General features: G+C 40.2%; 16 protein-coding genes across 22 annotated transcripts; 9 read left to right on the top strand and 7 right to left on the bottom strand.

Annotated features, from left to right (window-relative positions):
* Positions 1-18311: 18311 nt before the first annotated feature.
* Positions 18312-23046, bottom strand: LOC144195407 (mevalonate kinase-like). The gene is made up of 10 exons (XM_077715022.1): positions 22751-23046; positions 22423-22570; positions 22154-22298; positions 21268-21423; positions 20542-20645; positions 20341-20386; positions 20089-20179; positions 19634-19753; positions 19299-19452; positions 18312-19031 (listed from the first exon to the last, which is right to left on the bottom strand). The coding sequence occupies exons 1-10, from the start codon at positions 22826-22828 to the stop codon at positions 18880-18882; spliced, it is 1194 nt and encodes a 397-aa protein (XP_077571148.1). The 5' UTR covers positions 22829-23046; the 3' UTR covers positions 18312-18879.
* Positions 23047-23273: 227 nt separating this feature from the next.
* On the top strand, positions 23274-25276 carry LOC144196015 (corrinoid adenosyltransferase MMAB-like). Its single transcript, XM_077715983.1, has 9 exons — positions 23274-23645; positions 24150-24208; positions 24284-24377; positions 24436-24493; positions 24560-24632; positions 24701-24798; positions 24876-24940; positions 25028-25087; positions 25157-25276. The coding sequence occupies exons 1-9, from the start codon at positions 23554-23556 to the stop codon at positions 25239-25241; spliced, it is 684 nt and encodes a 227-aa protein (XP_077572109.1). The 5' UTR covers positions 23274-23553; the 3' UTR covers positions 25242-25276.
* On the bottom strand, positions 25273-28408 carry LOC144196014 (aldehyde dehydrogenase, dimeric NADP-preferring-like). 4 transcript variants are annotated; one of them, XM_077715979.1, is made up of 11 exons: positions 28353-28408; positions 28198-28283; positions 27649-27844; positions 27462-27572; positions 27108-27228; positions 26958-27043; positions 26740-26821; positions 26266-26655; positions 26016-26182; positions 25799-25898; positions 25273-25706 (listed from the first exon to the last, which is right to left on the bottom strand). In XM_077715979.1, the coding sequence occupies exons 2-11, from the start codon at positions 28248-28250 to the stop codon at positions 25507-25509; spliced, it is 1506 nt and encodes a 501-aa protein (XP_077572105.1). In that variant the 5' UTR covers positions 28251-28283; positions 28353-28408; the 3' UTR covers positions 25273-25506. The 4 variants fall into 4 exon arrangements, with proteins under 4 accessions (XP_077572105.1, XP_077572106.1, XP_077572108.1 ...); XM_077715980.1 differs by having other exon boundaries at positions 28357-28380; XM_077715982.1 differs by lacking the exons at positions 28198-28283; positions 28353-28408 and adding an exon at positions 27915-28030.
* A 1386-nt stretch (positions 28409-29794) lies between these two features.
* On the bottom strand, positions 29795-37628 carry LOC144195961 (ubiquitin-protein ligase E3B-like). The gene is made up of 27 exons (XM_077715871.1): positions 37264-37628; positions 37007-37175; positions 36806-36920; positions 36391-36450; positions 36207-36311; positions 36032-36128; positions 35877-35962; positions 35698-35780; positions 35511-35616; positions 35312-35432; positions 35051-35228; positions 34369-34535; positions 34110-34277; positions 33849-34020; positions 33646-33764; positions 33360-33474; positions 33172-33271; positions 32908-33027; positions 32660-32836; positions 32482-32592; positions 32250-32387; positions 31863-31928; positions 31728-31786; positions 31476-31658; positions 31209-31320; positions 31047-31139; positions 29795-30657 (listed from the first exon to the last, which is right to left on the bottom strand). The coding sequence occupies exons 2-27, from the start codon at positions 37165-37167 to the stop codon at positions 30466-30468; spliced, it is 3204 nt and encodes a 1067-aa protein (XP_077571997.1). The 5' UTR covers positions 37168-37175; positions 37264-37628; the 3' UTR covers positions 29795-30465.
* Positions 37629-37865: 237 nt separating this feature from the next.
* On the top strand, positions 37866-41532 carry LOC144195353 (BTB/POZ domain-containing adapter for CUL3-mediated RhoA degradation protein 3). Its single transcript, XM_077714926.1, has 7 exons — positions 37866-37963; positions 38888-39101; positions 39162-39331; positions 39938-40024; positions 40107-40159; positions 40271-40466; positions 40551-41532. The coding sequence occupies exons 1-7, from the start codon at positions 37961-37963 to the stop codon at positions 40767-40769; spliced, it is 942 nt and encodes a 313-aa protein (XP_077571052.1). The 5' UTR covers positions 37866-37960; the 3' UTR covers positions 40770-41532.
* A 92-nt stretch (positions 41533-41624) lies between these two features.
* On the bottom strand, positions 41625-58052 carry LOC144194956 (unconventional myosin-Ih-like). The gene is made up of 32 exons (XM_077714215.1): positions 58023-58052; positions 47937-48065; positions 47743-47858; positions 47469-47667; positions 47305-47385; positions 46784-46963; positions 46608-46706; positions 46425-46541; positions 46276-46347; positions 46062-46181; positions 45927-45994; positions 45681-45786; positions 45517-45597; positions 45343-45434; positions 45124-45218; positions 44988-45034; positions 44809-44889; positions 44583-44688; positions 44365-44482; positions 44168-44281; positions 43821-43897; positions 43689-43757; positions 43519-43603; positions 43286-43448; positions 43131-43214; positions 42957-43050; positions 42682-42737; positions 42466-42601; positions 42204-42274; positions 42044-42141; positions 41860-41959; positions 41625-41768 (listed from the first exon to the last, which is right to left on the bottom strand). The coding sequence occupies exons 1-32, from the start codon at positions 58023-58025 to the stop codon at positions 41742-41744; spliced, it is 3084 nt and encodes a 1027-aa protein (XP_077570341.1). The 5' UTR covers positions 58026-58052; the 3' UTR covers positions 41625-41741.
* On the top strand, positions 42550-62099 carry LOC144194957 (forkhead box protein N4-like). Of its 3 annotated transcripts, none has more exons than XM_077714218.1 (10): positions 42550-42622; positions 55549-55647; positions 58083-58249; positions 59324-59436; positions 59511-59621; positions 59867-59994; positions 60073-60169; positions 60239-60446; positions 60604-60993; positions 61313-62099. In XM_077714218.1, exons 2-10 carry the CDS (start codon positions 55568-55570, stop codon positions 61558-61560), a joined length of 1542 nt encoding a protein of 513 aa, XP_077570344.1. In that variant the 5' UTR covers positions 42550-42622; positions 55549-55567; the 3' UTR covers positions 61561-62099. The 3 variants fall into 3 exon arrangements, with proteins under 3 accessions (XP_077570344.1, XP_077570343.1, XP_077570342.1); XM_077714217.1 differs by lacking the exon at positions 42550-42622 and adding an exon at positions 54697-55107; XM_077714216.1 differs by lacking the exons at positions 42550-42622; positions 55549-55647 and having other exon boundaries at positions 57925-58249.
* Positions 62100-62124: 25 nt separating this feature from the next.
* On the bottom strand, positions 62125-80273 carry LOC144194959 (acetyl-CoA carboxylase-like). Its single transcript, XM_077714219.1, has 54 exons — positions 80186-80273; positions 78351-78858; positions 76439-76571; positions 76102-76240; positions 75919-76028; positions 75762-75843; positions 75589-75687; positions 75030-75139; positions 74825-74935; positions 74536-74745; positions 74195-74365; positions 73869-74030; positions 73630-73793; positions 73191-73341; positions 73008-73111; positions 72828-72909; positions 72607-72752; positions 72379-72529; positions 72144-72278; positions 71604-71750; positions 71319-71507; positions 71105-71205; positions 70928-71016; positions 70716-70840; positions 70533-70646; positions 70295-70408; positions 70140-70229; positions 69933-70051; positions 69629-69652; positions 68979-69119; positions 68803-68902; positions 68625-68732; positions 68489-68545; positions 68330-68371; positions 68035-68250; positions 67728-67883; positions 67400-67603; positions 67177-67332; positions 66986-67108; positions 66573-66842; positions 66381-66478; positions 66177-66297; positions 65992-66102; positions 65617-65760; positions 65415-65535; positions 65236-65332; positions 65070-65166; positions 64767-64902; positions 64494-64671; positions 64304-64416; positions 64084-64238; positions 63513-63683; positions 63223-63359; positions 62125-62980 (listed from the first exon to the last, which is right to left on the bottom strand). Exons 2-54 carry the CDS (start codon positions 78836-78838, stop codon positions 62854-62856), a joined length of 7239 nt encoding a protein of 2412 aa, XP_077570345.1. The 5' UTR covers positions 78839-78858; positions 80186-80273; the 3' UTR covers positions 62125-62853.
* Positions 80274-81129: 856 nt separating this feature from the next.
* On the top strand, positions 81130-93834 carry LOC144195873 (DNA polymerase epsilon catalytic subunit A-like). The gene is made up of 48 exons (XM_077715734.1): positions 81130-81307; positions 81399-81528; positions 81607-81687; positions 81936-81980; positions 82057-82149; positions 82216-82370; positions 82492-82636; positions 82724-82804; positions 82883-82990; positions 83069-83179; positions 83268-83353; positions 83453-83572; positions 83794-83926; positions 83997-84110; positions 84181-84393; positions 84688-84795; positions 84875-85003; positions 85090-85192; positions 85290-85436; positions 85517-85662; positions 85743-85891; positions 85984-86076; positions 86147-86449; positions 86555-86750; positions 86837-87051; positions 87119-87221; positions 87301-87381; positions 87560-87682; positions 87806-88012; positions 88219-88431; positions 88508-88651; positions 88722-88862; positions 88960-89113; positions 89194-89300; positions 89444-89620; positions 89715-89938; positions 90057-90277; positions 90447-90651; positions 90882-91055; positions 91181-91306; positions 91567-91699; positions 91777-91978; positions 92305-92436; positions 92508-92701; positions 92776-92976; positions 93054-93179; positions 93346-93435; positions 93517-93834. The coding sequence occupies exons 1-48, from the start codon at positions 81243-81245 to the stop codon at positions 93637-93639; spliced, it is 6870 nt and encodes a 2289-aa protein (XP_077571860.1). The 5' UTR covers positions 81130-81242; the 3' UTR covers positions 93640-93834.
* On the bottom strand, positions 93660-97549 carry LOC144195872 (P2X purinoceptor 2-like). Its single transcript, XM_077715733.1, has 12 exons — positions 97291-97549; positions 96831-96966; positions 96685-96756; positions 96527-96602; positions 96344-96440; positions 96030-96142; positions 95820-95935; positions 95484-95614; positions 95321-95411; positions 95171-95236; positions 95008-95096; positions 93660-94555 (listed from the first exon to the last, which is right to left on the bottom strand). The coding sequence occupies exons 1-12, from the start codon at positions 97428-97430 to the stop codon at positions 94456-94458; spliced, it is 1227 nt and encodes a 408-aa protein (XP_077571859.1). The 5' UTR covers positions 97431-97549; the 3' UTR covers positions 93660-94455.
* A 335-nt stretch (positions 97550-97884) lies between these two features.
* On the top strand, positions 97885-102385 carry LOC144195343 (pescadillo homolog). Its single transcript, XM_077714911.1, has 15 exons — positions 97885-98202; positions 98410-98489; positions 98584-98737; positions 98824-98933; positions 99049-99220; positions 99317-99406; positions 99500-99616; positions 99756-99833; positions 99907-99993; positions 100835-100965; positions 101042-101167; positions 101250-101434; positions 101508-101629; positions 101708-101866; positions 102110-102385. The coding sequence occupies exons 1-15, from the start codon at positions 98179-98181 to the stop codon at positions 102182-102184; spliced, it is 1710 nt and encodes a 569-aa protein (XP_077571037.1). The 5' UTR covers positions 97885-98178; the 3' UTR covers positions 102185-102385.
* An 881-nt stretch (positions 102386-103266) lies between these two features.
* On the top strand, positions 103267-106766 carry LOC144195477 (galactosylceramide sulfotransferase-like). 2 transcript variants are annotated; one of them, XM_077715151.1, is made up of 5 exons: positions 103267-103293; positions 103542-103588; positions 103708-104035; positions 104589-104739; positions 105219-106766. In XM_077715151.1, exons 4-5 carry the CDS (start codon positions 104594-104596, stop codon positions 106360-106362), a joined length of 1290 nt encoding a protein of 429 aa, XP_077571277.1. In that variant the 5' UTR covers positions 103267-103293; positions 103542-103588; positions 103708-104035; positions 104589-104593; the 3' UTR covers positions 106363-106766. The 2 variants fall into 2 exon arrangements, with proteins under 2 accessions (XP_077571277.1, XP_077571276.1); XM_077715150.1 differs by lacking the exons at positions 103267-103293; positions 103542-103588 and having other exon boundaries at positions 103623-104035.
* A 457-nt stretch (positions 106767-107223) lies between these two features.
* Positions 107224-112977, top strand: LOC144195799 (leucine-zipper-like transcriptional regulator 1). Its single transcript, XM_077715645.1, has 19 exons — positions 107224-107732; positions 108158-108220; positions 108287-108343; positions 108416-108495; positions 108573-108681; positions 108767-108850; positions 108923-108980; positions 109062-109201; positions 109275-109476; positions 109577-109687; positions 110022-110114; positions 110188-110283; positions 110376-110550; positions 110725-110894; positions 110969-111252; positions 111339-111488; positions 111947-112052; positions 112122-112202; positions 112612-112977. The coding sequence occupies exons 1-19, from the start codon at positions 107581-107583 to the stop codon at positions 112726-112728; spliced, it is 2328 nt and encodes a 775-aa protein (XP_077571771.1). The 5' UTR covers positions 107224-107580; the 3' UTR covers positions 112729-112977.
* A 152-nt stretch (positions 112978-113129) lies between these two features.
* LOC144195800 (claudin-24-like) lies at positions 113130-114971 on the top strand. Its single transcript, XM_077715646.1, has one exon. The coding sequence runs from the start codon at positions 114098-114100 to the stop codon at positions 114743-114745; it is 648 nt and encodes a 215-aa protein (XP_077571772.1). The 5' UTR covers positions 113130-114097; the 3' UTR covers positions 114746-114971.
* Positions 114972-116859: 1888 nt separating this feature from the next.
* LOC144195419 (apoptosis-inducing factor 3-like) lies at positions 116860-128283 on the top strand. The gene is made up of 20 exons (XM_077715048.1): positions 116860-117297; positions 120312-120525; positions 121975-122188; positions 122272-122381; positions 122473-122582; positions 122675-122719; positions 122784-122880; positions 123513-123625; positions 123854-123940; positions 124430-124521; positions 124604-124734; positions 124929-125044; positions 125123-125194; positions 125425-125488; positions 125631-125707; positions 126050-126167; positions 126245-126343; positions 126412-126487; positions 126567-126671; positions 127332-128283. The coding sequence occupies exons 2-20, from the start codon at positions 120495-120497 to the stop codon at positions 127369-127371; spliced, it is 1797 nt and encodes a 598-aa protein (XP_077571174.1). The 5' UTR covers positions 116860-117297; positions 120312-120494; the 3' UTR covers positions 127372-128283.
* Positions 128284-128507: 224 nt separating this feature from the next.
* On the bottom strand, positions 128508-136018 carry LOC144196117 (uncharacterized). The gene is made up of 12 exons (XM_077716113.1): positions 135858-136018; positions 135189-135300; positions 134775-134868; positions 133390-133444; positions 131533-131673; positions 131284-131444; positions 131092-131190; positions 130417-130562; positions 129996-130167; positions 129713-129825; positions 129431-129518; positions 128508-129296 (listed from the first exon to the last, which is right to left on the bottom strand). Exons 1-12 carry the CDS (start codon positions 135967-135969, stop codon positions 129243-129245), a joined length of 1347 nt encoding a protein of 448 aa, XP_077572239.1. The 5' UTR covers positions 135970-136018; the 3' UTR covers positions 128508-129242.
* Between the last annotated feature and the right edge of the window lie 832 nt (positions 136019-136850).

Here is a 136850-nt window from a genome sequence, read left to right as displayed (position 1 = left end):
GTCGAGGCGGCATTTGTTCTTTCCCATTCACTTCCACTTTTCTTTGTCAAAATTGTTTTAAGAGTCGTTGCTTGGGTCAGATCAAAGTGAACAACATGTTCTCTAATGAATATACCTCATAAATTAAAATCTGTTTTAAGGAGAACTCTCTTTGGTACGAAAAGTATTCATATTTATATTAATCAGTTTGTCCAGACAGGAGCAACAGCCATTGTTAAAGTGATAGGGAACCTTTGTATTAAATAAGCTTATTTAGAAAAACTCCATGAAAACTATGTTGATATGAATTCAGGCATTCATCATTTACAAGATAAAGGACTAAAAATCAGCCCTCAAATATGCATTGCAAACCCAACTACAGAAAGAAAGACTAATTTGCTCCACAAATCACTTGGATGGCATCTCCCATTTAGACCTGCATTCTACGATTTTAAAAGCTTGTTCAAATGTACATTTAGAACAAATAGTTGCTTAGCACCACCCCTTCCTAGCAGAGTTGTTAAATCGGTCGCCAGTAGCACAGCTCTGACACAGCCAATATTAGAACGCCAGCCCCCTCCTATTACCCGAGTGCAGGCCTGTGATTTAAAGCTTTGATTCTGTTCAAATGACAACAAAGGTGAGTCCAGAGTCGACACTCCTAATTCATCATTCCTTGCCTGATAAGAGCCGGATTAATGCTTTTAATGCCACGGTTGCAGGCAATCATCCATTTTAAAGCTGGCTCCGGGGAGGAAGCATCTGAAAAGGGAAAACACCTGAAAAGTAGCGGGGGGCGGGCTGCACAGCTGGGATACGCAGAACACTGTAAGGCATTGTTTTAAGAGCATGGCAACACTTTCCTCAGTCTTGCTTTCAAAAATCCTACCCTGTGGCCTTGGCCTGAATCCCAGGAGCAGATGGTTGCAAGACCTCGCTTCATGTTTTGACCTGAATGATAACATTCTAAATTCAGCCATGTCCTCAAAAAGAAAAAGTGGAATTTTTCCAAGAATCAGTCCTTTGACCTTTTCCGATCCGTGTTACAAAATCGTAGCGCAAACATTCTGCCAATGTTTCCTTACTTGACTTAGCATCTGCTGATGCGCCCAACCTTGTTCTAATGCTCTATATCCCCTAACCTGTGCAAATGCAAGGAAGGAGCTCCAATGAAAATGATCCATTATCCAGATGTGCGGTATCTGGGCAGGCTGAGCTCAGTCCCAGCTGTTGCTCTGATCTGTGCTTTAATTTACTGGGGTTATCCGCCAAAGAAAACCACACACAAAGAGTGGACATCTTTTGCTCTTGACGGAAATAGATCCATGTGAAAGTAGCCACTATCCCCCATTTGTACACCCCTGTTGTAACCTTTTACCACATTAAAAGAGGGGTGACACTGCTTGAGAAATGTTCTTGCTGTTTTTTGTTTTTAATTCTTGTGTAGCTGGCCAATAGAACGCATTGAAGGAAGAAGTATAAAGCGATTCACGTTCTGCATCATTGGCCATAAAATGCCAGAGATATCATTTGAGTAGGAACATAGAAGCAGTGCGACATTTTTTTTTCTCATTGATTAGCAAGTTAGGAAGGGAAAAGGAAAGGCTACGACTAATTTGAATTAATGGTGCACTGCAAAAAGGGGTGTCAAGGAATAAATGGAGAACAATGTCTTTAATTAGACATGCTAATTAGGGACAACCCTGAGTTGCGGCTTTCATCTTGAAATGGATGAATGTATCGTTTCTATTTTAATTGATGCAGATTGTTTCTTTTTGTTTCATTCTGGTACGAACAGCAAATTGAGATTTAGGTTGAGTATGTATGTGAGAATGAACATAATTTATGTAGATTCCAAATTGACATCCCCATCAAGTGAACACTGCAAGCTTATTTTTTTTCCTAATGAGATCAAACCCATATTTGAATTAACAAAGCATCAATTGTACGCTGTTAAATGCTGGCCCCAATTTTTTTTAAAGCAAGAATACGCATCTAATTCTCAAATGGAAATCCAAGTATGAAAAATTGAGAAAAAGGAGAATAGAAGCCTTTGATTCCACTTTTTGGTTGGGATTTTCTTTGGAATGAGTTCGTGAGAATGTTTGTCCATTCATTCAAAGGAACTCGTGAGGTCAGAGGCTGCTGATATCAAACCCAAGACATGCCTTAGCTTACATTCTTTTATTCCAGTTCATCCCAAAGGATCGTGCTGGGAATTGCGACTCGACAAAGTTAAAAAGAGACGTCCATACGAAGCCAAGTTGAACTTTACGCAACAAGCTGGAAAGCTGCAATTCTAAAACATGTCTACCCATCCAAAGATGCACCTTACTGAGCCACTTGGCATTTGGAATTTGGCAAAATACATAATAGAGGCACTCAACAGTACAAGAGAGAATTTGAATCACTTAAATTAACCATCAAAAGCTAACATGTGAAAGCTTGTTGAACAACCTCCAAAGTGAGTACTTTAATGATGGTTATAGGCCAAAGCAAGGTGGTGCAAGCCCCAACTCTGAGCTGTGATGCTTCATTATCATCCCCCGTTAGCGACACTGACAACGCAGTAGGCTGCTTTAATTACTCTCCATCAGTGGGGGAGTCAACGCTACTTCACAGACACTCTCTAATCAGCCCTCTCCTCTTTTCTCCTGCAAGGCATTCATTGTTTCCTCCGTACAGCATTATTTCCAACATTTTATGCCCGCTGTTGGACTGTAATATGGACATTTTGCTCAGGGGGCTTTAGCTGGCTTGGTATTTTGGATGTTTAGCCCCGAGGAGGAGGCTGCCTCCATGACAACATTTGGGCTGCATCTGCTCAGTAAACCCACAGAGAGATGCTGACTGAGGCATTACAGTTTCCCCAAGTTACCCCAAGACACTTATTATAACACAGTTACTGCCACAGTTTGCCTCTGTCAAAATACTATCTTAACTATTTTTTCTCCATATATATTATTACTTATTTTTCACCATTTGTTGTAGGACTATTTTGTTTTTTATTTGTCTGTCTGAATAATTAGGATAAAAGAATAGTTTGGTCTCACATTAGTCATTATTTTGGATGCAAAAAAAGAGCTTTTTTGTGGAAAGAGCAACTTTGAAGTCCATAGTGACTTTTATATTACTATTGTTGCTTTTGGTGGCAACTTACAAATTTGAAGGTAACCTTTTTTGATATTTTGTTTTACAAGAACAATAAAAATATGTTTTTCTATGCAAAAGAAAAACACATTTGACTTGTATATATTGGAAAGATCTTTCTTGGTAGTAGAAAAATGTCACAAGCATTTCATTTTTGTACAATAGAAGTTTTTTTCAACTGTTTTTCTGAAGTCAAGGCTGATTAGAACTAAAAGAGATCATGCGCTACCATAATTCTAAATTCTTCCTTCTTAATTCCTTCTCCCTCCCCTAAGTAAAATAACAAAACAATTATTGAGAAAATGTTGTCCTTGGGATTCCATGTTTGGATTCTAGTTTACAGATGTTTATATTATTGGCACTGAAAGAGTTAAGAGCAAATATAGGTCACTAGATACAAACTGTCTATACAACTTAAATATAACTTTACTGTTTGCTATTTTTGGGGGGGGGGGCAGACAACATTAGTCAAGCAGTTTTGCAAATGTACAGTGCTGGACTTTCAAAATTCCCCCAGAGATTCTATCATCGTTAACAAGTAGACAAGAAAGCAAACCATCGTTTATGAACGCACACAAAGTGTCCATCTCAAAGCGATTCCATCTAAAACATTGTATGTCTAATCTTTCATAAGCCACGCTGAATTTGTCCTAATGTGAAATGACTCGCAGAAGAGTCTGTGCACAGATGACAGGGATTTGAGTGTTGACAAAAGCAGTTCAGAGGGGAGAGCTCGCATTGTCTTCTTTTACTGCCCATCAAGCAGTATACAAAGTCCCCCAGCCCTCCGCTGTGAGCATGCCAAGGCTCTTTGTTAGCCTGAATGTGAGTCTATTCATCTCGGGGTGAACAACACAACACAGTAATAACACAGTCATGAGTTTTGACTGATGTCATTGAGGCGAAGTGCCGCCTCTGTAAGCTGGAACCAGGGCTGGCCCGGTTGAGCACCGAGGCCCACTGACCTCGTGCTGACCCGCTCCGCCTCTGAACGCCTCAGCTTCTTTACAGACTCAGACCAACCATCAACAACAGCCGGGCCGCTTAATGCCAAATCCAGGTTAACCTCCCGACCTCCCCTGGCCCCCCCCCCAACCTTCTGGCCAAACACAGACATGAGGGCTGATGTTTCCCGGGGCCATTTTTCACAACTAATGACGTGGAATAATATTAGTAAGGCTAGTTGAGTGACCAATCGGCCCTATTCATTTTTTTCTGCGGTTTTGATTACCGCATGCAAACAAAGTCATTACAGCTGCCCCAGTTACTCTCCGTGTAGCCGTCTTGCGCAACGTATTGTGTTTAACGTGCGTTAATATGAAACGTATGGAATACGGTAGCAGATGTCACGGGCGTCCGACAATGCTCGATGCTTTCCGAGCTGTTATTACACGGGAACTAGGTCACTATTCAAGCCCGCTCGCTCGCATTGACTGTTTGGAGTGACTATTGATTTCCCGACTAAAGCGACGACTTCATTAATATCACCATTAGTCGGCCATCTGACATTAAAAAAAAAAAAAGATAGTTTGGTCGACCAGATGGTAATTCAGGTAGATATGAATGCCTAAATTGGATGTGTTAAACATTGTACCATTAACTTTGCCTTTGCGACTATTAACAGGATTTTTGTTGTTGTCATTTTCAGCAGATCACTTTGTATCCGGCTTTGAATAGGAATTCAAAAATGAGCTCAGGATTAATGCAGGCATAGCAGTTTAGTTAAAAAAAAAAAAAATTAAAAAAAAGCAATGAGTGCACTTGCACAAAAAAACACAGAAGAACAATGAGATGTGTGTGTATGTGCAAGTAGGAGAGAAAGGGAAATGGGATTTGAGATCTATATTAAAACTGTAAATAGCTTTTCAAGATTAGTGACGGGCAGGAGGAGGTGACAGCGAAAGGCAATGTGAAAAGTGGATTTTCCCTCCCCGCTGAGTCTATTTTGATTGCGGGAGCCTTGACAAGCTTTGACTTGATTGTGAGGAAAGGAAGTGCACAGTGGAGCCCTGACGACTTTCTTTGAGGCATGTCGAGATCTTTTGCAGACTGAAAAGGAGTACAGATCAGGATTATGTATTACACAGCCATGTTCACGCAGCTGGCATTAGCGGCTCTAAAGGTGTCTGGCAAGACTTTGTTATAGCCTCGGTACGCCGTAATTACAACAATCTGGCTTTCAGAGAACTGTTACTTTTCACGTCATCAATCAAGGGATGGACCTTGCCACTCTACATTAAATAATTTGGTGAAGTTCCAATAAGCAAAAAAATGCCTGAAGTTTTACAATAAAAAAATGCTGTTCAGTAAAATATTAAATTTAAAAAATGTTGAGCCTTGGTGGTTCTTCTTTTCCAAAGACTTTTCCCAAATTAAGGCCAAGAATAACAAGGAATCGAATGTGAGAAGACTACACCCCAGCCAGAAGATGCTTAAAATGATTGGACCCCCCCCCCCCCAAAAAAAAAAAAAATCAATATGACTCCAGCGTTGGTTCATATGCTTCATGCTTCAATGCTTGCTGTCAAAGTTAAGGAATTGTGATTTGTTTAAAGAAACGCGACAATGAACTTCTATTTGAACTGTTATACGAGTATATTGTAAATTGGAATATTTTAATGACCTTCTCAATGTTTCTATGAATCATTGTTGTGAATTACAGCATTTTCTTTCTTATTTAAACTTCTTTTAACAGTTGTTGCAATTTAACCCTGAAACACTATTTTGACTTTCATACCTTCTACAAAAATCCCAACATAATTACAAAGTGTATTTAAAAAAAATCAATTAAAACCAAATAAAACTTCCCTATCTTACAATTTGTTTCAGTATCCGTGCATGGCCTACAAGTAGACATTACAAGGAGAAACATATTTATATTTCAGGAAGCAAAAGTGGACCTGCCATGTGCCCTTGAAGCAACTTCCTCACCAGCCAAGCTCCATTTCTGGTACCCACTCTAATACAGAACTTGGCACTGGCATCATCACCCGCCATTAAGTCATGGCATGTGCCTGACACTGGGGCGATGTCCGCGCACTGTCCCACTCCCAGCCCCGAGCCTTTATCACCATACAACCTCTCAGTGACAGACAGGACTGATCTCCCCTATAGCCACCCTCCACCGTGCCAGTAAAAGGACAGCAGTGGAAAATGCCCCCCAGGGGCCACTGAGAATGGACTCATGAATCAAACATACGCCTAAAGCTTGCTTCTTATCACCCAGGTCAGGCCAAGCATTAATATGCCATAGCTCCAGGGAGCTACCTACTGTGACCTCCCCCAGTTTCCCCGAACAGTAGGGCACTGTCCTCGGGTGCCAATGGGGGCCTGCCTCCAACGGGATCACGTCGCATTATATCCACACACTGAGAGGCGGTGCTGCCAATAATGAATTAGGAGCCCAGCGAGCAACAACAATTAACAAGAATGAATATGTCAACTAATCCACAGCTAAAGGTTAAATAAACCCTTGTCAATCAGGGCCTGAATGTCCATCAACAAATAAGAGGTAAGAAAATCAGTGGATGGATGAACAGTTATCTGGATCAAGTAAATTTGAAGATAAGTGGACCAAAGAATGCTTCAAAGTCATAGAATTTACAAGACTTTGTTTTTCAGTATAAGCAGCCGTTTTAAGGTCATGCCACAACAACAAAATTAGCCTTTAGTTTGTCTAAATTAAGCAATTCCTATTTTTTTCTTCTACAGAATCTGTGTGAGGTCACAGAATGATGGTCAAACATTCATTCTCCTGTTCATTTTTTGGTAGAAAACAGAATTTGTGCTTTCATCCATCCCAAGTCATCCAGGTCCTGACAGAGCAAAGCAGCCCCAGACATTCATACTGCCTCCACCATGTTTAGCAAAGTGAACATTTTAGAAAGGGTGGAAGAAATTCACAGCACTATCACATGGGGAGCAAGTGGTGAATGTATCCGTATTCCAAATGTGGGCTTAACCCAGCATTCCAAAACTATGCATAACTTCCAAGAGGAGGGGAAAAAAAGAATTGAAAGCATCAAAAATTAATCAAGTTACTTTAAAAATATGGAAAATGAATTGGATCACTCCAATTTTTCTTAAGCTGTAAATAGCTGCGTCCTTATACTATATATTGAATGAACCCCCCGCTGAGCCTGCTTGTCTTCCTCATCAAAGTTGAATGTCATCATCTTAAGCAAAATCTCAAACCTATCAAACAGTTAAGGGGTGACAACAAAAAAACAACCACACACGGATAAAACACAACCTCTTTGAAGGGGAGAACACATTACAGCAATGGAGCATGAAGAATCAAAGTCTACAAAAAAAGAGGGGGGTGAAAAAAAAAAACAAGAAAAAAAAACCCAACAGATTCTTTGATGCAATGCTGGGCCGCGTGAGTAAAATCGACTGTGTACAGGCTCTTTCCAAAACACCACCAATCTTCATTGGCCAGACGGGGTGTGATATATGTGACTGTCTTCTAGCGTAAATTAGGCAGTCCAGAACGCTGCGTGCTAAAGCATGACGGCTGCCGGACAGTGCACTAACTCAGCCGGCCCGGTGCCACGCACAGCAGCTTCTCTCTGCCGTGCTGCGCCATAAATCACTAGCTGGGGGAAATGAATCGCTGTCCGTCTGAGCTGGACGCACCAGCTGGCATCGCCATCACCTGGCCAGCAGGAGCCCAGGTCGACACCGGAGCGAGCAAAATCAAGAAAAATGAGCCGTGGACGCAGACGGAGCCATTGCCCCGCACGCTCTCATTAGTCTCCTCTAGGCTTCCTCCTCACTGAGCTCGTCTGAAGTGAAAGGGCACACAAAATATATTTCAGTGTCACCTAGGGGGTGGAAAAAAAGGGGGAAAAATGATCACCCCCAGTTTCTTCACAAATCTATGTAGCACCATGCTGGCAGACACCATTAGCGTTTCTATGCGCGAGACTCTGGGGGGGGCAAAAGGACGGACTGTAGCTGTAGGGAAAGACCGAGTAGCTACGTTGTGTTATTTAATGGAGTTACAATACAACTGTGATGTGAAAAAATAAATGCAATTTCATCGTTTAAGGAATCATGAATCCCATAACACATTCACGATCATTTTTTGCCTCCGACTTTACAGTCCCAGGTGGCCTTTTCCACGTTTCCACACACAAGGCAACGTCACAAAAAGCTCTTTCACTTTCAATTGCATTGGCGGAAGTACTATTCATCCACATATTTTATTTTTACTCAAAAGTAATAACCCATCCACATTGGGGATTCTCCTTTACATCCTGAAGCAGTACACACACAAAAAAAGGTGTGCTGGAAAGATTTATGATTTTCAATAACGCAGAGTTGCTGGTAGAGAGGCCACTTATATGCTGACCGCCACGATTATGAGGAGATGCGTGGGTGTCCGAACTGAGGCACTCATCAAGAAAATGGCTTGAAATTACATCCAATACAATACAGCCACATGAAAAGTCACAGGAAACTGGATCACTATTTGATTCGCTATGGTGCACAAAAGACTGCTATTCACTCCCATTAATCTGAATTAGGCGTCCCCAAAAATTTAAGGTTTAATCTTCGCACGCCAATTAGAGAGCTACTTTCAGAAAAGGGGCATTCAAAGTCAGGAGGCTATAAATTATGCAGGGCTTCCACATTGCATAAGCAGGTAATGCTCTGTGCATTGAGCCCCCCAAGGGGTCTAAAGGGCATCACTACAAATGGTCTCATTTGCTTTAAAGAAGTCTATGTATTGTGTTCACAGTTGCAGGTTTCCAAGCAGCTTGCTTTATCATCTTTGGATTTATGAAGCAGTCTTAATTCCCTAAAGTGCATATGGCCACATTTGTATCATATGCTGTCGCCAATGACAAAATACAACAACTGTAATATCTGTAATGCTGAAAATGTCATGACATGCACAAGATTTAATTCCTACTGATGTAAAATGATATTTTATGGAAATCAGGGGTGTCATTACCCTCCATACTTTTATCATCAATGGTATTAATCAAAAACGTTAATGATCTAGGCATTATATTAATGAAATCGAGATTCTGCAAACGGTAGGTTCACAACCATTACTTGGTTGCCACTTAAATACAAATTTGCAACCAACAATGAACCTATTCATGATATTATTAACAATTATCTACAAAAGGCCACGAAAAGACATTCTGGAGAGGATCAAAGACGGAAGACTGAAAGCAAAAGCTCTTGGTAGCGAAGGAATGCAAGATGCATTCAAAGACTGCTGACGAATTTGGACATTTCAAACTAAAGTAAATGTCAATACTTACAATTATTACACTAACACTGGTGATCGAGCTATAATTCAATTAAATCTTAACCCATGCAGCGAGTGATGAATCTAAAATTGGAAATACCGGCATTTAAAATGACTACAGGTCACAGTAGTGTTTTTGTGCAGTGATTATTCACAAAAAGAGTTCAAAAAGGGAGGGAGGACCATTTAACTTTTGGGCTTAAGGCACTCAAAAGGGTTCCAGCGGCTCTGACAGTTTGCATGATAAAACTGGGGCATTATAAATGAAGAGATGTAGGTGAGATTGACGGGAAATTTGAGACTTGGGATTCTCCATGTGATTGGCAAAGGCAATTTCCTACCAAGCCTCACAGCGGGTCTCGCCTAATTTTATTGGTCCTGCGGCAGCGGCACACGGGTCCATCACTGCCTCTGATGTGGGGGGATTAGCTCGTCTCCCCTGTTCCTGCAAACTCGCCTGCCACGGAGCCGTGATGAATGGCAGGAAGGAAGAGAAAATGCACTGCCGCCCCATTAGATGGGGGAGGGACAAGGTGAGGTCCGGCCTAGCAGTTGGCCTCAGGCTCATATCTCACCTCGCTGTCCCTTCTACTCCCCGTGGCTGTGACCCCCCGCAGATGTCCAGGTGTACCTTCCCATATCAACGCCACACCAATCAGTTGTCTGGTGGTACAGTAATAGACTACAGTATCACTTTGACATCTGCTTTGACAGGGAATCCAATTCCATCGGAGTGTCTCAAGGTCCCTGGATGAAGCAGATAGTGCCCACTGTGAATCCTACCCATTTATATGAAAAGGGCATGTATAAAGGTCAGGTATTTTAAAAGAGATGCAGTTGATGTGGAGGTGGATAACAATCTGCAGCTTCTTGAAACTGGCCAACTGGCTCGTTTTCAGGAGGGAAACGACAAAGAGGTCAATTTAATCATGCCTCGCAACATTTATACACCTCATTCACTTGTGATGTGCTATTCTTGCCTTCATATCCTGGCTTCTATTCAAATGACACGCTGCATAAATTAAATTTCAATGTTAAGTAATATGTTGGCATCATTTTAATGAAGAATACAGTGCAAAACATGTATTCAGATGCTCTTGTAATGTCTAACCCCACTTTGACACGTGTATTGAATTGTCAAAACTAGAAAAAATAAATCAGATTTTTTGCCTACGGATCTGTTATGGCTCGTTGCAGCTGCCAGTCCTTCCAATTTTCACCCCCCACTTAGTAATAGCCTCCTCTGAACTCCATTTTTATCTGCAATCATGCAGCTATGCAAATTCCGAGCACCGAGAGGTTCTTGTAGCATCCGTCAAGACATGAATCCCAGCTGCCTGAGCCCTAAAAGTTGACCGCCCCTGGGAGGCGCACAAGAAAGTCATTTCTGCAGGCACAGCTCTCATAGGGCCAAAGAGCCCCCGTCAACTCAGCGAGTCTTCCAGGAACATACTAAAACGTCCATTTTCAATTGGAGGACATTTATAATGGCCAAGAGAAATCAATCACGTTAAATCCCTGCACACCCCTACTGATTACGTCTGCTTATTTGGCTGCACGGGAGGATGGTAAAAAAAGAGAGAAAGAAAGAAAGGCACCTCCTCAATCTAATGGAATATTCATAATTCATCATCTTCGATTCCTGACATCTGCCAGTGATCGTGCCATCGGGTCGGCTGGAATTAGCCACTCTTGGGAGCCGCGTTAATGTGCCGGTGGGCCAACACATGAACCCCAGCCCGGGGGGGTTGGGGAAGAAGATGGAGGCCAGAGCGGCAGGAACATTTCACACTCCTAATGTGTAATTAGGAGCCAATTTGGAGTGTTGCCTTCCTCTGCTGAAATTAGCTGCCTTTTTACTAATCGGGGCGACTAGTTCAATGGCACGATGGGTCTCGTGCTAATGTAACACAAAATGATCTTAATTACGGCCGGGAAAAGGGGCTGCAGGCTGGAAAAGTGGAACGCGGGCACGGAGCCTTGACGCCAATGTTCGCTAGGCAATATATAATCAACATTTTTGTTCTTTCAGCTTGGTCACACCTTCTAAGTGCTTTTTATATATACTGTAGCTCTGATATCATATGGGGCATAAAGAGAGAGAGAGAGAGAGAGAGAAGAAAAAAAATTGGGAGCACTAAGCCAGAATCCATTTGCGATGGCTGAATGTCAGCACCACTTGAATAAAATAGTGTCCATATTATGTGATTACAAGCACTGGTTGTCCTTTGGAGAGTTAAGTGTTGTGACCCTAACCATGCTTGTAACTACACATGAGAATATCTCAGTGTTCATTCTCATCCTGATTGTTCTTTTTGCATACACCAACAAAGTGAAAAAGAGGATTTTGGAGAAAAAAAATCATGAAAAACCATACTAGGATGGAATAAATATACAATAATTTGGCGATGGAACAATGGTTAGAAAAGACGTATTTTTCTTTCATTGCAAATGATGCTGCAATTAAAATATTCATAATAAACTCCAACAGTAAGCGCTTTCCTTTCAAAGTGAACAGAAAAGTTAAAAAATTGCTCTTTGCAGTCGAAAACAATGTTTTTATGGCCTTCATTTGCTTACACAGCAAAGATCCTTAAATACAATCAGGGTCACTTTTGTAGTTGCCGTGTTTAACAAAGCTCAATTGCATATTCATGAATTTAGTAGGAGAGCCAGATTTTCCTATAAATATCCCCTCAACAGGCTGTAATCTTCAAAATAGCCCCTTGAAAAAAAATGTCCGTGTGGAACAAGCACCCTAGCATTTGATTTGGGAACAGTCAGCACGCTGGGAGAGTACACGTGAGCACTAATGACCGCCTTCTCATCTGATGAGCTCACACTGAGGTCATCACGGTCCAAGGCCATCTACACTTTTAGCTTTCTAAATAAATACAAGCAGTGTATAGTGCTCAGCATTATTGATAGAATAGTCCAGAGAAAACATTACCGATTGACCATTGTTGTTAAACCTAAAAACAGCATCCTTTTAACTCAAAATACTGGGAAATAATGATGTCCACTTAAATTGTAAATATTAAATGTATGTGAAAGCATCAAAGAACATTTCAACATTGTATGCATGGATAATTGATACTGCTTTTACATGAGAACCACAATATCATGCAATTGGCATTTATACACGCACCAGAATAGGGAATGATATTCAAAATGGTGCTTTAATTGTGTCATTACAACTGTAAAAGCTTTTTATACACAACTCTAGACTAAAGACATCATTTAGAGGCTTTTCAGAATAGTAATATATTTTACACTAAGGCAACTCTAATTTCACCGGTCCAAGACAATGGCACATTTTGTTGATTTCAAAGTCATTAAAAGATAACTTTTACAGCCATTTTCACAACATTGGCCATACCCAAATGTTTGATTCTTTCACATACTGTGGGCTTCAAAAGGATCTCTTGTCGCAAGCCTGCAAGCATCACTGAACAGAAAGAAAGAGTTCAACTTTAGAGGTTTCACCGTAATGGAAAAAAGAAGGGAGACAAAGTTCTGGCCCGGTAGACATCCTGGCCCAGTCGAATGAACTCCAACGGGCGGAGTCCCAAAGGAGTAAAATGACGTTGAGTTTGAGAAGGGAGTTATTGGACTGTAAGCCTATGGGGAGTAGAGCGGAGGTGACTGATGGTGCACTGAAGCCTGAGTGTGACACCTGGACTGCCTGTCACAGGCCCAAGTAGACAAAGTGACATTTGACACGATGGGAGTTGAGACTGCCACGCCACAAGTCAGTGGCCGGGCTGACAGGAAGGATGAGAGGTGTGCAGTTAAACTCCATGATTCCCCCAACGCTTTTGCAATCATGTCAGCCTTCTCTTTCCTCTCCTTTTCTTTGTCAGTGTCAGCATGACCCTTTAAATAAACCACGGTCCGGACGGAGGAGGCTGAAGCTATCAATTAGAGTCATCTTGATGAGTCTGTGCGGATTAATCAGGAGGCATGTGACAGACTGGCTAGACACAACTCAGGCCAGCGGGCTCTTGAATTTCCTGGTCTACATCACTAAACTAATCTGATATCCAATTACGCCCACTTCGCCGACAAGCTAACCGAGCAGCTGCGAGTTGAAGAAGAGTCTCGCCGCCTCGGAAGTGGCCGGCCGGACGCGAGCCGGAGAAAGCCAAAACCTTGAAGGAGATGTCACAAGGAGGCTGGAGTCAGCCGCTTGAGTGAACGACTTGCGGCTTGCCTCAAAGCATGACATTGCCAAAGGGGGATAAAAAATAAAAAAAACACCATTTTATCATTCAGTGCAATTCGTGCCCTCTCTCCCTGTCAAACATGCCATATGTCCCCGTCACAGGTCGTCTTGCTGGCTTATCGGGTGTGACAGGGCTATTCACACACTACTCCCAATCAGACACCATCTCCTGCAGGAGGAGAAAAAAAAATCACCATGGCTTGGTGACAAGCTGTCAGGCAGAGGGCAGCAACCTCCACGGGGCCTCGGCTGAGAGGCCGCCTATCTGGGGAAAGGGCAAGGGCCAGGGGTTACGAAGGGAGACATCGACTTAAGTATGGTGGGGGAAGGAAAAACTAAGTAAAAAAAAACACTCAACTTTCTCACATTTCTGAATCAATTGTTCCAACAAAAAATGAATGGCTTCTAATGACCACTATGCACACATTACATAGCTATTCATTCATTTCCATACTGCTTATCCTCACAATTGTGAAGGGTGATGGAGCCAACCTGAGTTGGTTGCCAGCTCATGGCAGGGCCCACTGAGATGAACAATCATTCACCCACACACTTACACCTAAGGACAATTTAGTCTTCAACTAGCCTACCATGCATGTTTTTTGAGATGTGGGAGGAAAGAGTATTTGCCACGCAGGCAAGGAAAGAACACCCAAATAGCACACAAGACAGTTGCAACCCACTGGGAATGAGGGTACTCACCTTCCCTCCCTTGATCGACCTTTTGCTAATTTACTTGGGGAGCCCGGCTAATGGATGTAGGAAATGAAGCAGGGTTCAGTTCACAGAGGCATAGTCAATATAATGAGTAGGTGCTTTATTACAATTTTGCTACTTTTTACTTGTTTCAAGTGCATCCAAATCTATGTTTGTTATGTGTGGAGTGAATGATGACATATTTCTCACACAATGGCAGTTATTGGTGTCATTTTTTTGTGTTTAAACAATATTTAATAATTTTTCTAGGGAATTTGTGATTTTGATTTTTTTGTGCAACCGCTATACATGAATTTTGAGTGATGTGATTGTATTATAGAAATCTGATGAAAAGATATTATTATTCATTGAAATATTGTAGTCTTTTTGTGCTGAGGAGTTTAAAGAATTATAATTTGCTGTCAGTTATTCAGTGGTAGAGGTTTTAAAGCGTCACTTTACATTGATATTTGTAGGTATTTTATCACAAAGTTGTTAATCAGTCTTGTAAACATTTTATGATTGAGACACTCCGAATATATAGAATTTCCATTGCACAAGACCTCCCCTAAATCCAGAGGCATTTGACAATAAACTAAAATTTCAGAACCAACTTCACATGGATCTTGAAAACATGAACAAAATGGTGGTTTGCCGTTTAAAATTCTCACGTTTCACTGTGACCGCTACAATCAGAGATAGCTCACTGTTCAATCTTTGGTGCCGAGGCACACCCTTTGACTTCGAAGCTCCTTGGCTGAACATACAATAACATGGCGGCGGCAGCTGAATGCATTTGCTAAGTGAGCAATCAGCGGCAAAGCGGGCTAAAAATCAGGCTTATCGCCCCGTGATGATATGCGAAGGGAAATAAACGGGCTAAGAAATAGGAGCTGTGGGGTAAAGGGGGGAAAGTGCTATTACCTGATCTGAGTTATCTGGCATAAAGAAGTGGGATGTGTCACCTCGACTCCTCTGAAAAGAGAGACACAATCCTCCGAGCACACATTTTATGAAACATTTTCTGTGAAATGATTGCTAATCTATGCAAAAAAGCAATCAGCGGCTCATTCATAATGCATGAGCGACGAGATCCCAGTTTTGCAACGCTTTTGGATTATTAGATGTTATCTTGCATGCAGCAGCAGCTGGAATATGAACACTCCTACCTGTCCTATTGTAATTACATGACTGCAGAGGTCTACTGACAAAGTGGAGGTGAAGGAAGAAAGATGGCCAAAAGTGAGACAGACAAGCGAGATCTCTGCGTCTTGCGTGACTGCAAATAACTTGAAATGCGAATATTTGTTTCTAACCGCTTTATAAATCCATTTGTGCCGTGAATTATCAGCAGATTTCAGTACTTCTGCCTGACTTTTTAATGGTCCATCAATCACACGTTGACATGTGATAACATTTGGAGATCCTCCTCCCTGAGCACCTAATGTTGAAGAAAAGACGAGAATCTATTTCCAAGTAAAAGCATTTTCAAAGTCGAAATGTTATGCTGCTTATCAAATGAATGCAAAGCAATTTAATTTCTAGGTATTTTTAAAGTGTGGAAAATATTTGTAGGCATTTCTAACACTAAATAGTCTAGAAAATGGACAAATGAGTGTAATAGACTATAGGTGAGAACATACATTTTTCCTTTCAAAGATTTTTCAAGTCAATGCGTGAAATAAATATATACACTAATTCAATTTTCAGTTCAGGTGCTGAACATGTACTACACATTCTATCCAAGATTTTCCTATAGGTGCTACAGCAAGGATGAAGGGTGCCTTAGAAAAATCAATGAGTCTTTTCAAAGGCAACAAGAAAGAAAGGTTCTTTTGTCTACAATTAAACAAGTGTGCCAGTAGCGTTGAAGAATGACAGTGTGTTGCAGGTACCTGCTTCACCAAATCAATTTTTAAATCAATACAATGACATGATGCAATTCTGTGATGGAGGGAGGGGGAAAAAGACACAAGGGGGTAGAAGTAGAAGTACAAGATGTGAGTTGCAGATGTTTACAACATAAACAGTAAAGATGGGCCATCTACAGAAGACCCAGGTAGAGAAACCAATGTGTCTGGCATCCAACCAATTAAATGGGCGCAACCTTGGAAGAAAATGTGCATTGGAAGGGGTCAAACATCCTGAGATGATTAATAGGTCAGGGGGAAGAGAGTAACGCTTTTGCATAAATATTTGATAAATCTTGTCAAAAGTGGTCTCCTAAGAGATCTGATTTGAAAATCTGTCCTTACCATTACTTGACAAAGCAAGCCCCATTTACTCCAGTGGTGCATATCTCTGACTTAATATGATATGAATTCATCTATTTGGTTTAACTTATGGACATGGAATATGTTTTGACTGCCAATGTTATCTGCCATCCCTCCCTAGAAAAATAGACTGGACGTCTATTGCCTTCAATGTCAGTCAAGTCTAAGCATTCACTGCCAGACTAAATCAATCGGACCTCTGTTACCATCAAAGGCAGGCACAGGCAATTGAATTTCTTATTACTATTGGGGAAGACTCAGGCCCAGTGTAATAATAGTCTTGCATCCTGCAATTTGTGCTATATAGAAACACCAATGCTAAAAACAGGATTCACCAATTTAGTGGAGCGGGTCTATAGAAACTCTAGTGATACCATCTAATAAACTTATGATACATTGCTAAAAGCATACTATGAGCCTCTGAAAACCACTGATGTACAACTGCCTACTCGCTTGATATTTCCTGTGTATTTACTTTAGTGATGTGGCTGCAATACAACGGATATTGCAACCAACTTCTCTTGTGAATTCCTGTTTTAATGGTGAACCACATTTGTAACAAGACTGCCATTGTTCACAGTTGCTAGACGGGCTAAAAGTTACAGCAAATAAAAATGGCAGTGTTTTAAAAGGTCACACATGCTAAATATGTGTACAGTATATGCATGTACTATGTGTTCAATCCCAGATAGGGGATGCCAACAGAGAAAGAGATCTCATTATGTAGCACAAATGAATGGGTTTTTACAAGTGTCATGGCAATAAGGACAATATAGAATTTAGCCCTTCAACTAAATGGACTGTGCACACTAAAACCTCCCTGCCCGCTCACCAGTAAGTCTAAACACCCCCGGGAAGATCATGCACAACATCATGATGTTGATGATTCTTGTCTCTATGAGCAGTGGGGAAAGTGGGCCCCGCTGAGCACATTTCTATGCCCCACTCTGGCAACACTAATGTAAACGTGCAACATTAAATTCTTCTTTTGGATAATAGGAGCTGACAATACATTGTAAAGCATGTGAGTCCACAGTCGCACATGCAAACAGTTTCTATAGGAAGTGGTTGAAGACCCTCTTAGCAAAACCGGCGGTCATCAGCAACATGACATGTTGTCAGTCAGCTCCGGTTGTGTATTCAAACTTAATGGCTCCTGACAAGCTCTCCAGCCGCACACTGGGGGTCCGGAGAGAGGGCGAGCGCCCCTGGTGAGTATGACCAGTCAGCAAATTCACATTTAGTATTTCAGGCTTCTATTCAGCTTAGATAAAATGAATGAAATTTCTTTATATCCAATCTGTCTGCACAAAAACGTATTACACGATGGTTGGCCAGTATTGACATTGTCCTTTTCTCCTATTTTTTTAATCAAATCTGTCCAATTCAAGCTCTTTCTCTGAATCCTTGGCCGTTTTTGCTCAACAATCTGAAATACTGTAAGAAAAATAAAAAGAAATGGATCAGAAGAGTAAAAAAAACGAGTGAGAATGAAAGAATAAAGAAAGAGGCGCTTCAAATGAAACCGCTCTGTTGTCTCGCTCTCTTGTCAATGTCGGTTCAATTGAAAAGCGCAGTGGTAATTAAATTCCAGCAGGGGTTAGGGGCAACTGTGCAGTGTAGTGCCAAGGGGAGGCGGGGCATAAGATTGGAGGCGGTGATGCTCGCTGAACATAAAGATGACACAATCTAAGGGGACAGAAGGGGCGCCAGGCAGAAAGAGAGGGAGGGTGACAAATGTCGTTTATTCACGTGTGCCGTGCTACTTAATCTTTGTGACATTTAAGAGGGTTGGAAAATCAAAAACTTGTAAATCCTGCAACGACCTTTTTACACTAAATCTGTAATACTGCAAACAGATCCATCTTCTCAATACGCAGCCTTTGCATCATAATTGTGACGTTTTTTGATGGTGAGAGATGTTGGGAAGACAGATAGGGGGATGCAAGTAGTATACAAGGTACACAATACTTCAAATATTGAATTTTTTTTGGCCAACTCTGAAATTATTCAACTCCCATTGGCCACATTCCTAGTCATTAATGCACAATCAATAGTTCACCCTTGTCAACATTAGTAGGAATAATTTGTGGAACTCTGTCGCCATCTAACGGACAAGGTGTACTACACGCAATTATAAAAGAATGAGATGCATAATTACCATCTGGTCCACTGATATGTACTTGAAGTGTAAACATTTCCTTGATTTAGTTTAGCAGATGGGCATACCTGATATCATGATGAATCTAAAAAGTATTGACTTGGTTATCCATGGTCATCGTAGTCTCTCAATAATGGTTTAAAATCTCTAAAACATCCTCCTTTAGGGATGCGGGAGAGTGTACTTGGACGCCAGGACCGCCAATACTTGTTTCCCAGCAATCAAAGTGGCAGGCATTCAAGTCCTGAATTGTATTCTGGATCACAGCCGTGTCCGTTTCTACAAAGAAAAGGCAAGTCTTGATGGCAAGTACTGATACAGATGGCATGAAAAACAAATGCTTGCTTCCATGATCCGCCATTTATCACAATGAATATATTTTTCATTTAGTCCTTACCCTTCTTCACAGACAAACACACTGGAAAAACATTTAAAGCATAAATGGAACAAAAATGCAGTATGTCCAAAATGGTTAGTTAAGTAGAATGCCACTAGCTAATATGTGTGAGGTTTTTTTTTCTGGACAAACACTAATGACAAACCTACCTGGTCTCAGAAGAGTGATGCCACAGCCCCCTCCTCCAGCGCCCGTTAGCTTGCTGTGGAGACCCCTGGCGAGCGTGACCCGACACAGGGTATCCAGGGTAGGATGTCCCACCCCCATTACATTCAGATGATGTTGGTTAATATCAATGAGCTCCTGAAAGTTCAAAAACAAAAGAGACATGATGAAGTTTCTGATCTAGTGTTATTGATGGAGTTAATGAATGCTTGAGTTCAAATAATGATGCTGTTAACACCAGTTTAACAGTTTGAATGTATTTGATCTGTTCATGTTTTTTTTGTATTGGGTATTACGTTTCTTAAATATGGACACATACTTCTAAAATATTGTAGTGCTCTCCTGTAATTGGCTCAGACGTCATCTCGACAAGTGTTTTCTCACAAGTGCAGGAAATGGCATCGACAGAGTCGAGCACAGAGGTCAAAATAGTTGGAAACTGTGGGGAGGGATAAAAGCTTTTGAGCATGCACTTGAATAAAACTCTTGTACATTGTTAGATAGACTCATTTTATATAATAAGAAAAACATGCTGTCATAAAAAAATGCCCTTGCCTGACCATAACACAGCAAAAAAAAAAACGTATATGTTAAAGTGTGTGGACCTGCTGCTGTCGCCAAGGCAACGGCCCTTGAGACTACTGGCTAAGATGTCATTTTAATATGGCACAAGAACACTCAGATTTTGGAGTATGTGTCATGCAAAAGAAATGCCTGTGCTATTAATTATAACCTCAGCAGGTAATGGACAGGAAAGAAGAAAGCATTTAGTACCTTGTTAATTCTGTCCTTCACCCTGGCGACAAGTACCTTTGTGCTACGTGGCACTTTAGTGTTAGTGAGGAGGATTCTCAATAATGGCACCCTGGAAATAAAGCAAGAAAAAAAGAATGTTGAAGCAAATTTGTTCTTAGTCCTCCTGCTTAGGCGGCAATTTATTCCCATTGACATCAATTTTGTGGAGAAAAATATGCGCTGTGATTTTATAAAAGCCACTCTGCGGTGTTTAATCAGTGGCGGTGCTACCTGCTCAGTGGTATTATCCTCCCGGCCAAGAACCTCAGCATGCCTCCTGCACAGAAACAAATCAGTCATTAAAGAGATAATCATCTGATGATAATGAACACTGGAGCTGCACATAATACCCCAGTGAATCTATTAAAAGAGAGCCCACGAAGGCACAAAGGTGGCGTTACATTAAGCACTATACCATATGCCAGGCCTCACCCCATGTCCCTACAGCGTTGTCTACTCCAGAAGGATTACCATGGATGATCATCTCGCCCTGGAAGGCCCAGCTGTTGATCAGCTCCAGCTCCTCCTGACACCACCTGCAAACATTATTCTCCATCATTTCTAAGACCATTTCCCTCGAGGGTTAATGGGGAAATACTATAGAAATGGTTGATTTATGAACAATAAAATTATGTCACTAAAACTTGTATAAATATTCATTATTGGGGGAAAATGTCTTAATTTGATCCTATATCTATCATATATACATATGTATACATATGTGTACATATATATATACACATATACACATATATATACATATATATACATATATACAAATATATACACATATATACACATATATACACATACATACATATATATACATAAGTACATATATATATATATATATATATATATATACATACACATAAATGTACATATATACACATACACATAAATATACATATACACACACATAAATCTACATATACATAAATATACACATTCATACACAGATGTACATGTATACATACGGTACTTTTTACTGTACTGTTACTTTGTCCCATCACTGCTCCATACAATAATAACAGAGAAGAATATATAGTCATCTATTCACTATTAAAGGGAAAACCAAATCAAGGATTGAACTCAAAGTTGCTATGCAGTATGGGCTCGTGGCTGGGTTCACTTTAACATAGTGCATAATTCTAATACCTGGCAGTGTGGTCCCAGACTTTGAGAGGACTGGAAATGGCTCCACCAGCACAGAGCAGAGCTGCGGCTAAACACACGGAGTAGGCGGCACTCGAGCCCAGTCCCGCACCCGTCGGCAGCTCTGACCACACTGAAATTGTCAAACTTGGCAGCTCTCTGGAAGCAGAGAAGAGGAGAATTACTGCTGTGACGTTAGCTGAAGTGCCGTCCGCATAGAGCTCTGCCAGCACATCAATTTATTCTGCTTGACGTCGATGCCTGCTACCAGAAAGAATAGAAATCAAACAATGTTTATCAAGCAAAAGGAAGCACGTTGAAGGTCTCATTCAATTTCATTATTTCTGAAGCCATTACTCCTGGCAATCATGACTGTGGCAATTAAAGCTCCTGATGATAGTCATTCGTTCATTTTCCGCACCGCTTATCATCACAAGGGTTGTGGAGACTCCTGATATGAAACAAAAGATCCATAGCCTCTGAATTTCTATTTTCTCGGTTTATTAATGCAGTCGTCGGACATTTTTTCACTACATCGGGGATTTTTTTTCCTTTTTTAAATAAAGGTGATCCTACTTCCCTTTTTTTTTTTGTTTATCGCGGCCATGTCTGGTCTATATTAGCCGCAATAATCGAGGGATTACTGTACATACTTTATTTTCAACTCACTGTTGTACATAACCATCAGTGACACAAATTCAGGGGTCAATAGGAGTCATTCTTTGTTAGATAAATTATACTTGATAGATGCAAAATGTTTTTCCTGCATGATATGAGTAGTTAATTCAAACATTAACCATAACATAAAGAAACCTGTACATTTGGTTATGAGACAAACAGATCTAGTTCTGGTATACTTAAAGTTAGATTTAAAACAAATGTATCTCACCCTGTTCCAAAAAGGCATAGGTAGATGTAGAGGAACGCCAATGTGGCCATGTTGCTTGTATCCAAGCTTCCATCTGCAACACCGAGAAATTGACGAAGTCTCCTCAAAAGTTCAGCATCAAGACGTTTTACATCCTCCTGCTTCCCTGTTAAAAAGTGACACAGACGCAATAGTAAGATGACACAGTATTTTCCATACAGTGATTGTAAGGGGCCCATATTCAGTCTGTTTTCCATGTCAAAAATAGTATTAAGCTGAACATTCCTTACCAGATGAATGATGTATAAACTGCTTCAACTCAGAAGCATCCCAACAGAGGAAGGTGTCAATGTTTGGGAGGTTGATGCAAACTTTACCATCGTTGGTGGCTTTTAACTTCAAATATGTTCTCAGATTCAGACTAACAGCAAGTGCAACCTGTATTGTTTAAACAAAACCAAACAAAATATTAAAAAAAATAGTCTATTATAGTACTAAAAGCGTATGGAATGAATGTATTCCTTTTACATTTTCATTATACCAATGAATTGAATATACACTAGTAACGCATTATAGTTTAATAAAGCATTAAATTGTCAGATTTGTTGAAAATCTTGCCTTTCCATGCACAACTGCGTGCTCTCCGTGAAGAATAGCCTTTCCAGGAGCAGATATGATGCATTCCTTCACATGCATATTTTCAAAAAAACGAATAATTATTAAAAGAACAGCAAAACTCAGCACTAGCTCTCAATCAATCAGTCATTTAGAGCTAATAGCAAGCTCTTCGGAATCGAATCAGCTCCCAATTGGAGACTAGCCAAATATTTAGAAGCATGTTAATCCCAATAATGTGAATTTAAAGGTCAACGATGAGCAAAATTAGGATTCAGTGGTCCGAAATGACGAAGCCCACTTACATTTCGTTTAGACTCAGCTGACACGACAGAACAGAGCACATGACATTTTCCGGGAAATTTTAACCAATCACACCATACCAAATCTTGTTGTCTTATTTTTTAACCAATCAACATTCGTGTTTTTCCGTTTTTCCCGGGAGTTATCAAATCGCCTGATAGTAAGGGAAACGCCCATTAAATGCTACGGAAAGAGCAAAATGACAGTATTGTAGGCTTCATATAATGTCATTCTAGATGCGCAATTTGTACTGTGAGCCAACTGGGGCTGTTAAGGCATAAAAAATAACATTGTTGCGTGTATATTCAAGTTGTATACCAGTTGTTAAATAAGTTTAACAATCATTCACCTTAGATCGGCTGCAAAAATAGCTTGCCAGTGAAGTCTACTGTTTTAAGGTGGACACCCATTACTGACGCTGACGTTTCCAACTTATCGCATCTAGTTTCCCAAATAACTGTGATATCTATCCAACTTAGTCCTAAGCATTGTTTGCAACGAATATGGCGTCCTTAGTTGTCAGACCTTCAATTTTGTGCTGTGTTTTAAAGACTGCCAGAAAGTTGAGCGATCGGAACACGTTTTTTTGGCGAAGGTTGTACAGCTTAGATTTGTGACATTATCATCTGCCATTTATGTAACGCCATTTTGACAATCAAGTAGCATGTTTAAACTACCTTGAGAAATATGCATTATTATATCATCTCATATTCTGAACCGCTTTATCCTGACAGGGGTTGCGGGGGGTGCTGGAGCCTATTCCAGCTGACTTCTGGCCAGGCGACGGACACCCTGAATTGGTGGCCAGCCAAGTGCAGGGCACAAGTCAACCATTTATGCTCACAGGGGCAATTTGGAGTGTCCAATCAGCCTACCATGCATGCCTTTAAAATGTGGGAGGAAACTGGAGTACCCAGGTAAAACCCACACAGGCCTGGGGAGAAGATAAAAAATCCACACGGGTGGACCGACCTAGATTTGAACCCAGATCCCCCGCTGTGAGACCAATGCACTAACCACTCAGCCGCCAGGCCCCAATTGATTGTTTTGAAGCAATTTGGGAAAAACTGGTCCCTTAAAACTTTGGTTCTCATTCCAGTTACGCCACTGATACAGATGATAGACTGCCCAAAATCTATACCAAAACAGGGGACAAAGGTTGGTTATGTTTCCACTGGAGAAAAAGGATACATCATTGATTTGAATATTAATATACCATATGGATTCATCTAGGCTTCTCGAGCACATTTACTGGAGAAAGAAGACCAAAGGAAGATCATATATTTGAAGCCCTAGGAAACACAGATGAACTCTCATCAGTTATTGGGTAAGAACACAATATTCAAATTTTGCCCACTACATTTTTTTACGGTCAAATTTTGCAGCTTGGCCAGAGAATTTTGCCTTGAAAGAGGACATCCATTCACATACCAGCTAGAGAAAGTAAGTCTACTTTTGGCGCAATTGAAATCTGTATATAATGACCACTTTCCCTTCTGAAATAACCAGATTCAATGCATTTTGCAAGATGTTGGCTCCAACATTGCCACACCTCAATCATCTGCAAGAGAAAGCCATCTAAGTGAGTGCAAGTGTTTACTGTTGATTTAACTGTGCATTCTATCCTAAATATATTTCTATTTTTTTAAGATCGGACTAAATTTACTGGAGCACCAATAACAGACTTGGAAACTTGGATTGATACCTTCACAGAGGAACTACCTCCACTGACAAACTTCATTTTACCCGTAAGACTAGTTATAAACTTTTAAGATGGTATGAATGTGAAATTGTCTTTTTTTAAAACCCTTTTGCATTACGACAGTCTGGAGGAAAAAGCAGTGCAGCTTTACATATAGCTCGAACCATCTGTCGCAAAGCCGAGCGCAGGTAAGTTTAAAAATGACGCTCTTGTTTTTGTCCCCGACAGGAAGTAAAGTCATTGTTATTTTAATATATCTTGTCTTCCTATTTTAGTGTTGCTCCTATTGTGCGCTCTGGAGAGGCTGATCCAGAAATTGGCAGGTTTTTGAACAGGTAAAAGCTTTAAAAATAAGGATATGTTCTTGAAGCATAAACCTAATTACATCAATATATTCCATACAGATTAAGTGACTACCTTTTCACAGTGGCCAGATATGCTGCCTTCAAAGAAAACAACAAAGAGACCATCTACAAAAGACCTGATTAATTCATATTTTGTAAATAAAAATTGACAAAAATGTATGTGGTTGACTCTTTATATAAACCTTTCAGTGAAAACATACTATTTTTCAAAATCACCATCCACTTACATTATTACAGGACAATTATGTTTTGAAATACATCACATGGCACTTTTTTTGGCATTCAAGGCCAAATAATCAACATTCCAAGAATTAGTGCTTAATTTTTGGTGATTTTTTTTACATTCAACTGAATAGAAATCCAGCTCCTGTCTGACCTCTCTACTCAAGTCACATGATTTGGCACCAGCCTTGGCTCTTCCAGGACAAACTGCTGGCCCACGTCATGAGCGAAAGATTGCGGTTGTCGTAGGGCGGGTAGCGCAAGGAAGTGACGCACTCCAAACGCGTGGTTCTTAGCAGGCATGACTTTCTATGAGAGAACGTATCAAAGCTGTACCGCCCATGATAGGACCCAAATCCACTTGCACCTGTCGCCACAAAAGCAAAGAAAATGACTACTGATATTCTGTCACATTACTAAATACATACTGTATAAATAAAACCCTGTGTAACAACTTACCAACTCCTCCAAAAGGCAGAGTCACTATCAGACTCTGAAGGACACTGTCATTGGAACAAAAGCTTCCACTTGATGTTTCAGTCATGACTCTTGAAATCACCTGCAAAATCAGAATCACAAAACATGAGAAATTAAATATAATAAACAATATAGAAATGAGATAGAGGAATCTGCCTACTGGGGTTTTACAATTCAATAATAAAACACTATAAAATACCTTGCTGTTGTTGGAATAAACATACACACATAGGGGCTTCTCTTGTTTATTGATGAAGGCAATGGTCTCATCTACGCCGTTTACGGCGATAACGGGAAGAACTGGGCCAAAAATATCTTGTTGCAGGATGGGGTCGGATGGATCCACCTCTGTCAATATGGTTGGGGCTTTGGGAAGAAGAAGAAAAACTGTTTTCTCAGGGTTTTTTTTTATAAATATTATTCCATTATATTTTGATGTGGTCTCTTACCAATATACCTCTCTGCCTCTGTCACCTGTCCACCCACGGCCACTTTGCCAGTTCTCCACAACAAGTCTTTAGCACGGTTAAAGATATCCACATTAATCATTCGGCCAAAACTGCTGGATTCTCTGGGATCAGAACCGTAGAAGCGCATCAAGCAGCACTTCAGTGCCTGGACCAGGCGGGTTTTTACTTCCGAGTGGCACAGAATGTAATCGGGGGCTACCATGGTTTGCCCGGAATTGTGGAAACGAGCCCAGGCAATTCGCTGGGCGGTCACAGTAACGTCACAATGTTGGTCGACGTAGCAGGGGTTTTTCCCACTCAGAACCAGGGTGATGGGTGTCAGACACTGAGCCGCGGCTTGAGAAATTCGAATTCCTTCTTCTCGGATTCCTGGATTTGAATACAAGAAGTCAAGTAAACTTGCCGCTGATGATTTGGTCAAAAGATCTGTTTTACTGCTGCACTTATTCTTACCAGAAAAGAATATGTGATCAAACTTCAGTTCCACAATATCTGCTAGGTCATTGATGCCTGCAAGAATTACATGGAAGCATTCCTTGAGGAAAACGAGAATTGGCCATCATTACACGTCGATCATGATCTCAGAATCATTTGACCACAAAAACCAATAGAATAAGATACTCTCCATTTGTCAGACTAGAAAATTCAGACTGTATCAGTAGTGTACTCACATTGTCCAAGTAGGAGGGGATGAGACGATGAAGAAGCGCTGCCGTGTAAGCCGCGGTCACAGAAGGACTGATGATGGCGCAGTTTCCTATGAAACAAACAAATCATGAGCATTTGTAAAATACACACAAATGTATATGGCAGGAACATACCTGCTGCAATGGCCCCTACCAGTGGCACCAAGCACATTTGGACAGGAATGCACCACGTCCCCACAATCAACACAACGCCCAGGGGCTCGTTTACGACCAGACACTCATCCAGAGTGGCGGACTGAGCAAAGTATACAGACACAATTTTCTCCTTAAAACCGGTACTCACGAGGCAATTCAACTTGTTTACTTTGCACACGATGAACAGGCCTCACTAAGATTTCGACTCTGCTAATCTTCTTTGAAAAAGAAAGCACCTCTTTGTAGCAAGGAATGTTTCCCAACAAGAGGCTATTCGGGCAACTCAATATTAATCCCAATCATGTTTTTCCCAAAACATCAAAACCATCTCACCAGGTTTCTTTCCACGTGCTGTGGTTGCATCCACTTCTTGAAGTTCCCCATCACATGTAGAGCCTCATTTTTAACCGGGATCAACTCTGACACAATCGTCTCAAAGCGCGGCTGGTTCAAGACAAGAAACCTTAAAATGATGATCCCTATTGTTTCTTTTTCTTTTTCAAAATCACAATGAGCTCACCTTGTGAAGATCCCTCCCGAGAGCATCTACAAAGTCACACTCATGTTCCTCCAACATTCGCACCACGGCCTCGAGCTGGGACAGCCTGAAGTTCTCCTTGATGCTGCGCTTGGCTTGGAAGGACACCCGTGCCCTCTTGAGCAGATCCTCATACTGCAGAGGGTACGTCTTCAGGCATGGCTCCCCTTGCCTGGTCCTACAAGATCCAAAACACAGATGACCGCAACATCTAACCCTACCGTCAAGCTGCCGTGATCCACTCTAACCTTCTGCATGTTAAACGACCATTCCTTTGACATGCAGAGCAAGCCTTTCCTTTTGTAGTCATTTCTGTTCTAGCAAGCTCTCCAGTGCTAGACTTCCTCATTGTAACCGTTAATCTCGTCAAGTAAAAGCCCCACCAGCACAACGCATAGTGAAAATCCTAAGAAAACTCCCCCCGCTAGTAGTCAGGTGATGCACATAACTAAAGGTCTGCATCAGAGAGACGTCAGTCACAATCCTCACATGCATCTTGCTCAAATCTCCAAAGAATTCAAGGAAACTCACCTAGGTTGAGATCTGAACCAGCTGGCAGGAGACGGGCTTAGTGGGTAGCTCATGGTCTTACTGCAGTTCTCAGCTCTTTGGGGGCTCTGGTTTTAAAGTACATTACACATTAGACACGAGAAGCAGCCAATGTGGTGTTTAAGAAACATTCTCACCTACAGGACGCCCTGTTTTAGACGCGGGGTTCCTCTCAGCAGGTGCTTGTAATCAGACATAATTGACTTAATAAGGAGAAAGAAGGAAACACCAGTAGGAATAGAATCATGAAAAAAAGAAACACTGACATTGGAGCAAAATGTTTATGGGATTTCTGTATACAGGATTGCACATGACAACAAAATGTACTTTACATACATGGATGATTCTTACGCAATAATCTCTCATTGTACACATTCCCTAAGCCAGTTGTTTGAAAAGACTCAAGTACAGAAGACAATGACTTTAAGAATGGATTTGCATTGTAGTAAATAGTCCACTGCTGACATCATTTTCAGTCGATGAAAAACATTATCATCATGTTGTGAACACCAACATTGCTTTTGTATTTAAGAATATTTCAGATACACACACTTTTTTGTACATTAACCGGTTTTACACATTTCTATTTAATTAAGCAGCTTTCTTGGCCAATCACACTTTTGTATTTGCTAACTTTTGAATTCGAATTTATTCTGATCATTGAATCAAAAAGTTGTACACCACAATGATAATCACTTAAGTTATCTCCATCAGACATTACATTTTTTTTTAAATTATAGGCAAAATTTACACAAAATTGCAATCATTTTGCACATTTATGGTTGGGTTTGTGGCTAAAAGATCATACTTGGAGAACACACCTCATTAGAGCAGTTAATATAAAATGTGTACACAACCCTGTTCAAATACATGGTTTATCAATATTAAAAAAATGGAAACCAAGATGAATTCCATTCCACACTATTCAGTTTACAAAATTGCAGGGGTGTATAGTCTTTAATACCAACTCTATTTATGTTGGATATGTTGAGGAGCATAGATCATTTCTGTGATCCAACAATTTTTTTTATTATTATTGTTGTTGTTGTCTTAAATCCTAATTGTGTGGTAGGAAAGACAGTTTTCCATGAAGAGAATGACAGATTTGATAAAGATTTTTTGCTTGCTGTTACATTTCTTTGAAAGCTGCAATTCTATTTCTAGTTATTCCTTGGCTAATGACAATTTTAGCCTCAAAGCCAGTGAACCAGTTTGTGACATCACCTATGGAGGCTTGAGAAAAGGTACTGTATAATTCTACGCAACATGGCTTAAAAGGTCCATAGAGAGCATCATCGCAGGCCCTAGAAAATATTGTAGTTTTATAATGGTATTACGGTGGTTGGCTTTCAGAGAATAACCCATGCCGCCGCTTCTATGGCTTTTTTTCCCCAACAGACAAAATGATTGAGAGGATAATATGGGGAGGATGGCAACATATGAGGCACTCAGCATTATTTAAAAGAGTTGGTTAGCAATGTTCTGGGTTTCGGGCATAAAATATAAAACCTTAATCAATTTGAGATGTGACAAAATATTTCCAGTCATATTTGTTGGATAGAAGATGCAAAAATGGACATGACTTTAAATATATATTTAAAAAAAATATTATTTTTCACATGGAGAAATGTTGGTGCCTCACCAGAATTGAAGCATACTTCTTTTAATACATTCCATGTTTTAAAACAATTTAAAAACTAGACAGTGTGTCTTTAAGAGGGAGAAATTGAATAAGATCATAAGACAGAGCATCTTCTGTTTTCTGGAGTGTGGAGATAAAATGATTTGGACAAATTCACGCAAAGGAATTAATCCTGTTAGGCTCCTTCCAAGATCCTTGAATCCCAAAACTGAAAATTGTAGGTGTATCACCAACGCATCATCTTCTTCGCGCCTCAAATGGCTTGCATTTGTATTGCTTTCCAGTTCTGGCATGTTCAATCCAAGAAAGATAATGGTAAGCCTGAGAAACGGAGATCGAGCAACTATAAATATGGATAGAGTGAGTTAAATACTATATGATGACCTTGGATTTCATGTGTGGCAAGGGAATGTGCCCTATTAGATTGTGCTGCAAAAACAGCATCCACCCGGTTGCCAAAGGGAGTTAAATAGTAATCCTGCAGGTGTTCAAATTTGACAAAAGCAGATTTCCTTGTCCTTCATAACTCCTCTGATGGGAAGCATCTACCAAAAACCCTTTTCCTCGGTTAAGCTATTTCATCCTGTGTGGACTGTCCTTTGGTGATCTTACGAAAGCTCAAAGCCTGTGTTCATACTGATGGCATAGCGCAGCTTGTCCCGCAAAATGCTCTTCTTGCTGTAATTGGGCAGTTTGAGTAGGTTGAAACATGTGGATGAAGTGGGAAGTCTACCACCAGGCTCCTTTTTACGGATTGTGAAAAAGCCTCGCAGGACGCTGCCAAGGGTGTCGCCGGTGTCCTGGTCACAGGGAAAAAAGAAAAAAGTAAAACACAGTTCAGGATTTAAGATCATCTGTATGATCATCTGTTTCTCAAGTTTCAGTATTGTGTATAGTATAATGTCAAAAATACTTTGTAAATGTTTTAAAGCCGACGTGGTTCGCCAATCATCATCACTTTCTGTGTGTGGCTCCAGTTTTTTAACTAGGTCTACAATGTCTTCTGTGTCTTGTGTCTGTCTTGCTACCGCAACCGAGAAATTCCCCGAATACGGGATGAAATAAAGTTCTAATCTAATTTCATCATAGGGAGCCAATAAATAATGAAAAAGTACAGCTTGTGTTCTTTTATGAAACTTGTTAAAATAGTTGGTCCTTTACTGTCTCCAAATAATTGCGAGAACCGCACCTGATCATCTGACACTTCCACACAACGGATTGAAAAGGGTGGCTTGAGGTAGGCAAAACCTAGGAGAGGAGGTCTTGAGCAGCTGGTAACAAACTAAATGAGAGCAAGATGAGTTTTAGGAAAGAGTTCGAAACAAATGACAAAGATGAGAAATTGACGTACTTTGAGGAACATTGCCCGTTCCTCCGATGTGAAATCGCTGGACAAGATGTCCCACAGCCATATGATGACTCGATGGCTGCTATGAAAACCTCCGTAGTAGACCGTGTGCTTCCTAAGCCATACGAAGAGGAAAGCATCAATACTTTTTAATAGCTTGATATATGGTAATATTTTAGAACAGTGGTGTCCAAACCTCTCTGTTATTTATTATACCTCAGAGAGAAAAAAAGTTTTGGACACCCCACCCTGAAAATGATGAACACATACTTGAGGTCATCCAAGTCAATTTCAGCGTTGTCTCCCGAGATAAGACGCTGAACCTCGGGTGTGGAAAACATGTGCAACCATTCCGGGTTGATGATGCTGCGAAAGCCTCGGATGAAAGCTGCGGTTTGCTCTTTAATCTGAGTGTGCATCCGGAAGTGAGCCATGAGGTGGATGTAGCTGAACCTGCACAGTGAATGACTCCAATTAGAATCCCATTATTGACACTAAAAACTTGAATAATGATTGACATACTTATTTTCATTGGTGACTGGTATTGTCTTCCCTCCAGGTATCAACTCGTGGCAAACTAACTGTATGATAAAAATGCAGTAAACTAACATTAAAAATATTGTGTACAACCTTATAGGTATTTTTTTCCATTTTTACCTGTCCCATTACATCTTCATCATAGGATAACGAAAGTCCAAGGTCTCCCACATCTCCATCAAAACGCTGTAAAAAATGTAAACAGTGGATATTTTGCAGCAACATAGAATGTACAGCAATTGTGGGAATATAATGTGGCAAATGGCAAAGATGCCTGAATTAAGATTTAACTAATTCACTGTAATTGACAATCACAAACGTCTTATAATTGTTTTTATTTGTAGGATTTTCCAATATTTTGCTGTATTTTTCAATGTAATTTCTATATTTAGTTTTAACTAGATTTTATCAGTATGCTATTTTAATTACTCGTGTATTAGTTTAATGCTTCATGCATAGTTGTTAACAGAAAATGAAAGCATTAAATGGTATATAGGCTTAGTAAACCTTGATGGATGTAAGGTTCTTGTAAAACTCAGAATCCAGCGATGGCAGCTCATCAATGGAGCTGTAGAAAGTGCTGTGATGATGACCCAAAACTTGACTGAGGAAGAAGGAGGCAAAAGGGACATCCACCACAATGCCCTATGAAAAAAAGAAAACACACGCAAAAATCCCAGTGTGCCAGGAGGAACACAAATTCTTGGGATAATTAGTTACTAGGAAATGCTTCAACTACCTCATATATGGCTTTCCCCAACATCTTCCCCACAAACTCAAAGAGCTGCAAATGGTTCTCATGGATGTAGGAAGTAGGTGAAGGATACAGCCTCTCATTTCCACTCGTGGTCTGATAAAACACAAAAAAGGAATAAGTACGACTACAATAAGTATTTTGTTCACAAATACTAAGTTACCTTGAACAGGTTAAGAGCAGGGTTGAAGACTTTTTTAATGATCTCTTCTAGAAACTCTTTAAAAACACCATCCTGGTCGATACCGGCTTCATCCACTCCCAAGTCGTTCACAAACTTCACCCGAATGACACCTTTTATGGAATTGACAGGTAACCGGCGCAGCTGATCGTAACCATCCTGACGTGGGAGACTTTTTATTAGGGAAAGCCATGACATTTGCCATCAATCCATCTGATTTGTGTCCATACCTCTAACATGCGTGAACGGCGAATTGTAATATGGGTGACGTGTGGCGAGGCAGAACTGGTTTCTATCAACCCGAGGCTCTCTTTCTCCTTGGTGACAATGTTCCGAAACAGCAGCACTCTCTAAAATGACATGGCAGGAATACATTGTACATCGTCATAGAAATTGAAAACATCCATCAATGCATCTTCTGACATTCATTCTTTGCCAATTTTAAAGCCAGATAAATCTATACATTACCAATATAAAATGACAAAATGACTCACATTTTTATGAGGAATAACATGTGGGATATATTGCAGTAACAGCTGGGCCCTTTTCTTGCCTTTCTCAAGCTCTTGGAACAACAAACTTGGTTTCAAGTCCCTGAAAACAAGAGATGCAAAATAAAAAAGGAGAATTGTAGTGAGCCCTGCATATTAGAGACAGAGACACATTTTGAGTTTTTATTCACTTGCGTAACCAGTGGTCATCCTGGGTAAATCTTCGCCTGCAGTCTCGTTCATAAAGGACCATCAACCAGCCATGAACACTGTGGAATAAGTCCAGTTTCTCCCCTTTGGCATTCTCTGAAGAGAAAGAATTTCTTTCAAATGACCCATTTTCATGGCTCTTCTATTGGAAACCCATTTTGATTAGATTTGTGCACTTAACTTTTTCATGCAATATCGAAGCAGTTTGAATTCAACATCGAACAACAACATGCGCTATTAAATGAATGTAAAGACCTAAAAACTGACCTAGGATACCATCCCATATCATTTTGTACACAAATGTGTTAAGAAATGATGAGATTGTATTGAGCTCCTCTATCTTGAAAGAAGTTTGTTCTTCATAGACTTCAATGTCATCCAGAATTCTGAAATCCATAAAAAAAAAATAATAATAATAATGAACAACACCAATTCAAAACCGTGAAATAAAAGAACGCGAGCGAAATTACGTGATGAGGTGGCGCGAACAGTCGCAGAAGAGCATGAGCATAGCGAGAAGCTGCTTGGACTCTTCCGTATCATTGTTGAGACATTCCATGAAAAGCTTCAGGCCTCCTTGCGGGCCAAGCTCACAGATAAAAGCCCACAACTTGGGCAAAAGATCATCAAGGTGTGTCAGACCTGCACGGAGGGAACACAATATGATAACTGTCCCTATTTAGACATTTCAAAAATATTTCAACCAAACATTTCCTGGCCCGTGTACTTACCGGTCAGAATCTGAAGGCGTATTTGCGTCAATGTGGATAGAGCAGTTTGGTAGAGCACGCAAATGCTGCACACTTTCTGAACCTCAGCAGAGTCCACTCGCTTTCCCCCGACGGGCTTCAAAATGTTTCGGACCGAGGCGGACTTTTGAAACGCTCGCTTAAAGAGGCCTGTCGGAAGAAGACGGCAATTGACTCTTGAGTACATTTCCTTTACTGCTGACATGTAAACAATGCAAACAGATTTGGATTCATGACATACTTTTAACAGGCAGGTTATTTTGCGATGTGCTAGGTTGCGCAGATAAGGGAGTGGGGTCCTGACTTTCTAGCTTCTTCGAGAGGACGTCGCTGAACAGAGTACGGATGACAGGCACACCCCACAGATACTGCAGTTGCTTGGTGACCAGCGGCATTGATTCGTTAAGACTAAAAAAATGGAGAGACAAATAAATATTAAATAGATACTTGAAGAAAGGTCAGACATGTTCACTTACTGGCCACAAAAAATGGTAAATAGAATAGTTTATGTGCACTGATATTGTTTTAACAGCAAAAATCCCTTCTAATCTTTTGTTTGCATAAACTATAAGCAGTTTAAATTTGGTTGTTAATAGAATGTAATGAAAAAGAAAAACGTTAGTATGATACAGTGCAGTTGGAAACCACTCTAAGTGAGGGCAAATGCATAAAATACTTTAATATTTTTTCAACATTCTGTACTGAGGCAGTCCTATGCATCTTGTTGATAATGATGAATTTAAAGAAATACATCAAAATTAATTTTGTTGTTTTTTTACTTGGTTCAAAATGCAAACTAAATGTGTAATGTTTTGAGAATTGTTTTTTTTTTATTCTTGCAGTTTGTTCTATTTCCCTTAAAAAAAACAATAAAGGTGAAAAAGACAATAAACCTACCAAGAACATCTTTCTCTATTACTCACCCATAATCAACATTTTGAGAGAACCAGCCCAAGACCGGGTGCCAGTGGGTGAGATTTGACTTTTTTTGAGACACATATCTCTGACAGTAGGATAACATGTCAGTCAGGTCCTTGACAAAGCGATTGGTCTCCTCTTCAATGATCCGCTCATTGAGGAAACCCAGATGAATTAAGTTACCTCAATTAACACAGGCAAGAAATGACATTATTTTCTTGGTTGAACAGCATTAGCTAAAAGTATATATTTTTTTCCTACCGTACCAAGTAAGCAGAGTGTGTGGCTCCCCTCAAGACACACACAGATATCGGAACACTGCTCCTCTCGGCTTAGAAACAAAATAAACTTCTTCAAAAGGCCATGTGTCTGGATAGAAGTAACACACTAGAGAAAAAGAAGCAACATTACAAACTCCATATGTAGGTATGTTGATAAGCCTGTTATACACAGATGACTTGCTACCTCTGGAGTGAGCGTACACAGGTGCGACGTCACAGCTGGAACGGACATGATGTGAAGGAGGAATGATCGGAGAAGGTTGTCTGAGAAGTGAGCAGCGATGACAGGTCTGATTCAACCAAAGGAGAAAGGAACAATTTGTATCAATGTGCCATTTCATCACCCTTTAAACACACGTTCATCTCCCCACCTTAGCGACAAAGTAAATATTGCTGTTAAAGTGCCTTTGGAGAGCGCTGGTTTCGAACGAGCCAAGCCGCTGGTCAGCAAGATCTGACAAGAAGAGATAAATGGCGCATGTTGAATGGAAACTAGAAACGAAAACAAATGCATCTGTCCAAAATGATTTTGTTAGTGAGTGAAAAATACCTGTAGTGTTGAATAAAATCCCTTTTGATTGAGATAACCCATGACATTCTCACAAATTCTTGTCAAAGCAGGTCGCAAAGCTTCTCCTAAAACAAAAAAAGATGGACAAATATGTTATGCACAAGGAATGAACTCTTGTCTGGTTTGAAACTTACCCTTCCCCCTGACTATTCGCCATGTTGATGTGTCCGTAAATGTGACCAGCATGGTGAGGTACAGCGTTACCAATTTATTATCCTGCATTATATCAGGCTGGAAATAAAAACAAAGTACATCATATGATTAAGCACCTTGAATATTTTGCTAATGGATCTTTGGGCCTTAACTAACCTTTAGGTTTTTCAATAGTTGACAGCAGGTCCACAGCACATCTTTAATCTGTTTCAACCAAGGGATTGTAAGATCTTTGGACAGTGCCAAAGACACATACCAAACCTAAGAGTCAAAAGTGGGAGAAAAATCAATACTCACACTTGAAGTAGTTTGGCAAATAAATGAAGATGAAAACACTCACTTTAGGCTCATTTTCGACGTCCATGCTGGCAAGAATAGCCCGACACAGCTTTTCAAACCGCTGTAAAAAAAGTAAAGAAAAAAAAACCATTAATGCAACCAGTAACTTGCACAATCAAATACGAGCTAATCCAATTTTCACATAATACTCCTTGATTTTGAGTTTGTGGTTTGTAGTTATGTCAAACTAAGGATTGTTTCCTGAACTCCGTAAAACTATTTAATAAAAATACAAAAAAAAAATAGGCATTGTTGAACCGTGGTATTTTGAACAACTTGTGTATTGGATAGAACTGTGTGCACGTGATTTTTTGATATGGTTCCACTCCTATTGCTCAATAACATGATGGCCAAAACCCAATTACCCAAACTGAAGTTACAAAAAAATCCCAACATATTTTGTTGCTTATACTCACCAACTTATCCTCCGAATGGAAGATGAATAGTAATTTACGAGCAATTTTAAAAATGGAAAGTGCATTTCTTCTTGATGTTGCAGTGGAGGACTCAAAATAATCATCAACATCTTTCCTGCAAAAACAACAAAGCGAAAAAATGTCAAAACTATGACTGCGAGAAGAAATGTTTGTCTTGCAATGAACCAAAATATGCATAACCTTATTTGCTTCTGGAGTCTGCAGCGACATAGAAATCTTCTGACCAGAGCTTGCATGAGAATTGCAGCTCTCTCCTTGTCTTTATAACCTTTCCTCTCTTCTCTAGCCTGCCTGGCTTTATCCAGGAACTCAGACTTGGAGCTTTGAGGAGCACTAAACATCTTACACCCTGAAAAATATTGCATTAATCTCTCATAAAATGGTTAAGTCCCATTAAAATAGACATGTTGGTTCTGATGTCTCCTCCCAATGCTCACCAGTGCTGCAGAACTTCTTGTCTTAAGATGTTATTTGGGCCTGAAGGCTCATCTGGTGCTATAACCCCGCAGTCATTTCGTTGCTTTGAGTAGCAGCAGTAAAAAATGTAAAATAATGTTGACTAAATCGTCATCTCTGGATAAATGAGCAATACATTGACAACTGATCTGATGGTTAGCATCCACGGCTAGTTGGAGGCAAATCTGCGTAAAATTCGTCACGCAGTCGAGCTACTCACATCGTTTTGTTTGTATTTTCCATCAGTTTAAGATTAAGGATCATCTTTTGCCAATGTCAGTCTCAAAAAACAGGAATTTTAGATCACTTTAACATGTAAACAATGAGAGACGAGTTGAACACGACCAGAAAACATTAATCTAAAGGTGTCGCATGGAAAAGTTTCCGGGTAGCAAATACATTTCTACAACGTAAACGAGGATAAATATGTATTTCATTGATTTACATCATAAGAAAAATTCATCCAATCAACCCGATTTTAAAGGGTGGCGATCATGCCATTTGTTTATATAAGTAAACGCTTGAGGACATCCCAAACAAAAATAATGTAGCTGTGCCTTTAAGGAGTCAAAAGGAATGTTGACGTCATTCTCATCTGGGCAGCCATGAGCCGGAAGGAAGTAGCCGAACGCTGACGTACGTTAGCAAGATACCTTTTCCGAGTTTGTTGTGGTTTCTATGGTAAATATCATTCCGATTTCATTCCCGATTTCCTTAAATTGCTAACAATACGTTTGTGTAGAAAACGTGTTATTTCATACGGTTGTTTGAAAGATTTTTGGCGTGTGTTTAAGCACACAAATAGCATTGATAGCAATAGCAATGATTTGATGATTCCATTACTTTGGTTTGCTTTGCACTTTAGTTTGCGCGTTCGGATTTCCTTCTTCAATTAAATTTGTTCATTATTCAATCGCTCGACCAAGAAAATGGTGATTCCAACGCAATTTTCTGTTCTCTAAAAACAATATACGTTTGTGATTATGGGTGTCGATGATCTAATTTTTGCATGCGAGTCTTAAGTCACCTGATTTAGTAGATCTAGCGATAACGAATCACGATTATATATAGTATATCGAGAATGCATATATAGAAAGGGAATGAGAGCAACAAAAGGTTTTAGTTTTTTCCCCTAAATTGAACAGCCAAATAATTCAGGGTGAGGATTTGGGGTACAAAAGATGTATGAATAAATTTATATACAAAATAATCTAATGGGAGCTATCTTAGTTCTGATTTTCATCACAACAGTGTTATTTATGTGTATGGGTTTTTTTGCACTATTCTTATGGTGTACTGGACTATATTGTTGCCTAAATCATTCACTGCCATTGAAATATTCACTGTGTGTTACCGTTGGTCAATTATAAACACCTATTAACAGCAATAGATCTCCAAACTATTTGCATCCAAAGAGTTGATTTTTAACTACACGCATTAGTGGAAGCCTTATCCTGAAGTGAGACTTGTCTTAGGATCTGATACAATGACAGTAACAGGAAACAACCGATAATTGTGTAATTTCCTTGTCATTAAGGAGAAAAAGAAAACATCCGCTCACATAGGCTGCTGTGCTACATTTTTTTCTGTCTGGTTTTGTTCCAGGAAGAGATGTCAGGAGAAAGTGCCGTGAGTTCGGCGGTGCCGGCAGCTACGACCCGGACCACATCTTTTAAAGGGTCCAGTCCCAGCTCTAAATATGTCAAGTTAAATGTGGGCGGGGCCCTGTACTACACAACAATGCAGACTCTGACAAAGCAGGACACCATGCTTAAAGCCATGTTCAGTGGTAGAATGGAGGTCCTCACTGACAGTGAAGGTAAGTGGCTGTCATCCATTCCAACTGGTGCATCGCAATACATTTGAATGCTTTTAATAGGTTGGATTTTGATCGATCGCTGTGGCAAACATTTCGGGACCATCCTGAACTACCTGAGGGACGGAGCGGTGCCGTTGCCGGATAGCCGGCGGGAAACCGAAGAGCTGCTTGCAGAAGCCAAGTATTATCTGGTCCAAGGCCTCGCTGATGAATGCACAGCTGCTCTGCAGGTACTTTCTTTTAAGCCAACTCCACAGGAGTTATTTGCTCAGTCTGATTTCTTTTTTCTTTTGCCTGTATAGTGACGCTGACATGAGGTAGATTGGGAAAAAATTTGTGAGCATCTGTGAAATATAATCAATCAAACATGGGGGCATACAGGCTGACTACTTCTACCAATGCTGATGATCATTACACTGAATCGAGATAAACTTCAAAACAAAATCAAAAAAATTATATACAAAATGCACCTCACATTCCTTTCCTCCTGAAAAACTTTAATTTCATGCTAACGTACAATGATTGTGTCCATTTACATGTTAACACAACTAGCAATGGATTGCACACAATACATTTCACAGTTTTGCGAACATTAATGGCGGAGGGATTTAACATCACTCAATTTTAAACTACAATTAAAAAAATATAAAGAGTTTAAAAAAATCTATGTACATATCTGTAAAAGTAATAGAAATTGGACAATATAGAAAACTAAATGAATAAATAATTAAAACTGGGCTTTTATGGTTTGCATAAAGGCTATTCAGCTCCACCAGGTGGCAGTCTTAACTTGGTGTCTTTGTAAAGTTTTCAATTGAATTCATTTCTTATTTCAGAACAATGAAACTTATGAACCTATGTGTAAAGTGCCTCTGATGACATCTTCTAAAGAGGAGCAGAAGCTTATTGCAACTTCAAATAAGGTAGTTTAATCTAAAATTGTTTCAAACTAGGGGCATTTTGACATATTCTCTAAAGACATGTTTTTTTTTTTTGTCTTCACAGCCTACGGTCAAACTGCTGTACAATAGAAGCAATAATAAGTATTCCTACACCAGGTAAGTGCCCTTACAATCTCAAATTTTTACGCTTGTTAATAGGATTTTTAATTTCAAGGTGGCTCTGCTGTTTGTTTTTTAATTGGTTTATTCTTTCTTCCTTTTCCTTAGCAATTCCGACGACAACATGCTGAAAAATATCGAGCTGTTCGACAAGCTGTCATTGCGCTTCAACGGTCGCGTACTTTTCATCAAAGACGTGATCGGGGACGAGATCTGCTGTTGGTCCTTCTATGGACAGGGTCGCAAAATAGCTGAGGTGTGCTGCACCTCCATCGTCTATGCCACCGAAAAGAAGCAGACAAAGGTGGGCGGATCTTTTCGTTCTACATTCTTTCCTACACAAAAGTCTCTTCTCACAAGTTTTCGTACCCCCGCTCGGCTGAACTAGGTGGAGTTCCCCGAAGCCCGCATCTATGAGGAAACTCTCAACATCCTCCTGTATGAATCCCACGACGGGAGAGGACCAGACAACGCTCTACTGGAGGCCACAGGGGGCGCTGCCGGCCGATCGCATCATCTGGACGAAGACGACGAGCGTGAACGAATCGAGCGCGTTCGTCGGATTCACATCAAACGACCTGATGATCGCACGCACCACCACCAGTGACCTCACACTCGTCTTAGCCGAAGCCTCGCACCCGCACCGCACCCGTGCCTTACGCCTTCACTCGATAGCGCCTCTCTTACACATCCATTACCAGGGGACTGTATTAGCGGATAGCTGTGCAGTAATCGTGTCTTTTTATTTTTGTCATGTTCTGACTGACGGTGATGTTTGTTCACTTAAGTAGCGATCTTTTGTACTGGACTGCACAAGCTAATACTCCTCGATGGGTTGTTCACAGTAGTTTAATTGAAATCCACGTGTTGTTTTATCGTCACGAGTGGTCCTAACATTACATTCAGGAGATAAATTAGGCGATGTAAGCAGCTCCAAATGTATGCGCTTTGAAATTTGAGTTAAATGCACATTGAGTGATTCAAGTGTTAAGAATGAACAGGCCACGAGATGGCCCTGTTTTTTTAGACATTGTTTTTATTTACTGAAAGTTGGATGCTCTATTTCAAAGTAATACCCCATATTTTGGAGGAAAGTTAGACCTCACCTGAGGTGTTAGATGTAATTCATGAAGGAAGTTGAAGTGAACAATTGTAACCAGAGATCTCCCTGGCTGCAACCAAGTCCTGTCAACATACGACAATTTAACAAGAAGAGAAATTAGAGCTGGCCTTAATCAGTGCATTTATTATGGAACGTTCAGTTTTGCACACTGTTACAAATTGATAATCACCCGTAGATCTATTGTACAAAAGTGGACAAATATGTATGTTTTATATTTATACTCATTAAACAAATTTCTATAAATGTATTCGTCTCTTGTTTCAGTGATTGTGGATATTTAAAAAGTTATTGCAATTGTTTTCCATATGAGTGAATTAAAAAAAAAAAGGCGACGTCTTGTTGAAGTACTATAATATAAATTTAAAGATTGAGTGCATGATGTAATTCATGAGATAGACCCTTCTGTGTATTCTGCAACTTGGGGTTCTTCTGAGTAAAAATCCAGAGATCGCCGTGTTACCTCGGCCTAGCCCGAGTGGCAACCTGAAATCAAACAGATGTTACGCTAGGCTTAAACAATAAAAGCATTGCCAGCTGATAAGTGAACTAAGTTATCTTGTCACAGTGAACATACCACCATCAGGTGTCCATTCTTGGCCTTGTACACCATTGGCTCCGGGCCCGTGCTGAATTCGACCACGCTCTCTTTCCCGGGTTGAAATTCTATCTTGATACTGCATACCAGGACAACCATGAATGTTTTGATTAGTGTACACTTACAGTCTCAATCTGAATGTACTCATTATTTTTTGATTTACCTGCCCTGAACCACTCTGACCACATTCTGTTTGTTAGCAATAATACTGAGTTTGGTCACCAGCTCATACAAGTGGCTGCACTGCAGTACAAGATCTCCCTGAAAGAATAAGGGATTGTTTTTTTATATTGTAAATAGGAATTAACTGTGTAGTTGTGTACCTTCTCTTTGGGGTCTTCACAAATGACGTGTAACACAACGATGCTGTCTGTCAAATTACTGATGGAAATCCCTAAAATGGGAAATAGCGCATAAACCTAAGAAGTGAAGTTTTTCTAAATTATTTTTTTAACTCTTGTTGATTAAAGGCTAGAATGTCATTGTCTAAATTACGATTAAGGTACCACAATACAAAGTCAGGGCTGGCAAAGAAGTAGTTTGTGTTGTGTTGGTGTCAAGAAAATGAACAGTGGCACATTTGACCTTTAAGGGCAGTGTAAACAATCCTTTGTTTGATCTTTGCCTCCTCAACCATATACGCTGCCGTACGCGTGAAAATGAGCTGCCGGGGCCTGGTTTTGAAACCGTTCCTGTCATATTTAATCATCGGAACGCTGTACTGCAAAAAGGCAAGTTCACGGTAAGGTGGGTTTCATGAGTCACTTGTGTATTAAAAGAAAAGAAAACACATTGGCTCACCTTGATTTGCTCATTACGAATCATTTGCAGGACCTTTACATGAATGTCTTCTTCACCTAAAAGAAAGGATGATTTAAAGGTATTATTTAAGAGTTTCCCGACATAGCCTTCAGTCCCATTCATTTACTAAAACAGTGATTTTTCTGACATTTTAAAGCAATGACCACATCCATTTTTAGTACCATGGACAGCAACAAAACTTTCAATAATGTTTGGAAAGATGCTTTGATTGATGGAGTAGTGCAAAGTGTTTTTAAAGTATTTATTTCACTTACTGATTCTGGTGTCCAGAAAAGGTTGGGCCACATATTGAGGATAACTTTCCTTTTTCCCTTTAAACATTGAGCTTGCAATGTATTTCATCTGGAGCTAAAAAAGGGATAGGCAAATACAAAATGAAAAACAATTATAGGTAAAAAAATGAATCAAAAATGTTTGATTAGGGTCACCTGTGTTTTTCTCTGTGGTGTAATTCCTCTAACATATTTCCGCACCATGAGACGGTAGTGCAATTTACGAAGTATTTCTGAGGTCTGTACAAGGAGAAAAAAAGCAAAAATGTAATAAACGCATTGAGAAAACTCTACACGTTGTTTTTGTCTACCTCGGCCAACACGTGAGGTGGAGACAGCCATGTGGTTTTATCCAAAACAGTTTTTGGCAAGTTCTTTTTTAGCCTGTTGAGGTAATTCTGTCTGACGAAAGCCAAATATTCAGAGTTATCTGTGACTTTTGCCTGACCTCTAGTCAGGTAACCTTTGATAAATCTGAAAATAAAGTCATTTCTAGATTCGATTCACTGCCCTCGATGAAGGGATTCTGAGCGAGTATTCTTACTGTTTAATGACTTTGACTGCCCACGCTCGCTTGTCTCTCTCCTTTCTTGCCTGAACTCCTCGCCAGCAAGTCTCAATCTTTGTGGCTGCGGACATTCAACATAAAAGTGGGATCAAATTCCTTAGCTGTGAATGTGAATTACTAGTTACTTCAGTAAGCCTTTTATTTACCGGCCTCCTTCTGTTTTCTGAATTCGCCCTTTGCCCGGTAGCCTTTGTATTTGGCCTGGAGTCTTGTTGCTGAAATGTCGATTTGACAATTGAACGAGGCCTGGGTGTGAATAATTGTGGCTCTGCACTCACCCAGTTGATGTTTACACTTTTCAAAAGCGTCCTCGGTAGCATATAGGGTTCTCGGATGGCGGATGAATATTTTCGTCCTTAAAAATATCAAAACAATTTTAAAAGGAGAGTGAACACATTTCCCAGTTTAATTTCACCTCTCAAGGTGCTTCATTATACGTATAAGTATAATGGGGTACATAATGGAGCACACAACAGTATTTTCTCCCCCATTATTTGACTAAATGACATTGGCTATATATCTGTTGAGAAAAAAATCATTCTCCAGTACTTTTTAAACTACATAAAGGATAAAAATACATCTTTTCTTCCTAAAATCTAAACTTGGATGAGGCAATTTTTCTCACCTTCCCATTTTGTATTCAATTGGAAAATAGCCTAGGTGTTGAACCAGCACCAAAACTCCATCAGCAGGCTCTCCTCTCCAGTGCGGCCACGTGGCTGGGCACAGAGCTTTATATCTACAAGTAACAGGTAGATTCATCAGCATATTGTACGCTATATTAGGATTTATGGATCTGTCCTATTCATCATCATTTCATACCGCTGCAAAAAGACATCGTACTTCCGTCTGTAAGCAAAACCAGCACGTCTGACTCTCAGGTGCTGCATCAGGCCAAGATATTTAATCTGGTGTTTGATCAGTGCTTCGTCAAACTGCCCTGGTTTATAGTAGGACATTAAGCAAAACGCATAAGAGAAAAAAGTAAAAACAAAAGAGAAATTGGAGGTTTTTAAAAGAAAAAACCTGCGAAAAAATACCTGCTTTCCTGGACTCATTGGATTTAAGGCAACGTATGTACCATGCTTCTTTGGCAACGAGGATCTCTGTCAGCTTCAGCAGGCTGCTCTTAAATTGGGTGGCCACCTGTACGCAGAATGTGATTGAGAATAGAACGGTTCATCTGTCAGGTGCACGTGGCACCTTGAAGATGAAGCCTTGTCATTGGGAGTTGTGACCGTTGGAGAATTTAGCGGCCAAACTCACCGTTTCTGGTCTCCGCCTGCTGTCTGGGTCCGTGCAGGAGAAGCACTGCCTGACAATGCTGTTTTTGGATTGACTTATCAGCTGGGTGAACAACATAGAAAGACATCATTTGTTGCATTAGTAATCGTCTGCGTGTTTAAACTCAAAACGATAGTTCGGCCTTCAAGTTCTATACTCACATCTTTAATATTTTTATATAAGAGGTCGTTGTTTTTGTCCAAAAAACCTTAATGACAGATAACCAAAAATAATCACTTGCTCTGTAAAGGGTTAAAAAAAAACAAGGGTTGATAGGTAGGTTCTGCTTTAATTTACCCACAACACAATAGGTGACCTCTCCAGCATAATGCAATAGACGAAAATCTCCTCTCTCCAGCGTCCTTCGTGTTTTTTTGTCTGCCAACTTGTGACTGCACAACAAGAGAAAGTCACCATTATCTCACTAGATCAGGTTTAAATACTAGTACATTTGAAAATATGATGAAAGCGTAGTAACGAAACACTGACAAGTAAACATTAGACATGTCAACTCACGAGACAAAGTGAGGGTGATTCCCCATTTTCTCCTCCAGTCTCTCCAGGAAGGTCAGGTCTGTAGCTTCTCCTGGCCTCAGGCACTCCTCATCCTGCCAAGTCAGAACCATTAGTCAGCAACAATTATCCACCGTCAAGATTCAGGATCGTAGATGTATCCATGCAAACTCAAACCAGGATTGATATAATTCCTCGGTGTCTCTCCTCCACGAGGTCACAGATAATCTTGTTATTGAAGAACTGCACCGGCTCCCACTGAGGAGAAAAAAAAAAGTCAAAATGGAAAAAAAACTCCACTGAAGAGCAAATCAAAGTTATATTTTTTAGCCTAATACTACTTCAATATCCTCTGCCTCGTATTCTTCCTGCTCTGACTTGAGTGTGAGCTGGATGAAAAGTTGCTGCAGCTTCTCATTGCAGTAGTTAATGCAGAATTGCTCAAAACTGTGGAAAAAAAACAAGCAAAACCCAAAAATCTAATCCGTTTTAGCTGGGTTGGCTGGCAGCATTCTTGGATGTACATCTCAGCAAAACATAAATTAAAGTATCCACATTACACAAGAAGGATTTAAAAAGAGACATGCCTGTTGATATTAAAAACCTCAAAACCGTAAATGTCCAAAAGTCCAATGACAGTTTTCCTTGAAGGATCCTGCAATTAAACAATAATAACAGTAAGCTGTTGCCTATTGTGACACTCTGTGCTTTTAATATCTCACAGTGTTCTCCATAGACTCATTAATCCTGTTGACCAGCCAAGTGAAGGTATGTCCGTATATAGCTTTAGCCAGGGCATCCCTCACATAGATGGCGTGATCTAAACTAAATGGACTGAGTACCTTGAGGGGAAGTCAAATGTTAAGGAGTCAATAATAATATTTGTATTGTGGAATAATTTGATTAAGGCTTAATAAGAACAATCCTGGTACACACCTGGTCTGTTTTAGCTTCAATCTTTCTGTAAGTGAGACCTTCTTGCAAACTGTGAGCATCGACCGCAAGAAGCTAAAATAAAATGAAGTTGGATTTATTTATTTATTCATTGGTCTCTGTCCTTAAAAAGCTTTCTGTACATTTCTTACATTGGAGACCCAGCGCAACTCTGCATTTTTGTTGTTGAGCGTGGCGTGGCCTTTAATGTCAGGTTCAAACTTGACGTTGCCCAGGTGAAGAACACTCGCCACAATCCCAAACAAGTGCTGTACACGATTTACACGACCATTAAAGCGATAACTCAACGTTAAAGCATCAGTGACTCGACTTACATTAGTTTCAGTTGCATCAATGTCGAAAACTTCAAGAGCATTTTTAACTGTCTTCCAGTCGTTTTTGTCATTAATGGAAGGCACAACGGCGCACTCTCCCTGTTGGAGAAAAGACGACAACAGCTTGCAAAGTTACGGTTACTACGCAGCAATATAGATAATATTATTGCACATACTTGTGTAAGGTAGCTGTAACGCTGGCAGCCCCTTTCAAGGCCCAACTGGTGCAACAAGTCCTCTTCTCCCCCTTCTAAAAGTTGGTAGAAAATATGAAAGTTCCTCTCTCCATGGTTCTGATGCACCACCCTTGACTTCTCAAGCAGGTAATTCAAGATGTGGCCACCAACTGCATCCCCCTATTGGACATAAGAGAAAGGTATCAGGTTCTCCTGAAATTACCACAGACATTTTGCATGATGTCTATTATTAATTAGAAAACAGAAGTGTTTACAAATATATGGTTATCTACTTAAGACTGGTTAAATATAGTTCTCATTATCTGCAGTATACATGCTGTTTTAAAACACTGAGAACTAATAGACGAACCGAATGACATCCACGTTATTGACGACGAACAAGTGTTCATTTACCCCTCCCAGGCCAAATTGTTTAGACATCTTGTGCCTTCAATCCGTGCCACTGAGCTAAATTTAAAACAATGTGTTGTATCACAGTCTATGAATTAAACTCCTCTTACCTCGCCATCAAACTGAATGTCCATATACTTCCCAAAGCGGCTTGAGTTGTCATTTTTCAGTGTTTTGGCATTTCCAAAAGCCTGCAGAGAGACACAATGACATCAGCCATGCAAACTTTACCCGTCTTGGGGAATTTCATTACAGCATAATACAATAGCAAGACCTCCAGGACTGGGTTGGACATGAGCATCTTGTCTCTGACAGTGTTCAAAAGAGCAGTACTCGGACAGCTGACCGCATAATACTGTAGAATCTTCTTGGAGGCCTCTGTCTTCCCCGCGCCACTTTCTCCTGAGATCAGGATGAAGTGATTGCTGAACTCAGTCAGCATAGTGTGGTAGGCGTTGTCGGCAAGCGCGTAGCTGCAGTAGTTTCAAAGTTAGGTGATGGATAAACTGCAATTATAATATTACTATATGTTCTTATTTAATGCTCACATGTGAGGTGGAAGCTCAAAAAAGTTCACCCCCATGTAGACGTCCATTTGTTTCTTGTTGTAGATATCCAACTCCTTATAAGGGTTTACAGACACCAGCAAAGTACCAATGTAGGTCTAGAAGGAGTCAAAAGTGGCTGACTAGTGATATGAATTAAAAATATATACATAATGGAGAGTCTGTATGCCACTCACATAAATGAGATCCTTGCTGTAGCGTTTCTTAAGATTGTTGAGGAAGGCTGCTTCCGAGGTCTCATCCAGGAGAACAAAGTCTTGAATTCCTACCTGCTCTCTAGCATTAAGAGCACCTTCCATGTCCATCTCCACCTGTGTAACACAGCAGAATTTATTGTCAATTGTTTTAAAATTGATAAAATAATATTTGACAAATCTTTTGATGGGAACGTTGGTCCTCCAACCAACATGGCTGCCCTGAAGTCATTTGGGTTGGCACTGTCAATGTCTGCCAATCATTTTCAGCAATGTCTGGCCAAGTCATGGAAGCAATTACTCATATATATTCAAGTGGATATGAAGTCATTTAGTATTAAAAAGACAGAGATTTTTTTTTAAATGTGGTTTTCAACAATATTGTTATCAGGAACAAATAAAATATTATCAGTGCCACACTGGTAAAACGCAATTGATTGTGGCAAATGTATCCAAAACTTAAATCAAATAAAGGCCACTGAATTTAATTGAATCAAATCGTTGTGAAAAGAGTCCATTTGGTGTATTGTATTGTATGTATATGTGCATGTGGCACAATTTTCTGCAAGTTCAACAATGCAAATCAATGCGAATGACAGTTTGAATGGTTTCACAGAGCAGAACAGATCTAAAAAAAGAAACATGTTGCCTCTTAGTTCTAATGAGTTCACAGGTTGAGAGGTCTGATGTGGCTTTGAGCCAGACTGAAGCAATCACTACATTGAGATTGGTCACCTCACGTTTCCTCAGGGCCGATGCACCAGTCAAACACATTGAACTGAGCAAATAAGACTTGAGGCCCTCCCACAAAACAAAAACAAAACAAAAAAAGAAAAACAGCGGCACATTCAATACGCGTAGTGGGAAGAATTCCACCAATCTGTTTTGCATTCTCAACACCAACACGCGGACCAAAGGTTTTCACGGCTTTTGTTGGTTTCGTATTTTCTCCTCCTCTCTTTTAGAATCAGAAATCCTTTGATTCTCAATTCTCCCTGTAAAAACATTTAAAAAAAAAAAGATAATCCAATGGATCTAATTGACACAAAGCCCCCCAAGTCCCCTCCCATCCTTCGCCTATGGCCCTCATTTCTTCTGAGAAAGGTCGAGTGTTTTTGTCCTGTAAATACCACGAAGCAGAGACAAAAAAGATGTCTTTAAAATGCAGTCTACAATCCATTACACATATTCCCCCTGCATATCCATTCAGTAATTATTCATTAGAAAACATTTAACGTCACAATGAATTTCACACTAGGCAGTCGAAACACAATGAAGGAGATTTGGCCTATTTTGGGCTAAGAACTTGCAGAAGGGGGGCTGTACAGAGGAAGGGTGAAGGCGAATGCTGGAAGGGGGGTGCAGTATTTGTCTGATGTGAGAAGCTCTGAAACAGGGCCGTGTTGAGACAACGGGGCAGACTAAATAGTGCAGTAACGGTCTGTGCCCTGCTGCTTGCTGTGACACTCATTTAGTGTGCCCTGAGGGGGAACAATAGAGGCTTGTTCTTCGTTATCCTGTGCTGTAATTTGGACTTCATTATTTTTGCTTGGGGGCCCCTTTGGTAGGAGAGAGGAGGCTAGTCAGATGTTTTTTTTTCTTTTTCCACATCAGCCTCCACACCCTTATATGCTCTCGCCTCTTCTCCGGGACAATACCAGTGAAACGCCTCCTCCCCTGTGTCCCCGCCATTAACCCTTACCCACCCCAACCCACCCACTTTAAGCCAATGAGACAGGTGAACAATATCATTGAAGGAAGCCTTTTTGGGACGTCAGAATCAATCTGCTGATGGGATGGGTGGCAATGCCGGTGTCTGGTATCTTTGACACCCCCATTCTTCGTGGGAAGAAATTTCTCTCGGGGCGGTACGAATGGACAATATGCTGGGACAGCGTGACTTAGAGGTCTGCCATACAGTATTACAAGTTATATCATTGACAGATAAGCTGCTCTGAAGAGGCTGATTCATGAATTCAATAGTCATGATCGTGCTAATATTTTGAGTTTTCATTTATTGTTTAGGATAGTTCTATGTTTTCGCTGGCTTTCGCAATGCTGCCTCAAAATTTAACAACGACAATAGCACGTAAATACAGTGAAGCTTCATAAGTCAGATAGAACCCAGCGTGTACAATAGTGGACTTCCAACTCATTGCAAACCAGAAGATAAAAATACAGGGCATCTGAGGAGATCATGCAAACTTGACACAGGAAAGCTGATCCAAAAAAAATATTAATCAGCATGAAAACATCAGGTAGTTGTATCACAAGAAACTACCTAGTGATTTTGAAGTTAGCGATTCAAGCAATAATCAAACATTTGCAACAGTCCATCATTATCATCATCCGGTGGGCCTTTGTCAGCCAATGTCCTTTCTCCATTAGTGGAGCACAGCCCATTGTATTGTAATTAAGAGATGTTCCCTCATCTAGTCTCGAGTGTCACTGTTGCCTAAGACTCTGTGACCTCATTCATCCAGAGGGGAGGAAGCAGTTATTAATTACCCAAATAATCCATCAACAAAGTAATGAGAAGGTTCATCCACCTGCATAAAATCAGAACATCTGTGAATGTCAAGAAATCTTCAAACCTGCATCTCCAATGTTGCTTTTTCTTCTTTTTTTGGCGTTGTCAGTCAGTATCAGAACTTGCAAACGCGTCCTTTTACAGAACGGCACGTCCTCCCGTGTCCGCTTGCATAGAGTCAGCCCGTCAAACAGTTAGTTAATGACGCCAAACGTTCTGCCATTCGGCATAGCTGTACAAGGGCTTCTAGCGTGGAGGCCTTTGCCCACACTTAGGCCACAGTGCACCAGGTCCTTAATCATTCATGTCATGGGAGGTGGAGGGACTAAGATATCTTATTCAGTCCTTACCTGAGTGTCTACTCCTATGCCGAGTGTAGCGTAACCCACCAGAAACCAGATCCAAACCACTCAGTTTCAACCCCCCAAAGTTTCTTCTTCCCCTCGTTGTATCTTGTGGGGATGTGTGCTCCATTGCATTCCAAAGTATTCCACTCCCTATACTAAGATCTAGGTATGGTTAGTGATCTTTAATTAGGTGTATATATAACAGGGACTTAGTTGTCATTTGAGGACTCAAAGAGATTGGAAAATCTTCAAGTCCAAGTTATGACATTTATACAAAACACTGGGCAGTACCATTGGTAACATTTAAACTTACTGTCAGCACCAATCTGAGAGGGTTACAAAACATTGTCACCCTGAGAGGCAAGCCAGGACGAATTAACCTTCAACTACTGTTACCTGGTAACGACCTTTAGGAACACACACACGCACACACCCAAGGAAACAGGTGTCCATTTACTTTGTTCTACTGACTCACATACAGTGGACGGAACTCTATTTCACTTGGTAATTGATTGATGAACTATTGGAAAGCTTTCAAGATGATTGAGCGCACGGGCCTATTTGAAGGGTCCAGTGTTGAGTTGTCAAGGTTACCTCGGCTTGCCCCACCTCTACCCCGACTGAGCGGTCCAGCAATGCTTGTCCAATCTTAACAAGCTTTGTGCTACCCACTGGGCTCTGATTCAGCACGAGACCCGGCAAATCCAATTACACAGGAGTCAGAGAGGTTGATTTTCCCATTATAGATTCCATGCTGGGAATGAGAGCTGATGATAACACTCACATGGCAGCACGGCTGCCCCTGCACTCTTCTCTCACTTTGTCCCCTTGTTTTTGGCCTCCCGGTCTTCCTATCTCATTCTTCTGTCAGATGCCTCCTTTCTTCGCTCGTCTTCCTTTTCATCGCTGCTACTTTCATAGTCTATTATTCGAATTTTTAAGAAGCCCGTAACAAATGATGAGCCCAGTCATCATCTTGGTTCTTAAGAGTTGTGTCAAAGAGGTTATTTGATCAAGTTGAACCGGCAAAAAGAAGAAAGATCATTTATCAAATGTATTTGCATTTTATGTTGGAAACCTGGATTCCAAATACGTACTCCAGCCAAATCCAAAGTATCTGACGGAGGGACCCCAGGGTGCCACCTCAGGGGACACCAGGTGCCAGCTGTTTGGCAGTATAGTTAACACGAGGCCTTTTAGAGAAGGCAGCCATTTTCCACTAAGTCGAGGACTTTTGCTCCAGCAGCAGTGAACCAGACTGACCCTGCCTGAGGCCAAGGGTCAACTAAAGGCCTACCATTGACTGGCCCCAGCAAACTGAAAAGGAAATAAGCCTTTCTGTGATCTTTTAGGTCATGAAGAGCAATCATTGGCTGACTGATATTGCTTGCCAACATTGCAGACTGGCCAAATGATTTGCCCATTGACTGACTCTTTCCCTTGCCTATAGGCTAGCTGAGATAGTAGAATAAAATGGTTACTTTCTGACTGACCATCAGGCTGATTTGCTAAAGCTCTGACTGACTGAGTTCAGTAACATTGACAGTAACTGAATGACTGACCAAGTAAATACAGTAGCATATTGACCGACTGACCGGCCAAGGGAGTGGTTGACTGACCAACTAACCAAATGACTGATGAACTAAAACAAATAACAAACAGATGGATTCCTAGTGGTCTGACTGATGATTGACTATGGCGAATTCCATAACTAGCTAACAAAATGCCTGGCTGACTGATTCAACTAAATACAGAAATACACTAATCATCTTGATGACTAATTTTAAAAAAAACTGTCTGAATGGTTTATTAACCAAAGAACTAACCGATCAGTAGAGTGAAAACTTTGCTTGAATGTCAGCCTGAGAGAACCCATCAACCACATCATTACCTGACCAACTGACCCATCCACGCAGCAGTTAAATGACCAACTCGCACATTGAGTGACTGCTCACTTGCTGATTTGTGCAAACAATATCTGTGTCATTTCAAAAGTCTTTAGCAGAATACTTACACTGAGTTTCATCTAAGCATGGCTGACAGAAGCTTATCCAGCCCGGGTGGCCAGAGGGTCACACTGGGTGATGTGCTGTTTTTTTTGGAAGTGGAGGGGTCTCTGCCCAGAAAAGAGATTAGAGTGGTGGGTTGACCTCATTCTCAGAGGTGCTGATGTGTTTTGAGTAAACACTCGGTGCAAGACAAAAACCCAGGCTACTAACACGAGCCAGCCCTCAGGCGGTGATCTCATTGTTTCCCCATTACTCCTAAACAGACATGAGAAGGGAAAGCTGTCATTCTTGTCACTGAGCTGCAGGAAATCCTCATGCTCTCATGCACTAGTGCAGGGGTGGACAAACTGGTCCTCGAGGGCCAATGTGGGTGCAGGTTTTTGTTCCAACCGATTCAGCAAAGCCACTTTGACCAATGAGATTTCTGCAGAAAACAAGAATGACCTGACTGCAATCAACTGATTGCACTTGTAGGACACCGTATTGGCGAATGTGTCCTTATTATGGGCTGGAATGAAAACCCACACCCACTGTGGGCAGCCCTTATTGGAAGTTTGCGTACCCCTGAACTAGTGTATCACACACAATCAAATCGCGGCTGCTGAAAATAGTTCTTAAAAAGTCTCATGACATGACTAATTAGGAAGGGTCATATTTTCTAAACTACAGTATCAATAATGACCAGCCATGCTGTATTACATTTTAACATTTTCTTGGTTTCAATTCAAAGAATATTCTATTGACAATCAGTCAAATCCTTATTTCAAATTATTTATTTTACCTAATGTTTTTCCCCTTCACACAGCCATAGTAGCAGTCTCTTATTTATATTTACATTTTTTTTTACTAATTGAGAGGTCATGACCACTGATTGCATTAATAACTCTTTTTGCATGGAATTTTTATTTCTAATATTTACTGTTGATTATTTCTTAAACCGCTTAATGTCAGCCCAACTGGTTTCCTTTTGGGATTTTTTGATAATGGATAAATGGTATATATATTGACTTAAATATACAGCTAACACAATTAACCTGGGCTTTATATCAACAGTTATTTCAAAAATGTAAAATTGTACATGCCTTGGCTCAAAATAGTTGTATAAAACACTGAAAGAGGGGGCTCTAGGACCTTGAAAATGTGCTCTGTGAGGTCTCATTTGAGTTTTTGTCCGTTACATTCATGCATGTAATTATTGATTGTCCCTTTGTAACAGCGATTCACCATCTGGGTGCTCTCCTGGGGATGCTCTCGTCCTGCAATCGCACACTTTGAAGACCTCCTCCCCTTTCAAATCCAAATCAGATAGCACATAACACCTTGCCCTCACCTTTCATTCAAATCCCCCACCTTAACTTTTTGACTTTGACGCCCACTCGATCTGAACAGAGCAGGTCTATAGTGGCGATCGTCCCTACTTCAGTGCCATTGACGACGACAGACGTCAAATCTATTTTGAATTCAATTCAATAAATTCGGACTGTGGACGTCTATCACCGTCAGTGGAAGATAGTGTGTTGATTTGAAAGGCATTTGTCGCAAGATATCTAATTGTGTGAAGTCCAGATTGAACTATGTATGTTCTTAAGTGAACCTACTCATCCTCCTCCTCCTCTTTTCTCCTTTATGCGCCTCCCAGTCTCTTTTTCCCACTCCTGAGAAGATCACCAAGCGGGAACAGCGGCGGGAGACGATCATCCTACCCCTAAAAAGAAAAAAAAAGTTCACCATCTCACACACAGACGCCACCACAAGTGGAGAATCGCATCATCTCCGACCTCTCGCGGCATTGGAATAACCTGACATTAGCATATATGGATATTTCATCCTAAATAACTTTTTTTTCACGATACAAACATACGCGATCTGGTTTCTAAATGGAAATCAAATGATTAAATATAGCGAATTTGCATAATATTAGTTTAAAAAAATAATTTTGAAATGATCGCTCCTGAAAAGTAGTAAAAACGCCAGAATTTCGCAAAAGGGTGTACGCAAATGTGCAAAGTGTCTGTCCAGAGCGATATTAAAGTAGTGAATGGAAGTGTTGGGCGCAGCTGTCAAAGTCATGGGATCCTCCTGCCGGTGGGCCGCCTGGGAGCGCCCCTTAAGTCTCCACTGCGCATGAGCGCGCCTCGGACAGCTCCAGAGAGGGAAATTTAAAAACGGTTTTTTTCGGGGGCCGCATCAAGTGCAGCACGGTGGAATACAGTAGATGCTCTCCCGGACGACCCTTTCACGCATTTTTTCCATATCATCTAAAACAGGTAAATAGCAGCAATTTTCATAGGCTAGATGAGCTTTAAGGGGATGTTTTGTTGGATGAGTAAATGGACATTTGAATGTCTTCTCCTATACTGTCTTTGTTGTCATATGCTTTTTGAGGAGACATTTAAATCACCAGGGTAACCCACATTTCAGTCCTAATTAAAAGTTTGAATTTTTAAGGTTTTTCTCGATAACAAGATGTTCACAGTTTGTTTACAACCAAAAACAAGCAATAGGATACACTATGCCTATTCATAGTTGTTTGTTTTTCGTAAATGATTGAAAAATGTGTTGGTTTGGATTTTCTTCATTGAATTGTTCAACCTAACCCTAAACTTGACTATACTTTGAGAAGTACACATTGTCTATTTCTTGCGTTTCTGCTTGAATTGTCATTTAGAGTGAACGTTAATGTATGTTTTCTGTCTGAAATTGTTGAGATACCACATATCCCAGGAAATGATAGAAGGTGGAATTACATCCAGGATGTCAGGAATAATTGAGGATGCTGGTCATCATCCATCTCCACAAGATTACAGGTAAGACAACTCATTCTATTCTTGACAATCTGCACTATGGTAACATCATGCCTCAATTTGAAGATTTCTCCAAAATTTTCTTCCACGTTATGTGAGGTATCAGCAACACATTTTCTAGCCTCATAGCAATCCGCATGTAGATTACAAATGGGGGATGTATGAAAAGAATGAAAAAAAAATCGAAAAGAATAAATGATTTTCACTCTGAATGGATCTGTCAGAAACCATCAGCTCTGTTTACACTCCTGCTGTCGGCACACGGAGAGCTTGAACCTCTCGGGCCGTCGGCTCAGGGGGAGATGGGGCGCACTGGGTCACCCCCATGCAAAAGTGGCTCCCAATTAGACAAGGACCAGAGGGGAGGGCAAGAAAGGGTGGGGGTGCGGCTAAGGGGTTCAATATTTTGTGTTGTTGAAACTCTGGGGAGACTTGGCTCGTAAACGGAGACACTAGCTCAACGTGGTATGCATCACTGATTTTGTATGCTTGCTGGTGGCATTAGAGGGGAGCTGCGGCACCCCAAAATGTTTCAAGTCCATGTTTTGGATATTTTTAGCATACAGCACTGTATGAGGAATGTGTTGTTTGAGGTCATTCTTGCGTCTATGCTCTTGGAATTTTACAAACAGTTTCTGGCATGGCCCATTTAGATGTTATTAATTCATAAAACTGTATTTAATAATAAAAAAAAGTATATGTACTATATATTTGTATACCAAATGTTAGTATTGGGGCCTACATGATCCAAAAAAGTATAAATAGTATATATTTGTATACCAAATGTTAGTATTGGGGCCTACATGATCCAAAATGTAATGTTTGTTAGGAGGATGTTTTTTAAATGTATTAACAAAAATTATTACTGGCATTATAAAGGGTCAAATTAGGCTTTGGCTCCTGATTTCTTATTTACAAATTGCAGTTTTTTTTAAATTGCATTAAAAATATAATGCATACTGTTTCTAGTGTAAAAAAAAAATAAAACATGGTGAGGAATTCAATTAGAATGCTTAATTTAACTGCCTGCTTGAAATACAAATTTTCAATTGAAATTCAAATTTCAAAATGAATGACAACATCACAGTGGACACGTGCTGCGTGTCGTCGTGTCACTTCAAAGACACATAAATCTAGACCAACCCAGGTCTGACCTCAAACTGAATCTGCTCACCCTCAGTCACTGAGTTAATTTCCTCACGTAGGATAAAAACCAGTGGGTGTATGTATAGTGCAGATAAGGGGTGTTGGGGTGTGGTTTTGGTAAGGCTGGAGGCTGGAAAGGGACAGGGAAGCAGATGGTATCCTATTTGTCCCTCTTATGTGAGGGCTGTCATTCCGGCAGATTAATGCAAGGGCCCGAGGCAAAGAAAAGAAACGACAGAGACAATCAAGGAAGGGTCTGGCCAAAACAATAGAGCCACGTGCCACTGGGCAGATTTGTCGTTTGGGACACAATAGGTGATCATTTTTCAATAGATTGGGGGCCAACTGTTGCAGGCAACATGTGCTGCTGTGCCGTCTTTCAAACCATCTCATGTCTTGTTTATGTATGATTCAGCCAATGGTGAGCACTGGGCTGTGGTCACCTGACACACTTGATTTTTTAATAGGAGGTTTGGTGTGTGTGTGTGTGTGTGTGTGTGTGTGTGTGTGTGTGTGTCGGGGGGTATGGGGGGGGGGCTGTGCGATCCCCACATGGTGAATAGTATATGTCGTCATGGCGACCCTTGTTACAAGACCCTTAACATTAAGTGTGTGCACAGGGGCGATTGAAGAGGATTCCTTTCTATTCATTCTTTCTTGCAAGGTGGTTACATAAGACATCCTGAGAGTAGTATTCATCGCTTTAGTCAAAAATCCGCTTGAAAAATTAAATTATTAAAAAATATATTTTGATATTTCAGGCGCTGTGGTCACCATAGTGGGCTGTTCAAAAGTTATAATTAAAGCTATCATTTGAGAATAAGGAAGATTTTTACGTAATGTTAGGTAAAAAAAATGCTTCATTATATTTCTTTACGATATGAATGCAATAAAACCATTTAAGATATCAAATCATAATTGGTGCTCTGTATTTTCCTTTTGACCTTAAATTAAAATTTCCATTTTCTGCTCTTCCAACAATCTTTTTTTTTTCAAATAAATGCTGGATGGGCTTTGTTAAACCCCGTCATTGCTGATTAAAACAGTCCCTGATAAATTAACACCAAGAGCTAATCTTCTTATATGCTAAATCCGACGTGGCACAACTAATACACTTACACTGGAACCCGAGCTCAAGAGCAGCTGAGGCTTCTGACTTAGGGAGATAAAATTGTTCTCGTTGAACTGCACATGGAAATGCCACCTGTGCTCTTTGAGCTGGATCTGACAGCCATGTCGACCCCTCCCCTGCTCCCCCTTCCCTTAACCCTCCTTCTTCTATCCCTCCAAAGGCTTCTGACCACGGACCCCTCCCAATTGAGGGAGGAGGACCTCCCTGGGGACCTGCAGTCTCTATCATGGCTCACCTCGGTGGATGTGCCACGACTGCAGCAGATGGTGGATGGCCGTGGTCACAGTAATGGGCCCTCCCAGGGCAGCTTGTTGGAGCAACAGACAGGTGAGATGATGGGCTGCATTTTCTGAAAAAAAATCTAAGAAATCTTCATATCTGTAGAACCTCTGCATTTTGTTTTTCCATCATTAACACTTGAACTCTGGCAAGTGCAAATTGAGAAAAAATGCAGTAATACTCAAGTTTGTGATCTCTATTTTAGACTTTAGACTGACAGCTTACTGCTACATTGTCCGACAAAGTCCGTTGGCGGTGTTCATTTCACAGACGCCTAAATTTGACAAAGCGTTGTTGTGAGTGTTAGCCTTGATGCCACTAATCAAAAACTTTAAGAGGAAACGCCTTTATCCTGTGCATCCCAGCAGCAGGACTATTAGTTATTAAACTGAAAAACAGACCATTTAATATATATAGTAGTGGAGAAACCCATAAATAAAAGCCAATATTTCCAGGAATTAACAGAAAAACAGGCGAGCCGACATTTAAACAATGCCTGTATTGATTTAGCCAATCAAATACGAGTGTCCCAGATTGCCCGGTCGCCCACGTCACATCATCAATATCCATTATTAAATTCATTTATTCTATACAGATATTACTAAATGACTGATCTGTGTCATAAGATATTAAAGAGCACCCTGTACCCCAATTTCTATCATGTGCAGCTCTGAGTAGGATGATTTTAAATATATATGTTGGCAGAAAAATAAACCTCCAATCGTTATGCAGCTATTTTATTTACGTACCGTCTGTCCTTACTAAGGTCATGGCTGAAATGGAGTCTATAGCAGCTCAAAGGTCACCAATGCATAGGTTATAATAATTCACTTCTATGGGAATTCAAAGTCCTCACTTCATCTGTTCTCTTTGCGGAGTAGTACCTGAAATGATATCCTGTTATTCAGAAATAATGCTGGATAAAAATAAATGGCTTTACCATCTTATGTATTTTCACTTCATAATGCGGGAGAAAGCCTAGAAACAAGCCCTAGCAAAAACGAGGACAACATGGAAAAGACATGTTAAAAACACTAATACAAAGACACATGAATTGATGGTTGTTTATGAGCGATATTACTGTCATCTTGAATTTCAACATGCCATTTTCCATCCTTGAAGCCCAACTGAGCAGCCTGGCCATGACAGGAGGTCAGTCTTCCATGCTCCACCTGCAAAGCAACATGCAGCCCAGCCCACTGGGAATCAGCATCATCAACACCCACAGTGGAACAGTGAGTTGGAACAGCCCCACTGGTCTGAAAAGGCTACTACTTACAGACCTAAATGGTGTGCTTTTGCTTCACAGATGTCTCCCTTCTCCATATCTGGCATATCGTCATCAGGGTACCAGTGCCCTACTTCAGTGTACCAGTCAGCCCCACAGCAGGTGTACTCACTAACCCAAACTGGACAGCAGGTAAACACACTCACGACACTCATCGAAATACGTACATGAAAATCGTCAAACAGCTAAGAATTTTAGCCAAATATTCTCTCTCTGACTGAGATGAGGTGACCGCCAGTCGCTCCATTATAAACCCATGATTAAAATTGATGCTTTAATTAACTTAATTTGATTGTACTACAATGACAGAACATCGGGAAATCTAAATTTTGTAATGGATGAATCAGATTCAATAACACATATTCCTTTCCCCTTAGTGCTCAACAGGTGGGCTGTACAGCAATGTCTCTTTCAACAACCAAAGTCTATTTGCACAACCTCACCTGGCTCCACAAGAACCAGACCTGCAGCCAAAATGTTTCCCAAAGCCCATCTACTCCTACAGGTTGGCTTTCGTGTTGCACTTGTGATACCTAAGTTCCTTCTCCCAAGCTCACCGCTGTTTTTGCAACTTATCTTTCAGCTGTTTGATTGCCATGGCTTTGAAGAACAGCAAAACCGGCAGCCTTCCAGTCAGTGAGATCTATAGCTTTATGAAGGAACACTTTCCTTATTTCAAGGTGAGCGCATTTGCTGAACTATAATCCGATAATATGACCCACTCACTCTCACTGTTCTTTCTTTACCAGACAGCGCCAGACGGATGGAAGAACTCAGTCAGACATAACCTATCTTTAAATAAGTGTTTTGAGAAAGTGGAGAACAAGACAAGTAGCTCCTCCAGGAAGGGCTGCCTGTGGGCACTAAATCCGGCCAAGATTGACAAGATGGAGGAAGAGATGCAGAAGTGGAAGCGCAAGGATCTTCCAGCTATCCGACGCAGTATGGCTAATCCAGGTTGGGGACTAACCAACTTCAAATTCAATTGCTAACTAGACAAATTAGTAGTAGTCTCATCGCGAAACTAAGCACAAAAAATACACTCGAGGGAAAGGAATGGTAACTTAGGTATACATCCTACTTGGGATTTATTCACTGGTCATATTTTTTGCAGATGAGCTGGACAAACTGATAACAGACCGCCCTGAAAACTGCAGACGGAAGGTCATCGAACCGGTCATGACACGACTGCCCAGCTGTCCAACGGGCCTCTCTCTGACGGCCCAGATGCAGCGTCCCCAGCCCATCGTTACCCTCTCGCTGCCTTGTATTCCGATGCACCAGCACCATCAGATCCAAGCCCAGCTCCAGGCTCAAGCTCGCTTGGCTCCAATGTCCCCGGCCCCCGCCCAAACACCCCCACTCCACACGGTGCCCGACCTCTCACGGAGTCCGCCAAGCCAGCAACCCAGCAAGCCTCCCGATGACTTTTACAGTGTACAAGTTGATAGCCACACAGAGGTGGATGCGCTGGACCCCAGCATCATGGATTTTGCTCTTCAAGGTAAGGTAGATTATTACCGAGTTGGCTTTTATGCTGGTTTCTTCTCCCCTTTGAATGGTGGATTCATTTTTTTCGTGGGTTTTCCTATTCCCATATTATTATTGTTATTATATTATATTGCACAGTACAACTACATGTGCCTCGCTGTTATTGTGATGATATTAAAAATTCTGATGTAGTTTGTCTTTTAAAATAAAATTATGATTATCATACAGTTGAGGTACAACTATTAGAAATGTTGGATTGATCGATGCTGCATCAACAATATTCATGTAAAGATTGAGTGTGAACTAAATGTATTTCATCTATCTGACCCCAGGTAACCTATGGGAGGAAATGAAGGACGACAGCTTTAACTTAGATGCATTGGGCACATTCAGTAATTCCCCACTGCGACTATCAGACTGTGATTTGGGGAGCAGCCTCCCTCCTGCCTCCAGCGGAGCAAGCCTGTCGCTGTCAGATGTACAGGTGACGGGTCTGTACACATCCTACACGTCACAGGACACCCTCGCCTCACAATACATGAGCTCGCCAGTCAGCAGCAAGCCCATCGTCTTGCTTTAGAGCAACGCTGTACTTCAAAATAAGTGACTTTCTGAGGATATCTGGCCACAAACCAATTGCAGACGTTCTTTTGTACAAATTAGCCGGGAACTACGGAGGAATATTTCTTAAAAGACACAGCAGAAAAGCATTTAACGGTATTACAATGCCAAGCAAAGCTGTAAGTACAAAAAACTAAGGAAATTTCATCTTTTTCTCCCGCTTTCCGTGTTTGAAAAGCCTCCTATATTGTAGTTCTGTCTTGTATGCTGTATTGTGATAGACATTATCGCTGGGTTTTTTTGTGTTTTATTTATATTTATAAAAGAAAAAAGGCAGCTGGGGTCGTTGACAAAGCTTGTCAACCTTTTGCTGTATATATTTGAATGTTCAAATGGCTATTACCACAGAAAATCTTTTTCTTGACTATTTTACCCAACTTCATTCCAAAACATGTGCCTTCACTTTTTCATTCTAATTTGATGTCATCTGACATATGTGATGAACATGTTGATTGGAATATTAAATGTGTATTAAGTTCCATGAAAAATGAATGGGTAAATAAAATGTTTCTTTTGCCAAAAATAAACCAGTGATATTTATTAATGACATGATTAGTCAAATTGAAAAATAACAGCTTATATTCAAATGAAATGGTATATTTTTAGCTGAAATGTCTGGCATTCAGTGGACATATATAAACAAATGCATTCAAACAAAAGTTTAAATGACGGTATTAAATTCTATATTTGGTGTCTTGGTTCAAGTGGAGTGGATTACATAACTTTTACACAAAGTTGTGAAACCTGAAATGTGTTATATTCATTAACACTAAAAGTTAGGTCATATGCTTAAAAATCCTTGAAATTGATTAGGAGCCCTGAAATACATACTGCAACACAAATTACACTTAGTGCTAAATATTAGCACTCCGACATGAATGTTTCCACAATCATAAGCCAATATGTAACTATTTTGCACAAATATCTCGACTAAAAATACGAAGCTTTGTGAGTGCGTATAAGGCTAAAGTAACACCAGTGTCATGCATGTAGAAAAGCAGAAGTGCAATGTGCATTACAGTGACCAAATGTGGTATCCTAGACCAAAAAGGTCTAGTGTCATTATTAAACTCTCGTGGAATTTGGAAGTTGACCATTTTCCTTCCATTATCAACACTATTTAATACAAAGTGGTTCATTAAAAAAGTTCTTTACCATGGCACTTATTGCTGTTCAATTGTATGTCTATTGTAAGAAAGCTTATAGTTAGAATTATTTTATGGTAATACAAGCCTTACAAATGTTCCACAGTTCAGCTGGTGCTGCTGTTGTCTATGGTAGCAAGCAAACGAGAGAGTTTGGCCCTCTGTGACGCAGTAATGTTCTGGCTCATGTGGATGATGCAGTCCATGGCGACATCAGGGTTGGTTTCAACCAAACTTTGGAACAAGAACAAAGAAAATTAGTAAGTAAATGTAAAACGGAATGAACACATTTAAACTGGCTTTTCTTAGTTATTCTTGGATAATACGATTGGTGAAAATGCCTCTCGTCGAAAATAATTTCATTTTTCTGATATTATATTGGAGAAAAATTAAAAAATATTGCGGATTTGTCTCTTTGTCCCCATTCTATAGGTACTCTTAATCTGTAGAGGTTGGTGTAGCTGTCTTTTACTTACCCGCGGATATGTTTCAAGGCATTTTCCCTTTTCAGGTACTTGATATTTTCACGAATGGCAGATCGAATGTTATCTTCTCTGGACCAGTGTTGTTCAAGCCACTCAACAACTGCTTGGTTGTTATCCCACAGATATGCCTAGAGAAGAAGGTTGGAGGGGATGTATAATTTGTAAAAAAAAAAAAAAATGGGTCAAAACATTCAACTGTTGCATGTCAGGTTTACAATGCAGTCTGCTGAAACAGTACTTCTAAAAAATATATAAACATATATATTGAAATAGCAACCAACCTTGACTGCTCCCTCTATTTCAACAAACCAACGACGCAGCATGGACTGCATGTGTCCATCACTGAGGTCTTTGTTGGCTTTGAGAATCTCATACTTCACCGCCTGCTCCAAAAGGAGGCGCCGGAGACGCCAGTAGAAAAAGGGCCGTGCATTCTTCCAGTCTAAAATATCCTGGTATGGGTGTATAAAAAAATATTACGAATTAGCCGACTTCATTAGATTCACTATATTATAAAGTTGCATTTAACTGCTTAGTTCTTACTGACCTTCTGTCAAAAGAATCAATGTACAATCAATGTGAACAAAAAAAGGCAGTTTTTGAAATCAACTACCATCCTAATCTGCAAGCATAATATTGTTTTAATTTTCACCTTCAATGACTTGATAATACCATAATAAGATGCAAGGAACATGGAGGAATCTTTGCAAAAAAGCGTGAAGACTTAAAAGTATCAAATGGCCTAAAAAGGTTTACAAGCCATCACTGACTGTGCAGGTAAAATAAAGTGAAACAGATTTTTATTTGTCACCTGTCATAAGATGAAGTGGGATGTAGTGTATGCACACTTACAGTGATAACTCCTTTCTCCTGCATCCTGCCAGGGGTATCGTGAAGATCCACAAACTGCACTGCTACCTGGTGGTAGATGGGTAAAAGGAACTCTTCTCTTGCTTTCAGCTTTGCCTCCAGGTCTTTACATTGCTTCTCGGGAAGATCTAGAGAAGCTACAAAGTACGGAATTTATCACGGAAATGCTCATTAGTGTAACTTTTGAAATCGAATCACTTACCGAGCTTCTCAACCAGACCAGCGTAGATGGAGTCCAGCCTTCTCATGGTTTTCAACAGGTCCTTTTTCCTGAATTTGATCTCTACTGTGCCCTCGGCTTCTAGAACACCCCCTCTGAATGGAAGCAAGGATATTTAATGAGCGGCATGATGTTGATTATCACATACTTGATATAGAAATCCTTCTCACACCTGCTCTCTCTGTCCGCATAGAGCTCCATACAAAGTGGGTTAATAGTAGGGTCAATAACAACCCAGGACCCGCCTCTTAGTTCAGCGTGCGGTGGAATGTAGACCAGAACAGGTTGTTGGAAACCACGCAGGGCATCCACAATGTAAGCACCAAACTTTAATACCTGGTCATACATATCTGGGAAACAATATAACAGAAGCAACCATGAATTACTCAATATATTGACCATGCTTTTCACATAATTCAATTTATCTTTAGCGCCCATGCTTCACCTTTCATTCCACCTGAAAAGCCCCTCCAATTGGCAAACACCATTAGCGGCAGTCGCTCACGGTTGAAGTCGCAAATGGCTTGAGCTGTTTTAAAGGCTGAATCTGGAAACCACACTTGACCAGCCTGTTGGAGAACCTTAAGTATATAACACAGACATTTTCGTCATCAAACGAATATCCTGTATCTTCTATTGTTAAACCATTTTATATTCTTATTTTAAAAAAGAAAAAAAAGTATTCTTAAAATTTGGTAAATTTAAAATTGAATGGCAAGTGTACATGTTTCATAAATACTAGACTCACTTTTGATTCCGAATCTAAGTTGGCAGGATCAGCTGGAATAGTCAATTCAACAGTCCGTGTTTCAACAGCAATTACACCAAGAGGGATCCCTCCTAACCTAAATGATTTCAATCAACAATTCAATTATTATGGCACAGTATCCTATGTATTTATAGAAGATATTTACCGAGCTCTGCCAACGACAACCGTCTGAGCCCAAGAGCCCATGATTTCCATGAAGGAGCCATGGTCGAAGAATCCACTCTGCCAGGCACCTCTTATGGCTAGGAATGGTTAAGACAAAGAAAAATATATTTAATTAACCAAAAACTAGCATTTAAAAAAAATCATGTCTATATTGCTCACTTGGATGGGGTCTCCCAACCAGCATCCAGCGGGGGTCATACGGGGCTTTGGTAGGAGTGAAGTCGATCTCTCTGTCAACTGGATCTGTGGTTGGTACAACAGGTGCAGGGGAGTGTTTGTTCTGTCAGAAGAAGAAAGAACATGTTATTAGTATAACAAAAATGATCATGGAAGTGGTAGCTGATGTAACATTCAGTAGGACCTTTGGCATGTAGGAAAGCCACTGGAGAATGGTGAAGACCCCCTCGAAATCATCTGGAACAGTAGTGTGTGTGACTCCATTGTTGTGCATGATCTGGATGCCCCCCAATTGGTTGTTGGAGGTATACACCTCTCTGCCCAGCACCTGCAAATAAGAGGGTTTACCTAAGCCTCTATCCGAAGGGTTCTTGGGCAATTTACAAGTTTGCAGGAGCTAATCCCAGCTGACTTTGGGTGAAAGGCTCCACCCTAGACTGGTCGCCAGTCAGCCTATAGGCCCCTACTTGAAAAATGTTTCCAAATATTTGAAAAGATTTTTTGGGCATTGTTTTTTTTTTTTTTTTTTTTTACAAACAAACAAAAAGACTTAACAAACCTTATTCAATGCACTTGCCCCAGTTAGGATGATGTGAGAGTTCTCCACTTGGATAACTCTCTGGCCCAAACGTACTAGATATGCCCCAATTCCGATAGCACGGCAGGTTACCTAGAATGACCAATGACCAATGTATAAAAATGTTACTGAGATTTTAGTTAAATGTGTCAGCCATGACACCTTACCATACTAATAGTAATGATTTCTTCATAGGCCTGTGAAGATTCTCCAGCAATGGTGCCTGATCCTCGCAAGTTCTCTACCCCAAGACCTTCATCCTTTCCAATGATATCCGTAATTATGTACCTGGTAGTCGTGACAATGACATTAGCCAACCTAGTTATAGAAAGAAAAGGAGCACTACAGGTTGTGTAATTTGCTTGTGATACCTGGATTCCCCTCCTTCTTCCACATGGTGACAGTGTACCGAATTGGTGGCACTGATACGTGTGTAGTCATGTGGTGTCAGATAAAGGTACTTAAAACCCTAAAAACAGAAAATAAAATAATTCATTGATCTTGAAAAAAGGAGACTGAGTCAGATCCCCAGGTCCTTTTTTTTAACCCTAGCAGGCCTTCACCTTATATGGGTCAGAAGGATCAATCCATGCCACCTGGAACATGTGTCTGATCTCCTCAGCAAGACCAATGCGTGCACCGCTGTTGGCAGCAATATAAATGCGAGGGATTCCCTCAGCTCTGGCCAACTCGGAAGCTCTGAGGAACAACTCATCTTCCTGTGGTCCAAAAGACCCAATCATGTGAGTGATGTCATTACAAATGACAACAATGTCTCGGCCTCCTGGGTATTCTGGTGTTTTCATCTTCATCTTGAATGCAACTATTCCGACCTGATAGAGGTGCAAAGGGAAATAATTACATGAGCAAGTAACACCATATGTGAAAGCTTGTTTTTCAAGAATTCCGAAGCCAAAATGTCCTCCATTTCTGGAATGGCCCAAATTTCATGCATTCTGTTGTATGTGTATCTTACATCATTGTCCCCTGGCAAGCGGTTCAGTTGCACCAGTCGACCTTGTGGGTCCAAAACCAGCTCAGTGCACATCAGCATATCTTTGGGATATTTGTCCCCTGAACCCCATTGCTTAAACAGAGCCTGCAAAAATATTTTTTATGGCAGAGAGAACCTGGACAAAAAAATCAACAATAGTATAATAAAAGCACCTGCTTGAACATCTCAGGGAAGTCATACACATATGTTGTGCCAAGAGTTTGAGCCTGAAAACGCTTAGCTTGCAGCAAATCTTTGGTAACATAGGGAGTGTTGATCAACATCCCCTGCAAAAGTCCCTGTTTGTCACCATATGACTGGAACATTATCTACAAGGGAAATGACACAGAATCAGTTAACTCACGATTTAAACAAATATAGTTAAAATGGTCATACCTGGCCAGAAGTTGGATCGGTCACTTCCTTATACAGACTGATGTCCAAATAATACCCAGACTCGTTCGTCAAAAAAAGACGGATAGGAATGGCATGTCCGGTGGGAGTCAGGCGAATGTTGATTTTTAGCTCAGCTTGCAGGACTCGCAGTTTCCAAAGACGGCTTCCATAACGCATCACCATGGAACGTACAGATTCCTCAATCTGGGAGCCAAATGCACACAAAGATTCTCAACAACAACAGAGATTACAGGTAACAGTATAAAATAAAAGATCGGACATGTATTCCAAAAGAAATGTGCATCAGTGATGTACAGTGCGCGCTCACTTTAGATGGGTCCATAATGACAGTAGGAACAAAATTGAGGAAGATGTGGTTGCAGTCAGTGCGCACAGTTGTGTTACTGAAGGCCACCTCCAATTCGTCCATGGCCTCCAGCAGAAGACGTTCTCCCTCATTCTGGAGATACTCAAAAGACGCTTCCTGATTGCACACAGACAAATGGACAAATTGGGTATTTTGGTCCAGATAAAAGCCTTACTTTCCTACCTAATATAAAACATCTGATGTCCACATATGTTGTATTTTTAAATAAAAAGAATCTCTTGCTCAAAAAAGGTGAGCAGTCTCTTGCCTTTGTAATCAGATCGGAGTGGCGAATAATAGCTCGAATGAAGAACCTGTAATCTGTAACTTCGGCACCCTCCTGTACACGAGCAGCTCCCAAGTAAAGGTGCATTTTGTGATTTGCACAAGGGACCGCAGTCAGGTCAAAGTTTCTCATGCGATTCAGTTCGAGCTGAAAGGCTAAAGCTGGCTCCAGATTACGGTAAATACGATCTTCCTGGAACTGTGGAAAAGAACAGACATTCAGATGGAGTTTATCAAACTGCACCATTCAAATTGAAATTAAAAAAATAGACAAGAACCCCATCTCTTGCTCTGAAAGTGAAGAACTTGGGAAACTCCCTCTGTTGGGAAAAGAATGAAATGATGCACTGGATTGTACTGTACACTGAGCGTATATAAAGATAGTCATATTCATAGGAATTGGCAAAAGAAAATGCATCAGATGGAAAAAAAATTACCTTCTGTGCAACCAAAAATGTGATTCTTCTGATGCCATATTCAAACAGGGATGACCTCTATGGGAGGAAAAGAAGAAGAGTATAATAAGTTATTTTGTAATGATTGAAATCACAGTACAAGTCTATGTGAGCTGACCTTGGACTGGGCGAAGGATGTGAAGGCAGTCACTAAGTCATCATCATCCTCAGTGTCGGCTGTTTTTATTGACACGTTAATAATGTGGATTGGATTCTCACGTGTGTTCTGTCAAGAAGAGGGAGATGTACCTTAGAGATCGATAGTAAACCAAACGACAACAAGAGCATTCACTCACTTTAAAGTTCTCTTCTTCATAAAAACTAGAGCAGGATTCTAAAAATGGCTGGCTCTCCATCAGGGGCTCTGCAAAACTGCAGAGAACTTCATCAACGTTCCTAACAGACCAAACAATTTCAAGTCAGCAATCTTAATCGATTGAAAACGAGAGTGGAAAATGATTGCTAGTTGGACCTTTTGAAATCGTCAAAACACTGGAAGGCTACCATAGCGCCCATTCGTTGACAAGGTGGAGATAGCGATCCTTCCAAGAAGAGATCACTGCTTTGTCGTCGCATCTTTGACTGGACTGAAGCATTCAGTGGGGCAGGAAGCCTAAAAGAAAAAAAAGAAAGAATTGTCATGTGTGCTTTGTCAAAAAATATTCTGAATGTAAACAGCTCTGTGTAATTTAGGCCATCATTGTAGCAATTTTGCATTTTTAATCCAAATAAAATGATCACCATTCTGCGTAAGCAGAATGAATGACATATTGTACCTTAATTGTTTCATTTCATCAAAATAATTATTTGCTCTCATGAAGACAATAAATATCTCAGGCATGGGTTTTGTAAGAGAAATGTTAGCAAAAGTGAATTAAATGATGGTTGAACCTAAAAGAAAGCTCTGTATGGATATACTACAAATAGAGAAAAGTGTTGCATATGGAGAAGTTCAGCTACAAAAGGGGAATTAGGAAGGACTTGTTATACGAGTCCTTCAATACAAAACGCTTTTGGATTGAAAGGAAGTGGGAAAAAAAGGGATTACAATGCAGCTGGCATGCTTTACTGTAAGACATACACACCATCAGGTGTAGTTGACTGGGAGGAGCTTTACTCTACCTGTTCAGAGTAGGGCTGCTCCCTCTGAAATAAGATGATTGACAATTCAATATTAGCAGTGGAGGATTTTCAACCTCCTGTACCGCTAGGCATTATTACATGCACTTCAGTAAGTAAAGCTATTCTACAAAGACACAGTGAGACATTAAAAAATGACACAAAATGTTATATGCTTCAATGTTATCAAAACCAAACTATGAGTTGCTTTATGTGCTCTTTCCACAGCTGCTTTAGGGGGAAGTCCACCACCTCGTCGCCACTCATCACTGAATTGTAGTTGTTTTGGCAAAAGTCAAAATGTTACCTGTTGGGATGTGACGAAGGCAGCATGAATTGAAAATCTACAGCGCACGTTCCATCTTTAAGCTGGTGATGCTGGATACTGTTGAGCTCATAGGCGATGTAAGCTCTTCGCACATACACCTGATGGGGAAAAAACAGCACAATAAATCATTATAACTAAATGACCTAATGAATAAGCAAGTTTGAGAGTGAGTTCAAATGGGCATACCTCCAACGCAGCCATACACACAACTTGATTGGAGTGGTAGAAGAAATTTGGCAAGACGTCAAATATTGACGTTTCAGAAAGGATGAGTTTCTGGTGGATATAGAAGATGACAAATGATTTGATGCCAAAGCTTTTCATATTTATAGCAATTATACCTTTAGGTTCTCAGGGCAAAACTGATGACCATACATGTCAATAGCCGAGAGGAAGATGGATTCCACTTGGTTGTGTCTCAGTTCATAAGAAGGTAAATGAGAGGCAATCAGCACCTACGCCAAAATATCACACAAAAAATGTATGCATATCAGTAAAGTACCAAAAATTAAAAAAAATAGCAAATGACATGCTTGTATTAAAGAATATTATATTTAAGTACTCTGCTAAAGGTCTTACCTGTCTGGCTCTTAAAGCTACTTTGGAGTTCTCCATCTTACTGAGCTGAGTCAGTTCATTCAGAATGGCCATCAGCTCATCTGCCAGGGTGGGATCCCTTCCACAAAGTTGATCCTATACAAAGTCAAATATATTCTAAATTGTGTAAAAATCCAACTACCATGAATATAACAAATGCCTTACAATGAGCATTGTGACCAAGATATTCTTCTTGGAGACCTGGGCATGAGAAAAAATGTATTCCAGTACAGGACTCATGTCAGGTTTGTACTGCTCCCTCAAGTTGATTACACACTTGTCGTAGTGAGCTGCTTGTGGATAAAGATAATATCCCACACAATGCTTGGTTAGGATAGAGACTATATTAACCCAGAAAACATTGATCGGACTGCTACCTTGCTGAAACTCCATCTCAACTTGAAGGTATTGCTTCAGCAGATCCAGAACAACAGACTTCATGTAACCACGTATGCCGCTGCGATACCTAGAACACCAGTCAAAAAACTTAAGTCAGTGCAGCCCTAATGACAAAAATACATTTTAGTAACACTGAGAAATATGATCACGCTAACCTTTGTACCAATTGAACAATACTCTGAGTGTTAATAAAGAACACCTCTCGATCCGCCTTCCTCTGAAGAGTAGCTGCATGGCTGTCGAGAATATTTGCAATCTGGATTGAAAAAAAATGTTGTTCAGCATTACCTAGTGAAATTATTAGTTTGTACCAAATACAAGATTTGGAAGTATTTCTATTTATAGGAAACAAGTATGTTAAATTTGCACCCTTTGGCTTGGAAACTGGCACAAAACAGAGGTGATATTGCTGGCATATTGGGCCATGACTTTGCGGATATCTCTCTCAACACCAGCTGGGATCCGGCCCGCCACGCTAGTCATGATCTCTTGCAGCTCCAGCAGTGGAAGAGAGGGGTCCCTCAGAGTCTTCATCAAGGTTGCTACCCACTGTTTCAACTGGAAAAGGAAGCCAGCAATAGTACACTTTTCTAGTCAGAAAGGTCAATTGATGTTGATCAAAATTCTGCAGCAGGTAAAATTGCCAAAATGTACCTTGCTGGTAAAGTAAGGCTCTTCGAGGCAGTAGCCGTCCATTACTTTCACCAGGTTATCAAGGATGCTGTGGAACACCTGATGGAGCTTTTCACCAACGATGGGCAAAGGATGCTGAGGTGGTAGGGTGCCGGTGTTGAGTTCCACCTAAGTTATGAAAGAACTTAATGTAATTAAGGTGAACAGGACTTCAGAACAGAACGGATGACATAACACTGTTTTTATTAGAGCGCTCGGCCTCAAGTTCTTGCTCACTTTGTGCTTGGAGTTCACCTTCTTGGTGAGCACGTCAATTAAAATTGATACTCTACTATTATTTTTGGACAAATCCCAATGAAATATGCTAGCTATATTTTAAAGATTATAAAATCAGGTTAAATGGATCAATGTAGACTGATCCATTTAGCTCAATTTTTATTTTTTTCCATTAATTATATACTTATTTCTGCCTGTTGGTTTGAGTTAGCCAGTTGTTGTTTTTTTAATTATATTTTTATGGCGGTGTAAGCACATTTTTAAGGGTTATACAGGTTAACTTACCCGATGTATGCTGCTGGGGTCGTCCAAGTTGATATGTGCCATCATGCAACCGGATTCCAAAACTGCACCGGGCCTCTTAATAAAATGTATATGTCCTGCCTGCTCTACAGTCAGAGCCATCACCATCTTCATCACCTGAGACCACGACACAAAAATCTGTTTACATATCCTACCATAGCGCGTTTGTGTGACCAAGATTATGGGCTGGTGAAAATGCATTTATCTCCAATCTGACCTCAATCTCTGCATAGATCTCCCCAGCGCAAATATGAGCACCATCTTCAACCATATACTGCAATAGTTTACCAGCGGAAGGCGATCTCAAAACGGTGGGATCCTTTTCCTTGTCAAACACGCAAGTTTTGTTGCCAACTGTGATGCGATAGCTGCAGAGTTTATAAAGTATAAAGTAAAAAAATGTGAATGACTTTAATTTGACTCTTTGAAGGCGAAGAATTCCTACCTGTCAAGCTCTTCTTTCATATATGTAGTATGGCTGCTGCCATCGTAAGAGAGAAGAAGACCACCGTCACTGAGGCTGTGGACGTCTATTTCAATGTTTGAGTCATTCATTATGATGACATACGTTGTTGGGGACTGGCGAGCCACCTGAATTCGACAATAGAGGTTATGGACTAATGGTGAAAATGGCAATTGTACTATGAAAGTAGAATGAAAAGATACCTTTAAGCAGAACTTGACTCCTTCATATACAAGATCTAAACTTACAGAGTTGAGAAGGCTTGCAGCAGGCAAAACTTGCCCTCTGTCATTACACAAAAAAGTATGGATTTGCAATTGATATATTGGCGTTGGTAGCAGCAGTATGTCGATGTTTAAAAGGCCTGAGTCTTATATACTGACCTTTCTAATGAGTGTAGAAAGTCTGACATGCTTTTTCTGAAGTTTGCATCTGCAACATGCAAAGCCCCGCACACAATTCCCAGCATTGTGTCTGGTCGCTCTGCCTACAAAAAGGTCACATGGCCTCCCGTTGCAAAATTTGACAGGTCAGCATAGTAAAAACAGCTAAGAAATGACTCCCACCTGAACTTTATCTGCTATCAGGTGATCCAGCCAGCTGGTGTCTACGTCATTGTTTCGAAAGCTCTCCGTTTCTAGTAGCTTAATGAGATATTCAACAGTGGTCCTGAAGTCTCCTCTGATTGATAGCTCCTTCATTGCTACCACCATGTTCCTGAAGCAAATAGCAACCAAATGTTGACACTAGACTAAAAAATGCCATCATAAAGAAGAGGAAAATGATAGATTCATGATTTAATATTGTGTTTGTTTTACACTGAGGAGTTTTGTTTTTTTAATCCTTGAAAAGTGTTAATTTTACCAACAATGTATAACTGGGGAGCCTCATTGATTTTATACGACCATATGAAGACCATAGTTTGGTGACAGGCCAAAATACAATGTTTTGATACAGGGAATGGTGAATTAAAAAACAAATGAATAAAATCAAAAAGACACTTACGATATGGCTTCTTCTCGGTTTTCACCCCAAGAGAAACAGTGTCCAAATTGTGAGTCGGCAAATTCATGCAGACCACCTGTTGGTCCAACACTAAAGTAACCCCAGACATTTTTACTGCTACGGAAGTTCAGCTCTTGAACAGTGCCAGAACTGGGTTTGAATCCCTGAAAACAACAGGGTAAAAATAATGTTCAAGAAAATGAATGGAAAATGAGTAGAAGTGGTGAGACAATCTCTACCTCATCAGGGTTCTCACTGGTGATTCGAGCAGCTATGACGTGCCCTCGTGGACTAGGTGGACACTCTGGATTGTCAAAATTAATAATGCTATCACCCCAAGCAGTTTCTCCATAGAGCAAACGGATGTCTTTTATTCTGTGAAGTGGGATGCCCATGGCAATCTGGTGTAGGATGCAAACAGTTAGAAAACTATTAAACATGTGACCAAATGTCAATTTTGAGACAGCAGAGAAGGATCGATAAATGGGAATTGGATTTTTAACTAAAACTAGTTTATATTGCATAATTCTTATGGAGAGCATTCTTTGTTCAATGAAAGTTTTACCTGAAGTTGGGCAGCCGGAAGATTTACATCCCCAATCATCTCTGTACAAGGATGTTCTACCTGTAGACGAGGATTTAGCTCCAAGAAATGAAAACTCCCATCTTCAGAGAAAAGATATTCCACCGTTCCAGCACTGACATAGCCCACCATTTTGGCTAGTCTAACTGCATACTAGGTCAGAAAGAAGAAACAAAACATAATAGTATAAATAATAGCCATGGTTACATTAGGAGATTATGAATGAAAAGCATCCTTGAAAATCCTGAAAATCACCATACAAATCTAGTGCATGATAATTGTTAATATCAAAAAAATATTACATGTAATATAAGGTGACTAACCTGCTCCATGTGTTCGAATGTCAAGGATGAAGCTATGGTTGCGGGTGCTTCCTCTATGATCTTCTGGTGCCTTCTTTGAATGGAGCAATCTCGCCCAAATAGCGAGATGGCGTTTCCATATTCATCCGCCAGTATCTGAACCTCCAAGTGTCTAGCATGTTGGGCCAGCTGCATGATGAAAATGGGAGAGCCAGGAACTTCTGTCTGAACCTACACACAATGTACAAGCTTGGTTTAACACTAGAAGCATTACAATAGTGGAAGTGTACAATGAAAATAATCCACATGCCTGCCTAAATGAGGTTGGAAAGCTGTCCGCACTTTCTACTTTCCGGATCCCCTTTCCACCTCCACCCTCTGAAGCTTTGATGACAACTGGATAACCAATGGTCTCAGCTCTCTAATACAAAAAAAGTACTTTTTTTAAAATGACCACTCCTCCTGAAACATATTCTGATAATTGTCAGCTAGATAGGATTATTGAACAAGCATACCGCCAGACCATCATCTACATCCTGAACACAGCCCTGTGTGTAGATCTCAGGAGGAACACTGATTACATTGCCAGTGATTTGTTCAGTCTCAGTCCAGTCCACTTTCAGACCTGGAACACGACAAGAGTGGGAAACAGTGTGTTATCATTAGAATTCTCTTGGTAAATAAACACAAACTAAGTCAAAACAGTGGTCTAGTGGTTCACATGCAAACCTCACAGTTCTGAATCTGGGCTCAAAGCTCGATTCTTCTCGAGTTGAACATGCACTTTCTCGTTCCAAAATATATTTTGTAGGTTATTGGAACACTTTACATTGGCCTGAGATTTTAAGAATGTGAATCAACAAAACCTTTTAGATTCTTGCATGAATTTGGTAAATAAGAAGACCTTGGGTCAGGAAGCACTGAAGGATTAAATGTGTTTGTTTTTCTTTTAACATGTTTATATCTTTATTTTACCAATTTGAAAAGATGGACTAGTCTCAACAAATGTTATTATGACCTTAGGGGAGAAGAAAATACAACATAGTATCTGTAATGTCTATGATGAAGTCAAACCTGAACCGCTCCATGGTAGTGTGGGAATGTCTGCACTCTGGGCCACAATTGAGGAGGCCACCTTATCTCCAAGAGCCCACATAGCCTTACTGGATGGTCCTACAATAAACACACAATTAAAAGCAAGCAGAGCAAATAAAAAAAAAAAACATTTTTTTTCTAATTTGTGTTACCTAAAAAGGAAATTCCTGCTTTATCCAGCAACTCGGGGAGCTTGGGATTTTCGGAGGCGTGTCCCCATCCAGCCCACACTGCCTGTTATTGACAAACAATATCTTGAGTTGACATCCCCCTTGTTTTTTGTCAAGTAATGGATTTGTCAATATTTACCTGCACTGGGATTCTTTTCGCAATGTCTACTATCAACTCTACATTCGCATAGTTGTTATTGTTTGGCCCACCAGGGACAGGGACATAGTGGTCTGCCATTTTGATATATTCTGAAAACAAGGACAGAGAAATTAATTTCATGACGTATTGATAAAGTACTCAATAGGAACTACAAAGTAATACCTGCATTAGCTTTTAAATCTTCAGGGGTTACCATCACCACAAAGCGGATGGTCCTCTCATTTCGAAACATCTCGTAGGACCAACGTCGAATAGACCTCATGCATTTGACGGCAGCTATGCCATTGTTGGCGATAAGCACCTGTAAAAACACTCAAAATGGACAACTATACTACACTGAAACATTTTTGGGACTTCAATGTTACAATGAAGGGGTTGTCTTAAACACTAAAGGGAGATAAATCCAAATCCAGAACCATTTCTTTCCTATAGATTTTAAAATATTTCTTGAAAATGCAAATCAATAAAATGCATAAAAACATCAAGGTAGAAGACTCACCTTTTCGACGACACGGTTTCCGCCAAAACGGGTTACAAACTCAGCAGGTGAAGCGACAGTGAAGTCTCTATGAAGATCCATCTTTCTTTGCTCACGTCCTTTTTTTACCAAGTGAGGACCAGACATGCTGGGCCTAAAGCAAGAAAATGTTGAAATAGTGGTATGAATTTGGCTCAGATGAACCCGTCCATAATGCGAGCGACAGGTAGCTGAAGAGAGCCGAGAATTCTAAACAGCCACACCGGTAAACAACTGAAGGGCTGAATGAAGACAATAAGGTGTTGAAATCAAAAGCCAAAGTCAAAGTCAAAGTTCAGTTCTGGCGATGCAGCGGCCCAATCTATAATACTGAATGTCCTTATCTTATTTTGTGCTGGTGTGTGTAAATTGTGTTTATACAGACATTATTTCTCACAACAATAACTCACAATGTAAAGACATGATTATAACTCAAAATAAACTAAACATTTCCTTAACTAAACATTGTGCAAGTAAAATATTTTTAAGTGGGAATATTTAAGTTCAAATGCATTAATAAAATTCATCATAAACAACGGACAAACTTGATTTCACACAGAAGGTGCAAATTAAAGGCGATATGCAAAGATTCATTGCTATGTGTGTATATATAGCCTCACTAGCCAAAGGCTGCACTTGGAATTAAAGTGCACAAGATTGTATATACACTTTGTATTATATCTTTCAATCTGTCTTTTGAGGAAAGTTACCCTTTACATGATAGTATTCCCTTCTCTGAAGTATACACAAAACGTGCACATACCAATACGCGTAAGCGCTTATATAACTGCATGAGTACACAGCAATGTGAGTAACTCTTCCTCTTTAAAATCATCTGCAACAGCATCTGTTTCAAACTACTGCACTAATAAAGACTAGAAACAAAACACACAATGGCTGTGGATGGTCTCAAATGACAATGCTAGATAGAAGTGGCCTACCTTTGAAAATACAAGGACCAGGGAGGATTTTGAAAAGCATCTCCCTCCATCATGGTTGAGCAAGACTCATAATTTAGTGCGTTTTGAAAGTGAAAGGGAAAAATAACACTTCCTGCCTTCCGATTGTCCCCTCCCAGATGCGCGGAAGATAAGATCGAGTAGGCTTTACAACAAGCAGCCCATTTAAAATGTCCAAACGGAGCAGACCCAAAAGAAGAAAACAAAGTGTTCCTTGAAGTGATTTGGTGTCTCGTGTCTCTGTAAGACAACTTTTGGCTGGGAAGAAATCAATGTCAAATCATCTACTATATATAATTATTCTGGTATTAAGCAGATACAAATAATTTGGGAAACCCTATTTGATATAAAACAAGAAATGTTTGGTCTGATATATGAAAGAGGGAGGGGAAAAAGCACATCGTAAATTAAAAACTTGTTATCAATACTGGTGTGCTAAGATGAAGAATATTTTTATACATTTTATCCCACTTTATTTACTTTATTTTCATTTCAAATTGCACGGCATTGAAAGTGGATTATTTTAAGATTTACTGTACCAAATGACGAAATGCTCTATAAAAAAACTTTCCTTGAGATTTGCAATCAACAATGAAGTAAAAGAATAACAACAATGAAATATAATAAATTTTGGTCCAAAAAGTATTTACCGACTTTAGAGGGAAGGTGGTGTGGTCTGCTATTGACCGTACTCTGAGCTGGGGTCCCAGCCCAAATTTCAAAGTGACTCTGGAGCCAATAATAGAGCAAAGAGGGTGTGAATAATACAACAATAGCACAGGTCAGCTTGTTTCAGTCAGATGATAAGAGTCCAATATATAGGACCGGGGGAGAAATAGTGTTCCTAACACTACTTAACTAATAAACAATAAAAAACCTATAATTGATATGTCATTCACATGTTATATGATGCATGCATTGAATAGAAATCTTACTTCATGCCCGAATTTAGCCGTGGCGCTTCAGGTGACGTCGGCTGACGAGGTGATTTGGCAAGGGAAGTGGACGGCTGTGGCGCTCCACTTGGCGGTTTGGCAGTTAAGGTCTCCTCGTCTGAAGAATTGTCCTCCGAGGCTCCCAGAATAAATTTGAGACGCTCCCTTGCCTTGGGCCCGGATCGGAGCATTGGCACGTTAGTCGTCAAAAGTTCCTCCTGGGCGATGACAGGCGGTTGTTGCTTTTTCACCTGAAGTCTCGCAGAGGAGCTGTCAGCTTGGAGGCTGTGCTCCTTAGGCTGCGCTGATGCACATTGTTGATGCAAATGCGAGGGGTGGGCAGCAGCCACATCCTCTTGAGGTGCAGGGGGGCTGTCACCTGATGGAGTTTCCTCTCCTTTCTCAGGCATCGCAACTTGCTGGCTATTTATTTTCCAAAGTTTGAAAAATATCCATAGGATTAATCCAAACAATGCAAATGCGAGCATTGGAAGACATTGTCATAGGACTGGAGGGAAAAAAAGGGAAAATTTAATAAAATTAATCAATATGCCAAAAAATAATGGGCTTTATTATTTAATTATTTAATTAATTATGCCATTTTTCTTATTTTATCATAGCAAAAAAATATAGCACTTATTTGCAATCACTCTCCACGTCAATAAGAAAAAAACACAATTTCAGATTAGTAATAAATAGATTCCATTACAGTCAGTTTAAAAGGCATCGTTTGGTATGGACGACACATGACATCTATTTTTAATTTAACAGGGAGGTACTAATCTAATAATAATAATTTAATTCATTCACTCGAAAGCAGGGACAAAGAATGCAATATATTCTCTTCTAGTCTGGGGAACATAAGGTAAAGTAGGTCACTTGAAGGTGATCAGAGGTCAAATGTCTCAGTCAGCCCAGATAAATGTAATCAAAATACTCAACTTTTAGAGCAGATAAAGAAAACAAAAGGAAAACTCAGTCTTTTTCAATACAGTTAGTTAAATTTAGAATAATCTAGAATATAACTTCATATTTACACAGTAGTGGACTTTAGATCACAATGTGCATTCCCGTTTACATTTTGAAAAGAGCATGTTTTAGCTTCCTGCACAAAACTATAGCTATAAAAACAAAAAGGTCATAGTGTTCTTGAGTCAAAGTGCGTGCAACCTTTTTTGAGCGTCTGGTAAACAAAACTACCGCCCTGCAACAGCTGACATCAGATCTAAGAGTGGCTACTTGGCTTCAAATTGAGCCAAGGTCAGTACCGATCTCGTGGGAACTGACCATAAATGAGCAGAAGGGACACCCAAGCACAAAACAACATGAATATGCAATAAAATTACAAATCAATCTGTTTTTAAAGTCTTTTTTGCTGCCATTTTCTGGTTGAAAGCGACATCTGGCCTTTATTTGCTGTCCTTCAGCACATTCTCAAAAACTATACAAAGTTTTCCTGTCAACACTAAAAAAACGGTGTAAAATATGTTTAAAGCTCATTTTAAAATATTAAATTGCTATACATGCACTTGATGCTTAAATCTTTATTGAGATCAGAAGACAAGAAAAAAATCCACTTTAATAGACGATCCATTCATTTTATTATAAGGAAAAATAATTTGCTTCGCGAACTAACACAAATCTTTTATTTTATATCATCCAATTGCTGCGTGCAAGTCTATTGAACATTTAAGATAGTGAGTCTTATAGACGCTAGCAAGCTAACTGTCAACTTAGGGACAGTCAACAAATCCGGGGACAATTGTGTCCAAGGGCAATTGTTTGCTATTTGTTGAGTCGCTCTTTGTTAAATGTAACCTGTCAATTGTACCTACCTTCAATCTCGTGGCAACAATTCAGTCCCCAGGTTAGCACCCCTCCCCCTGTCCTAGTAGAATGTAAACATGTGCGCTATGGTTTAACTCCTCCCACATAAACGGAAGTTCCCTCAAAGATGCTTTTATTTTTACAGAGTAACAACACTAATATAGCACTTTACTGATAATAAAGTACTATACGTACAGTGGAAACAACACGTCTCAAGAATATTTTTTCCTTGTCAAAATTTCACTAACTCTTTAATGGGGCCAAAATAATAAGCATTCTGAGCATTGAGCATATTTTATGTTTATTAAGAGTGCTGTGGTGTTACATTTATAAAATAAAATAATAATACAAAAAACAGGTACAGTTTTTCCTTCCATTGTCTACCAAATTATTCTTATTATTCTTATTCTTATATTATTATTATTATTTTTAGTAGTACTATTAGTAGTAGTAATAGTAGTAGTTGTTGTAGTAGTAGTAAAAGTGGTAGTAGTAAAAGTAGTAGTAGTAGTAGTAGTAGTAGTAGTAGTAGTAGTAGTAGTAGTAGTAGTAGTAGTTGTTGTTGTTGTTGTTGTTGTTGTATTAGCAGTAGTGGTAGTTGTTGTTGTGGTATTAGCAGTTGTACCACTGTGTTATTATTGTTATTGTTGTTGTTGTTGTTGTTGTTGTTGTTGTTGTTGTTGTTGTTGTTGTTATTGTTGGTGGTGGTGTTTTCCTCCCAAAATCTTGACACTTTTAAGTCGTATGCTTCTGCTTTGACTGCATGTCCCAAATATGCATACGGAATAATTTTAATAAGAAAGAAATCTGAAAGTGTAATTAAAACACCGTTGTCGGTGTATTTCATGAGTGACTGCGTTAGAAATAAGCAATCTTTGCGAGAAGTATTCGATGCGCTGATCTCGCGAGATCCAAAAGAACGCGCCAAACTAAGAAATAACAAGACTTGTGACCCAAAGAGCAACAAACGACAACCTGTCATCCGATGAAGAATCAATTCCAGACGTAACACGAGATCCGAGCAAGTAATCTCCTTTTTGGTCAGTTGTCATCTTACGGCGCACAATGGTCTACCAAAATAGTGGAAGATTCAAATCGGGCTGGGGTAAGAGTGGCGACCAGGAGAACCAGTAAGTAATCCCCGTCCGGATGTAAACAAGACAGTATTCAGTTGTATGGCTTTAGATGAGTGAATCATGGAGATGCAATCTTGAAAACTAGGGACGATGGTACCTCAGCCCTCAAGAGGCTGGAACGCAGCCAGTTTACAGATGAGATGGACAGTCGCTTCGGGTTCGACAGGATAAAAGAACCCGGAGAAAAAACCGGCTGGTTGATCAACATGCATCCTGTAGGTCAACATTAAATTGCTCTCTTTGCCTTTATGATCTAACCAAAATATATGTTGTGTAATTCTTTTTACATTCAGGCTGAGATCTTGGATGAAGACAAAAGGTTGATCAGTGTGGTGGACTATTATTTTATCCAAGAGGATGGAAGCAGGTTCAAGGTGCGTTTGGGGATCGTATTTGCACATTCAGGCTCATTAATTATTCATGTGCGTATTTGCATACCTGTCAAACTCGGCCAATTGCTTCCCTCAATTGGCATATTTACTCACAAAAGTTATTATACGGCGTGCACAGCTTGAAATGAATAAAAAAAAGTGTAAAATACGGGAAAAACGTATAAGTTGACAGTTGGTATGAATTACCTAAAAATATGTTACATTTATTTGGACGTGTACTCCGTCTTTAGGTCGCACTCCCGTTCAAGCCCTATTTCTATGTCGCCACAAAAAAGGTAAGATAAGCTTAAAACCTAGTGTTGCATACCACAATGTGTAAACACACATGAGAAAATCTACACTTGGTTGCAGAACTGCGAAAGAGAGGTCATCTCCTATTTGTCAAGAAAGTTCCAAGGAAAAGTGTCCAAACTTGAAATCCTCTCCAAGGAGGATCTGGATCTGGTGCGTCATAAGGGAATGATTAAAAAAAAAACAAGTCTTTAGCACTAAATGAGTTTTTTCACCTAGGCAAACCACCTGGTTGGACTGAAGCGAGGCTACATTAAACTATCATTCAACACAATGGACGACCTCATCAAAGTCAAGCGAGAGATTTCCCCAACAGTGCGAAAAAACAGAGAAAGAGAGCAGTCAAATGATATCTACACGTCAATGTTATCCAGGTACATTTCATTGAATAAAATGTTAAATCATTTAATATCTATTTTTTTTAATCGATCAACAGTTACATCAATTAAAACCGTGCTGCTCACCCTTTGGATTTGTATGTTTCTGGCTTTGCAGTGCTCTATCGGGTGGCAACGTGACTTCAGCGGAAGAAGACGGGATGTCCAGAAATATTTCTGACCAATTAGACAACATTGTGGACATGAGGGAATATGATGTACCCTACCATGTGCGCGTGTCTATTGACCTCAAGATCCATGTAGTGAGTACAAAGGTCTACTTTTGGAGAAAATGGATACATGAAAGGGAATATGCCTCTAATAATCTCATTTTTATTATTCTTTGTCAGGCTCATTGGTATAACATTCGATTCAGAGGCGGTGCTTACCCACCAGAAATTGTTCGTAGGGAGGATCTTGTTGAGCGACCAGTAGGACTCTTATTTTTATTTTTTAAGCTGAATATTTAATCTTTTGCCTAAATAAATCGCTTTTCTTTATTTTTTTAGGACCCTGTCGTTTTGGCTTTTGATATAGAGACCACAAAACTTCCACTGAAATTCCCAGATGCAGAGACTGATCAGATTATGATGATCTCATACATGATAGATGGACAGGTGGATTTTATTACTCTCCTTTTGATACTTATGCAGTGCTTGTGTCATTGCAACCTTACTTTTGCTTTCCTTTTATAGGGCTTCCTCATTACAAACAGGGAGATTGTCTCTGAGAACATTGAAGACTTTGAGTTCACACCCAAACCAGAATATGAGGGTCCTTTCACTGTTTTCAATGAAGATGATGAGGTATATGTCATACCAGATAACCTGCTAAATATGTTGTAGTTAAAGAAGTTAGTATAGTAGCCCATAACATGTTATTATAATACAACAGATGGCACTTCTTCAGAGATTTTTTGATCACATCCAAGAGGCGAAGCCCAACATCTTTGTCACATATAACGGGGATTTCTTTGATTGGTGAGCAGTCTTGTATATTTGCTGCTTTTTAACTCAATTTTAACAGATTGGGTCAACATCTTTTAGTTTTGACTTTTTTTTTAATGATAAATTCTCTAGGCCTTTTGTAGAGACACGAGCTACCGCACATGGACTCAGCATGTACAGAGAGATTGGTTTCCAAAAGGATGGCCAGGGAGAGTACAAGTCCAGTCAGGCCATCCACATGGACAGTTTTAGGTGTGTTATACTGTACTTGAAAAAGTATCTACAAAAAATATCTAACAGCACAATATTGTTATGACAAGTGGATAAAGATTGAGTGACCTGATGCAATCTTTGGTAAAATGTTGGCAAACATGTGCACAATCAATAGTAGTGCAATATGTCATATTTACTATGGTGTAGCATATCATTCAATATGTATAGCTTGATTTCTGAACTATTTTTTAATGTGTAAGGTGGGTCAAGAGAGACAGCTACCTGCCAGTGGGAAGCCACAATCTGAAAGCTGCAGCAAAGGCTAAACTGGGCTACGATCCTGTTGAGTTGGACCCAGAGGAGATGTGCCGCATGGCGACAGAGGAACCACAAGTATGAACTTTTTTTTTTTTTTTTTTTTTTAATAATTAGTGATGTTTCAATCTGTTTTCTCTCTTTTCAGACATTAGCCACATACTCTGTATCAGATGCTGTGGCCACATACTACCTCTACATGAAGTATGTTCACCCCTTCATCTTTGCTCTGTGCACTATCATTCCAATGGAGCCCGATGAGGTTTGTTCTAAGTCCATTAACTGTAACAGGTGACTGTTTAGACACTCGTTCTGTGTTCCTCTTTTAACAGGTGTTGCGTAAAGGCTCTGGTACTCTATGCGAAGCTCTGCTCATGGTGCAGGCCTTCCATGCCAATATCGTCTTTCCCAACAAGCAGGAGCAAATCTTCAATAAGCTGACGGATGACGGCCACGTCTTAGACTCTGAGACTTACGTCGGCGGTCACGTAGAGGCGCTGGAGTCTGGAGTCTTTCGAAGTGACATTCCCTGCCGTTTTAAAATGGTAATGTTCACCTTGGGACTCCTATGTACATATGTTTATCCAGCAGTTGTAGTCATCAGTGGCTTCAGTAGGCAACATTTTTGTCCTCATTGAGAATAAACATTTCAGTGACATACTGTAGGATTGACATTGCGTCAAATAAAAGTTTCTGTATTTTCTGGACTATCTGCAGTAGCTTCATCCAGGGTTCCCTTAAAAAGCCTGGAAAAGTATTGAATTCTGTCTAGTCTTAATTGACTGATAAAGTACTGTACATGTACATACATGTGTGTGTTTCTGTGAATTTGTTGACAGAACCCAGCTGCGTTTGATTTCCTGCACCAAAGAGTTGAGCAAACAATCCGTCATGCCATTGAGGAAGAAGAGAAAATCCCCCTGGAGGAAGTCACCAACTTCAATGAAGTATATGGATTTTCCCAACTGCCCCTTTTATTGGTTACCTTCTCTCAATAAGGGTAAAGAACACTTTTTTGTTCTTCAGGTTTGTGAAGACATCAAAAAGAAGCTGAATTGCCTTAAAGAGGTTCCAAATAGGATTGAGTGTCCCCTCATATACCATCTTGATGTTGGAGCTATGTACCCCAACATCATCCTCACCAACCGTCTGCAGGTAAAAAAGGGGAGGAGTTGTAATGTGGTGCAGAAAGATAATTGTGAAAATGAATTCTCTCAACATTGCCCTTTATTCTCATCCAGCCATCTGCAATGGTAGATGAAGCCATTTGTGCTGCCTGCGACTTCAATAAACCAGGCGCCACTTGTCAAAGGAAGATGGCTTGGCATTGGAGAGGGGAAATCAGTGAGTTTGTTTCACATTTTGTGTTTTTAACATTTTCAAACAGAACATGGAGACATCTAAATAACTGTCATTCCCACCCGCATCTCGTCTGCCGCAGTGCCCGCCAGCCGCAGTGAATTCCACCGCATCCAGCAGCAACTAGAGTCTGAGAAGTTTCCCCCATATTTCCCTAATGGTCCACCTCGAGCCTTCCACGCACTCAACAGGGAAGAACAGGCCAAGCATGAGAAAAAACGTCTTGCCGGTCGGTATCCTATTTGCATAAACTATTTTGGTTTTACGTCCTCTGTCGAGAGCAGTTCTGACACTTTTTCTGTGTGTTAGACTACTGTAAGAAGGCCTATAAGAAGACGCACGTTACCAAACTGGAGGAGCGAGTCACCACCATCTGTCAGAGAGAAAATTCCTTCTATGTAGATACTGTTCGAGCTTTCAGGGATCGTCGATATGAGTTTAAAGGGCTACACAAGGTACAAACCTGGCAACTGGGAGCAGCCACTTCTTGGAAATGCGAGCTTATCCATTTATTTTTTCTTGTTCTTTCCTTAAGGTTTGGAAGAAGAAAGTGTCCACAGCTCAGGAAAGCGGAGACGCAGCCGAGGTCAAGCGTTGCAAGAACATGGAAATCCTTTACGATTCTCTCCAGTTGGCTCATAAATGTATTCTAAACTCCTTTTACGGTTACGTCATGAGAAAAGGGTATGAGTTATTTTGTATTTTTTTTTATCCTTAAATTCAGTAGCCTGTTTAATCCACTTTGTGTGTCGCTAAACTTCTGGACTGTGCAATAGGGCCCGCTGGTACTCAATGGAGATGGCTGGCATTGTGTGCTACACTGGTGCTAATATCATCACTCAGGCGAGAGAGCTAATTGAACAAATAGGGTGAGTAGCATCAAGAAACCTTCATCTGAGAAGAAGCAAATCACTTTTTGTCATCTTTCCCATGATTTAGGAGACCGCTTGAGTTGGATACTGATGGTATCTGGTGTGTCCTCCCAAACACTTTCCCGGAAAACTTTGTGGTAAAGACCAGTAACGAGAAGAAGCCTAAAGTGACCATCTCCTACCCTGGTGCCATCCTGAACATCCTAGTTAAAGAAGGCTTTACAAACAACCAATATCACGAGTTAATAGACCCTGCATCACTCACATACAATATCAAAGCAGAGAACAGCATTTTCTTTGAAGTGGATGGGCCATACCTAGCCATGATTCTTCCCGCTTCCAAGGAAGAAGGAAAGAAATTAAAGAAAAGGTATTGCATATTTACTATATAAAACAATGTAAATTTGCATTATAATGTATAGTCAACTAGCATTATAGTTACAGTCAATAACTTAAAGTTGGCATTTTACATTAGGTATGCAGTTTTTAATGAAGATGGCTCACTGGCTGAACTGAAAGGATTTGAAGTGAAGAGGAGAGGAGAGCTGCAGCTCATTAAGATCTTCCAGTCCTCTGTCTTTGAGGCTTTTCTTAAAGGTACCACCTTGGAGGAGGTCTACGCCTCTGTAGCCAAAGTGGCTGACTATTGGCTGGATGTCCTGTACAGCAAGGTAGGTTTTGCCAAACACATTGAGCAGCCTTGTGTTTCTCTTGGAAAGATAATGAAATCCTTGTGTTCATTTCAATGGTCTTTCAGGCTGCCAACATGCCAGACGCTGAATTGTTCGAACTGATATCGGAGAATCGCTCCATGTCTAAAAAGTTAGAGGATTATGGAGAGCTAAAGTCCACTTCCATTAGCACAGCCAAGAGATTGGCAGAGTTTCTGGGGGACCAAATGGTGAAAGATGCCGGCTTGAGCTGTCGTTATGTTATCTCACGAAAACCAGAAGGTTCTCCCGTCACAGAAAGGTGGGACAACTTCACGTCTGCTAAATTGATTATGCAATACTGCAACAGCAAAATTCTCCCCTTTCAGAGCCATTCCTTTGGCCATCTTCCAAGCTGAGCCAAGTGTGACCAAACATTTTTTGCGTAAATGGCTGAAGATGCCCAGCCTGTATGACCTTGACATCCGCTCAGTAAGGATTTCAATCAAAAAAAGATTTTGTTTTCACCATAGCTTTGTTTTGCATCACCCCATGCCTCGTCTCGCTACAGATTCTGGATTGGAATTACTACATTGAAAGGCTTGGTAGTGCAATCCAGAAAATCATCACTATCCCAGCAGCACTACAACAGGTAATTTAAAAATATATATTAGTGATGAAGGGTTTTTAAGATGTTATAACTGATGGTTGCATTGCAGAGGGGATCATTGTACAAAAGCTTAAGTCCATTATACTAAATTGTTTTGGTGGTAAACAGTTTTTTTTTTACTATATATTATGTAGTAGCTTTAACTCCTTTTGATGTTTAGGTGAAGAATCCAGTCCCCCGAGTCCGACATCCCGACTGGCTGCACAAGAAACTTCTTGAGAAAAATGATATTTACAAGCAAAAGAAAATTAGCGAGATGTTCACCAGTGAGGGCAAGCGGCAGGTAGGTTATCTAAACAGACAATGTGTTCCTATTGGACAAAGAATAATCACTTTGTCAATTCTCTAATCAATCAGTTTTATTTAAATGTTAATCTGAGGAAAACACTTTGTGTTTCTTTTTCAGGTGGCTCAGCATGCTAAGGGCTATTCAGTTCCAGATATGGAGGACTTTGGGGTGACAGCTAAACCACTGCAGCCGGCTATCCCCATCAGCACAAAAAGGAAGAGATCCTCTCAAGGGGAGGATAGCCAAGTAGAGTCTCAGGATATTGAGCTCACCCTGTCATGGAGAGAAATCTTGGGCCCGCCCCCATCAATGGGCGAGACGAAGGTAAATAACTATTTAGTTGGCATATTAATATTGACAACATTTGACAGGAAAGTCTCCACAAGTTACTTACTTAGTCTTTGAAGTTTTATGAAAAATTGACATTCCATTTTCTCATGTGCCAATTCTTCTTGGTTCATTTAATCAAGAGGGGATGTAAACAACCATTTTTAGGTATATCTTTAATCTAAAAAATTGGTTATGTACAGGAGGAGATTCTTGTGTGGTTGCGTTACCATAAGAAAAAGTGGGAACTGCAGATGAGGCAGAGAAAAGAAAGACAGAAGAAAAGAAGACTGCTGGATGGAGAATCTCAACCTGTAGGCGGAGGCGTGATTAGGGATGGCCCCACCAAAGGCTTGGGAAGTTTCCTTCGCAAAACTGCCCGCAGCATTCTGGACATGCCTTGGCAAATTGTGCAGGTGGGCATATGGCTTCAGTTGAAATGGAATGGTAAATAATTACACAGTTGTATAATATATACGTGATTCTTTGCAGATTGCAGAAACTAGTCAACCTGGACTTTTCAAGTTATGGGCTGTAATTGGAAATGACCTCCATTGCATGAAGCTTAACATCCCTCGCATCTTCTATGTCAACCAGAAAGTCCCAAAACAGGAAGAGGGACCCACATACAAAAAGGTATACAAACTGCTGCTATTCCAGCTGCTATACATTCTCTATTGAACATATTTGATCTGTGTTGCTTCAGGTGAACCGTATGCTCCCCCGCTCCAACATTGCATACTACCTCTATGAGTACTGTGTGCCTGAGGACATGTACCAGGAGCACATCAATGAGATCAACGCTGACCTCTCGGCCCCAGACATTGAAGGGGTCTATGAAACACAGGTATACCATAAAGAACATTATGTCCAACTGTCCAATGTATACAGCAGGTACCTTGAAGTGATACAAATCTCATGAGCTTTGCTAATGCATCTCTTAGGTGCCACTATTGTTTCGTGCCCTAGTACAGCTTGGATGTGTATGTATGGTCAATAAGCGTATTGGAAGGGATGTGGCTGGAAGAGAAGCTGACACTTTTGACCTGGATCATCTGGATATGAGGTCTCTGGCCCAGTTTAGCTACTTGGAACCAGGTTTGAGCATTATATCAGCTTGTTGGTGTGATTTATTGCTTGATTTTACAGGAGACTGGTAATGTTTTCATTTCTTCTAGGGAGTGTTCGCCACATGTACCTTTACCATCACAGTCAGGGCCACAAGGCCATCTTTGGGCTTTTCATTCCTTCTCAACGCAAAGCCAACATCTTTGTTCTAGACACTGTAAGAACGATGGATTGTTGTGGTTTTTTGTCACCAGCTTTCTTTATGCACCCCAAAAATATTATAAAAATAGAGTAAAGTTCATATATCCGGTGGTTGGTTTTATACAAGTTTTTCAAGCTTTCTCATTTTCTCCCATGCAGGTGCGAAGTAACCAGATGCCTAACCTTAATAACCTCTACAATGCTGAACGTACTGCGCTACTTGAAAAAACAACAGAAGATCTACTGCCTCCGGACAAACACAATTTTGAGGTTCGCGCTGAAAATGATGCGAAGGCGATCTACCGTGCTCTACAACGCATATTCATAAGCTACAAGGTAAAAAAAGGACAGAAATCAGGCCCTTTTATGATCTATTATTACAATTTTTGGGGAGAAATGCTCAAATGTTGTTTCTATCGGTTATTTTTAGGAAGAGCGACGTGGGCCAACTATCATTGCTGTGCAATCCAACTGGGACTTGCTTAGACTAGCTACAGGGATGCCAGTTCTGGAGGAATTCCCAGTTGTGCCAGTCCATGTTATTGATGAGATCAATTACAGCGTGCTGGATTGGCAGCGGCATGGCGCCCGGCGTATGATCCGCCACTACTTGAATCTGGATAGCTGTCTGTCACAGGCTTTTGACATGGCTAGGTGGGTGATGTATAGATAAACTATAAAAGCCACTGTTGGAATTAGTCACCCTTTGGTGGACAACTTTCGGTTGCAGCAACAATGAAAAGTGAAAATCTGTCATCAATCTCCATTTCAGATATTACCACTTACCTGTGGGAAACCTGCCCAAGGATGTATCGATCTTTGGATCTGATCTCTTCCTTGCCAGACATTTGCGGAAACACAACCACCTACTGTGGCTCTCTCCCACGGCAAGGCCAGATCTTGGGGGCAAAGAAGCTGATGACAGCCGGCTAGTAATGGAAAGTGATGAACGGGGCTCAGTTGAGATTAACGCTCAGGGGTGCTACTCAACAGGTACTTCAATTCATGCATTGGCCCCTCTAGAAATGTGATTAGAATAATTTTGCTATTTAGAAATTACATTTTGCTCATATAAATGCAACAACATTTTCAAAGCTGAATGCAAGTTCCAGGTCTATTACATTCTAAGTCAATATTTATTTCACAATGCTCCAACTTGCAGTGTGTGTCGAGCTGGACCTCCAAAGCTTGGCCGTTAACACCATCCTCCAGTCGCAGCATGTCAATGATATGGAGGGAGGATCCAGTCTGGGTGTGAGTTTTGATGTGATACAGCAGGCGTCATTGGAGGACATGATGTCAGGACACCAAGGAGCTAACTCACTCGCCAGCTATGATGAGACTGCCCTCTGCTCCAACACATTCAGGTGAGTATACACAGTAGTGATTGACTGATATGAAAAAAATGCTGTTTTAATAAAAAAGTCAAACTCATTACTTATTGATATGCATCTGGCAGTGTTATGGCATTTTACATAAAGTGTAGATACAGTACTTATCATTCCACTACTAGTACACAGGAATTACACACTTATTTTGTTTGTTTGATTTCTACCCACTGCTTCAATTGTTTGTTTTTTTTTTTTTACATGAGCAGGATCTTAAAGAGCATGGTGGTGGGCTGGGTCCGAGAAATCACCCAGTATCACAACGTGTACGCAGACAACCAGGTGATGCACTTCTACCGCTGGCTTCACTCTCCCAACTCGTTGCTCTATGACCCTGCTCTACACCGCACTCTGCACAACATGATGAAGAAGGTCTTTCTCCAGTGAGTGATATACACCCTTTATTATTACTTATGTTTTTTAACCTAGACTAGTCGCCTTTAGATACATGGCAAAGGCTTTAACTGACGGGCCTCAGCAGTATAATAGTTGTTGTTGTGCCTTTCAGGTTGGTTGCCGAGTTCAAGCGTCTGGGCTCCACTGTGGTTTACGGAAACTTCAACAGGATCATCTTGTGTACTAAAAAACGAAGGATAGACGACGCCATTGGATATGTGGAATACATCACAAATAGGTTTGATTTTGGACTCTCATCCCGTAGCCTAGAAGCACCTGATTATTCTGGGTTTTTTTAGCACCTCCCTCTTGCAGTCATAAGTGATTCGTAAAACCGTAGACGCATTTGTAACTTTAGTAGTAACAGTACATACAATCAGTTAACCAAAGCCATCACACATAAAAAAAAATCAAAATTATGGTATTTTTAATCTTTGCAGCATCCATATGGGTCGGAATTTAAATTTGTGCCATAAACTTTTTTACTATGTCTTATAGCATACATTCCCGAGAAATCTTCCATTCTTTATCCATCTCCTTCTCCCGGTGTTGGGAGTTTCTTCTGTGGATGGACCCGGCTAACAATGGCGGCGTGAAAGGCAAACTTCCATCCAGCATTTTGTATGGCGAGGTCAGTCAAACTTCATTCCAGTGGCTACTATTTACCATGCATGCACCTCATTCCCAATGTGTGTTGGTCTCATTTAGGAGGGAGCCAAACCAGAGAAAAACATAGAAGGAGATGAGGATGCCAGCGAGGATGAAGAGGAGAATGAAGCTAATGCTCAGGAAAATGAGGAAGATGCTGTGGCAGATGAGGTGGAGGATTTGATTGAGAGCAATTGGAACATCATGCAGTATCTACCACAAAGTGCCTCCTGCCAGAACTACTTCCTAATGATTGTGTCTGGTGAGTTCGTAATGAAAATAAAGTGAACATATTACTGATGCTGTTTTTGTGCTCGGGCCAAAGCCGTGCAATCATTTTAATAATTGAATAATGTAGACAATGTTTTTATGCATCAGCAGAAGATAAGTCTCAATTTGCAACCCTCTAGTAACACTGTCTGGGACAGCTATTATAAATTTGAACCTTATTTAACCCTTTCTGGGTCAGCTGAAAAACAGCACAGTATTTAACTTTGGATCAAACCGTAAAATTCATAAAAATACTTAATTTGCATTGCTGTATTATCATGCACTACTTCTCATCTTTTTTTTTTTTTTTTTTCCCAGCTTACATTGCAGCAGTTTACCAAAGCATGAAAGACGAGCTAAAACGGAACACACCTGGTGCAACGCCAATCAAAAGACGAGGCGGCAGTCAGATTTCCCAGCAGCCAGTGGGGGATTTAAGCGCCCTTCCTGGTAAAATGCTTTTTTGGGGGTGAACTGTTAAACGGGGTGACGATTTCACTTATTTCAAAACTCTTCCACAGGAATAGTCGCCTTTTCTCAGGAGTACGTGTCAAGCGAGCTAACGCAGAACATTTTTACTATTACACAAAAAATCCAAAAGAAGGTGACTGGAACCAGGAATGTGAACCAGCCCTCAGAAATGTTCCCAGTTTTGCCAGGTTCACACTTGCAACTAAACAACCCAGCACTTGAGTTTGTCAAATATGTCTGCCAGGTGAATAAAAAAAAATACCTCAATGTTAAATCTTAGGTATTTTTTTTTTTTAACTTTATCTTTTTTTTTTTTAGGTCCTTTCACTTGATAGCAACATCGCCACCCAGGTAAACAAGCTTAAACGAGACCTCCTGCGTCTTGTAGAGGTGGGGGAGTTCGCCGAAGAAGCCCAATTTCGTGACCCTTGCCATTCGTACATACTGCCCGAAGTTATATGTCACAACTGCAATTTCTGCCGGGATCTGGACCTCTGCAAAGATCCATCTGTGGCACAAGTAACCCTACACCGGCTAATTTTATTTGTCGTGCTATATAATCAAATATGAATTATCTGTTTTTTCCTTATTTTCAGGATGGCTCCATTGTGCCCCAATGGTTTTGCTCCAACTGCCAGGCCCAATATGAGACTGAGTTTATTGAGATGGCTTTGGTGGATGCCCTGCAGAAGAAAATGATGAGCTACACATTGCAGGATCTGGTAAGTTAAAAGGAGTCAGAAAAACAAAAATTGCTGCATTGTACAGTGCGTGATTGCTTTTGAGAGTTTGCGTGAAATCCCACTGGAAAAGTGAAAAATAATATAACCTTGAAAGGGGGCTCAAGTTTGTCTGTATAGAAGCCAACACTTTAGTCTATGTTTTTAGGTGTGTACCAAATGTAAAGGAGTGAAGGAAGGAAACATGCCTCTCTATTGCAATTGTGCAGGAGACTTTGAACTGACGTTCCCAGTTAAGGTATGGTTTATCTTCATTTGTGTTCTTCTAATATTTTCACATTTATTTGAAACTATTTGTTTTCCCTTTTGCTTTTTCAAGAGCTTCTCCGAGCAGGTCAAAGTGTTTCGGAACATTGCGTATCACTACAAGATGAACTTCCTTGAGGAGACTATCGATTGGTTGATGGAGATGAGCCCAAACACAAACCTGAGTGATCCTTAAAGGCACAGTTAGCGGTTTAGGTTATCATCACTTTTATTGATGTTGCTCAAATGTTTGAAGAATTTAAGTGGCTGTACATTGTCCACACTTTGGGTCGTAGATATGCTTGTACTCTTGTCAAAACGATTTCTGGAAGAGTGTATACATAACAGCTTTAGATTTTTACTCTCAATAAATATTTTTTACTGTGTAATATGTCCCACGTAGTTGTACATTCTATTTTAAAGTATCATTGCATGCATATTCTTTCAAAACAACCATCAAACTGTAAAAACACAAGGAAAATCTATGCCTGTAAAAACATATTTTTTTCCCCTATGTACATTTGTTAGCATAATTGTATTTTTTCAAACGGAAATAATCTTTCACTAATCAGGGAAAAAGAAAAAGGATCCGTTACACTTGGAGATTTATTCCTACTAGCCATTCTGGGTTTCTGAAGTGTATCCCTATAGGTTTGAACAACCTCATAATCTTGTTCGCGAGGCCTTTCATGGGAAGTGACTCATTTATCTGATTACAGCTCATTGCTGCTCTTGTACATCCTTTCCTGTTGGGTCCTCTCTTTCCACATTAGGTTCAAAGATGATTCCGTGCTATTTACCCAAGTGTACTTGGTGTGGTTCCCCATTTCTTGTACTGTATGTGGTATGGGCCTCTTGTAGTAAAAAAATGAAAGATTTTGATTGGATAAGTTATACTATGGCTAAACTATTCAAGAGAACTACTTAGACATACTGTGAGACTTTGTGGCTGTTGCCACAGACCACAGAAAATGTTGATGCAGTCCAGACACTGAGCCGACTAATGATGACTTTACAATGGCACATCATCCGTCACGTCTGACTGGTATGAGCTGAAGCTGGTGATGTAAAGTAGTTGTGGCGGGATGGGCCCGCTGGGTTCATCAATAACCTGTGGAGGAAAATTGCACATAAAATCCCAGCTGCATCCTACTGTTGTGAAGCAACAAGCTACTCGTGTATATATTGCCTACTTCATTTCATCAGGCATACTATTTGAAACATTTCTTTATGGCCTGAAGTCACGTCACCTAATGTCAGTTTCCCATAACAATCTAGTCTAATCCTGCACATTTTAGCGGCCTTCACGTGACAAATGGTTGTTCGAAAAATATCAGAGTTTCGGTATTAAAATTGATTGAATAGCAAGTTGGCACTAGCGGTTTATATTTTCTATACTATTGCACATCAGTGCAAATTTTAGTTAATGTGTTTTTCTTAATGTTTATTGTAAGTCAGATTGTGTTTGTATACATAAGTGGCATCTTTTAGGGTTTCAGTTTCATTATTAATAGTTATTTTTCACTTATGTGGAGAGTTTTTTCTTCTAATGGGAAAACATTTGCGTTTGCTTACTTCGTCAAGCTTGCTCTCGCTGTAGATCTCATCCTTATCCATAAATGTCAACATAATCCAGTCGCAGAAAATGGTACACTAATGGTAGGATTGAGATTGCAACAAAAGGTCAGAAATTAAGTTATCCTAAAAGAAAAGATGGCATTACTCACAACTCCAACAGAAGTCAATGCAGTCACCGTGCTGATGATGGTTGGGATTGGGCTAAATTTACCTGCCTGCAAAGAATTAACATTGTAATGTTATGAGGTTACTGCAGCAACTCAAAAATAGCAGTTTGTTTTGACTGAGTCTATGCTTACTTGTCCATGAACAATGACATCCAAGCGTATACCGTAGGCCTTAATGAGGGTCCGAGACTCCACCCCATCCTTTTGATAATATTTGGAGAATCTAGTGATGAACATTGTTGCGATTAAAATTGACAACAAACTCTATTTATAGATGTAATTCTTTTAAATTCACCTGCAATAGTAACCAGAACTAGCCAGATCCTTTCTGACGTCCAGACGCCTAAAGGAATATGTGGGTTTACAGCGAGAAAGATCCACGTCCAAGTCACAGTCCCAATTAATGAACACACCAATCACACCTCCCTGAGAAGTGAGTAAACATAAAAAAAAATACTGATATTCTACAAGGAGTACTGCTTAGCATCTATTTGTATTGAACTCTAACAGCAAATACTCATTTATCCCATCAATGTGATATTTGGCCTAGTATTGGTTCAAACAAAAATTATTATTATTTTTTTTTATTTCTAATGCAAGCTAATGAATAAGCAATGGGTAACATACTAACCGTCCTACAAAGCTCAGTGAAGTTCTCCCGGGCTTGATGGGCAATGTAGCCCAATCGGAAGTTTGGACAATAGGGTTCCTTCTCCTCATCATACTGACATTGGTCCAGGTATTTTTGTTTGTTATGTTTGTTCGATGCATCCTTGATATTACCTCTGCCCGAGAAGACCAAGCATAAGTTGAGAGTTTTACTTTATGTACTTACTTTTATTTGTATGCATGTGTGGATCAGGAGAAATGTACCTCCGAGCATCAAACTTTGGGAAAAATATGTAGTTTCTGATGAATAAGGTGAAATTGATGGCTTCCGACAACGATGGTTCTCTGTAATCATAAGATTGTGGTTCAATTTCACTCTTCTAGGTCAATTTCTTTTCATAATTTCTGTTTTGAGTAAGTGCCGGATAACTTGCAAACTTGATTACTCGACTAGTGTTTGACTTTTTTTTTAAATCACATCTTTTGACTGAAAATGAATGCATGAGGAAGAAAAATGACTTCACATAAGGATCTGATCTTTCTTGCCTCTTGACAGCATATGCTTCAATTGGACACCAGGTTTGGATTTCACAAGTTTTGAAGGTGTGGTTGTAGTATCGAATGCATCTTCCAGTCCTCCTGCCTGTCAAAAAAAATTAAAAAACAGAGTAATTTATAACATGTAACTTTTTTTGTATTGTTTCTTTTGCTAAGCAGTAAAAATCAGACCATTGCCATTGAAGTCCACCTCTCCTTTAGTGCAGTCTGAGTCTTTTGTGCAGTTGGCATTTGTGATGCCAAAATACTACACACAAATAAGAATGGACATTCATAGTATTTACAGAATTTAGTTTAAGTATTTTTTACTGTATACATAAAGTCATTACCTCAGCACAAGTCCCTTGCTTCTGATCATATGTGACTTCTCGTCTCAGTATTGCACTAATGACATCCCCACCCTGACCGAGGCCACGGTAACAGAAGTCAATACTCTTTACTCCCATGAAGGAGCAAAGCAAAGTTGCATTTTTACCTCAAAAGGTCGAACATATTCCACATTGTCTAAAATTTCATCTCCACGGACAGCTGAGCCTTTCATGCGAGTGTAAACCGAGCTCTGGGGACGTGTTTCACTTTCTTGGTAAGATTTCTGACTTATGAAGACGTACCTTGAAGGGCACACAAAAACGCTGATGATGAGGATGCACAGCCAAATAATAGTGCTGAATTTTATTCCTAGACGTCAAATGAATATTTGTAAATTCTAAAATTTACATCCTGACCCTTTACCAAAAAATTGAATATCAAAGAATTTGTTTAACTATTGTGTGAAGAAATAAATGTAACCTGATATAGTATTTTGTAAAAAAAAATCTCTATAGGTTATCAATTGATGACCAATAAAACAAGTAATGTATGTAAATTGTTTTTTAATAACATTTTTACCATCACATGCATTTTGAAAATTTTAAATATTATAATGGAAAGCTTACCAGACAAAGTAGGTGATGACAATAGACTGAACAGCCCTGTATATGACCCCAAGAGTCATATTTTTAACCACCATGACTTTGGGGGTCTCATAGTCCCAAAATCCAAGGAAATAGTCTATTAAACATGAAGTGAATCCCATGGTTTTAAAATCTTGTTTTGCACCTCGTTGTTCTTAAGAATTTAACTATCCCAAATCAGCTTTAAATCTTCATCATTATTCTTTTTGTTCTCTGCCTCTGTCTGATTCCAGTGAGCATCTTAATGCATGATACTCCACTTGCACTGACCATAGCGGACAAATGGGCGTGGTCGGGATCACACGAACCCCACCCCCTACCCAATAAATCACATTGGGCTCCATACGTAGTATATAGTATATGACATTTACTGAATTAATTTAATTCCAAAAATTTCCTAGATTTGAACATTCATGAAATGTTCATGACCATTTATTTGTAATTTGGTTACTGTTATATTACATTATTTTAATTTTTAGTCTTTTGAAAAAATATTTTCAGCATTATGCTAATGATATAGATGTTTTAAAAATGTATATGTATTAATATAATCGCAGACAGACAGTGAGGAGGACAGACAGACACAGACAAACAGACGCCACTTATATCTTGTAAATAGTGTGTACAGATGTACATGTAAGACGAAAATAAATAAGCAATTGGGTACTTTCTTCTACAGAATAATTGTTTTCAACTTTTGTATTTTGCTTTTTATACTGGCAAATAAACGGGCAATCCGGGGTCCTGAGTTCTCTTCCGCGCATGTCAAACAACACGTGCCGTAGATTCGGTGCCTGCTCGTGGTCATCTTTGTCGAAAGCACTACACCGTCAATACATAATTGTACATTTTTCATTCTACAGATTCTAAATGGGAGGATTACCGAAGAAAAAGGTAACTGTCGCTGAAGCCCGCCCGTTTAATGTGTGATGTGGTCACTTGCTAGCTAACCGTGGAGCTAATGCCGTAGTTTATTTTGGTTCGCTTATATAGAAATGATGTTTGGTTCGCTTTAATAGAAATGATGTTGCCAAACTCGCCTTCAACTTGTATATAATAGCTATGTAATGTTTTAATGGATCTTTTGGGTGTGTTTTATAGTATGAGAGTGGCTCTGCCACAAACTATATTACCAGAAACAAAGCTCGCAAGAAGTTGCAACTAAGCCTTCCAGATTTCAGGTACATTTATGTATATATAATTTATAAAAACGTCACCACATTGTCATTATAAAGTAACGGTCCTACAGCTTGTCTTGTTTGGATTTTTTTCCAGACGACTCTGCATTCTTAAAGGCATTTACCCCCACGAACCTAAGAACAAGAAGAAGGTGAACAAAGGCTCCACTGCTCCAAGAACATTTTACCTTCTCAAAGACATTCGCTTTCTTCTGCATGAGCCAATTGTTGGTAAATTCAGGGCGTACAAGGTAATGGTCAACATTTCATTTAACTTGATGTTGGCGAGTGATATTTTTCATCCCCGTCTTTAACTGTACCTGTTTTCTCTGTAAAGATATTTGTCCGTAAACTTAAAAAAGCTTACGGAAAAACTGAATATTCAACAGTGGAAAGACTTAAGAACAACAAGCCAACATATAAATTGGACCACATTGTCAAAGAAAGGTAATAAGTGGGACTAACATTTTAGCTAGATAATGTTGAGTGTGAACCCAAAATAAAACAAATTCTAGTATCAATGTGTAATCAACAAATTGTGTTTCTTACTATTATGTCATAGGTATCCTACATTCATCGACGCTCTCCGGGATGTTGAAGATGCACTTTGCATGTGCTTCCTCTTCTCCACGTTTGCTCGAACTGGAAAATGCCATGTGCAAACCATACAGCTTTGTCGCCGTCTGACTGTGGAGTGGATGAACTTTGTGATAGCCTCTCGTGGCCTTAGAAAGGTCTCAGCTTTAACAAAAATAATAAGTGCAAAATGTTTTTTGTTTTTGTTTTATCAAATTACTCCATTGTTAATCTCATGGTTCTGTTTTCTGCAGGTTTTTATCTCCATCAAGGGAATCTATTACCAGGCTGAGGTGATGGGACAGTTAGTTACGTGGGTCGTTCCATATCAGTTCTCCCATGATGTAAGTTCATGTTAATGACAGGTAGCTTATTGCTGGCGTCAGGATGAAACCTTGCATCTCCAAAACCGTCTTTGTTCTGTTCTGCTCTCTCAGCACCCTACTGATGTTGACTACAGAGTCATGGCGACTTTCACAGAGTTCTACACAACTCTCATGGGCTTCATCAACTTCCGACTCTACCATTCCCTCAATTTGGTTTACCCACCAAAGGTAAAATGAAATTTAAGGCTCAATATTGCATTAGAGATTGTCTTTAGAATTAGTACAGAGTAGTGCAATGTTGTCATTTTTTTTAAATAAACAATGGGAAATCCCACTTATTGCTATTTTTTTTTAAAAAAATATTTAGCTTGACAGGAAAGCAGAGAGGATCTTAAAGAATGAAAACGAGGAGCACTACGCTTTGGATTCAGAAAGCTACTTGGAGGTGAAAATCATTGTTAACCGAATCAACTCCACCTTTGAATTTGTGATATCAAATTATATGTTCTTCCATACAGAAACTCTCTACCTTAAGTGCAAGTTTGGCCCGGGTGGTTACTTCTTCAGAGGAAGAAGTTCAATTGGATCACTTTCCTGTTGAAGAGGTAAAAAAAAAAAAAAAAACTTGAGGCTCAAAAACATGGTAGTCTTCCCTCGATTATCGCAAATTCACTGTTCACGTCTGATCTATGTTAACTGCGATATTCAAGGGATCACTGTAGACTGCCTCTGGTGTTTACATCGAAACAATGCCACCCTAGCCCTGAAATGCATCCTGTTCCAAAATGCCAAAATGGGTTTTATTTTGATTGCCACATCACTGAATATCAACCCTCCAAATACTGTAAACTCTTTCATGTCATTTCCATCCTTGATACCATTACTGTATATGTGAAGAATGAGTGAGTAGATCAAATAATTAGTCCCTAAGGGGAAAGGCGGGAGGGTCACGTACTTAATGCCAAAGCTTTTGGAGCTGTGAAACTGGGGAATACATGTGTTTGGTTGCCAGGGATGAGGTGAATCCTCACCTTTTGTCTGTTCCAGTTGACATTCTGCTTGTAGCTGAACCTATTTTTGTGATTGCCACAAAACAAGTCCTCTCTATTCATCTCTTTCTGTCCTCAGTGACTGTTTCCACTTTGTAGACAGGTCAATTTTTAGTAGATAGATCCCTCTTCTGAACCTCGCTAATCCATCCAGTCACTGATGTTTTTCTAATGAATTCATTCCTGATTGTGTCCTTTCTTGCCACACTAAAAAGAATCTTCAGCATGTCCATCTATGCTCAGTTAATGTTCCAACCCTTGTATTATTTGTTGAGGTGAAATTGAGTTCATGAAAGTGCATTCTGTGTGTAAAATGGAGCTTCTCTTTGCATTTTCAATCCAAACGAAATTGAAGTTGTTGAATCTCAAATTTAGAATAAATGAATGCTTCTCTCAGGAGGACCTTGGAAAGATGGAGGAAAGAGAAAAGGAGCAGAAGCAACTGGAAAGCCATAAAAAGATATTTGAGGGCTTGAAGTTTTTCCTCAACAGAGAAGTACCCAGAGAGTCTCTGGCATTTGTCATCAGGTAAGTCAGAACAACTCCACCTTGAAAGCCAACTAAGATCTACTGCGAAAATGATGCCCAATTTCAATATTGGCAGGTGTTTTGGTGGCCAGGTGTCCTGGGAATCCTCTGTCTGCATAGGCAGCACATATAATGTGACTGCCTTGTCAATCACACATCACATTGTTGACAGACCCAGTGTTCCCACGCAATATATCAACAGGTAGGGTATATGTCCCTTTTTCCCCCCACTGTGAGAAGAAGTCTTCAGCCCTGCGTGACACTTCAATGATGTGCCATTTCAGATACTATATCCAGCCTCAGTGGGTGTACGACAGTGTCAACGCCAAAGTAGTCCTTCCCGTGGAGGACTACTTCATGGGGGTCACTCTTCCACCCCATCTGTCTCCATTTGTGGTGGAGGAAGAGGGAGACTATGTTCCTCCAGAGAAACTGAAGCTGATGGCGTTGCAAAGAGGAGAGAAGCCTGGTAAGAAATGTTGTATTTGTTGTTTGGTGGTGATGGTGGTATGTGTGCATAATACTCTTTGAAATTTTCATAGCCCAACAAAGTGAGGAAGAGAGTGAAGAGGAGGATGATGATGAGCAAGTTGAGCAGGAAGACAAGGTAGAAGAAAATAATATGAAGAAGAAGAGGAGGAAGCGGCAAAGATCCCGACCCAAGGTTTATAACAAACCATCTTTCTTGTCGCCTACCACCTGCTGCTTAAGAAGTCATTAAAGAAAGAATTCACATTTGCAGATGGCAGTGACTCCTGGAAAGTTGAGGGTAGAAGATCCAGCTCATAGAGATCAACAGCAGAAAGCGGAAGAGAAGCGCCTGGCCATCATGATGATGAAGAAAAAGGACAAGTATCTCTACGACAAGATCATGTTTGGAAAAAAGAGAAAAGTCCAAGAGGTTTGTGGCATTTCTTATTGATTCAGTATAGATTTCTGCCATGCCTCATCTGTTTGCTCAAGATAAGTCTCGTCTTTCTAACATAAAATGCATTATTTACAGTACCTGTCCTCTTAGACATTCCTGTGTGGGAATGTTAAACACTTGAAGGGTGTATCTTATGTACAGTCCATGTGACCTCTGAGTCAACTCTTTGCTAAAATAGGTTTTGTGCTCATTGGACTTTTTTGTCCTTTGTTACAGGCTAACAAGTTAGCTGCTAAGAGGAAAGCTCACGACGACAATGAAAAGGCCAAGAAGAAAAAGTTCAAAAAATGAATGATGATAATGATCAGTTCACTTCAAGATGCCAGCTTCAGTGGACTCACATTGCTGGTCAATTTCCAATGATCTGTAAAAGCGACTGTTTATATGCTTTTGTCCCATCATTTTTCAAACTTGTTTTAACTCCCCAACAATGGAAAATGGTTGCAATTACCAGACAACACATTATTCAATAAATTTTAAAGTAGTACTGGGTGATTAGCCTTTGTGTGTTTCTTCATACAAAACTTCAAAGTGGATTATGTTGAAGCAGATCACAAATGAATTGAATGATGCAGTCCACATTGGCGAAGGTGCCGTAATGTTCACTGCCCTCTTGAGATGCTTCTGGTGGGCTCATCCCACCCGCTGCCATCAATATTCTCATTCACTTGGAAGCGCATCCCCTTGACCCCGATCTGCATTCCACCCATGCCCACCCAGTTCGGGTCTTCGCCTGGCACTATGGGTGCCTGAAGGAGCGCGATGGGTGCTCAACAAAAGACGTAGTGTGGAGCCAGCAATCCGTCTTCATACAATTTGGGATAGAATGTGTCCGTACACACAATGACTGGGTCAGACTTAAGCAGGCATTTATTGTACGTAGCCACCAGCCTGTATTTGGACAACCAACATCTTCCATATCTAAAATTAATCGAATCCAAGAAGGAAGACCCAGTGCTCTCATTCAACATGACATTATGTAAGTATAAATGACATTTAAAGTTTTCACCACGCAGTGCACAAATAAGACAAATGAATAATCAAATAAGAAATAAATAAGTCCAAGAAAAATTGATTCAGGGATAGGAATAAATGCACCCAGAAACATGGACAAAATCTAATTTCCTGATATCTAAACTCTGGGATACCTCGACTAATTATATTTTATCACTAACTCATACTAACAGAATTGTAAATAAAGTATAGTAACTGTTTGTTTGAAAAACACTTCTAGACTATAAATAGACATTGACTCAAAAAAATAAAAAAAAGTTGAATGACTGGGCCAAAGCAAGATCTTCCTTTCTAAACTGCATTGTTTACAGTGCATACACTTCTTGTGTTTGTTATTCATTAGACTTGAGTGCAGAAGCGCTAAGCAGAAACATCACTACATAGCCGTAAGTACCAAATCTCTTTATTTTGGCTTCTAATTTATGTGCTAAAAAGAAACAATTGCAACTTGGAGGCAGTGCTACTTTATGAATGCCCCGGCAATATGACAATCAACTCACTATTTACCATACATTCCACGTGTAGCATTTTTAGAAGGCGTTTTTTCGCAGAACTCGGACATAAAGCAGTCTTGATCAAGTGGTACAATTAGTGCATTTGTTCTTTTGATGCTGATTTGCACCCCTCCTATCAGCTCGCAACTCGGACTCGGGTGAGAGAGCTCAAAAGGCCCTCTGTATGGTGAGCACAGAATAGTGGCTATACAAGCCTCGCCTCCTTCGCCTCCCTCGCTCCATCACTCGCCCTCCCCCGTTTTGTGTTACACTCTCCCTCTCTGACAAGTGCTTGTCCCCTGACAGACCCTGATGTCACGGGGAGACGAGGGTCCCCGCGGTGCTTCATTCAGCAAAAATGGCTATTGGATTAGAAAGTTAAGAGGTGGGAGGCGGCCCGAGGCATCAGGTGTGCCTGCATCGGTGCTGTGAAACTGGAGACGTCAGGGGGAGATCTCTTATCTCTGGACATGTGATAAGTCTAGTGCGTTCAGAACATTGATGTCTTTTGCCTGTGCGTATTTTAAGATCAGATGCAAGAGAGACTGCAGGAGCTAGATCAACTTGTTTTTGATCCATTGGAATACAACAGCAAGCAGCACTTTTTAACAAGTTGGATTTATTATGTTTTAAGGTGAGAACTCCTTTACTTTCCCATCACATCCTTTAATGAGAACATTTTGTACCAGTCTACAATGTGCTTAATGTTGTACATGATGTCTCGCACTATTCAAAATGATAAAATGGCTAATTAGTTTTACTTAGACTTACGTATTCTCGTCTAATTAAATCCAGTACAAGATGTACATTAATAACGTTGACATACATTTTTTAACTCAATTTTTAATTTGAGGTACATAAGGTTGAGACTATCCAAATAATGATTTCACATTGTCATTAACCCCAATTGGACTGTTGGCTGTATATTAACAAATTAAAACCATTATCATCACTTCATGATGACATAGTAAAATAAGCCAATTAAAAATGCATCAGTTTTCTCTAAAGGCCGCTGTGTCGTAAATATGCACATTTAGTCATAGTTAAACACAAAACCATGTATAAAGTAGAATTGAATGCTGATAAGATAAATATAATTGATACAATGTCTCATTATGTGACCTTGCAGCTGTATCAAGCTCTTTCCAAGTTTTCCCATTGACATTATGTCATTTGTTGTTTTTCAGGTAACATGCAAATTTGCTGGATCATGGCATTAAAGCACAGAAGACATTGGAAGTTCATGTGCAAACGTCTGGTTTTGGGTGTCCTACTGACCAGCAGTATTATCTTCCTCTACTGCTTGTCCATGTACCATGTACCACTGAGCCTGACTGAGTATGATACAAATAACACATACTATATACTGCAGATGTAAACACAATAAATACATGCTTCATGTGTACACAAAGGAGTTATGTGTATACAGAACCTACTATATGCTTTATTATGGTAAAGTTTTATGGACAGTTTATATTATCCATATACATGCATTGCACTCACTGTATTCTTAAATACAGCTGTGTACTTAATATGAAATCAAATATGAGCCAAATACTATGATTGTAAAAAAATGCAGTTATTTTTTTAAAATAATAGTGTAGATTTTGTTCATAATTTCGTATTATTTCGATTGGAAGCCCTCAAATGACAAAATGATATCGTATCTTCATGAACTCAATGATTAATGTAAAATGGGTGACATGACTTGAAAAAGACTTTCATTGTAAATGTGAAAGATTAGGCAATATTTGGTTATTGATGCTTATAATCAAATTAAACATGCAGAATATTTTGTGTCTTGTTTATGTCTGCAGAATTCCAGTGCCGTTCTCCTGCGCCCATCACCCATCTCATCTGACCACCAGACCGAGTAGCAACAGCTCACATAAAAGCCAGATGTGCACTCCCAAAGTGGACATCATGTTCATGAAGACCCACAAGGCGGCGAGCAGCACCTTCCTCAACATCCTTTTCCGCTTCGGAGAGAAGCATCAACTGAAATTTGCTTTTCCCGACAGCAGGAATGACTTCTCCTACCCGGCCTTTTTCCAGCGTTCCTACGTTAAAGACTTCAAACCCGGAATGTGCTTCAACATCATCTGCAATCACATGCGCTTCAATGCAGCCGAAGTGACCAAGCTGCTCCCCCTGGACACGGCTTACGTCACCATCCTCCGAGACCCGGCGGAGCTTTTTGAGTCGTCCTTCCACTACTACGGTCGGACGGTCCCTTTCACCTGGAAGATAGCGGGAGACGACAAGCTGGCCGAGTTCCTCCGTGACCCCCACTACTACTTTGACCCGGAGGGTTTCAACGCATTCTACCTCAGAAACCTACTTTTCTTTGACTTTGGAGTAGATAACACACTAGAAGTGGACGATCCGCGGGTGGACGAGGCGATCCAAAACATCACAGAACGTTTTGGGCTCGTCATGCTAGCAGAACATTTTGAGGAATCTCTCATCCTGCTCAAGGAGGCTCTCTGTTGGGAGATGGATGACCTCGCTTTCTTCAAGCTCAACGCTCGCAATGGTTCCACCGTATCTAAACTGACGCCGGACTTGCGGGCCAAGGCTCTTGAGTGGAACGCTCTTGACTGGAAGCTGTACCGCCACATGAACCACACCTTCTGGAGGAGAGTGGACGCGTACGGACGTCGGCGCATGGCGGAGGACGTAGCGGAGCTCAACAGGAGGAACGCGGAAATGGCGGCCACCTGCATCGAGGGGGGTCACGCCGTCGACTCCGGCAGGATCCAAGAAAGCGTCATGCAGCCTTGGCAGCCCATTGGGGAGAAGTCCATCATGGGATACAATTTGAAGAAGGACATTGACGAGGCCCACGTGAAGTTGTGCCGTAAGATGTTGACGCCAGAGATTCAATACTTGGCTGAGTTTGGAGTCAACCTATGGCTCACCAAGTTATGGGGTCATGTTAGAGATATCATTAACTGGTGACTAGAACTAGAAGCCTACTAGTGTGTTGTCGTTGTTTCCCATGGACTAATATAGCAGTGGTTCTCTGATATTTCAATCATCCTAATTTTGTTGGGATTTTAATAGGCACTTGAAAGAAATATTTCCCAATCTTTAAGCACTGAAATGAGTTGATATGACATGTTGCACTCTTGTCTAGTCCTTTATTGAAATATATAGTAAATTGTTCTTTGAAAATTTAACGAAGAAAGCAAGATATTCTTTCCATATCTGCCAACTTGTGTCTATAGACAAAACTAATAAAATGTTATGTGAATTGTAGGAACCAAAAATTCTGGATTACAAAAAAGGTGAGTCCTTTTACTTGGTTCTGCCTTCATACTGTGAATTATGACATGCCATTTTCTGTAATAAAGCTTGTAATATACACCATAAATATTGTACAACACATTTTTTACTCTGTTATTTGTATGAATCTTATGAATGCTTGAGGTATTTGCTTTTGATGACCAATAAGGTCAAGTGTTGACCCTGAGTTATAGAGCTATAGACTATTCCTCCTTACACAAATAGCCATTAATAAAGTAATGGCAGTATTATGTAAAGCCTCGACATGCAAGGGTTGAAATTTATTGGGCAAAAATACATTCATAAATAAATGACATTTATCACATCTCAATTGAAGTAGTCCTAATCATCAAAAAAAAAAACACCTTTCCAAGCATTTCAGCACCTGGACATTCTCAACTGTAATTGGACAGCTCCTCGAATTATATTCGGTATTAACAGATCCCAGAGTTTAAATATTCGTATGTAAATCATAGTTTGGGAGTTTATTTGTGGTAGAAAGGGAAAAAAACAATCTTCCAACCACTGGGAGTAGTCATGAGCTCTGATCCAACAACGGGGGCGCGGCAGGGGCGATTTTACAGTAATATGACAGCTCTCCCGTTTGCGAATTGTGGCTTAAATTGTTGTTGTGTTTGCTTAAATACAAGTCAAAGTTCAAAAACAACAACGGACCGATTTGCTCAGATTTTATCGTTATGTTTCGTAACCGATCCCGTTGATAGCTTTGCTCTTTCGATTAGTGCTTTAGTATTAGCTTTGTAGCTTGCGCTTGTTTTTAGCATCGATCGTGCAGCGAGGTGCTATCGGGAAGTTTGAGTTCCATAGTGTTTCAAAATGACATAAGCTCCGGATAATCTTCCCTGATACTCGTTGGTTGGGTGGAGAAAAATGGAGTGCAAATCAACCAAAGTGGCTCCAAGTGTTGACTTTGACCACAGTTGTTCCGACAGCGTGGAATACTTGACACTCAATTTTGGTCCTTTTGAGACTGTTCACCGATGGAGAAGGCTGCCTCCGTGTGATGAGTTTGTTGGAGCAAGGTAACGTGCTGAAATCCAAATACACATTCCATTCATCCATTTTCGGAACCGTTTTATCCTCATCAGGGACGCGGGGGTGCTGGAGCCTATCCCAGCTGACTTCGGGCACGAGGCGGGGGACACCCTGAATTGGTGGCCAGCCAATCGCAGGGCACGCAGAGACAGACAACCATTTATGCTCATAAGGGCAATTTAGAGTGTCCAACCAGCCTACCATGCATGTTTTTGGAATGTGGGAGGAAACCGGAGTACCCGGAGAAACCCCACACACGCCCAGGGAGAACATGCAAACAGGTGTACTGACCTGGATTTGAACCCAGAACTGTGAGGCTGACGTGCTAACCACTCAAGGCTGCATAAAGACACAATTGACAAGTAAAAACCTATCACTTTGTTCAATATGCGTCTTCTTTACCTCCATCCAGGCGCAGTAAACACACTGTTGTGGCATATAGGGATGCTATCTACGTGTTTGGGGGAGATAATGGGTGAGTAGAACATTATCAGAGGTATTTTTACTACTTGAATGATGTTAAAACTGTGTCTCCCACCAGCAAGAACATGCTGAATGACTTGCTCCGTTTTGATGTGAAAGACTGCTCTTGGTGTCGGTAAGAATTTCTCACGAAAATATTAGATTGTTATATATTATTGTGACTATAATATATTCCAATATTGCAAAGGGCCTTCACCACGGGAACCCCACCTGCTCCTCGTTATCACCATTCAGCAGTGGTGTATGGCAGCAGCATGTTTGTTTTTGGTAAGTTTCTTCCTTAACTGATTGGTAGCAATAGTTCAGTTCAAATGGACATGTATGTGCTTTTGAATATATTCCAGGGGGCTATACTGGAGACATTTATTCCAACTCCAACTTAAAAAATAAAAATGATCTCTTTGAATACAAGTTTGCAACAGGACAGTGGACTGAATGGAAAGTAGAGGGGAGGTAATGTATTTTTGAATACTATATAAAATATGAAAAGCATTTGCCATTTAGTGAATATACATTCCAACTATTGTGTTTTATCTAGCTTGCCAGTAGCTCGCTCAGCTCACGGTGCCACCGTTTACAGTGATAAGCTTTGGATATTTGCCGGTTATGACGGGAATGCCAGGTATGTTTCGTTTTGGCATGTACCTTTTGATAAGAGTGTCCACATTCATGACATGTTGTTCACCTCATGTAGGTTAAATGACATGTGGACCATCAGCTTGCAGGACCGAGAGCATGCATGTTGGGAAGAGGTTAGTATTTAGCGTCACTGAGGGTAGAGCCAGCTTTAATAACTTTACGTCCTGACCTCAGTGTTTTTGTTTCACTATCAGATCGAGCAGAGCGGGGAGATCCCTCCATCTTGCTGCAACTTCCCCGTAGCTGTATGCCGGGACAAGATGTTTGTCTTTTCGGGTCAGAGTGGAGCCAAGATAACCAACAACCTCTTCCAGTTTGAATTCAATGGCCACATGTAAGCCTAATCAATGCTATTAAATCTGACTTGACTTGCACCCTCGATAGCTTAAGAGCCATCGTCCCCGCAGGTGGACCCGCATTCCCACTGAGCATTTACTGCGAGGCTCTCCGCCCCCTCCCCAACGGCGCTATGGCCACACAATGGTCGCTTTCGACCGCCACCTGTATGTGTTTGGCGGGGCTGCTGACAACACTCTGCCCAATGAGCTGCACTGCTATGATGTAGACTCTCAGAGTTGGGAGGTGATCCACCCCAGTCAGGACAGTGAGGTATAAATTGCCAAGATTTCAATCACTGGTTTATTATCTTTATATTTTCCAGCCATGTCAGTTTGACTTTCTAACATAATTTGCACCCTTGCCTTCCCAGATGCTAAGTGGGAGGCTCTTCCATGCAGCTGCTGTAATTCAAGATGCTATGTACATTTTTGGGGGAACTGTGGACAACAATGTCCGCAGTGGGGAGATGTACAGGTTTCAGGTGGGCATGTTTTTATTCTCTCTGAAAACATGCACAAATACGGGATCGGATCCAATCGTGTGGTCAAATCCATCACTCCAAAAGTAGCCTTATCCATCGTTGTTTCTGGTACTGACTGCCAGACCAGGACAGCCTTTTTAAGTGTTGTCAAAACAAGTAAGATCGATGCAACTTCAGTCGCACTTATCTTGTTCAATAAGTGAAAAGACGGTGAATACAATTTTTCCAATATGTAATATTGGAGAAATACATAATAGCTAGGTGAACTCTGAATGAAAGTGCAACATATAGTTTTGAAATCATAATTATTTTCTTGATGCATATTTTTTTGCAGTTTTCATGCTATCCAAAGTGTACCCTCCATGAAGATTATGGTAAATTGTGGGAGAATCGTCAATTCTGTGACGTGGAATTTATTCTTGGAGAGGTAGGTTTCTTTTCATTTCCATTTACTGCACAAGTTGGCGTATTTAATAGTAAATCTTATTTTACTTTTTTAGCGGGAAGAACGAGTTCTGGGACATATAGCTATTGTGACAGCAAGATGCCAGTGGCTGCGCAAGAAAATCCTGCAGGCTCGGGAAAGACAGCGACAGGTTTGGAGATCTATGAAAATTTTGGGAGGGGAAAAAAAAATCAGCAATAGTTGAAGACATGTATTAAGATGAAATGCCTGTCTTGTTTTTAGCGGACCAAACAGGACAGCAGTGAGGAGAGTGATGAAGGGGCTACGAAAGGAGGCACTCACAAGCTTTCAGGCAGACTGCCAATGCTGGAAGTATCTATCAGGGAAGCCGAAGCCCAGCCTTTTGAAGTCTTAATGCAGTTTCTCTACACAGACAAGATTCAGTACCCACGCAGAGGTAGTATTGTTCTACCTAATAGTTTTGTTACTATCCATGCACTCAGCTGCCATATCTTTTGTCAAAGCAATAGCTTTACAAAAATATGCAGTCATCCTTATTTTTTGCATTATATATTATGTCAACAATTTGAATGAAGATTTCAGGAACAATGTGTTTCATTCGGGTTTCCAGGTCATGTTCAGGACGTTCTCCTGATCATGGATGTTTACAAACTGGCCCTGAGTTTCAAACTCTCCCGCTTGGAGCAGTTGTGTGTTCAATACATTGAGGCGTCTGTCGACCTGCAAAATGTTCTCAGTGTTTGTGAAAATGCAAACAAGCTCCAACTCGACCAGCTAAAGGTATTCTTATTTTTTATGTCACCACCCACAAAGGAAGGAAGTTCTCTTCATCCCTGAAAATTCTATTTCCCTAGGAACATTGCCTTAATTTCGTGGTGAAGGAATCCCACTTCAACCAGGTGATCATGACGAGGGAGTTTGAACGTCTGTCCACGCCGCTCATCGTGGAGATTGTCCGACGAAAGCAACAGCCTCCTCCCAGGCTGTACTCGGACCAGCCCGTGGACATCGGCACTTCGCTGGTGCAGGACATGAAGGCCTACCTGGAGGGAGGGGGCCTGGAGTTCTGTGACATCGTCTTGCTGTTAGATGGGCACCCTCGACCCGCTCATAAAGCCATACTGGCGGCTCGTTCCAGGTACAGAGCAGGCTTTTGTGTGCACTGACAGTGTGGCTGGGCAAACCTTTGGCCGTAATCATCAGCTTTACTCTTTAAACTTTCAGCTACTTTGAGGCCATGTTCCGGTCCTTTATGCCAGAGGACGGCCAGGTAAATATCTCCATCGGTGAGATGGTTCCCAGTAAGCAGGCATTTGAGTCTATGCTACGCTACATCTACTATGGAGACGTGGACATGCCTCCAGAAGATTCTCTGTATCCTTTTCTCATTCAAAAGCCTTATACAAATCAAGTGCCGAAATTTAGCCATCTTGAATCACAGTGCAAAGGAATCATGGATAGAATCATCATCACCATATTTTGGGGAGTGCATTGAAAAGATGACATTTTGGAACGTGTAAGGCTAAAGATTTGTGCTGTAAATTAGCAGTGGCTTCCAGGTTAAATGTCACTTCAATGACCGTGAATACAAACGTGACGGCAGTGCCTACTACTGATTCTCTTGTAGAACTGCATTGTACACTTACTGCACTTGATTTGATGCACGAGTACAAGCATGCAGTACAAGAGCTGTCAAAGGATATTTGAAACATGAACATTATTTACTACAGGAAAAACATTGTGTTGTTAATTTAATATCATTCGCAGTGTCATCAAGTGCAGTACAAATGCCACTGTTGAGGGCGTCTTATCCTTGACTCTTTGTGAAACAGCTATCTATTTGCTGCACCATATTATTATGGCTTTTCAAATAACAGGCTGCAAGCTTATTGCAAGCAGAATCTGGAAATGAATGTCACCGTGGAGAACGTCTTGCAGGTATTTTAGTGGAGGGTGATGAGTGTAGTAGGCCCAGCACATTTGCACATTTTGTTTTTCTCGATGCAGATCCTCGAGGCGGCCGATAAGACGCAAGCGCTGGACATGAAGAAGCACTGCCTCCACATAATTGTCCACCAGTTCATCAAGGTGGGTGGGCTCGTATCCGGCGCCCTGGGGGCTTGCTGCCCACTCGCTGCAGCTGAGCTAACCCCATAGTCGCGTCGTCTTTGCAGGAGACTTGACACTGTTGGCCCGCTAGTGGAAGAAAAGTAGAGAAGGACAGTGTTTACAGGGCGGCCGGCTGAACAAGCAACCCCGCGCTTTACCGCGAGGCCCACAAACGCCTCTCTTATATTTTAGGATTGTTTGTTTATCAAAGAACGAAAATCCTCAGCCCCCGTCACTTGCGATTTATTTATTATTATTTATTTTTGGGTGATGCTTTTTATTTTTCAGCATGAACCAGTAGAGCGCTGATTTTTCCTCATTTTACTCTGTTTGACTTCTCGCCTTTTCCTCCCCTTTTAATTTTTGCTCTCCTCCTCCCCTCCCAAAGGTATCCAAGCTCCCCAACCTGCGTTCTCTCAGCCAGTTGCTGCTGTTGGACATCATTGAGTCTCTAGCTACACACATATCAGACAAGCAGTGTGCTGAGATGGGCTCCGACATTTAGGATCATGGCAAGAGATCTGCACTTTTATTTTTATCCTCCTTTTCCAATATATGTTTACAATTTCTCCCGCCATTCCGCACCTCATATAATCAACATCGTTTGCATAACATAAAATAGCATAACATAACATAGCATAACAGTGAATTTGAGTTTTTAGTTATTTGAATTATAATAGTGATGTTTTTATTGATATTTCCAAATGTATTTATTGTATAGATAAAATTATATATAAATAAAATATAAATATAATGATTGCTAATTCAAAGAATATAGTTCCAATTGGGATCTAGCGCATCGCAATTTGACTCACCTGTACACCAAATCTTAATATCCATTTTATAAATTGTATGTTAAATAATATATATATATTTTTTTTTGGGAGTAGAAATTTGAGTTCCTTCGCTCTCTAAAAGACATCGAATTATATCCGGGGAAATAACGGTACATTTCACAATTTTTCAAATTTTCAAATACCCTCAAATTTATTTAAAGCTAGGTGCTTTGTTCCTTACAGTGCGTATCATTGTCTCAAGCCGTTTTATTTATTTATATACAACAATGGGTTATAGCTTTTTGCATGTTTATTCTGCTATTTTCCCCCCCAATTATCATTTTCATCTTCAAAAAAATGGTCCACATTGGACCCGTTTTCCTTAACAGCTGAAATAACCAAATGATGTGACCTATTGTTGCTAGTACAGTATTATTACATGACTCAGTTTCCGTTGGTAATATATACTTGGTGTTTTCTAATGCTATACTATATTGTAAAAATAAGTATTGACCACTGTGTGTTTATAGTTACCACATCTATCAAACATTACCCATGTTTAACTTCCAATACAACTTGGTGACATTTGTTTAAATTTACCCAAAGGGGTACTCTATTTATACAAATATTAAAAAAGCTCCAGCTTTACACTTATCGGCATCCATTTTGCAGATTTAAATGATCAAATGTGGATCATTTCCTACAATAATGCCCCAACATTTGGGCCACCAACTTCAGACATTCCTTTGAGTCATGTCAAATCACACATTTCAATTACAAAAAACTGGAAGAGATGGAATGAGTTTCAGACAGCTGCAGAAAGAAGCCTTTCTTGAAAGTGCTTTTTTTTCTGCTCGTGTTTCATCTGTCCACGGGTAGCTTGGCCTGGGATGCCATTGGCCCTATAGGGTTTCAGTTAAAACAGGGTTCATTATTGTGTTGATGTGGAACACTGAGACAAAACTGTAATTGTGTTGTCGCTATCTACTCATCAGTAACTTTTTTTTTTAAATGATCGAGCCTCACTGGGGCTCCATCAGAAGCTAGGCTGGGCTGTGAATTTTAAGATTGCACAGTGCAGTGGTCAGTCAGGCAGCAATGGCTCTTCTAACCAGTAAAGCTATGCAAAGGATGGCTGTTTTTGTAACCTTTGGAGGACTGGTGACAACCCTGATCACCATCTTCCTTCCGCTCTGGAAGACAATGAACTCAGACTTGAACGAAATGGAAAACTGGTACTCTGGGCTTTGGCACATGTGCCTTTATACGGAGGAGGTGGGAGTGCAATGCAAGTCATATGACTCCATGCTAGCACTTCCTTTGGACCTGCAGATCTCAAGGGTGCTCATGCTGGTGTCGGTATTCACTGGTGGTTTAGCGCTGCTGGTTGCCTTACCGGGACTGGATGGACTGAGAGTGTGTTTGGACCGTTGTGGAAAGAGGAGAAGATTCCTCATCCTGGGCGGGGTGTTGTCCTGGGTTTCGGGGATCACGGCGTTGGCTCCAGTGTCGGTGGTGGCGTACACCACTGTCGTGGAATTCTGGGATAAAGGCTTTCCTGACGTGATGCCTCGCTGGGAGTATGGAGAGGCCATGTTCTCAGGATGGTTTGGGGGTTTGGCTCTGCTCATTGGGGGCACTTTCTTCTTTATTGCTGTCTGCATGGCTGACTATGACTTAAAATCGAAAAGAGTGACCAACAACTCTCAAAGGACACGGGAGTACTGCAAGACAGAGGTTCTGTAAAAACAAATGTATATATGTGTACTGCACAGATAAACTAGTAGTATACCCTTTTTTAACTCAAGTCGAAAATTGTATGACCTCATAAGTATCAACTGGTAATGTGTGGAGCCTTTTTATCTGTGATACAGCTATAGAAGGAAAGTCACATTTGTTTTTATTTTATTTGTTGAGTTATTCATTGTATCTTGAATATTACTATAAAGCAATGGAATGACTGGAAAACAAACTGACTCCTGGATGATTTATCCACGTGACCTAACACCATTTTTAATCATGACAATTTCATTTTAACAGCAGGTTATCATGCTTCTTCCAGTCACCAGATATATCCATATTATGCACCATTCATCTCAAGTGGCTTTTATTGACTTTTCTCGATCGTTAATCAGAAGCAGAACCGCATGATTAGACTTGTGTCATTTGTTATAATTCAACAAATACTAATAACTTCCCTGGGTTTTTGTTTTGATAGAAATGACACATTCATGTGAGTATTGAAGCCTTGATTTTTGTGTGTGTTGGATTTCATACCAGCTGTGATTCTGTATTGAATTTTTTGAAGAAGGCAGACGAGGTAGGGCATTGTTAATGCACAATACATGGTGGTGATGATTAGAATTTACAAAATGTCACGCAGCAACTTGCTGACATCGACTGGCTGTATATCAATCTGTCTTCCTTATTTCTTTAATGCAGTATCAACCCAACCTGCTGGCAGCTGATAATGCATGTAGTTTCCATATTTTCTTCAATCACCACACTCTGGGTGTTGCCTTCTGATGCCATACCATAATTCAATTGAATTGGTTGTCTGAGCACTGTGCCGTTGAGCTCATGCATCAAAAGAATCTGCATGGAATTGATCTTGTCTAAGACGGCACATTACACTCTGTCTTAAAGTAAGTAGTCATGTAGTTCAATATCGTTAGTACGGTGTGTTAAACATAAAACATTACAATGATTTACAAATCATATTTTCCTTATGATACACTTATATACAAATATTTGTATTATTGTATTTATCAACTAATCATCAACTCAGAATGTTATGGCGTTCCAAAAGCGTTCAAACTTCATGTATTATTTTCATTCATGTAGTAGACTAACATTTTCATTTCTTCAACTCTAACCAAACCTTTTAAGAACAATTAGATGCGTAAAAAATGTGGGCTATTTTACAGTAAAAATTATAATTGAATTTTGCATTCAACAGTTTGTACAACAGATTACTTCAATTTGAATATTTCTGAGACAATTTTTAATCTGTAAAAACATTCAACCTTCTGGCGCCCTCTTGTGCCTTCAATTTATTTAGAATGAAAAACAACCAATTAGAACAAAAAAAAACATGACAGGCTAAGTTTCAATGATTATAACACAAAAACAAGTTAGATTGCTTTTAATTGCAAGTACTTTTTTTTCAGAATTGTTTTACTCAGGTAAATTGAATGTAAAAATTGCAGTCAAATGTAACTATCGATTATGGGAGAGAACACCTAAAAGACATTTACAATGTAAATGCTTGATTTTGTGTGTGACCCAGGGCAATTAAGAGCGTTAAACCACCCTACAATGCATGTTTGTGGGATGTGGGAGCAAACCGGAGTACCCGGAGAAAACCTACGCAAGCCCTGGGAGAACATATAAAAACTGTGAAGACCGACCGACCTGGGATCAAACGCTCGACCCCAGAACTGTGAGGCCGGCGAGCTAACCACCAGGGTCACCCAACCAACTAATTTGTATTTGAATATAATAATATCGTCAATACATATCGTCCTGAAATTGATGTTTTCATTCCTGGCTGTCATAGCGGAAATTTACAGATGTGAATTTGCAGATTCTGTTCACACCCAAACCTGAATCTATTTCAATGCAGTCTTGAGGGTATGTCTGAAAGGGACAACTACTAAATTGAATGGTCCAATCCATTTGAATTGTTAGGGCTGGCAGTGAAAAATAATGTTACAGTGCCATTGATGGCGACAGGGTTAGCCAGCCAGCCCTCCAAGTTCAAATGTATGGAACGTCTATTGCCGTCAATGGCAGTGAATGTGTTAACAGGGAAGATGAGCCTTCACCACCTGAAGCCGAGGCTGAGAGGGTCTGTGCTGAAAAAGCAGCAGAGAGAGGGTGTGCGCCTGTTTGTGGAGGGAGGTGGGGTGCACGGTGAGAATTCATGCTGTGTTAGCATCCCCTCAGCAACTCCATCAATACTGCATACAGCTAAGAAACTGGCAAAGGTCTTTTGTGCTGCATTTGCAGGCTGGGCCAGCGAAGGAAAGCAACTCCCACGACCGGTCGGCTCAGACCGCTGCTGTTGCTGCTGGAGGGGCCACACGGCACACACGCCTGCACCCCCGCGCTGGCTCACACACACCAACTCCACAGCCTGTGCTGCATCAAAAGGGAACGAGGAGGGACAAACGAACTGGGCTGGAATGCTCCCAAGTGGAGGAGAAGGAGTCCCGCAGAGGAACTGGTGCAAATATGTTAGAGTGCACTGCACCGGACATCTCCATGCACCTGCTCCATGACCGCAGCTCCCTTTGGTAAGACCCTCGACACTTTTTCTTTTTAAAATACATCATTTTTTTTATCATTGGGATGCCAACAAGGCAATTAGGCTTGAGAGAGTGATTGAGTCAGAGAGCAATGGCATACTTTGGAGACACTAACTCATCATTCTGGAGAACTTTTGGTTTGCTGGTGGAGTGCGTTGGGGTAAATTACGCTGCATGGTGGCTTAAAATGTCCCATTTTACTTTTCCATTGCGTCACAGAGTTTATCAGTTGAAGTTATATTAGGCAGCTCAGCAGAATCAAGATGTATAGAGTGGGAAACATACTGCATGATGAAATGTGAAATTTGCAGCATGTGCTTCGCATAGACCTCAATGTAAATGATGGATAAATCCTTCACTTGTCTTGAGACTAAATAGCCAATACGCCAGTTTCACTGAAGGGCTGAGGCATTTCATTTCCTTCATCACGTTTCTTGACTTTGCTCTTTGGTGTGAGCAGGGATTGCTCAATCTTGTGTTCTTCTGCAATACAACTTTGTAACTTTCAGCTTAAAATGTTTCATGACTTTTAAACTTCTAAAGAAACTCAATCTTTACCTGAAGCTGCTGTTAGGTGGGTATCATGAAACATGATGAAGGATTTTCTTTTTATGGAAAAAAGTTTCCGGGTTGATATTAGATGATTTTTAATAGTGGAAAAGAGGCCCTTGGTAAACAGGCAACAAGCAGCAGTTTGGTGAAAAGAGAATATCCGTCCATTCTCTGCCATCTTTATCCTCACTGATGTTCTAGGAGCTGTCACAGCTGACTTGGGTTGGTTATAACACAAGCTGGTCGCTACCCAGCCAAAACAGGAAATAACCAACAAATAGTAAATGTTACTTTGCCGATATCTTCTGGTGAAAAAGAGTACATCAAATCTTGTGCGCATATAAGCCATACTCTTGATTCAGTCATCATTTTTTTTGTTACAAATACGGCTTATATGCGAGAAAATAAGGTACATGAACTAAAGTTGCTACCGTGTTGCTCCCAGTTTGAAAAGACCATGTCATGTAACAATATTGGTGCTATTAATCTTATTAAAAACTCGTCTTTACCTTTATTTTTGATTTCACTAATGCTTTTCTATTCCTGAAAGATGGAAAAAAGATTTGAGACCTTCACTAAAACTCAGATGACCTGTGTGTGAGAGGGCACTTTTGCTCAACAGGTCGTTAAGGCAATCGGGGATGATTTCAGCACCTTATCTCGTATTTAATGAGCCGGCAGGTGAGCAAAACTAGTCAGTTATTAAGTGGGTAGATGGCAAAGAGTGCTTTATCACGTATCAGTAAATCTGGGGCCAATATACCAGTCAAGCAAGTGGAACTGGCAAGCACGACCCACTCATTTAAATTAATTTACATTTACTTTTTAAAATGTCAGTTTGGAGGTCAAACTAGTTTATCTAGAATGGATGTAACGTAGTTTCGTTTCCTCCTGAAATTTGTTTACTGTAAAAAACGCAAATGCTGTAATCCTGTTAGAAATTATGGAGTTTCCATTCAGCTACTTGGTGCTCAACATTCCATTTTTTGGCCTCAGTTAGGATATGGATCGGCCGACCAATCTGCTAATTCTCCCCCGACATTCCTGTGCGCAGTCTTATGTTTGTAGGGAAATGAGTGAAATAGACAGCTTCTTTGCAGACTGGATTATTAGCATTTCTTGGGGAGGGACCCAACTAACAGTGAGCCGCTGCAATTTGCGTCATAGGTTGTGACGAACAAATCTGCTTAACCTATTTTATTGTGGAGCAAAATGTCTCAGAGTTGTTGAAAAAAAGGGGTGTTTGTTATTCATTACAAGCAGCAACAAGTGCCAGATAAGGAATCAAAAATGGTAATTTGGTTTGAAAAGTCATTATATCCTCTTTTATGGTTTTAGAGCTTCAAAGTAGAAGTAGAGGCAGAGTTTAGGATAGTAACAGCAGTAATAATGATTTTGACTCTGGTTTTGTTCCGGCACTGTTACCATATTTTTTTACAATATGAGTTGGCCAATGCTGTAATTCAATTTTTTTTTTATTTGTTTCAAAGTGGAAGGTCAAACATGATGTCAGGCATTTAAATCTTGTGCAATTTTAATCAGACTGTGTCCAATCTTGATGGACATTTACAGGGTCAATAGAAGCTCTGAAGAATGATAGCTTTTAATTTGACTGAGTATACCTGTTAAATAAACACAATCATAAGTATCAACAATGTAAGATATTTACTGCTAGAAAAGACAAGCCTATCTCCTAAAGTGTTGGCTTAATTAATATAAAATGTCTGCAGTAATAAAATTTAAAAAGCATCTATCACAAGTGTATAAGTTTGTAAAGTTGATTTCCGGTCTCAACCGCTTAGAAGCGGGTCACAGTGGGGTTCTTTCCATTCCTCATTTGGGAACTTTCCTGCGTACGCATCCTTTCAACTCTGCACACTTTTTTCCTTTCCAAGAAGTTCAAGGACATTAAGATGTGCTCAGAATAGCAAGCAGCTCTTTTGCGTTTTCGTCCGAAAAAAAGATAACTCACTAATGGACGTCCGCGTGTCCTACGTTACAATGTGCATATTTAAAGCAGTTTGACCCCGGTGGGGAGTCACTGTAAGCATGCGAGGCTCAAATACCAGAGCCGCTAGAGATGTAAGTGCAATGTGGCAACAAAACAAGGGAGAGGGAGATTTTGAAACTGGAGGGGCCCCCGCTGCCCCCGAATGTTCACTGGGCCAAGCAAGTTAATAGGTGGCGGACTGTAGTTAATATTTAATCGTTATCCCTATGCAACATGCATGAATAAAGATTAACAATGTGTGGCTGGCCTAATGTTGGCAATTAGTGGAATTGCTTCCTTTTTTACAAGGTTGATCATGATTTAAATCAATGTATATTTTGAGGTAAGACACAATGTCCCAACTTAATTGAAAATGGTTATGTAATACGTAGTTGATTTTAAATAATGATAATGTCAGCTCTGCATGCCATTGACGTGATTTTCTCTTGTGTTCCTCCAGATAATGTGGAGAGATTAATCTGTACAATGTCCATTGTGGACTGGCAGGTTCTTATACTTCCACTTTTTGGACATTGCGACATCCAAAGATCCAGAGGGCTGAGTATCTGAGCCAAACTCGCCTCCCCCCTTCTCTCTCCCCTTCCCTCCCTCTCCCTCAGTACCGGTTAATCCTGAGCCCACCATGGGAGGATGTTTCTCCAAACCCAAATCAGGTGACCATTCATCTTTGTCTTTTGTAGGATCATTAAAATACAAAACACTATTCAACACTCAAGTGTCCCTTTAAAAATGTATATTAAACCATTGGTGTAGGGTTTGATACAAATTAGACATCAGTTCCATATGCAGGAAATGAGTTTATTATCATCTGATTTATTTTTATTTTTTAATTATTGCTTATTGTAATTTTTACTCCTTATGTAGTGAAGCTATTTGTTTTAGCAGCAGACATTTTAGGTGAATGAAAATTGGTGATTTTCAATTTGGGATTAGTCATGTACTCTTTATTTTTTTATTTTTTAAATATGCTAAATATTTGCATCATAGAAGAAGCCAGAGTATGTTGCATAATTTTTAAGGATACCACCTGACATCCATATGGAGTTATGGGCACCCTTTTATGTTCAACCCACTCTGCTGTGTAGTGTTTTACGGAGGAGGAATGTTAATGCTATTGTGGCATCTTACTCAAGAGGATTACATATACATGGATATGAAAATGTGACATTGTGTGTGTGTGTGTTTAGCTGTGTATGTATATATGTGGCATGCTTAGTAGATGAGGCAATGCAGGCCATGTGCATTTAACATCACGTAGGCGGACATAAAATTGAACGCTAAAAAGTCTTTGGTGTTAACAAAAGAGTGCAGGAACAAACAACCTGAGTTTTATCCCAAGAATATTATACATTAAGTACTTTGCTAAATTCACCCTCTTTTGGAAGCGTAAAGATAAATGCTTGTGTGTTGATGTCTTGACATGCTGGGGCGTTAGGACACTGGCAAGCATTTTCTAGTTGTCGCCCGCCAATCGGCCACATGCTTACAGTTTTCCATTAGTTTTAATTAAGATTTACACAGCAGGAGAAAATTCCAAGCAGATTACTTTGCAAGATGTGGAGAATCAGCATTTTTTTTTCTCCAGTCGAACAGTTACACCCTTACGCGGCTCAAACAACAAACAAAAAAAAACAACATAACAACTATACTCTCATGGTCAGTAAGCCTAACCTGTTGCACATTAGATGACGTTAAAAACCTGTTGATCATGTAAATTCAAAATGTAAATTAATCTGTGCTATTTCAAAAATTATTTAAATGACTTGTGACAATTATTATGATAATCAACAAAAAAAGGAAAGGAAACAAGTCTTTCTTTCCTAAAGTATCATGAAGGAATTCATTATGACAGTTACCCAAAAGAAAAGAAAATAAATGAGTCAAAGTTGCCCTTTAAATGAGTCCATTCACCTTTTTCCTGCATTCATTTGTTCCGCTTGTGGACCTGTCAGTCTTCATTTACGTTTGGACGGCCCCCCTTGCTCCCGTAAAAGACAAATAATAATAATTATAATAGTGCGATACAGTGTTAATTATTACTTGTGTGTCAAAGGGTATCCACTGACTGTACTTTCTAAAATGTCTCAATCTGTTTTGTTCAGTTGATGTCAAAGTGGAACTCTCTCTCCTGGAAAAAGAAAACGAGGTGGACGGCCTTTCGCCTAACGGGAAGGCCAGTCCCTTTGCAGACTGCAGACCCAACGGGGCACTGGGACACAGCTCGGACGACGACTCCACCTTGCTCCACGTCTACCACAAATCCCGCGACTTTGTGGAAGCCTCCGTATGTCATGTCAAGGATCTGGAAAATGGACAGTGAGCGAAGCAAATATCACGTCACGGGTGGCGGCCAAATGACGACATTACACCGAGGTCAGCGTGCGAATGTTCTTTTCCAGGATGCGAGAGGTCGACTTGGGAAGCGGCAGGGCGTTGCTGATTAAACAACATGGCGAATTCTCAGCAATGGGGCACAAGTGTCCGCATTACGGCGCACCGCTGGTCAAAGGTGAAGATGAATCGATGTTGTGCCGCTGGGAGGAATAGACCAGATCTCGTATGAATAAGCTTCATATGAAAAAAGTGTCGTGTGGTTAAAGGTGTACTGTCAAAGGGACACGTGCGCTGTCCGTGGCACGGCGCGTGTTTCAACATCGCAACGGGCGACATTGAAGAGTTCCCCGGCTTGGACAGCCTGCCGACCTTCCAGGTGACCTTCCCAGCCGGCACCCTCTCTTAACACATTCCACGCCGCCTCATTGGAGTATTTGCGTTGACGAGGCTTACGCTTTTTTGCAACAGGTCAGAGTTGAAAAGGACAAGGTCATCATTCGAGCAAACAAGCAGGTAAAGCCGAATACAAAAAGGAGCGGGAACTCAGGCCTTGAAATGTTCTAAAACTTTTTTTTAGGCTCTTCAGACGCAGAAGCGGTCAAAAGCCATGGCCAGATGTTCTGCTGTCATCAACTCCAGCACAGGCTTCACTCACGTTCTAATTATCGGATCAGGTAAGCCTCGCGGGCTCATTTCTCAAGCTCTGCCGTATTTACAGATTAGAAGGACTTTTCTTGCCATGGTTAGTCTTCTTTTAGAGAAAGTGACAAAGTAAAAGCAGAACCGCTTCCTGGACTGAGGTCTCATGAGATGCTCCGATTTCTCGCTTGACGTCAGCTGTGAGGACGGCGGGCCAAAATCTGAAGCTCTGAGCAAATGTTGGAGGCGTATTTCGTATTTTTGTTTGCATTCCAAATTGTACGACCTCCTGGGTCTTCCCATGTAAGAGGTTACTATTTTGGCAATAGTCAGTCGGTTCAGTTATTCCAATTATTTGGGGGGCCAACATGCGACATAGACAGTAAAATTTAAGTGTCTGAATATGTTATATACGCTACCTCTAAGTGTCTATTTAGTTTGCTGGTTTCCTGTGTAAATGAGGAAACCAAAATCTGAAAAAAATAGTATTTATGTTACAAACAATAAAATGTTCATATCAAAATGAAAATTATGTAGTTCTTGACTGACAGGAACCTAAAACGAACAGTCAGTACAAGTAAACTAGTTACTAAAAAAGGCATGCATTGAATTGAGAGAGTTCAGTGGAGGTCATTTACATACGTGTTGGTCAACAATGTATGTGCAGGTCCAGCTGGTCTAGTGTGCGCGGAGACGCTGAGGCAAGAAGGTTTCACCGACCGCATCGTCATATGCACCATGGACAGACATCCTCCTTATGACAGGCCTAAACTGAGTAAGGTTTGTACACACACCCGGGCTATGCAAACAGAGTCGTAAACGGTATGAGCTGGCCAAAAACGGGACCTGAGCTCGTGTAGAAATTGCACGGATGAATTTTGTTTTGGTTAGGAAATATAGTAGATACAATTAAATCATATAAATTTGTTGTTGTTGGACTTTCACATGATGGGAGAAAGATTTCTCCTTTTTATGTGATTGTATTGAGCACTAATGCACTAACCTCAGTCCCTAGACAGCACAGCGGAACAGCTGAGGTTGCGCTCCATGGACTTCCTGCACGACCACGACATTGAATTGCTCACAGAAAAAGAGGTACGAGCTCGTTGTTACAGAATAGATCTTTCAAACAATGGTTTTCTGACAAATGTGTCTTCATTGATTGAGAAATTAGGATTCATTTACTACAAATAATATCTTTGTTCACCCGTCTTGGCAGAACTATTAAATGCTCTTCCACTAGATGACAAAGGGTACATTTAACCCAGTGGTGCTGAATCCTTCGATTACAATGCGCCAATTGACCGCCAAGTTGATCCATTTAAACGAATTGTAGTGAAATTTTCTGAAATAGTCCATTAGGAGTTTAATAAGATACATTTCAATGTGGTGTTTCCTTCATTATTAGGAATAGGATATATTTTCACATGTATGTCATTTTAAAAGACCTTTGAAAGTAACAATCAAGTTAGTCACATTGCATTTTTCATTAAAAATGAAAATAATCCAAAGCTAAATTGCATATATAGTAAGCTTTATACTATATATTTACATTAGTGAAACTTGTGATCATGTCCACCATAGGTTGTGGCAATTGATGTGAAGTCACGCTCCGTCAGCTTTGAAGAAGGCTCCAGGATGGAATACAGGAAACTCTTTATTGCTACAGGAAACAAGTTAGGAACAAACAATCTGTCTGAAACTTTTTTTTTTCATTTGCTTCAAATGATCAAACACTTTCAATTTCCTCTTTCAAAGACCCAAACCTTTGAACTACAAGGGTGGGGACGTAAGGAATGTGTTTCACCTTCGGACGCCTGAGGACGCTAACAGCATTGCCAGGCTGGCCAACAACAAAAACGCAGTGATTGTGGGAACGTCTTTTGTCGGTAACAGGTTAAATTGAATCTCCGTGAACAGATGCCTTGTCTTGTCTTAGCACAATTGCACAATGTAACAGGGATGCTCTTTACAGTGCAAAGTAGTCAAATGTAGAACTTTTGGATGCAGGTGTTTTTTTTGTTGAAAAAAGATGGACTACATGTTGGTCATGTTCAAGCATATTTTGACCTTTTCTGTGCAGGTATGGAGGTGGCCGCTGCTCTGACAGACAAGGCTCACTCGGTCTCTATCATTGGGGTAGAGTCAGTCCCATTTAAAAAAGCCCTTGGTGAAAAAGTAGGGAAAGCCATAATGAAGGTATGTATACACACATGATGTATTCAAAATACTGCCTTTATTTTCTTCAACATATTTTTTGGGTTGTTTTCTTTGTAGCTCTTTGAAGCAAACCGGGTCAAGTTCTACATGCTGAATGAGGTGTCCGAGATGATTGGCCATCATGGACAGGTATTCACAAAGTGAGAGACACTATGACGATGCTCAGCCTTAGAAGATGTACCTTAAAACCGGAACATTTTTCCTATATTGACAAGAATCCTCACTGAGTTGTTGTTTTTTCCTTAAAATTTTAAACACTAAATGTAAGTTTAATATTCATGGTTGAAGTAGAATTTTATGGATTTGAGCATAGAAATAACAAAAAGTGCTGGTGGAATTTTTGTTTTCGTTCTTGTCAGCTTAAAGAAGTGGTCCTCAAGAGTGGCAAAATCCTGCGAGCTGACGTCTGTGTTATTGGAGCGGGTGAGCAAATTCTCGTTACTTCTTGTAGGTTTACTAAATGACAAATTGCAAAGGAATTTTGGGGATTAAATGCACAAGTTGCGTATTAGCAACCTGAGAAGGGGAAACCTGACAGCTGTATGATAACATGCTGCTCCTGCAGGATGTGTTCCTGCAACAAGCTTCTTGAAACAGAGCGGCATTCACTTGGACTCAAAGGGTTTCATCACTGTCAATAAGGTATTTTGTTACTCTCAACTGACCGCTTACATCCTACTGCAACATGCAGTGAATGGATACATTTATTTCCACGCGAAAAAAAGGACAAATTTAACGCAATGCGGTCCGCCTATCTGCCGCATCTACTTACCTGTGTGGCTCTCATTGAAAATTAGCATTGATTGGCCTTAACTCTCAAAGCAATTATAATCCATATATATAAATGCCTTCAGGAATATTTTTGGATTCTAAACTGCCAGTTTCCCGAAGAAAAACAAAATCTTATCTTCTCTGGGTTAGCCCTAGCATTGAAGGTGGGTTTTTTTAAGGTCACATATAATTTTTTTGGTTCCTGTCTCTGAGATGATGCAGACAAATATAGATGGGGTCTTCGCTGGGGGAGACGTGGTGACCTTTCCTTTCCCGCCGCGCAACAATAAGAAGGTTAACATCCCTCACTGGCAAATGGCTCACGTACACGGTAAGTGCCTCATGATTGTTTCATATTGGCTTAACAACCAGTTGATGTTTCAAGAAATTTTGACGGACTCAATGCAGGAAGAGTGGCAGCTCTCAGCATGGTGGGCAGAGTCACTGACATGAAAACAGTGCCTTACTTCTGGTCAGCCATGTTTGGAAAGACCATACGCTACGCAGGCATGTTAAACGTGCCAAATTGGAAAGGCTTTGGCGATAAGAAACGTGCTCATAATACTTTTGTCCAGGTTATGGAGACGGATTTGACGATGTCATCATTCAGGGCGATCTAGATGAACTGAGATACGTGGCATTTTACACCAGGCAAGTGCCATGTCAATCAGAAACGGGAAAGGTTCGAATGGTCGGATTGTTTCTTTGATTTTAACGAGTTCATTCACAGGGGCGAGGAGGTTGTTGCCGTGGCCAGCATGAACTATGATCCCATTGTGTCCCGAGTGGCTGAGGTCTTGGGATCCGGAAAGACGATTAAGAAACGAGATGTGGAGTAAGTGGCTATCTGAGACTTAAACCTGGTCGTGATTACAAATAGCTTTTATGCCGTTCTCACGCATTTTACATTAAGGGGAAACTTAAAAGAAACAAAAAAACGTGACTTTCATCATGGGCTTAATGACCTGATGTATTAAAACTAGTTACAAAGGCCATTAATTGTTAACCCATTATAGGGCACTTAGTATTAAACTCAATGGCTGCCATGAATGTTACCGAAAGGGTTTGTATAGGCGTTGTCAATGGCGATAAATTGGCTATTTCATTTGTGCTTATGCATTATATATACAAAATACAGGAATGATTAATTATTTTATTTGTATTTGATTATAATGAATGAATAATTGTAATCAAAACCCGGCATGCTCATATGTAGGCATCATATTTTGATTCTTCTAGGCTACTTTTGCGTACCAAAATGAAATATCCACATAGGCCAGATCATTTGGATTTTTTAAATTGCAAAAAAAACAAAAAACTTTCACTTCCACTATAAAGGTTTAAATATTTTATATAATCCAGCTCAAGGAAATGTTGTACATGGATTTGTCCCATAATTACAAAGCACTCATATAATGGAGTATCTTCTTGGCAAGTGTGAACATGGCTATCATTTCACAACTACATAGCATGTGTCTCTGCTTGGTATTTTTAGGACTGGAGATATTTCCTGGTTAATTGACAAGGGTTCCTAATAACATTGCATGTCCACGGCACATGCACAGCGTGAGCGCACTAGAAATGTGAGTACAGACACTAAATGGTGCTGAGACAAAAGGCAGCTATCCCTTGTCTGAGGACTTTGAAGCCGAATCACGAGAGTGCCGATTCACAAGTACTTTGGTGAGCCAAACCGTCTTCTTTTAAACAAATGTGGATTCGGCTGCAAGATGTCATCTACATGTACAATGTGTTCATAGCTAGGTGTTTTGTATGAATGATATTATATAGAGCTATAATCCTGAATGCACTGTAACTAAAAAAGAACTTCTATTTGGGGTGATTTCTAAATAATGGAATTGGTGGGACTTTTATCCGCATGCTACTTTTTTTAATTTCCCGTATAGAACCTTCACTGGAACTTCATTGGGTGCACTTGTATAATCTGATGATATCCAGCAAATATGATTAAATATTGTTGTGGATCTCATTTGACTATGCAAAATGGACCTAATGTTGTGGCTTGCAAGTGAAGCTTTAATTTGTATTGAACATTTGAAGATAAATAATGCCTCTTTTTGATGGCCGCCTTGCTAGGTTGCACAAAACACAACACAATTCCCTTGATTCTATATTAATGCTTGCAGATTGAAGTATTGTCTAAACACAATATAGATGATGACCATGATAATGATAATTTGCTTTAATACTAACTCAGGGAAGAAAGGTTTGTAGCCTCCAGGGGAACCCTGTACTTTTTCAAGAAAATAATGTTATGCTTTAATTTCCTTCCCCCTTTCACTTGTCCCGTCCATATGAATTAGAGACACTAATGTACAGTACGTCAGGGCAAATCGCAATTTATGAAGAAAATTAAAGTTCCTCCTGGGGTGGAGAAAGGGTGGGATTTTTATAACTTTGAAATAAAAGTCTTCTGCTTGACTGAATTTTTCATCACTTCAGTTGATGCACTGACTCAATATATACTTGCTGAGTCATCAAATCACAGAAAGAAAAATGTCAGGGGGAAAAAGGCTTTTTAATTAACCAGAAGAGGCAAAGTTCATGTACTGCTACAATTAATAATGTTTGGGGTTCAAACTAAATGCAGTAAAATGACACACGCAATCCAAACTGAGAAGGATTTTGAATAAAATGACAAATATATTGCCATGAATCTTAACCCTTAATATAATGACACTAAAATAATGAAAATTGAATATCCCAATCTCAGTATTTTTATTTGTGGCATATAAAATTCATTTGAAGAAAATAATTGTAAACTATTGATTTACACACTTTATTGCTGCACCATTTCTACTCCGATATGAAAGTCTTAAAATATATGCAAATTTGATAAGATAAACAGTGTTGACCAAATGCAGGGCTGCACTATGGCATATAGTAAGTAACATAGCACCTGTCTAGTACAGTCAGTACATGAGAAAATACAAAAATACTGCCCTTGAATTGGAGATTGTTCAATTTCGGAGCATAAAAACTTGTTTTGTTTACAATCAAAGCTAAAAATTGCAGGAGTGTTGTTGGTATGAAAACAGTAAGTATGAGGGATGGTACAATGAACTTTGAAAACAAACATCATAACAGTAAAGCAACAAAAAGCCTGCAATAAACATAAAAAATTCACTGTAAAAACAAATGCATTCACATTTTTTTCCTTTCAGGAAAGGGCTAAAAACTATTTTTTGGTTATATATTATACACCAAAGGCACTTTCTAATATCTAAAACACTGCAAAATTCTGGGCCACGTCGTTTTTCTAAATGATTGTCGGCGTATTTAAAAATGTCCCATTGTTGCATAATAGACTACAGTGCATCTTTTGTCCAATCACTGGCCTTTCAGTACTAATCGCACGTGTTAAGTCCATCCATCTTACCAAGGGTCAAAGATCATATTCTCCTGCACATTCCTGGAGGTACCATTCATACAATTTACCCTGTAAAGTGAATTGAAATAGAATGATTTAGATTGACAACTCTTAAAATGAATACCTGTAAAGCTAATGTTTTATACAGGTGATCATTTTATCAGGTAAATGTCACTGTTAAGCATTAATGGAAAGATTCTCACCTTCTTGGTTTTGACAATATCCAAGATATAGTCATTGTATTCTGTCATGGTTCTCTTCTCTTTCTTTGTTAAAGTCTTGTATCTCCGACTAAAGAATGAGCAGACTTAGAATTACATACTAATTTACAATAATAATATCATGTAGGCAGTTTTTCAGTTCTTTCATCCAAGTCATTTTACAGGAAACTCAAACATTCTTGAAAACATTTGTAAAACACTACCTATGAAAATTATGTAATATTAGAGTGCGACACCATGCCACATTTTCTAGTGAAGACTTACCCTGAAAAATATTTGGCTAGAAAAAGAAGAAGGTAGCAAAAGGCTCCAAAAAGCATTATGAAGACAACTTGTCCATCTTCTGGTATCCACTCCCATAAGTACATCACTATTCCCTGTGAGGTGGATTATACAGCAAAAGAGAAATATAGATGTAAAAAGTTGCAATGGCAGCAAATGCAATGCACACTTCATTTGTGGCTAGTTAATGATGTTCTCAGATTTATATTCTATTGTTGGCCACTTCAAAAATGAATGTGGAGAGAATATGAGGTCGAGGACTCACAGTGCAGACAAACAGGGTTTGCGCCGCCCCTTCTCCCATCAGCTCACTCAACTGCTCTTTGGAGAAGGTGCTTACGATAAAACTAAGGAAGAAGAGAAGGGGAAGGACGACTCCCGCTGCGCCGCATACAAACGAGTTCAGTCGAATGCTTTTGTTGAAAGTGGCATCGGTCCTGGAGGCGCACAAAAATATGGGCGCAAATGTTCATTTAATTAAACTGGCACTCAGAGAGCAGACTTCCGCCTAAGCCACCAAATTCAAAGCATCGCTATTTCCGCTATTTCTTTATATGGCCTTTATGTCCGTTAATCGTACCTTTATTTATTCTTCAATTAGAACTGCTTTTGTATGTTTAAACTACAGGCGGGGGGTGTAAATAATATTTAATGTCACAAAATGATCATAATAGGCGTTGTTTTACCTATCTTGTTGTAGTCTATTGCTGATGGTGGAACAAATTAAATCACAGTCTTTTTCCAACTGGTCCAAAGTCCTTTGGACAGCTTGGTTGATGGTCTTTTCGATGGTCTGACACACGCCATCAATCTGGTTCACGCAACGGCTTGGCTGAGTGAGACAACCAAAAAAGGCGAATGCTACAATTTAGTTTTTATTCACGCATGATTGAAGAACAAAAGCTGAACATGGTCATTAAAATGGGGTTGTCTAGATTTAAGAGGAAATGGGATCTTGGTGGTTGTAAATCAGCAAGTGGTGAGACTTCATGGTCACACAGACAAAGACATAGCTGATGAGTAGCTCAGGTTTACAACCCCTCGTGTGCTAACCTTATTGCAAAATATGAATCATCTTATTCCAGATAGCAGCGGTCAACAGGAAATAGATGACATTCAAGGATAATCAATAGCGGTCAAATCTCAAGGACAGTAAGACCTGAAGTCTCAGACCAGATCACAGCTAAGATAGTACGTACCAAAGCAAAACCTTTTATAGGGCAATAAAACATGAGCTTTTACGACTAATCGTCCCAGGTTTTCAACAAGGTTATATTTCGTATACGTAGATAAATAAGGATTTATAGTATAAAAAAAATGATATAATTAAGACACATCAATTTACAATTTTTAGCACAAACCTTCTGTGGGTTCGGGATATATATTGTCGGCATTTCAAAACCACATTTGTTGAGGCCAGGGCGGCGGCACAATTCCTGGACAATCTGCATCATCACTCTCTTTAAAAAAAAAAAAAATTAAAATTAAAAAAGAAATGGATTTTTTTAGGCTGTTTTTCATTTATCGTCTGACTGAAAAATGTCAAGCTATACCTGCCGGTCTATTTCCCTGCCGGCTTCGTCAGCCTTGCTGAGGTAGAACAGTAGCTTATCTCCGCATTTCTCACTCAGATTCTCCACAATGTTGAGAGTGCGCTTGCAAAGGGCCTGACCCATTGGGTCAAAAAATACAAAAATCAGATCGGACTGTTCGCCTGCACACATATGAAAGAAGAATAGCAAAAAAAGAGTATCTGCCACGTGTCACCATAGACATTTAATAACCACTTATTAGAGACTTACCCAACCACGTGATGGCGCTGTTGACATTAAAAGGGTAAATCATGTCCCCGTCGACCAGGCCGGGTGTGTCCACAAACGTCACAAGGCTGAATTTCTTTTGTTGGGAGGTAGAGATCTCTGCGCTCAGGTAGTCCATAACTCCTAGAATGTTGGATAAATTAAAAGTAGTGTATACATGGTACACACTGGCAGATAACTCCATGGTTGCCACTGACGACGCTAGACGTCCAATCCATTTTAACTGGGAGAGGCAAGTCCTCCCAGTTGAAATGAATTGGGCACTTTTCATTGTCAATGGCAGGCAATGAGTTAAATACAGTGTTGTTAACGGTTAGAATGCAGTGTGCATTTCTGTAATGCATTATTTTTCTTTATTACAGTTTTAATATTTTTTTATTTGTTCTTAATTACACAAAAAAGACACTAAAGAGTTAAACTCCATAAAATAAAAAAGACGAGAAAAGTAATAATGCATTGTAACTTCCTAGAGCTGCGACTGATTGAGCCTCGCCCCTGCCTGATGCCCGTAGTTAGCCGAGATAATCGCCAGCACCCCCCGCAACCCTTGTGAGGACAAGCGGTTTAGAAAATGAATGAATTGACTTTCTGGAGGTTACAAATGGGCAAGAGACAATTTCAACCCACCATATAAGTGAATCTGCTTAGTCAGTTTTTGGCCATCCCCTCTGTAGAGAAGTCTGTTGTCATGGTTACACACAACAGCTCTTCAACTGGCAGCTTTAGCGTAGGGCGTGGGACATAAAGCTAGCCAGTGAAGAACGACTGTGAGGCAACGCAATGTGAGATTTCAATACTCCCACTAGAACAGGAGCACTATTGAGACATGCTCACTACACACACACACACACACACACACACACACACACACACACACACACACACACACACACACACACACACACATATACACACACACACCACTATTGGCACCCTCCCTCTCCACACGCACAAGGAACGAAGCAGGTGTTAAGCGGCAACACAAATCACATCCTTGTGCAGAGATGTTTGCTCTTGCACATTAGCATTCCTTTATGTTGATCACGTCAGCATGACCACCCCATCAATACGCTCGCCACGCATCGTGGACGCAAAAAGGCGTATTCTGCATGCGGCATGTTGTCTTATCATGTCACGTATGACCTGATAAGACAATTACCATTCTCTATCCGTACTAAAAAAAATGTAAAAAAAACTCGCCTCTGTGGAGCCCTTAAGGAAAAAGCACAAAATCAGCAACAAGCGCTACTTTCAAGTTCTCCCATAATTGTGTGAAGCTGTAAAATTGCCGAGAAAACTACTTTTTCCACTCGACAGCTCCCACAAGATACAATTGGTGTAAAAAAGTGCCATTAGACTCTTCCCCTAAAATGATATGAAACTTCCTATTGAAAGAATAGCCCAAATAAAATCATCAGCATCTTCTCCCATAAGCGCCTATACTGCATTTCTGATGAGTCATCCACTGTTGCCGTGCAGAGTAAACATATGGCGTCTATAGCGTGATGCCGAGCGGCAGCCTTGAAGATGGCATAAAGAGCAGGCTTGTATTCCAGAGCGACACTGTCGGCGTGGCCGACTCCTATGCGTCGTTTCTCAGCAGCTCGTCCACGCCGCCCCGTTTCTCTCCCTATACTGACTGCCACTACCCAGCGAAGCGTCAATTCCACTGCACAGGCACACGTCACTTGCCCCCTCCTTCCTCAACCGTCCCCACCCATGCATCCCAACCTCGTCACGCCCTGACACGATCGCCTCGCCATCCCTCGGACGCACGGAGAACAATCGTGGTCTATCGATAGCGCGACTTCCGTGCAGTGAGACGACAGCCGGGCTTACCTTTGAACTCGAGGAGTGGTCGAAAATGCGGGTAGAGATGTAACGTGGCATTCCCCTGGGTAAAAGAAGAAGAAAAGAGCCAGAGAATTGATCCCGAGTTGTGTTCTGAGCAGTCAGCCTTTGCTGCTGCGAGTGCTTGTACTACTAATTAACCCGTTTTCATCTTCAAAACCGCAGAAGGAAGACGCAGGCAGCGGGAGCAGGTGCCCGCTGACCTACTTTAGACTTTCATATCGTATATAATTAGCGGTCATATTGAGAATTCAAGTCGTGGCGTAGGACCGAAATGCTTAAATGTCCAAATAAAGGCAACCAATCGTTTGAAACAGAAGCGAAGATGAATTCAAATAAGTTTTGGAGTAACAAAAATTGCAGTTGGTCTATTTGCTTGCAAGAAGAGAACTAGTGCCGCTCGCTATCATTTCTATGGCAACCCCAGGTTGCCTGATTTAGAGGTCTATAAACGTAGCCATTTTTGTTGCATTGCTGTTTTTATCAGTGCTGAAAAAAGCGAGCAGTAGACTGCAAACTTTGCAGCATGCCAATACACTTTAACTTTTTACATTAAGTAACGCCTAAAAACACCCTTTTCCAATTGTATTTTTTGGACTATAAATCGGTCTGGAAAGAAAAAAAATGACATGGATGTTGAACTATATAATCATTTGCCTTATAATGGAACTAAACATGCAATCAAATCTAACGCCCAGACCTTATATTTCCCTTTGGGGGCAACTTAAAATGATGTGGGCGAATGGCGAGGGGAAGAAAGTCTACTCTTAAGCAACTTATACTTGGACACACAGGCAAGGTTGATACTGCAAACAACATTTGCGGGCGGTGCAGACCAATAGGATCCGTCTCTCCCTCCCAGCGTGCATTGCAGCACTCTGAAGGTAAATGACGTTCATTTTTTGTGCTAATTACATCATTTGCAGTTGTTTCATTACATGCTACTTAATTTTTTCTTATGCAATCATATCCTGTGCATGAGTGAGCCCTTGTTTGTTGTTTGTGAATATGAATTATGTGGATTATTGTGACGCAATCTGATAATGGATGTTAACTCTACACATAAGGTTTTGCTCATTTATTTATCATGTCAAGATTTGCTAATTGTTACCATTTATTTATATTATGAACTCAAACCTATGAACAATGAGATGAGTTCAATTTATTTGACATATACCAACCGAAAGGGTCACTGTGTATAAGCATGTCCAACAAAGACACAGATTTGCCTGGCATACGCATTTAAAATGCTTCAACAAAACAAAACAAGGGTTTTCATCACCAACTTGCAGAAAAGAAATATAAATTTAAAAAAAAACACTCAGGTGAAAGCATCCCTTCAAACTTCAGTCAGTGTTGCTTAGATGCCTTACCGTCAATGATTCTCTTTTGCGCCCACTTGTGATGAATGTAAAGCCTTGCGTCTCGATGGCAACGCCCGTTTTTTGGATGTGCTCTTCTACATACCTGAAAAAGACAGCATTTGAATACACGTAATGCTCTGCAAAACAAAATGCTTTGCATTTACCTTGCTAAGATTTTGGAGCAATGTACAGAAGTTATCTTACATGTTGAATTGTTATTAACATTTTAGAGATTATTTTGTCGCTGTCTGCACTTTCAAAATGAAAGAATTTTTTGCACAGCCATTTTTTCCAACATTCACATGGACCTGAGTCATGCCAAATTCCATTTTCTGCAGAGGGACTCAATTTCCTTTCAGACGAACACAAACCATCTGGTAATGATGTCGCAGGGTCGCGAATGCAAGAATGTTCTTCACTTACCAGTTGATGAAGGAGCTTTTTCCTGCAGAGTGGTTCCCCATGATCATCACAATGATCTTCTTTCTGGGGGGCAGTAGACGCACCCCTAGGCTCTTGGCTATCCTGACTAGACCTGGAACATACATTTGCAAACATATAACAATCATCAGGATTATTAAACACGGTCTGAAGCCTCCCACTTACAAAATGAGATACATTTATCAAGGGGTTGGGTTTTACTGTACTCTAAAGTTATTTCTCGTTGGATTTTAATTAATTAAAAGTGGAAAATGTAAAAAGCAATGACACTCAAACATCAACTTTAGAATCGGTGGTGGATATATGTAATTTTATGCAGCTTTTTATTTATTTATTTATTTCATCATAAAATTGCTGGAATTATTATTTTTTTTTTTTTAATGAACTTGTCTTTCACAAGTGCAGTGACAGCTGCTGAAGACGATCAGTGTCCAAATGTCAAATGACGCACGCCTGCATCACGGCAAAGATATGAAACTACATTTTCATGACATCAATGCATATAGTACAGCATCACCGCCCCACTTAATAACCACGGTACAACCTAAAAAATAATAATAATACAATTTAACGACTACACCTGTGCATATTTACGCAAAGACAAAGTTAGCTTCAAAGTGACGAACGGTCAAATCAGCTTTGATGATTTACCATTTTCGCTGTCAGCATATAAATTGTGGCATTCTTTCAGTATCCTCTCACTCGGTGACGTGAAGGCGGACTCCAATGGGTTGGCCACCGAGCGAGGTTTTCTGGCCGCCATGACGAACCGGCTCACGCTCGCACGCACGGCTCGACTCCGCCCAGCCAATCGGAACCGGGGAAGACTTTCACAGTTGCACCGGCTCAACTCCGCCCAGCCAGCCCAAAGCGGGGAAGACGTTCACTGTTGCACCGCCTCGACATTCCGTCGGGGAAAGCGCGCCTACTGTCGTCTGAAGTTCTCATTACATCTACAAAAGATAGTAAACTAAATTCTGTCAAGGTGAGATACGACTACACAGCACTGTTGTTCAAACTACGGCTGCTCGACTTATATTGGCCTGCAGCAAACTGTACAAGTTCATTAATTTTCCAGACTGCTTATTTTCAAGGGGCCTCAGGGGTGCTGGAGCCTGTCCCAACCAGAGGGGGCCAATAGGCTTGGGGCACCCTGAATCTAAGGCCAGCCAATCCAATCAGCCTTCCGTGCATGTTTTTGGAATGTGGGGCGTTTACACAGATGGACATGACCTAGATTTGAACCCAGGATGCCAGAGCTGTGAGGCCGATGCACTAACCACTCACGCCAACATGAAAAGCTGCAAAACAAAGTTACTGGAAAGGGAGCACACAAAACATTTATTTGAGATTTCTTCAAATGTCTTGTGATTCTCAGTTGTTGCTTTTTAGTACAAAACATTAAAAGACAATTATGAGCGTTTTGATATTTACGGGCAGAATATTCTCAAATCTCGAGTAGATACCCGGTTTTGTCTCCTGACAGGCCTCAGGGTCCGTTTTCAAACAAAGTAATCATATGACTGAAGTAGACACAAAATAAATTCTAAATTCTTAGAAGACTGAATGTTTGTTTATTTAGTTCTTACTTGCTTTTTTCCCCCTCATTTCAATACAATTAATTTGACCCTGCTGGTAGATTTT

Source organism: Stigmatopora nigra, chromosome 4, assembly GCF_051989575.1.
Source record: "Stigmatopora nigra isolate UIUO_SnigA chromosome 4, RoL_Snig_1.1, whole genome shotgun sequence".
Taxonomy (NCBI): Eukaryota; Metazoa; Chordata; class Actinopteri; order Syngnathiformes; family Syngnathidae; genus Stigmatopora; species Stigmatopora nigra.
This window is presented reverse-complemented; position numbering and strand designations above follow the sequence as displayed.

Coding starts and splice junctions, on each gene's coding strand:
- LOC144195353 (XM_077714926.1), top strand. Junction 40,025..40,106: donor TTATTGCAACTTCAAATAAG/GTAGTTTAATCT, acceptor TTGTCTTCACAG/CCTACGGTCAAACTGCTGTA. Junction 40,160..40,270: donor AATAAGTATTCCTACACCAG/GTAAGTGCCCTT, acceptor CCTTTTCCTTAG/CAATTCCGACGACAACATGC.
- LOC144195872 (XM_077715733.1), bottom strand. CDS start 97,430: ATGGGATTCACTTCATGTTTAATAGACTATTTCCTTGGATTTTGGGAC. Junction 95,615..95,819: donor TCACTGAGCTTTGTAGGACG/GTTAGTATGTTA, acceptor CTCACTTCTCAG/GGAGGTGTGATTGGTGTGTT. Junction 95,097..95,170: donor CATTGACTTCTGTTGGAGTT/GTGAGTAATGCC, acceptor TCCTACCATTAG/TGTACCATTTTCTGCGACTG.
- LOC144195873 (XM_077715734.1), top strand. CDS start 81,243: ATGGTCTACCAAAATAGTGGAAGATTCAAATCGGGCTGGGGTAAGAGT. Junction 86,751..86,836: donor TGGATGTCCTGTACAGCAAG/GTAGGTTTTGCC, acceptor ATGGTCTTTCAG/GCTGCCAACATGCCAGACGC. Junction 90,652..90,881: donor CTCTGCTCCAACACATTCAG/GTGAGTATACAC, acceptor TTACATGAGCAG/GATCTTAAAGAGCATGGTGG.
- LOC144195477 (XM_077715151.1), top strand. CDS start 104,594: ATGCAAATTTGCTGGATCATGGCATTAAAGCACAGAAGACATTGGAAG. Junction 104,740..105,218: donor GTACCACTGAGCCTGACTGA/GTATGATACAAA, acceptor TTATGTCTGCAG/AATTCCAGTGCCGTTCTCCT.
- LOC144195961 (XM_077715871.1), bottom strand. CDS start 37,167: ATGTTTAGTGCTCCTCAAAGCTCCAAGTCTGAGTTCCTGGATAAAGCC. Junction 35,781..35,876: donor GATTTTATTCAACACTACAG/GTATTTTTCACT, acceptor TCTTCTTGTCAG/ATCTTGCTGACCAGCGGCTT. Junction 32,837..32,907: donor GCCGTTCACGCATGTTAGAG/GTATGGACACAA, acceptor CTCCCACGTCAG/GATGGTTACGATCAGCTGCG.
- LOC144195800 (XM_077715646.1), top strand. CDS start 114,098: ATGGCTCTTCTAACCAGTAAAGCTATGCAAAGGATGGCTGTTTTTGTA.
- LOC144195419 (XM_077715048.1), top strand. CDS start 120,495: ATGGGAGGATGTTTCTCCAAACCCAAATCAG. Junction 123,626..123,853: donor ACAGGCCTAAACTGAGTAAG/GTTTGTACACAC, acceptor CACTAACCTCAG/TCCCTAGACAGCACAGCGGA. Junction 123,941..124,429: donor AATTGCTCACAGAAAAAGAG/GTACGAGCTCGT, acceptor TGTCCACCATAG/GTTGTGGCAATTGATGTGAA.
- LOC144195407 (XM_077715022.1), bottom strand. CDS start 22,828: ATGCATGTGAAGGAATGCATCATATCTGCTCCTGGAAAGGCTATTCTT. Junction 22,571..22,750: donor ACGCAGTTGTGCATGGAAAG/GCAAGATTTTCA, acceptor TAAACAATACAG/GTTGCACTTGCTGTTAGTCT. Junction 21,424..22,153: donor CTATGCCTTTTTGGAACAGG/GTGAGATACATT, acceptor CTCTGCTTCCAG/AGAGCTGCCAAGTTTGACAA.
- LOC144196014 (XM_077715982.1), bottom strand. CDS start 28,015: ATGAGGAAGTCTAGCACTGGAGAGCTTGCTAGAACAGAAATGACTACA. Junction 26,656..26,739: donor TGATCACATATTCTTTTCTG/GTAAGAATAAGT, acceptor ATTCAAATCCAG/GAATCCGAGAAGAAGGAATT. Junction 25,899..26,015: donor TTTATTCCAACAACAGCAAG/GTATTTTATAGT, acceptor CTGATTTTGCAG/GTGATTTCAAGAGTCATGAC.
- LOC144194956 (XM_077714215.1), bottom strand. Junction 47,668..47,742: donor TTTGAGCTTCCACCTCACAT/GTGAGCATTAAA, acceptor AAACTACTGCAG/CTACGCGCTTGCCGACAACG. Junction 45,035..45,123: donor GGTCACCTATTGTGTTGTGG/GTAAATTAAAGC, acceptor TCTGTCATTAAG/GTTTTTTGGACAAAAACAAC.
- LOC144194957 (XM_077714216.1), top strand. CDS start 57,982: ATGGAAATGCCACCTGTGCTCTTTGAGCTGGATCTGACAGCCATGTCG. Junction 58,250..59,323: donor CTTGTTGGAGCAACAGACAG/GTGAGATGATGG, acceptor CCATCCTTGAAG/CCCAACTGAGCAGCCTGGCC. Junction 60,170..60,238: donor AACACTTTCCTTATTTCAAG/GTGAGCGCATTT, acceptor TTTCTTTACCAG/ACAGCGCCAGACGGATGGAA.
- LOC144195799 (XM_077715645.1), top strand. CDS start 107,581: ATGGAGTGCAAATCAACCAAAGTGGCTCCAAGTGTTGACTTTGACCAC. Junction 108,682..108,766: donor GAATGGAAAGTAGAGGGGAG/GTAATGTATTTT, acceptor TGTTTTATCTAG/CTTGCCAGTAGCTCGCTCAG. Junction 112,203..112,611: donor TTGTCCACCAGTTCATCAAG/GTGGGTGGGCTC, acceptor CCCCTCCCAAAG/GTATCCAAGCTCCCCAACCT.
- LOC144195343 (XM_077714911.1), top strand. CDS start 98,179: ATGGGAGGATTACCGAAGAAAAAG. Junction 99,834..99,906: donor ATTCAGAAAGCTACTTGGAG/GTGAAAATCATT, acceptor TCTTCCATACAG/AAACTCTCTACCTTAAGTGC. Junction 100,966..101,041: donor TCTCTGGCATTTGTCATCAG/GTAAGTCAGAAC, acceptor CAATATTGGCAG/GTGTTTTGGTGGCCAGGTGT.
- LOC144194959 (XM_077714219.1), bottom strand. CDS start 78,838: ATGCTCGCATTTGCATTGTTTGGATTAATCCTATGGATATTTTTCAAA. Junction 73,112..73,190: donor TGATAGCAGATAAAGTTCAG/GTGGGAGTCATT, acceptor ACCTTTTTGTAG/GCAGAGCGACCAGACACAAT. Junction 67,604..67,727: donor TCATTATGGACCCATCTAAA/GTGAGCGCGCAC, acceptor TTTGGCTCCCAG/ATTGAGGAATCTGTACGTTC.
- LOC144196117 (XM_077716113.1), bottom strand. CDS start 135,969: ATGGCGGCCAGAAAACCTCGCTCGGTGGCCAACCCATTGGAGTCCGCC. Junction 134,869..135,188: donor AAAAGCTCCTTCATCAACTG/GTAAGTGAAGAA, acceptor TGTCTTTTTCAG/GTATGTAGAAGAGCACATCC. Junction 131,674..133,389: donor ACCACTCCTCGAGTTCAAAG/GTAAGCCCGGCT, acceptor CCAACATTCTAG/GAGTTATGGACTACCTGAGC.
- LOC144196015 (XM_077715983.1), top strand. CDS start 23,554: ATGGCGTCCTTAGTTGTCAGACCTTCAATTTTGTGCTGTGTTTTAAAG. Junction 24,209..24,283: donor TACCAAAACAGGGGACAAAG/GTTGGTTATGTT, acceptor GGATTCATCTAG/GCTTCTCGAGCACATTTACT. Junction 24,799..24,875: donor TGACAAACTTCATTTTACCC/GTAAGACTAGTT, acceptor GCATTACGACAG/TCTGGAGGAAAAAGCAGTGC.